The sequence below is a fragment of the Primulina huaijiensis genome, chromosome 5 (genome assembly GCF_012295235.1).
Source record: "Primulina huaijiensis isolate GDHJ02 chromosome 5, ASM1229523v2, whole genome shotgun sequence".
Lineage (NCBI taxonomy): Eukaryota > Viridiplantae > Streptophyta > Magnoliopsida > Lamiales > Gesneriaceae > Primulina > Primulina huaijiensis.
Genome location: NC_133310.1, coordinates 20545759 through 20654251, shown reverse-complemented (window position 1 = coordinate 20654251; position 108493 = coordinate 20545759). Strand labels below are relative to the sequence as shown.

General features: G+C 34.4%; 15 protein-coding genes across 32 annotated transcripts; 7 read left to right on the top strand and 8 right to left on the bottom strand.

The window, feature by feature from the left end:
- Window positions 1–4394: 4394 nt before the first annotated feature.
- On the bottom strand, window positions 4395–10698 carry LOC140976996 (inositol phosphorylceramide glucuronosyltransferase 1-like). Of its 2 annotated transcripts, none has more exons than XM_073441495.1 (10): window positions 10301–10698; window positions 9401–9521; window positions 9107–9292; window positions 8721–8884; window positions 7903–8010; window positions 7637–7774; window positions 7444–7551; window positions 6897–7182; window positions 6690–6813; window positions 4395–4912 (listed from the first exon to the last, which is right to left on the bottom strand). In XM_073441495.1, exons 1-10 carry the CDS (start codon window positions 10550–10552, stop codon window positions 4771–4773), a joined length of 1629 nt encoding a protein of 542 aa, XP_073297596.1. In that variant the 5' UTR covers window positions 10553–10698; the 3' UTR covers window positions 4395–4770. The 2 variants fall into 2 exon arrangements, with proteins under 2 accessions (XP_073297596.1, XP_073297597.1); XM_073441496.1 differs by lacking the exon at window positions 4395–4912 and adding an exon at window positions 4929–5686.
- Window positions 10699–11711: 1013 nt separating this feature from the next.
- On the top strand, window positions 11712–15261 carry LOC140976995 (cell division cycle 5-like protein). Its single transcript, XM_073441494.1, has 2 exons — window positions 11712–12024; window positions 12586–15261. Exons 1-2 carry the CDS (start codon window positions 11848–11850, stop codon window positions 15013–15015), a joined length of 2607 nt encoding a protein of 868 aa, XP_073297595.1. The 5' UTR covers window positions 11712–11847; the 3' UTR covers window positions 15016–15261.
- Window positions 15262–17764: 2503 nt separating this feature from the next.
- LOC140976993 (low-specificity L-threonine aldolase 1-like) lies at window positions 17765–21670 on the top strand. Its single transcript, XM_073441484.1, has 11 exons — window positions 17765–17913; window positions 18577–18641; window positions 19229–19672; window positions 19880–19991; window positions 20064–20114; window positions 20206–20277; window positions 20395–20527; window positions 20608–20666; window positions 21051–21151; window positions 21332–21398; window positions 21481–21670. The coding sequence occupies exons 3-11, from the start codon at window positions 19230–19232 to the stop codon at window positions 21520–21522; spliced, it is 1080 nt and encodes a 359-aa protein (XP_073297585.1). The 5' UTR covers window positions 17765–17913; window positions 18577–18641; window position 19229; the 3' UTR covers window positions 21523–21670.
- On the top strand, window positions 17851–28898 carry LOC140976994 (low-specificity L-threonine aldolase 1-like). Of its 7 annotated transcripts, none has more exons than XM_073441485.1 (11): window positions 17851–17913; window positions 18577–18641; window positions 26495–26938; window positions 27139–27250; window positions 27323–27373; window positions 27467–27538; window positions 27656–27788; window positions 27873–27931; window positions 28315–28415; window positions 28596–28662; window positions 28745–28898. In XM_073441485.1, the coding sequence occupies exons 3-11, from the start codon at window positions 26496–26498 to the stop codon at window positions 28784–28786; spliced, it is 1080 nt and encodes a 359-aa protein (XP_073297586.1). In that variant the 5' UTR covers window positions 17851–17913; window positions 18577–18641; window position 26495; the 3' UTR covers window positions 28787–28898. The 7 variants fall into 7 exon arrangements, with proteins under 7 accessions (XP_073297586.1, XP_073297587.1, XP_073297592.1 ...); XM_073441486.1 differs by having other exon boundaries at window positions 17869–17941; XM_073441491.1 differs by lacking the exons at window positions 17851–17913; window positions 18577–18641 and adding exons at window positions 25259–25518; window positions 25829–25897.
- Window positions 28899–29586: 688 nt separating this feature from the next.
- Window positions 29587–38886, bottom strand: LOC140976990 (putative lysine-specific demethylase JMJ16). Of its 7 annotated transcripts, none has more exons than XM_073441475.1 (13): window positions 38761–38886; window positions 37536–37671; window positions 37125–37417; window positions 36957–37028; window positions 36581–36658; window positions 35889–36416; window positions 35560–35784; window positions 34274–34435; window positions 32742–33110; window positions 31060–32452; window positions 30862–30965; window positions 30441–30638; window positions 29587–30121 (listed from the first exon to the last, which is right to left on the bottom strand). In XM_073441475.1, exons 3-13 carry the CDS (start codon window positions 37410–37412, stop codon window positions 29810–29812), a joined length of 3729 nt encoding a protein of 1242 aa, XP_073297576.1. In that variant the 5' UTR covers window positions 37413–37417; window positions 37536–37671; window positions 38761–38886; the 3' UTR covers window positions 29587–29809. The 7 variants fall into 7 exon arrangements, with proteins under 7 accessions (XP_073297576.1, XP_073297581.1, XP_073297575.1 ...); XM_073441480.1 differs by having other exon boundaries at window positions 37125–37421; window positions 37562–37671; XM_073441474.1 differs by lacking the exon at window positions 38761–38886 and adding an exon at window positions 38498–38619.
- A 6894-nt stretch (window positions 38887–45780) lies between these two features.
- Window positions 45781–49345, top strand: LOC140976991 (NAC domain-containing protein 78-like). Of its 2 annotated transcripts, none has more exons than XM_073441482.1 (6): window positions 45781–46040; window positions 46639–46916; window positions 47227–47415; window positions 47801–48316; window positions 48412–48469; window positions 48633–49345. In XM_073441482.1, the coding sequence occupies exons 1-6, from the start codon at window positions 45896–45898 to the stop codon at window positions 49040–49042; spliced, it is 1596 nt and encodes a 531-aa protein (XP_073297583.1). In that variant the 5' UTR covers window positions 45781–45895; the 3' UTR covers window positions 49043–49345. The 2 variants fall into 2 exon arrangements, with proteins under 2 accessions (XP_073297583.1, XP_073297582.1); XM_073441481.1 differs by having other exon boundaries at window positions 48412–48526.
- Window positions 49346–49506: 161 nt separating this feature from the next.
- On the bottom strand, window positions 49507–53650 carry LOC140976992 (malate dehydrogenase [NADP], chloroplastic-like). The gene is made up of 14 exons (XM_073441483.1): window positions 53387–53650; window positions 53199–53292; window positions 52556–52642; window positions 52316–52400; window positions 51980–52161; window positions 51793–51863; window positions 51615–51705; window positions 51389–51463; window positions 51203–51304; window positions 50996–51118; window positions 50391–50459; window positions 50226–50294; window positions 50075–50128; window positions 49507–49853 (listed from the first exon to the last, which is right to left on the bottom strand). Exons 1-14 carry the CDS (start codon window positions 53551–53553, stop codon window positions 49800–49802), a joined length of 1323 nt encoding a protein of 440 aa, XP_073297584.1. The 5' UTR covers window positions 53554–53650; the 3' UTR covers window positions 49507–49799.
- A 1517-nt stretch (window positions 53651–55167) lies between these two features.
- On the bottom strand, window positions 55168–57707 carry LOC140976989 (probable small nuclear ribonucleoprotein F). Of its 2 annotated transcripts, none has more exons than XM_073441472.1 (6): window positions 57577–57707; window positions 56834–56921; window positions 56669–56706; window positions 56288–56352; window positions 55429–55498; window positions 55168–55279 (listed from the first exon to the last, which is right to left on the bottom strand). In XM_073441472.1, the coding sequence occupies exons 1-5, from the start codon at window positions 57580–57582 to the stop codon at window positions 55429–55431; spliced, it is 267 nt and encodes an 88-aa protein (XP_073297573.1). In that variant the 5' UTR covers window positions 57583–57707; the 3' UTR covers window positions 55168–55279. The 2 variants fall into 2 exon arrangements, with proteins under 2 accessions (XP_073297573.1, XP_073297572.1); XM_073441471.1 differs by having other exon boundaries at window positions 55168–55276.
- Window positions 57708–60335: 2628 nt separating this feature from the next.
- Window positions 60336–60942, top strand: LOC140976988 (histone H2B). The gene has a single exon (XM_073441470.1). The coding sequence runs from the start codon at window positions 60410–60412 to the stop codon at window positions 60836–60838; it is 429 nt and encodes a 142-aa protein (XP_073297571.1). The 5' UTR covers window positions 60336–60409; the 3' UTR covers window positions 60839–60942.
- A 4800-nt stretch (window positions 60943–65742) lies between these two features.
- On the top strand, window positions 65743–72209 carry LOC140976987 (uncharacterized). Of its 2 annotated transcripts, none has more exons than XM_073441469.1 (8): window positions 65743–67465; window positions 68161–68279; window positions 69731–69773; window positions 69861–70339; window positions 70420–70726; window positions 71030–71186; window positions 71322–71421; window positions 71873–72209. In XM_073441469.1, exons 1-8 carry the CDS (start codon window positions 66296–66298, stop codon window positions 71988–71990), a joined length of 2493 nt encoding a protein of 830 aa, XP_073297570.1. In that variant the 5' UTR covers window positions 65743–66295; the 3' UTR covers window positions 71991–72209. The 2 variants fall into 2 exon arrangements, with proteins under 2 accessions (XP_073297570.1, XP_073297569.1); XM_073441468.1 differs by having other exon boundaries at window positions 71030–71195.
- Window positions 72210–77304: 5095 nt separating this feature from the next.
- Window positions 77305–81243, bottom strand: LOC140976985 (SEC12-like protein 1). The gene is made up of 10 exons (XM_073441465.1): window positions 80989–81243; window positions 80613–80710; window positions 80205–80337; window positions 80009–80100; window positions 79196–79295; window positions 79036–79108; window positions 78814–78934; window positions 78239–78358; window positions 77828–77898; window positions 77305–77720 (listed from the first exon to the last, which is right to left on the bottom strand). Exons 1-10 carry the CDS (start codon window positions 81148–81150, stop codon window positions 77521–77523), a joined length of 1170 nt encoding a protein of 389 aa, XP_073297566.1. The 5' UTR covers window positions 81151–81243; the 3' UTR covers window positions 77305–77520.
- Window positions 81244–83891: 2648 nt separating this feature from the next.
- Window positions 83892–89710, top strand: LOC140976986 (probable U3 small nucleolar RNA-associated protein 7). Of its 2 annotated transcripts, none has more exons than XM_073441466.1 (9): window positions 83892–84032; window positions 84150–84254; window positions 84354–84416; window positions 84500–84589; window positions 84690–84822; window positions 85481–85599; window positions 86782–86849; window positions 87771–87819; window positions 88421–89710. In XM_073441466.1, exons 2-9 carry the CDS (start codon window positions 84198–84200, stop codon window positions 89447–89449), a joined length of 1608 nt encoding a protein of 535 aa, XP_073297567.1. In that variant the 5' UTR covers window positions 83892–84032; window positions 84150–84197; the 3' UTR covers window positions 89450–89710. The 2 variants fall into 2 exon arrangements, with proteins under 2 accessions (XP_073297567.1, XP_073297568.1); XM_073441467.1 differs by having other exon boundaries at window positions 83916–84032; window positions 84167–84254.
- An 868-nt stretch (window positions 89711–90578) lies between these two features.
- On the bottom strand, window positions 90579–92759 carry LOC140976984 (uncharacterized). Its single transcript, XM_073441464.1, has 2 exons — window positions 92399–92759; window positions 90579–90889 (listed from the first exon to the last, which is right to left on the bottom strand). The coding sequence occupies exons 1-2, from the start codon at window positions 92669–92671 to the stop codon at window positions 90776–90778; spliced, it is 387 nt and encodes a 128-aa protein (XP_073297565.1). The 5' UTR covers window positions 92672–92759; the 3' UTR covers window positions 90579–90775.
- A 2267-nt stretch (window positions 92760–95026) lies between these two features.
- Window positions 95027–95440, bottom strand: LOC140977726 (uncharacterized). Its single transcript, XM_073442470.1, has 2 exons — window positions 95312–95440; window positions 95027–95203 (listed from the first exon to the last, which is right to left on the bottom strand). Exons 1-2 carry the CDS (start codon window positions 95438–95440, stop codon window positions 95027–95029), a joined length of 306 nt encoding a protein of 101 aa, XP_073298571.1.
- A 1477-nt stretch (window positions 95441–96917) lies between these two features.
- Window positions 96918–101227, bottom strand: LOC140976983 (glucosamine inositolphosphorylceramide transferase 1-like). The gene is made up of 4 exons (XM_073441463.1): window positions 100486–101227; window positions 99865–99987; window positions 98984–99151; window positions 96918–98799 (listed from the first exon to the last, which is right to left on the bottom strand). The coding sequence occupies exons 1-4, from the start codon at window positions 100843–100845 to the stop codon at window positions 97117–97119; spliced, it is 2334 nt and encodes a 777-aa protein (XP_073297564.1). The 5' UTR covers window positions 100846–101227; the 3' UTR covers window positions 96918–97116.
- Between the last annotated feature and the right edge of the window lie 7266 nt (window positions 101228–108493).

Below are 108493 nucleotides of genomic sequence, written 5' to 3'. Positions count from 1 at the left end.
TATATATAAATTCGGCTATGATGTTAATTCTAATATGATTTTGTTGAATGATATTTGTTAGATGAAATGCAGAAACTTATTAGGACAAAGTTGATGCTTTTTTACTGTACAATGATATTAGGATAAATGTAAAAACTTGTGTGAGACGGTCTCACGGGTCGTATTTTGTGAGACGAGTCTCTTATTTGGGTCATCCATGAAAAAATATTATTTTTTATGCTAAGAGTATTAATTTATATTGTGAATATCGGTAGGATTGACCTATCTCACAGATAAAGATTCGTGAAATCGTCTCACAAGAAACCTACTTTAAGATAAATTGTTTCTAATATTTTATTATTTTTTCTATAATATTTAATTTGCTGATATTTATATTTTTTTTCCTTATTATTCTAAAAAAATAAGTAAATATTCATAACTTACTAAGAAATAATTTGAATTTAAGAAAATGTAATTATAAGTGGTAATATGATATTTGGATAATGTATGAATATTTAATTATCCGACAAGTATATAGGGGTGTCAAAATGCTACACGACCCGTCAACCCGACACGACCCAACACGAAAAAAATCAGGTTCGGGTTGGAGTTTTTCGGGTTCGGGTTGGGTCGCGGGTCGAACCGAATTTTTTTTTTTTGAAAATATTACATTTATTTTTATATATTGTATGTTTGAACAAAATTTATTGTATATTTATATGATAAATTTTCATCATTTAATATTTATTTGTATTTTTTTTAACAATTGTTTATTTAATTTAGTAAATATACTTTTAATTTTCTACCATTAAACTTTCAAATTTAAATCGAAAATTTTGTTATTATGTGTTTAAATTAAAATATTACTTTTATTTTTTCGAATTTTTTTAAAAAAAATAAAAAAAATTCTGGTTAGACGGGTTGAGTCGGGTTTGTGTTCGAGTTGGAGGTTTTCGGGTTGGGGGGGAAAAAAAATTTCGCGCCGACCCGATTGACACCCCTACAAGTATATGGATGAAGATGAAGATAAAATGATGATGAAATTTAATACCCGACTATAATAAAAATAAAGATGAATATAATAAATAAAAACAAAAACGAATAGTATGAAATCTTACTCAAATTCGACTCATCATCGTATATGTTCCAAGCTGTCTGAAGTTTATTTAAAAATAATATATTTCGTAATAGTCAACAGCATTGAAAATGGGTATGCGGCATGCAATTTTCCAGGTAAGCATAAAGTGTGAAAAGGGGTTATAGGGGGATCCATCCGACATGCATGGTTCGGTATATGTTTTCAAACAATATGAAATTTATTAAATTTGTCTGAACGTGAAAATTATTCATTAGTTTTTCTAATAATTTTGCCTGTGATTTTTAATTATTACTTGACGTTTACTATTTAATATTACATTTACATCGATAAATTTTAAATTAATTAATAATTTCAAATAAATAATAACAAAATTATTGTTTCGTATAGATAAATCCATTTAACAATGAATTTCAAAGGTAAAATTTTCGGTACGTTCAACATGAAGTTATTACAAATCGTCTCTTCAAAAAACTTTTTCAAATCCAAATACTTCAATTAGAATATAACCAGAAATAATTTATCGCACATCAGTTGTAGCAGATTATATATTGTTATTGATGTAAATTTCTTTTATTCATTAATTGCTTATCGACCCAAAATTGTGTTTAAATATAAAATGTATAAAATTATTTAATCGAGACATAAATTTCATTTTCCACTTAAATTATTGATTTAGAGTGGTCAAACCAAAATTTTCCAACAAATTTCCTTCCCAAAAGGGATTCAAATAGTCATGTTCAAAATCACTAGAAGGATTAGATTAAAAAAAACAAAAAGACTTACACTCATTTTCCCTTAATTTCTCAAGAAAGACATTCTCTATCTCGTGATTTCGATTATTAAACTATAAACCCGAATTATACACACGTAAATATATGATTTTGATTGTTTTGATGAATTTATATTGTATGAATTTTGAACCAACGTTAACATTAATTTGTGTAAATATAACGATGATTACGATGAATTTGAAATACACAAATTTCATTTCAATTCCATTGTTCATATCAATCTCTCACAATCAAATCATTACGTCCAAACAAAAAGAGTAAATTGAGTCACATCTCAATGAAGTTTCATCATTATTTGGTATATTGCTAGTATGTTACTATTGTGTTATTTTTACTCAATTTGTTAATCTCTAACATCTATAAAAAAAAATTTGTGTCTTTTTATTTTATTGTATTTAATTATTCTAGCTGTTTCAGTAGGTATAGTTGAAGAATTTATATGTATTTCAAATACTAAAATATCGCATACAAAATATTTGATAAAATGTCTCAACAAAAAATGTTTTTACATATTAAACTTGCATATCTTTTACATTTTTTTTACAAAATTTTTAAATCGGTTTCAGAGATATTATTTTGAGTGTCTTCCGATTGATTTGAAAAAAAAAACTCGATTTAATTTTTCGTTGTTCAATATTTTCAATAACCGAGCTATTATAGTTCAATACTTGTCTCTCAATCGATCATAACAAGTGGAGAGAAAATCGATTCTTATTTCAAGAAACAATGTTTTGATGATAATATTGGTTTTTTTTTTTTTTTTGGAAATTGTTATAATAATTTGTTAGGAATTTCGACAATATTGTTTAATGAGTAATTTTTTTTTTAAAAAAAACCTTTTAATAATTTTATAAATATTTTTTGGGAACAAAAATTTATTGAGTAGGTCTCTCGTGAGTCGGTCTCACGAGTCTTTATCTGTGAGACGGGTCAGTTCTACCGATATTCACAACAAAAAGTAATACACTAATTAGCATAAAAAAATAATACTTTTTCATGGATGACCCAAATAAAAGACCCGTCTCACAAAATACGACCCGTGAGATCGTCTCACACAAATTTTTACCAAATTTTATTTCCTCTAAAAAAAAATGTTTAGCTCCTTCTCTGTCCCTGAGATAACACTTTTAAATTTTGATTCCACGTGTGTTTATGAATTTATATAAAGAATAATTATTATCCATTTAAAAAGTGCAACCTCACGTCAAGTTCTTTTTTTTAAAAAAGAAAAAAGTGCAATACGAAACTCAATCATTGCTCACAAGGCAAACCAACATGGGACACTTGTAGGTTTAATTACACTCGCACAAAGATAAACTCAATAATGCATTATTTCATGTCTGAATTTGTACACACATTTGTCGTACGATGGATAGATTAAATTGGTTCCACATATTGGAAATTGCTAGTTTTGTGGATATGATTCATTGAATGGTGGAAGCTTTTGGACAATCCATCTTTATATTTGTTTTCGTTTTTGGGGCAGGGTAATGGTGTTGGTCACGGGTGTACAATCTGTTAATTCGATTATCGACCCGAACGAATAGACTTAAAAACGATTTAATCTATTTAATTAAAAAAATTTTGAACAAATCGAAATAGCTATAAAAATAGATTAAATCGAACCGAATCGGTATCGAAATTTTAAATAGAAAAATGAGAATTTTGTCAGTTTTTTTTAAAGAATTTCCTTGAACTCTAGAGTAGAACTACAAATGTTATATCGTGCAAACACAAAAATTCTTGTGAGAATATGTTATGAGTCAATTATTCTATTTGGGTCACCCATGAAAAAATATTATTTTTTATTTGTAATATATTTGAGCAAAGTTAACTTCTCTCATTAATAAAGATCCGTGAGATCGTATCAATAATAAATATGCAACCACAAAAGAAATAAATGCTTCATTTGAAATTAAAATCCTGATAACACATAATTTGACAGCAAAAAAACCTTTTCAGCTAGCGCTGAAAAGTGAGAATATACATAACAAGCAATATGCCTTTATTTCCATCATCTAGTTAACGTGGAGACTATTCTTTGAACATATTCGATAAGCTAACTACCGAATTTACTGAAACAAATTTTTGAAAAAAAATCGGTTCGATCTATTTTTTCGGTTTAATTTGTAAAAAAAAAATCGGTTCGATCGATTTTTTCGGTTTAACTGAAGAATTGCGCACCCCTAGGTCTAGTGGATAATGATAATTGAATCACTTTTTTTATTAAAGACTTCATCTCGAACTTGGTTTTAAATTAGAAGTATGAGGAGTTTGGTGGATGGAGATGAATTTAGATGAGAAAGTCAGGACTAATTCTCATTACAAGTTTTAGACTTCGATGTCAGATTCAGACCCTCACTTAAATGATTTTCAAATCTCTCTTTTTATTTTTGGTTACTTTTTATTCATTGTTATATTTCAAATTCTTATTCTTATTTGATGGAAGAATTTGAAATTTTATCCATAGGTCGAATCAAATCATTCAATCTGAACGAAATTTGTGGGACACAAGACAAAAGAGAGACCTCAAAGAATCCACACGTATTAGGTTCCAGTACAAAATTATAGAACATAAATTGAATATGTGATGTCAAAATACATCCCCAATCTTGTAAAAGGGCCATTCAAGTCTCAGGTGATCTAACAAACGTAGAACAACAATTTTTTTTTCAAAAAAAAACTGCTCATTTGGAAAACTTTGTCAAAAGTAAATTACAGAAAGCCATAAACAGAGTCTTTAGTTCGTTACTAGCTTAACAAATGATCCGCCGCCGCTCCATCTCAGGACGGGCTCTGGGCCTCTAGTTCCGATCAGTATTTCATCTCATGCTCCAGGTATACAAGCGAGCTAAGCGTATCACCAATTCAATACAACAACAGCATCACTGGGTCATCCAACTAGCAGAAATAACAGAAGGTCCTATTTCTTTGCGTGTCCCTATCTTCACAACCCCAGATAAACGCTCTTATTGAAAGATGCTCCGAGGCGTACGTTGCGAATGAAGCCAAAACAAGGGCTCCCACAACCATCAAGCCTAGCCTGTTAAACCGAAATATATCTCCAGATCAAGTTCTATTCAACATACTGATCAGTAGGCGACAGATTAATCACTCCAAAATCTTTTTACAAATTTCCTAGTTACTGCTGTTTATTTAGCAAATAGGATAGCCGTGCAATCCAACAACTAGATTAAGATTTATTTGTTCTTTATTTGTCTAATGCACTATCAGAAAGAAATATATGAAGTAAAAAGACAACGTTAATAAGACCAGCAATAAAGGTTTCCTGGGGAAAAAATGAACCTAATTAACAATCATTAAATTTCAAGTCAGAAGTATGGAATTAAAATTTTAGGAATGCTTTATACACTTCCAAATATCATTCCATTCTCCGCAAACAAATGATCAATTGATAATTTCAAACAAACATATGATAACTGTTATTCTTTATTCAACATCGAGACTCAGTAGTCCGCGATAAACCATCTAAATCATCACAAGATTGTTCTCAACAGGGTTCATCACGTCGTTCCTCTTTAACAAAGGCAATAAGCGAAAATAACACCAACCCATAGTCAGCAACAAATTCTAAAATCTATTTCAAACAAAAAGCTAATATATCATGTCAACCCGAACACATTTAGGACTACTCTAGATCTATTTTTCTGGGCACATTGTCTCGTATACAGGTATTATAGCCCTTCTAAAGGAAATCTGAGTTCATGATGCAATGTATCATCGCTTTCAAATGTCTAGACGATAGGTCCATTTGTTAGGCACAATTACATTGGATTTCCAATCTTCCTGCCATATTCTGTGTTCTAAAAGTCAGAAATACAATGAATCATGACTAAATGAACACAGGAATTAGGATTTCAAATATAGAAGCATCAAACTCAAGCATTTCATTACCTGTCCTCAACAACTTAGAATTCAACACTTAGCAATCATAGGAATCCTATGGAAATGCTTAGAACTAATGACTTGAATTTTAAAAAGGCATTTTAAGATTGAAAACCCACAGTTTAACAGATAGGTAATCAGAATATCAAGCCTCATCGTTTCTCATAAAAAAAAAATATATCAAGCTTCATATTTTAAATAAATCTTCACAGAGCATCATATTTTACTTGGGTCCTCTAACTTCACCATACGAGTCATTATTTGTTTCAAGTGGTAGCTATCCAAATTATTACGCTTCATATTTTAAATAAATCTTCACAGAGCATCATATTTTACTTGGGTCCTCTAACTTCATTCACCATACACTGATACACATCCTTATTTTCTCAAGTGATAGTTATCCAAATTTTCACGCGTCCTTTGTCAATTACTTGAAGGTGGTCAATGTTTAAACGGAACTTTATGGTTAGCTGTCAACTGCTTAAAAGGCCAAATTTTGATCCAACTTGACTATTAATCTTTTTGTCCTCCACAAAATTTTTAACATTTCACTAGAAATAAAATAACTAAGACTAAATCTAAAAATAAGAAATAAATAATATCCCCCTCGTGAAAAACTTGAAAGAAAAGAGTACTTCTGAGTTCTGAACAAGAGCAACTAAGCAAATGTTTAATATCTGAATCCAAGTGCCTGACATGTAAATTGATACTACAGGAATAATCCAACTCAAAAGCAGGTCAAACAGCAGATCACTAGAGACTTCCTGTGCATATATAAGAAACATCTTAGCAAGCCTAGTTGTAACTAATCAATACTCGCACCATCACAAAAGCTGAAATGGTGTAAAATGTAGAATTTTGTACAACTAAAACTACAAAAGCTGAAAGACAATGCCATTAACACACAAAAATACCTTAAAAATAAAGCAGTGATCCCCAAAAGACAAGGTAATAGAGGAGCTGCCAAGGCTAGTGATGCCAGCCCGAGTCCATAATAACATGCAGAGGCATCACAAGACGACATTTGTCTTAAATGACCTGAAAACAAACCAAACACTATAACTCCAGTCATATGGATACACGAACATGCTAAACTAGGTACTTTTCTGCAAGTATAATACCTTTTCCAGAATCATAATTGTATGATGCAGGATTAGATGAAAATGATGATGCTTGATTGCCCACATGCTTCCCCCATTGATGGATAACATGTAGATAACTTCCAAATAGTATGAAGAAAATTGTGAAGGTCCATTCATACACAAGAAGCAAACCAGTCCATGGCATTATTTGCCGAGGCACAATCAACATTGAGAATGCAAGGGACAACATTGCAGCCGCGAAACATATAACCACTGACATCGCACCAAGAAAAACAGGCACCTTATTATACGCAGCCTTTGGGAACTGTATTCCAATACACCATCACGTGAAAATAAAAACCAGAAGGTATAGAATGTAGCTCAACAACTTATCATATGTGTACATCACAAGTGCTAAATAGAATGCAATATCAGTATGCAGAGAAACTGACATTGTATCTTAGTGTAGCAAACTTTTGCGTGGAAGTGCTCAATTTTTTTTTTACAAAAATCAGAATTAAGGATCATCCACATAATCTTAAAAAGAATATTTCAGTATAATCTTAATCTGAGAAGTATAACACACCTGCTGACTAGAACTAATGGTAGAGGAACTGACCGCAGAGTAACTAAGAATACCTCCAGATCTGAACTTGTAGAAGAGGTGTCTAATGTGATCAAACAATGATCGTGTCTGTGTGTACGAGCAACCATTTCAAAACTAAACAATAGAGAGTACATTTACAAGCATTTGATGAATAAGAAGATTAGTTCCAAACCTGTAAAAAGGAGTGGTAATAACAGAAAACCAGGAATACAAGTGGAAGCAGAATTAGAAATTTGACCACTACTTGATCTTTTGGATTTTGACCCCTAGCAGTTCCTGGAAGACTTGCTTCAAGCTTCACCCTAGCATTCTAGGTCATATCAGCAAAAACTACACTAGTCAACCAATTGGTGATGTAGGAGATACACAAGAATTGCATCCCGCAATAAAAAGCAGATAAATCTCAATAATACGTGGACTTAAAATTTCAAAAATTACCTGCCAGACATCGACTGGCTTAACAAGCCAAGATGTCCACCAATCCCAAGGTTTAAGAGGACCAAGTGTATAATGAATAACACGGAGTTCTTCCTCATCAACCATCCACTACAAGTTTGGACCAACAAAAAAGAGAAAAATCAGAGGATTTTCAGTACATAGGTGGGAGTTGAAGAAATTCAAGGGAGTCAAGTAACTTCCTACTTTGAAAATACCCTGAAAATTTTCAAAAGATAGCACCTAAATCGGAGCTCTCTTTCTTTATTTAGTAGAAATAATTCTGTTAAACAGGACATTTATCAATATGCAGTTATCATTTTTGAATGAATGCACATTATTTGATTGAAATGTCCCCTCTTCCTCTAGTACATGTCTCTTATTGCACCTTGACATTTTTAATCCAAATGTACATATTACCGCTGCTTCAATGGTTACTATCCACCACCAATTTTTAAGAGACGTTTAAATGTAATGGAATATAATTAGTTCAGCTCCTGTAAATCCTATACAAAGTCTCAACTCTTGAAGCACATATTTCAGATTAAACTTCTGGTGAAGCGCATGTTAAATCTTGTCTTCATAAATATAATAGATAAATACGTGGAATAACTACGCCACCCAACCCATGTACCAATAAGAAAAGAGCATTTGGCAACACACAAAATTAACAAATAAAATAGAAAGAGTTACAGATATACTGAACAGGCACCTTCCTTGTGCCTGCTTGCCAGCCTGAAGTAACCGCGTTGTACCTTCCCTCATATATTCGTCACATTCGTAAACAAAAATAAATCAGCTATGGAGCTATGAGATGTTACCTTATTGGCAAGCATGTAAAGGCCAACATCTGCATTGTATAAAGTAGAAAGTCTCTCCATTTTGGGAATGGGTCTAGATTTCAACTCCTCTGGGGATGCATGAGGGTCAAATATGCGTGCACTGGCAAAGTCGGGGTAGTATGAGTTGAGAAATCCTTGGTCACCTGCAGAGTGGAGGGAAGAGTTTGGAAAAAAAAGAAGGAAAAAAACTCAATTAGTCCTCGTGACAATTATTTGAAAATTTTAGCACTAAAACAATTATTCGAGGTAAACATGACATCTCCATCTTAGTTTAATGACACAAACAGTCACACCAAAGTATTATTCATGCAGCACATATTCACCACAAAAAACCACAGAAATGGAGGAACAACAGTATACTATACCTCCAGTGTAAGAATACATGGTGGTCACTTTTGTCATCATGTCGTTGAACACTTCTTCTGATGGTTCAACCAACATCACTCCTGAATTCAGCCTTTCTGAATGCTTTAAGTTGGCACAAAAGTTTCGACACTTGAAAAGATCATCAATGCTCTTAACCACAATTGTATCAGCATCAAGATATACCACTGCCAAAATACGAAAAGTTCCAGAAAGTTTTATAAAACACATAAATTATATATGAATTTAGCCTACAACAGACTTACTGCCTCATTGTTAATACAAATGGTGATAACCTTTTTTGTAGTCTGTCATATTAAATATTTTAAGCTTTGTGTAGACTCCCCAAAACCTTGATGGACGCACTTGATTGGGATTTTCCAACAAACTAATTGTTTTCACAATCCAGCCATCTGCCTGCATGATAGAAAATAGAAATCAATTATAACTTTTGAAATGATTAAAATAAAAAAATAGCACCTGCACTATCATCCTTATCATCAGCATCTCAACACCAATTCCATTATCCAAAATAAGGAACAAGGAACCAATGTCCCTGATTCTGAGACTGGAAATAGAAGAAGCCACCAAAGATCCTTACCTTTAGTTAAAAAAAAAGGTTTACACAGAAAAATTTAGAGCTTCAAAAGCACAGGACCAAGACCCTTTGAAATACTTGTGCTACCCATATTAAAAAAGCAATAAATTCTACAAGGATTTTGTTGCAACGCAATTTTTGAGCAATAACTTCATTACATGTATTCATCAAATATACTAAACAACAAGAACGGAATAATATCACAACCCCATCCCAGTCAGAAAGGCAGTGTCTCGAGATTATCGAGTATTTATAGGAAAGTACAATTATGGCATCCACTCGAAGTCTAATTACGGCAACTTATTCATTACTTCGAATTCAAAGTAAACTTTCGATGAAAATAACATATCCCAACACTGACGAAGGAAAACCAAAAAAAACTTTTCAAGATGTAAACTTTAAGCTTGAAATAGGATTATCCTAATCTCCACAACAAATAAAGCCAGCATCGCCCTTAATTACAAAAAACTCAAATCAAAGTACAGCCAGTACAATACTCAACACCAACAAGAAACATCGCGTAATTCATAGCATACGATCTATACTGTCAATCTATTAAGCAAGAAAAAAAATAAATAACGGAGAAAATAGCAAATACCTTAAGCAACTTTTTAGCATAATTGGAGACTCCATCAGAAGCCAAAGTAACCATATCCTTGGTAGAACCCGTGTCGCGAATCGATTTCCCCAAAACCCGCACGCCGAGTAGGAATTCATCGCCATAGAGTAATGTGACGTAAGCTTCTTTCGAATTCTGAGATCCCAAAGTCTTCTCGCAACTGCATACTCCGATCATCAAAATCAATAACACCGAAAGAGTAAATCGTAAATTCAACTTGTTCGCTTCCATAATCCTTCAAAAATGGGATTTTGAGAAGGGTTCGAAGATCCGTGGATCGAATTTAACGAAAAACGGGATGGGATTTCCACATTTCGTTTACCCAGGTCTATGTTTGTCGTCTCCAACCAGGACTTGTCAACTTTTGTCGTTCTTGATTGAATGTAAGCATTTCAGTGATCTTATCTTTAATATAAAGTATTTGAACTAAAAATAAATAAAAATTTCGATAAAATAATTTTTTTAGACCTTCAATAAATATTGCTTTAAATCTTTTTAATTTTTTTTAAAAAATTATAAATCCATTAATTAATGTATACAAAAATTCTTGTGAGACGGTCTCACGGATCAATTTCGTGGGTAAAATCTCTTATCTGGGTCGTCCATGAGAAAGTATTACTTTTTATGTTAAGTGTATTAATTTTTATTGTGAATATCGGTAGGGTTGACCCGTCTCACAGATAAAAATTCGTGAGACCGTCTCTTACTCGATTATGTAACGACAAGATTTACTAAACAATTCGAAAATATCTTATTCACTCAACAGTAGGGGTGTCAATCGGGGTGGGTTGGGTCGGGTTTCGGGTCAACCCGCGAAATTTTTTTTTTCAACCCGAACCCGAAGCAACCCGAAAAACCCCAACCCGAACACGAACCTNTAAATTTTGTTCAAACATACAATATATAAAAATATAGGTAATATTTTCAAAAAAAAAAGTTCGTGGGTCAACCCGCGACCCAACCCGAAACCCGCCTAACATGGCACTAACCCGAATCCACCCAACCCGAACCCAACCCGAACCCGAAAAACCCCAACCCGAACCTGATTTTTTTCGTGTTGGGTCGTGTCGGGTTGACGGGTCGTGTCGTATTTTGACACCCCTATTCAACAGAAAGATAAATAAATAAAAAAAGCAACTAAAATTATTATTAATTTTGGACAAGTATTAAATTACATTTAAACATTAATTTATTTCAGCCCGTCTCTCTCTCTTTTTTTTAAAAGTTTTTCTTCTTTCTTAATTTTATTTTTTATTAGATTATTATAATTTAATTTAATTATTCAAAAGAGGAACAAGTTAATAAAAAAAGAATAAAAAATTAAAAAAAGCAGGAGCAGGGGTTTGTCATTTCCTGTCCATAAAAAAAAACAGAAAATTTAATTTAATTTAAAAAACCGTAGATGGCCTAGACAAGGATCGTTATCCTGCGTACATACACCCACTCCCCTCGCCACAACTTGGCTCACAAAATTTTCCAGCAAACCCTAGATCCGGCGACAGGGGAAACAGAAAAAAGTTGCGAAGATGAGGATCATGATTAAAGGTGGTGTTTGGAAAAACACCGAAGATGAGATATTGAAGGCGGCGGTGATGAAGTATGGGAAGAATCAGTGGGCACGAATTTCTTCTCTTTTAGTTCGTAAATCCGCGAAGCAGTGCAAGGCGCGTTGGTACGAGTGGCTGGACCCCTCAATCAAAAAGGTTAGAGCTCGATTAATGTTAGAACTTCGGTGTTTCTTGAAGTATTATGTAATTTTTGTGGTGAAATTTAGTTTGACTGAGAGCGGAACCATAAAATCTGAGAATTAAGGCAGGTAAATCAGCATAGGGGGTAAATTAAAGTAGTGACAGTAGAAATTGGGGAAAATGGGGGTGGGGGTTGATTTATATGGATTGAACTACTGTGGCTAATTTTATCTGATAATACGTTTACATTCCTTTTTTAAGCCATTACGATATTATTAGTTTTCTTTTTCCTTATTTTTGATAACTTTGGGAAGGGTTGATTATGTGTTTTAGATGTAGAGTTATCTCGAAGTGTATACAAACTTAAGCGACAGTTAACGCTTTTGAACTTGGCAGAGTGATGATATGTTTTTCATTTTTGCTATGCTGCATAGTTGAGTATGCTTATGTAATTCAGTATATCTACTAGAGAAACGTTGAGAAGGTTTTAAACGTTATAGTCATTATAACTTGGATCATGTCATCCATGATTACTGTGCTAGATAAATGACACACATCTGCGTATGTGCTCTGTAGACTGAGTGGACCAGAGAAGAAGATGAGAAACTGTTGCATCTTGCTAAGCTCATGCCCACACAGTGGAGAACTATTGCCCCGATTGTGGGTCGTACTCCAGCACAGTGCCTTGAACGATATGAGAAGCTCTTGGATGCAGCATGTGCTAAGGATGAGAACTACGAACCTGGTGATGACCCGAGGAAATTGCGTCCAGGAGAGATTGACCCAAATCCGGAATCCAAGCCAGCTCGTCCTGATCCTGTGGATATGGACGAGGATGAGAAGGAGATGCTTTCTGAAGCACGAGCTCGGTTGGCCAACACAAGAGGCAAAAAGGCAAAGAGGAAAGCTAGAGAAAAGCAACTTGAAGAGGCCCGGAGACTTGCTTCTTTGCAGAAAAGGAGAGAATTAAAAGCTGCTGGAATTGACATCCGAAAAAGGAAGAGAAAGAGAAGGGGAATCGACTACAATGCGGAAATTCCCTTTGAAAGGAAACCTCCCCCGGGCTTTTATGATATTGCTGATGAAGATCGTCCAGCTGAACTAGTCAGCTTCCCAACCACCATTGAAGAACTTGAAGGTGAAAGAAGAGTTGACAGGGAAGCACGTCTCAGAAAGCAGGACATTGCAAGGAACAAAATTGCTCAGAGACAGGATACTCCATCAGCGATACTACAAGCCAACAAGCTCAATGATCCTGAAACAGTAAGAAAAAGATCTAAACTTAATCTCCCTGCACCACAGATCCCAGACCATGAACTAGAGGCGATTGCTAAGATGGGGATTGCTAGTGATCTTATTGGGAGCGAAGAATTAACTGAAGATAATGCTGCAACACGTTCTCTTCTTGCAAACTATGCAGAGGCACCCCGGCAGGGTATGCCTTCATTGCGAACACCTCAGAGAACTCCTACAAACAAGCAGGATGCCATTATGATGGAGGCTGAGAACCAGCGGAGGTTGACTCAATCTCAGACCCCCCTGCTTGGTGGAGAAAATCCATTGTTGCACCCATCAGACTTTTCTGGAGTCACTCCTAGGAAAAAGGATATTGCAACTCCGAATCCCCTCTTGACTCCCTCATCAACTCCTGGAGGTGCAGGGCTCACTCCTAGAATTAACATGACACCTTCACATGATGGGTATAATTCTTTTAGCATGACCCCCAGAGGTACTCCAATGAGGGATGAGCTGCACATAAATGAAGAATTAGATATACATGATGGTGGCAAGTTAAGGCAATCTGATTTGAGGAAGGAACTGGTTTCTGGATTGAAAAACCTTCCACAACCCAAAAACGAGTACCAGATTGTTGTCCAATCCTTCCCCGAAGAGGATGAAGAACCTGAGGAGAAAATCGAGGAGGATATGTCCGACAAGATAGCTAGAGAAAAGGCTGAGGAAGAAGCAAGGCAACAAGCATTACTCAAGAAAAGATCGAAAGCGCTGCAAAGGGAGCTACCTAGACCCCCACCTGCTTCCCTGGACCTTATTAGGGGCTCTTTAATTAGAGCTGATGAAGACAAAAGCTCTGTTGTACCTCCAACATTAATTGAGCAGGCTGATGAGTTGATACGAAGAGAGCTTCTTTTGTTACTGGAACATGATGAGGTGAAATATCCATCGGAAGAAAAACCTGCCAAAGAGAAGAAAAAAGGGTCTAAACGTGCCGCAAATGGGAAGTCTGTGCCCGCTCCTTCAATTGAAAACTTTGAAGAAAATGAGCTGACAGAAGCTGACACATTGATAAAGGAGGAGGCCCAGTTCATTCGAATGGCTATGGGCCACGAAAAGGAATCACTTGCTGAGTACATAGAGGTGCATGAAACATGTTTAAATGATATCATGTACTTTCCCACTCGTGATGGCTATGGTTTATCGACCGTTGCCAACAATATGGAGAGACTCACCGCTTTTCAAAATGAATTTGAAAATACAAGGCAGAGGATGGATGATGATACTACAAAGGCTCAGCGACATGAACAGAAGATTAAAGTTCTTACTAATGGCTATCAAATGAGAGCTGGAAAACTCGGGACACAGATTGAGGCAACCTTCAAGCAGATGGATACCGCAGGAACAGAACTTGAGTGCTTCATTGCTTTGCAGAAGCAAGAACAACTAGCAGCCACACGGAGGATCAGTAATCTCTGGGAAGAAGTTCAGAAACAAAAGGATCTCGAGCATATTTTACAGAAACGTTATGGTGATCTATTACCAGAACTTGAAAGGGTTAAGAATTTGATAGATTTGTACCGATTGCAAGCAAAAAGAGAGGAGGAAACTGCTACAGAAGACAACTCCCTTGTATTGTCGAGTTCTGAGGCGGAGCCTGCTGATCAACCTGCTGCACAGGATTTCGAGACGCCACCATCACCTTCAGCCATCACTGATGAGATAAACTCAATGGAAGTTGATACTAATGATGTCTTGAAAGCCGATGCATGAAATTATCTGTCTTGAAAAATATTGGCATGTCTATTTATTTGTAACAAGAGCTGTCGATTTTTACGTTCTAGAGATGAACATGGGGTTAAAATGTCGATCCATTTGATTTTTACGGGAAACATATTAGCCACCAATAATTATTATATTTCAAATGCATGGAAGTCTTGAATTGAAGAGATTAGGCTTGATTTTGTGAGGACACACTCTTTTGTTTACGAATTGTTATACTTGTTGATTTTGTAAATTTAGCGTTCTTAGCCGTCAGCAACATATGTAACGTATCAGGATTATTAGACAATCATTTTGGTGTCATCTTCCTTGGATGAATTCATTTCGTAAATATAAGGGAAATTAGATCCTTCCAACTTTTTGTTCGCAACAAACAAAAAGTTACTGTATTACAATCATGTTTTTATGTTAATGTGTTTGTAGTGCAAATCAATGGTGATTGATAACAAGAAAAAGATATTCTGAATCCATCTTGTTCCCTATCGATATTTGATCAAGTGGTTAATTTTTCCTTCGTGGTTTAAACTCGATTTGAAACTCAAGTGACCGGATGTGCTCTATCTCTACAATAAAGTGGGAATATGAGAAAATTCAACCTCAATCCTATGACACGGACTGACTAGGGGCATCGAGCGATAATGTTTTCTATATCTAAAAAAGTGAAAAAGGGACGAAATTTTATGTTATATTTGATGATTTAAATTGTGCGTATTTTGCTCAAACAAGCTCCGTTTACACAAATTTAAATTTTCTAAATACTATGTGAACAAAATATAAATAATCATTGATAAAACATTCTATTCATCTATTTTTAAAAAAGAAATTGATGTCTCAAACACGATAAATGATTAAACAATATATTGATGATTTTTTTAATTAAAAAATAGATAAATCAAATGTTTTATCAATGGTTCATTCTATTTTGTTTATCCATTATATTTACTGCTTTTAATTTTTAATAATTTGTATGAACAAAACTTGTTTTAGCAAAGTATGGAACGGTTTGGAGCACCAAATGTATCAGATAATTTCGTCCCGAAAAAGTGCGCCATATGGAAGATTTTCAAAATGAGGTCAACAATTTCACTATCAATATCGTCATATAAATTAAATAAAAATGAAAACACGTATGGACGTAAATTTCCAAATTATTAACACATCAATTTCTACCGTAACATCTTCAGAAAATGGTTTCTAAAATTTAGAATTTTACCAAGTTCATAAATAAGTTTTTTGTTTTTTTTTTTAAAAAAAGGAAACGGGTTTGCTCTAAAATTAAACATGGTGTCTTTTTTTTTTTTTTGAGAAATTATGTATTATTTGAAAATAATTTGGTTTCATGATATTTACAAGCTTTATTTATAAAGTAGGTCTCTTGTGAGACGTGTCAACCCTACCTATATTCACAATAAAAAGTAATATTTTTTCATGGATGATTCAAATAAGAGATCAGTCTCACAAAATACGACCCATGAGACCGTCTCACACAAGTTTTTGTCTTATTTATATGGACGGAAATTACTTGTCCGGAAAAATTATTAACAAATTCATCATTTTAATTCTAATAAAGATCGAATAATTGCTTTATCCGGTAAGTGTCTCTAGACGATAAAACACAATCGCATAAAAAAAATTAATTGGATTTATAATCGTAACTTTGAGTTTATATTAATTTAAGGCCAATTGTGTTATGAACTAAATATATATTTTTTTAATAAAAAAACACTCATTAATTCAATTAACATAAAAAATATTAAATTAACAATAAACCTAACTAGAGCAAAAGATTTCGATGACGATAATTTTAATACTCTCTCCCAAAATTCAATTAGACATAACTTGTAGTAATCAACTTGAGTCTAGCCATCTTCATTGATATTAGACTTGTATTGACTTGTCTTTGAACTTTTGTTCAAATTGTACTTTAATAATCTTTCCAAATTTTAATTAGAACTCTTCTTGAATATTAAATGACTCGAAACAATCCATAAAGATGACAATTCCAAATTAAAATCTATGTCTTGCTAAGAAAATATAGACATTCAAAGTAACCATAACTATATTCTACACACATTCATGCATTCAATATTTGTTTGTTGCGTGCTAAAAAAACATGTTGCGAGTATATAATTGTAAACACTTAGGCTTAACATAGCAACATACAGATCAGACTAGCTAAGTAAACAGCACGAGATAAGTATATGTGACAACCTCGATCGATAAAATTGTTTTCGAGGAAAAAAAAATCGAGCCCGTCATATTTATTGATGGGCTGTTGTGAGTTGTGAGACAATCAAAAAATTTAACTAAAAATTGACAGATTTTATTGATAATACCAAAAAAATGATGGCCAACTCTCATGTGTTTGGTTGGGATAAATATTAACAGTGAGTTTATGTTATATCGAGACTTTTATTTTTGATGTGTTTGTATAAGATGGTGAGTCGATTATCTCACTGGTGACCAAATAAAAAAAATGTTGATTGACGTAAATTTTTTGTTTTAATATGATATTATCGACTAATCATCTTATACAAAATAAAAAAACAAATGTAGCCCTATTATAAATATCCATCTGGCTATTTTAAATGAATTGATAAAAATGTTGATTTTATTCAATAAAATTAACATTATGGTAAATTTTAAATTTAATGGCATAAATAATATATAGGCGTTAGGTATGGTAAAAGACAAGTAAATAAATAAATTTAGAAATCGTGGAAATCTTTGCTTGCTCAATCTGCTGACAGCGTTCATGCAGGGAATTCAAGCTACCTCCCAACAGACACCTGCTAATTATTTCGCTTAAATACCCCTCCAAATTCCTAGAAACAAGAAAACAGTGAGCATCCGCCGATTCAACCAATTCATTAAACCATTGGTTCAGAGGTAAGGGGAAGAGAAAGAAGAATAGTGGGTAAATGAATCATCAATTTTCTGAAGGACTTTTTTTGTCAAATTTTTGGGTTAATTGTGTGTCACACGCTGGTGATTTCTCTCCATGCACGTGTAGCTGGGTTCTGTACGTTTGTCAAACGATGCCAAACTCATTAATTATGGCTTTTTAATTTCTTGGTGATTTATGACTGAAGATTTCACTGGAAAAGATTCCTGTTTTTCCTCAACAGTGGTGGGGTTTAGTTTGTGGGGGAAAAAGCAAGAATAATTTCATCCCAAGTTTGGATTTTTGTTAAAAAAAAGTGTGATTTTTTGGTATATAAATGCGTTACAGCTTAACAAGGTTTGCTCGGCTTTTCCTTGCTTCACATAGTGTGTATCCATAGAACTGGGAGGTACCCAAGAACAATATTATCGATAAAACTATAGATTTTTTGTAGTCATAGCTGAGTATTTTGAGTAATGTACGGTATTAAATGTGTTTGATTTTCTTTTTCTTAATGGGTTATTTTTAAAATTGTTGGCATGCCTAATTTAGGTAGAAAAACCACAATATCCGTGTGTTTATATTTCTGGGATTTCTTTTGCGATCTTGATTGGGAAAAATTTCTTCCTTTACTGATGTGATAAATTCTGCATCATTTTATGCCTCAGGAAGTAACTGAGCAGAATAATCTCCTTTCATTTGGTGGCCGAAGGGAACTTGTGCGTTGCGTAAGGTTTGTTCTGCAACTCTATACTACTGTTTATTTGATTCGCATAAGTAAAACTATAGGACAGAGGACCAAAGATGATTCTAATGGAGGACGTTGTATAAAACTCGACAGCAAATTGGAATGAAACCTTAATATAAAGTGTGTGTCGTCAGTGATTATTGAGCCATCTATGGTTTTCTTGATTCTTCACGAGGATAATTGATATAAATATAGTCTTAAATCTTACTTTGGTGGCAAAATTTACATTTTGTATTTCAAAAAATTGCACATGAATTTCAAAATTTTCACATTAGCTTAAACCGGGTAGTCGGGTACCCTGCATGCATTGATGTTACTGGCATCATGTCAAATTATCCCAAAAATATATTAATTGCTGCTGAGAGAAGAAGATTTGTGTGTTTTTTATAACTTGAAATGGAACAATAGTAATAGACTTTTATTTGTTGGCTTGGGAAAACTGGAAAGTGTGAATGAGAAGCACGAAAGAGTTTCTTTAATCCTAAATTTCAAATGGAATACTTTTTATTCGTTTTTACTGTTATTCAAATCATGGAAACTTATTTTTTTCTCTGTTTTGATAATATATGAAGGATGGTGACTCGAAGAGTTGATATGCGCTCCGACACCGTTACCAAGCCAACCGAAACCATGCGGGCTGCAATGGCAAATGCTGAAGTAGATGATGATGTACTAGGTTATGATCCAACTGCGGCTCGACTCGAAGCAGAAATGGCTAGAATCATGGGCAAAGAAGCAGCCTTATTTGTGCCAACAGGCACTATGGCTAATCTTATTAGCGTGCTTACTCACTGTCAAATCCGGGGGAGTGAAGTAATCCTCGGAGATTATTCTCATATCTTCATTTATGAAAATGGTGGCATTTCCACCCTTGGAGGTGTTCATCCAAGAACTGTGAAGAACAACGAAGATGGGACAATGGATATTGATCTAATTGAAAATGCGATACGGGATCCAAAGTTTGATATCTGTTACCCGACTACCAGGCTCATCTGCTTGGAGAATTCACATGCTCAGTAAGTGTATAATCTTTGGGGATAAAATTTTGGTTGAGTCTTGAATGATCCGCACTTAAATGTTGTTTATCCTGATTTGTATATCTACATCGAGTATGAAAAAGATTGTGTTAACACTTAACATAACTTCCCTGTTCTTTTGAAATTTACGACTGTTGGTTTATTTATGTGATTTGTTTCATTATGGATAATACCCTACTCATGCAGCTCTGGGGGCCGATGCCTTTCCGTAGAGTATACAGATAAAGTCGGAGAGCTCGCAAAGAAGCATGGTTTAAAGCTTCACATTGATGGTGCTCGCATATTCAATGCATCTGTGGTGAGTCGAATTTCTTCCATATTCACATCAACCAAACCGATCATATCTAAAGTTAGATATGATTGTCTGTAGGCCCTTGGAGTTCCAGTTCATAGGCTTGTACAGGCTGCTGATTCTGTGACGGTTAGTTTGATGCAATTTCTAAAGTCTAATCATATTTTTTTTGTCATATTGGGGAAAAACATCACAATTGAGTGTTAATTCATTCATGTAGGCTTGTCTGTCGAAAGGTCTTGGTGCTCCAGCTGGAACACTTATTGCGGGTTCGAAAATCTTCGTTTCCAAGGTGAACTGCCGCTTCGTTTCAATTAGACGTCCATGTGGGCATTGATCAAGAACTATGTTTTTGTTTCTACTCTTGAGTTAAAAGCTGAAACCCTTTTTCGTTGCATAATCGTTGAAGGCAAGAATTCTTAGGAAGACATTAGGCGGTGGCATGAGACAGGTCGGTGTATTATGTGCTGCTGGTTTAGTTGCATTACAAGAGAATGTGGCAAAGCTTGAAAACGACCACAAAATCGCCAAGATTTTGGCCAGTAAGTGTGTACTTTTATTCATGTGTGTAAGCCCTTGCATAGAATCATCTATAGAATACTTAATCGTCATTGTTTCTCAGAGGGGATTGACAAGATTAAAGGGCTAAAAGTTGATGTAGCTACTGTGGAAACCAACATTGTAAGTTCCATTTTTATTTTTTGGTTTGATCATTTTTATGCTTTTAAATTCCATACTTGTAATCTCATTAACGTGAGCTTTATAAACTGATCTTTAATGAGTCAAAGTTCTTTTCAAGATTTTTAGTACCGCCAGTTTTCATCCGCAACTGTATCTTCAGAACTTGTTTGAACAAAAAACTAAGGCCAAAATCCCTCTTCCTCAAGAAAACTATTTACTCTAGCAACTTTCTGCTCTATCTCAAGTGAAAATTTTTAAGTTGTATCTACAGTCTTTTGAAAAAAAGTAAATATCACATATCAAATCATTTTAATTCACTCGACTAAGTTTTTAAGTCCGCCCAACATCCAGTTATGACAGCTATAAATCTCTATATGTTATTAGGTGTATGTTGAGGTTTCAAAGGATTTAAGCATCACGGAAATGGAACTGCTCGAAATTCTCGAAGCACGCGGTATATACGCGAGGCAAGATGGCCCTCGAATGTATGTCTCTTCCTTGATGCATTTGTCTACATGTGCCTCCTTTTGTCATTTTTAGCTTACATAAATAATACAATACCCATTAATTCATTTTCAAAGCTAGCTCTTTAATTTCTTGAAAGAACTTACTATTAAATCAGGATACAAAAAGATATATTTTCACATATTCCTGTTATGCATCAGGATTAGGCTAGCGGTTCATCATCAGATCTCAGAAAATGATGTTCACTATGCACTGTCTTGCTTCCAGGTGATTATTTGACATCATCCTTAAATTTTCCTAATTAATAAATCAAATTAATTCTGTTGATCCCTCGTATTGTATTTTGCAGAGAGCTATAACCGGTTTCCCAGCTGAAAATGGTGGCAATTAATGAAGGCATATATCTATTGTTAAGTACTTAATAATCTGTTTGAGTTAAACTAATTCTATGTTATTAAACTAGTTAAGTGAATCATCAGTACTAATGGACAAGTAAACGCTATTTTATGAAGTTCTTGGCGATCATGGTTCGTTTTATACGTTTTTCTCGTATAATATATACAGTATGATTAACTAAAATATATGTTTTTTTTCCCATCGTTGGCTGTCAAATTATGCAACAGAACATCGTCCTGCTTTTTAAGTTTTACGTAATTCAAGTTAAAAAAAATAGTTATGTTATCCTTATTTTTCAATTTATATCTCATCTTACAAAGTTAAACGGCGTGGTTTCAGACAAGTTTTAGAGAATTCAATCTCTCCGAAGAATTTGTATAAAAGTTAAAATCGTGTGTAATTAAGATTATTGATTTTTTTTGGCTAAAAGAACAAAGTTTATTAATTTGTGTTATTTAGCTGAAATACTGTGTGAATTTAAATTTTACTGAAAATTATATTAAATATTAAAATTTCAAATCCAATTTTTTTTTATGAAGCTGGGGGATCTCACCAAAATCTAACAATAGATTTCCTGGATATTTTGCACGAAGTGGTGGCATGGCGAGATAAATAAGCAACACAAAAACTCTTTTTATACGATTTCACGGATTAATTTTGTGATACATATATTTTATTTGTGTCATTCATAAAAAAAATATTACTTTTTATTTTAAATATGAACATGATTGACCCGTCTCATGAATAAAAATTCATTAAATGTCTCGAGGCCTACTAAATATGCAACTCTTCATTACATTGTATTATATTTTTCTTGTTTTTCATCTACCTCTCTTGTGGATTCTTGCTTTAAAAGATGGTGGCAACTTGCATGGCAGGATAAATATGCCAAAAATAAAAAATAAAATTGTTTAATGAGAATCAAATAGTGTATTTATCCTACTTTGTTATTTAAATTTAAATTGAAATATAGCAGCTTGAAAGTAAAAAAATAAAATTGAAACAATCACATGATTTTCATCATAGAATGAAACATGAGAATATAATGGCCAATAAAAAAGATAGCATCACAGTAAAAGAGCAAACATGACATGACTACAAGAACCTGTAATGCAAAGCAAGAAACATGCATCAAAATTGCATTCGTGATTGATTATGCTTTTCAAATTAAAATAAAAGAACACAAAATCGCCTACATCATCGTCATAACACATTTTCACTAGTTGTCGAGTCGACTACATGAATATTAGTTCTCTAAACTAAGCTATAAAATTAATATATAAGATATTCTTTTTAACCACATTTATCTAAGTTTTCAACGGCTTTCCTCTCCTTCTACTATTTTCATTAACCTATCAATCTAATATATAACGGATTGGGATCATGTTTGTGTTGGAAATTTGAATCAAATTTAGAGTTTGGATAAAAATTATGTCTCATAAATGTGAAAGTGTTTTTTGGCTCTCCACATTCTTGAGTTAATTGTAGTTCATTATTATGGAAGTGTCTTTTGACTTTCCACATTCTTGAGTTAATTGAAGACTTGAGTTAATGGGAAGATTAATTGAGTTAATTAATCTTGCATGGCTCTTGATGTGTATTTTGGGGCTTATAAATAGTGTGTTCATTTTTCATTTCAAATACATGAAAATCTTATCTCTTTCAAACATTCTATTGCATTTCATATTGTTAGGTTTCCATTTGGCCTCCGTTAAATTTCGATGATAAAGTGAATGTACGTTTTTCAGTTCGCCGTAGTAGTACCTCATGCTAAGTCACTGCTGGTTGTTTCGTTGTATCCTGAGAAACAGATGTCCAAAACGATTCTCGAAACACATACAGGAGGGGACAAATATGCTTTAAGGACACTTTACTTCGTACAGACCTCTGTTTGGTTTACTTTAAGCTTTGCTTTACTGTGTTTTCTTCACTATTTAGTTCACTGATTTTTACGAAAGTTTACTGTACTTTATCGTTCGATATATTGTGCAACAATCTTAAAACAGAATCTCATTACGTGCTTACCTTCGGACAGGGAAACTGGTCCTGTTGTCCCTCATGCCACTGTGATGCCTCAATTTTTCTCATGTGCTGCTGCTGTTGCTATGCCGGCTACTCACGGCGAAAAACCTGAGAAGTTCACTGGTGTGGACTTCAAAAGATGGTAGAAGAAGATGTTGTTCTACTTGACGATGCTGAACCTAGCCAGATTCCTCTCTGAGGATGCTCTTAAACTCAAAGATGGTGAGAGATATGTTGAATCTGTCAGTGCAATGGAGGCGTGGAATCATTCTGATTTCTTATGCCGAAACTATGTACTGAACGGATTGGCCGATTCGCTCTACAACGTGTTTTGCGGAAAGAAAACGGCTAAAGATCTATGAGAATCCCTTGACAGAAAGTACAAAATCGAGGATGTTGGGGCCAAGAAGTTTCTAGTAAGCCGCTTTCTGTATTTTAAAATGGTGGATTCAAAGCTCGTTATCAGCCAAGTTCAACAACTTCAAGTGATTTTTCATGAGATTCACGGAGAGGGGGTGACTCTGATCGAATCTTTCCAAGTGGCTGCTATTGTTGAGAAGCTACCACCAACTTGGAAGGATTTCAAAAATAATTTGAAGCACAAGCGCAAGGAGATGAATGTTGAAGAGCTCATTGTTCGACTTCGCATCGAGGAAGACAACAAGAGTTCAAAGACGATTGTTTTTTCCAGTTGCTGCCAAAGCAAACGTTGTCGAGCATGGCCAAATCTCGAAAAAGAAAAACTTCTCTCCCTCGAACAAAAAGTTGAACCTGAGACCCAAAGGAGGCGTTTCAAAGAAGAAGTTCTCTGGAAAATATTATAACTGTGATAACATCGGTCACAAGACATCTGAATGTAAGAAACCAAAGAGAAACCAAGAGGTGAAATCTCAAGAGGTTTCAAACAAGAATCTATGTGCTGTAATATCTGAAATTAATCTGATGGGTTCAAACCCAAAGAAGTGGTGGATTGACATCGGTGACACTCGTCATGTTTGCTCTGACAAGGAAATATTTGCAAACCTTGAGGAATCCGAGAATAATTTGAAATAAATACTGAAAACCTACATTATTGTTTTGTTAAAAATTAATAGTGAGTTTATGTTATATCGAAACTTTTATTTTCGATGTGTTTGTATGAGATGATCAGTCGATCATCTCACTGAAAAATTAAAAAAAAATGTCGATTGACGTAAATTTTTTGTTTTAATGTGAGATTGTAGACTAATCATCTTATACAAAATAAAAAACAGAAATAGATCTCCCGATAAAAGATAAACTTACCTTGCTATAAATATCCATCTGGCTATTTTAAATGAATTGATAAAAATATTAATTTTATTCAATAAAATTACCATTATGGTAAATTTTAAATTTAATGGCCTAAATAATATATAGGCGTTAGGTATGATAAAAGACAAGTAAATAAATAATTAGAAATGGTGGACATCTTTGCTTGCTAAATCTGCTGACAACGTTCATGAAGGCAATTCCAGATACCATGCAACAGACACCCGCTAATTATTTCGCTTAAATACACCTCCAAATTCCTAGAAACAAGAAAACAGCGAACACCCGCCGATTCAACCAATTCATTAAACCATTGGTTCAGGGGTATAGTAAGGGGAAGAGAAAGAAGAATACTGGGTAAACGAATCATCAATCTTCTGAAGGACTTTTTTGTCAAAATTTTTGGGTTAATTGTGTGTCACACGCTGGTGATTTCTCTCCATGCACGTGTAGCAGGGTTCTGTACGTTTGTCAAACGATGCCAAACTCATTAATTATAGGTTTTTCTTGGTGATTTCTGACTGAAGATTTCACTGGAAAAGATTCCTGTTTTTCCTCAACAGTGGCGGGTTTTAGTTTGTGGGAGGAAAAGCAAGAATCATTTAATCCCAAGTTTGGATTTTTGTTATAAAAAAAAAGTGTGATTTTTTTATATATAAATGCGTTAGAGCTTAACAAGGTTTGCTCGGCTTTTCCTTACTTCACATAGTGTGTATTCATAGAACTGGGAGGTACCCAAGAACAATATCATCGATAAAACTATAGATTTCTGTAGTCATAGCTGAGTATTTTGAGTAATGTACGGTATTAAATGTGTTTGATTTTCTTTTTCTTAATGGGTCATTTTTAAAATTGCTGGCATGCCTAATTTAGGTAGAAAAACCACTATATCCGTGTGTTTATATTTCTGGGATTTCTTTTGCGATCTGAATTGGGAAAAATTTCTTCCTTTACTGATGTGATAAATTCTGCATCGTTTTATGCCTCAGGAAGTAACTGAGCAGAATAATCTCCTTTCATTTGGTGGCCGAAGGGAAAATGTGCATTGCATAATTAAGGTTTGTTCTGCAACTCTATACTACTGTTTATTTGATTCGCATAAGTAAAACTATAGGACAGAGGACCAAAGATGATTCTAATGGAGGACGTTGTATAAAACTCGACAGCAAATTGGAATGAAACCTTAATATAAAGTGTGTGTCGTCAGTGATTATTGAGCCCTCTGTGGTTTTCTTGATTCTTCACGAGGATAATTAATATGAATATAGTCTTAAATCTTACTTTGGTGGCAAAATTTACATTTTGTATTTCAAAAAATTGCACATGAATTTGAAAATTTTCACATTAGCTTGAACCGGGTAGTCGGGTACCCTGCATCGCTCTCCATGCATTGATGTTACTGGCATCAGGTCAAATTATCCCAAAAATATATTAATTGCTGCTGAGAGAAGAAGATTTGTGTGATTTTTATAACTTGAAATTGAACAATAGTAATAAACTTTTATTTGTTGGCTTGGGAAAACTGGAAAGTGTGAATGAGAAGCACGAAAGAGTTTCTTTAATCCTAAATTTCAAATGGAATACTTTTTATTCGTTTTTACTGTTATTCAAATCATGGAAACTTATTTTTTTCTCTGTTTTGATAATATATGAAGGATGGTAACTCGAAGAGTTGATATGAGCTCCGACAACGTTACTAAGCCAACCGAAACCATGCGAGCTGCAATGGCAAATGCTGAAGTAGATGATGATGTACTAGGTTACGATCCAACTGCGGCTCGACTCGAAGCAGAAATGGCAAGAATCATGGGCAAAGAAGCAGCCTTATTTGTGCCAACAGGCACTATGGCTAATCTTATTAGCGTGCTTACTCACTGTCAAATCCGGGGGAGTGAAGTAATCCTCGGAGATTATTCTCATATCTTCATTTATGAAAATGGTGGCATTTCCACCCTTGGAGGTGTTCATCCAAGAACTGTGAAGAACAACGAAGATGGGACAATGGATATTGATCTAATTGAAAATGCGATACGGGATCCAAAGTTTGATATCTGTTACCCGACTACCTGGCTCATCTGCTTGGAGAATTCACATGCTCAGTAAGTGTGTCATCTTTGGGGATAAAATTTTGGTTGAGTCTTGAATTATCCGCACTTAAATGTTGTTTATCCTGATTTGTATATCTTAATCGAGTATGAAACAGATTGTGTTAACATCACGTCCCTGTTCTTTTGAAATTTACTACTCTTGGTTTATTTATGTGATTTGTTTCATTATGGATAATACCCTACTCATGCAGCTCTGGGGGCCGATGCCTTTCCGTAGAGTATACAGATAAAGTCGGAGAGCTCGCAAAGAAGCATGGTTTAAAGCTTCACATTGATGGTGCTCGCATATTCAATGCATCTGTGGTGAGTCGAATTTCTTCCATATTCACATCAACCAAACCGAGCATATCTAAAGTTAGATATGATTGTTTGTAGGCCCTTGGAGTTCCAGTTCATAGGCTAGTACAGGCTGCTGATTCTGTGACGGTTAGTTTGATGCAATATCTAAAGTCTAATCATGTTTTTTGTTTGTCATATTGGGGAAAAACTTCACAATTAAGTGTTAATTCATTCATGTAGGCTTGTCTGTCGAAAGGTCTTGGTGCACCAGCTGGAACACTTATTGCTGGTTCTAAAATCTTCATTTCCAAGGTGAACTGCCGTTTCGTTTCAATTAGACGTCCGTGTGGGCATTGATAAAGAACTATGTTTTTGTTTCTACTCTGAGTTAAAAGCTGAAACCCTTTTTTCGTTGCATAATCGTTGAAGGCAAGAATTCTTAGGAAGACTTTAGGTGGTAGCATGAGACAGGTCGGTATATTATGTGCTGCTGGTTTAGTTGCATTACAAGAAAATGTGGCAAAGCTTGAAAACGACCACAAAATTGCCAAAATTTTGGCCGGTAAGTGTACTCTTATTCTTATACATGTGTGGAAGCCCTTGCATAGAATCATCTATATAATACTTAATCGTCATTGTTTCTCAGAGGGGATTGGCAAGATTAAAGGGCTAAAAGTTGATGTAGCTTCTGTGGAAACCAACATTGTAAGTTCCGTTTTTTTTTTGGTTTGATCATTTTCAGGCTTTTAAATTCCATACTTGTAATCTCATTAACGTGAGCTTTATAAACTGATCTTTAATGAGTCAAAGTTCTTTTCAAGATTTTTAGTACCGCCAGTTTTCATCCGCAACTGTATCTTCAGAACTTGTTTGAACAAAAAACTAAGGCCAAAATCCCTCTTCCTCAAGAAAACTATTTACTCTAGCAACCTTCTGCTCTATCTCAAGTGAAAATTTTTAAGCTGTATCTACAGTCGTTTGAAAAAAAGTAAATATCACATATCAAATCATGTTAATTCACTCGACTAAGTTTTTTAAGTCCACCCAAAATCAAGTTATGACAACTATAAATCTCTATATGTTATTAGGTGTATGTTGAGGTTTCAAAGGATTTAAGCATCACGGAAATGGAACTGCTCGAAATTCTCGAAGCACGCGGTATATACGCGAGGCAAGATGGCCCTCGAATGTATGTCTCTTCCTTGATGCATTTGTCTACATGTGCCTCCTTTTGTCATTTTTAGCTTACATAAATAATACAATACCCATTAATTCATTTTCAAAGCTAGCTCTTTAATTTCTTGAAAGAACTTACTATTAAATCAGGATACAAAAAGATATATTTTCACATATTCCTGTTATGCATCAGGATTAGGCTAGCGGTTCATCATCAGATCTCAGAAAATGATGTTCACTATGCACTGTCTTGCTTCCAGGTGATTATTTAACATCATCCTTAAATTTTCCTGATTAATAAATCATATTAATTCTGTTGATCCCTCGTATCGTATTTTGCAGGGAGCTGTAACCGGTTTCCCAGCTGAAAATGGTGGCAATTAAGGAAGGCATATATCTATTGTTTAGTAATCTGTTTGAGTAAACTAATTCTATGTTATTACAGTACTAGTTAAGTGAATCATCAGTAATGGACAAGTAAACGCTATTTTATGAAGTTCTTGGTGATCATGGTTCGGTATATACAGTATAATTAACTAAAAAATATATTTTTTTCCATAAAATTCACATGGGATGTCAAATTATTCAAGATAGCATCATCCTGCTTTTCAAGTTTTACGTAATTAAAGTTATAAAAAATAGATATATTATCATTATTTTTCAATTTATATCTCATCTTACAAGTTAACAAATATCTAAGATTAATAGCTTTTGTTGGGTCGTCAAACATTCTCTTAGCAAATATTTTCCTAGTATGACTAACCAGGTCTTCTCTTCTTATAAGAAATAATCAATTTGACTTATATTATGCTCACTCTCAAAGGTTATTAAATGATTATATGTCTTTTTATAGAAAATATTTGCTATCCCAAGATCACTAGATAAAACAAAGTCTAGAATCCTCTCTCCGACGACCAAGGGTGAATGCTCGAGCTCCGAAGACAACAAAAAACCCATTAACAAAATATCCAGAATCACAATTATATCTTCGCCTTTCACATTTTACGTACAATTATATCTTACCTTTTACATTTTACTTTTGAGTGTTTATGTATGTGATCCAAAATATAAAAAATGGGAATTTCACTTTGCTCTCGATTAAATTTCAGAATCGGATCCTATGTATCCTTGGTACAAATACTAGGAAATGTAGCAATCACCAGTTTCTAAAGCTCACAAAAAGAGAAATAAAAAATTGCATTTTTATTTATTACTATCCAATTAAACATAAAATGATGCTCCTTTAAACTATGTAAGTAACAAATCATGCTCTTCAGCGACTATGTCAAAAAATTGTGAGAACACTATTAATGGACCATGTATGCGTGACCGAAAAATGATGCTCGGTATTTACAAGACTAAAGGTTAATTGCAAAGAACCCGATTTCGAACATAGAGCTGGAAAATCTACGCCGAGCCCTCGCGAATCTTCTCGTTAAGAAGTCTGACCACCAATCTTTGTTCATCAGTTGAATTCTCGTTCTGTAAAAGTCCATGTAGTGTATGCAGCTGCTCCAGATTAGCCTTCTTGAAGAGGCTATTTAATATTCTCACAACCCCAGGATGGTTCTTCTCGATTTCTTGATCATTCAAGGGCTCATACTTCAGGCTGAAGGTGCCACTACTTTCTCCAGATTGGGATTGCTGAGGAATCTGCATAAGTGGCCGCGATTTCCAGTAATTTGAACAGACTCGATTTTGATCCATAGCTTGAATAGCCTGCGCAACAAAATGCACTGCTGTGAGGGGCGTGGGTGATAGAAATAATGTCCCGGGGAAGCTATATTCTACACTCGCAATCATTTGAACTGACTGCGTTCAAAGGAATGCCCAACCAATTATCTCAAAGACCGAGCAGTTGGTATTTGAAGATTGAAGTACGGGTTTGCCTCATATCAAGTACGCGCATATAAGGAGGAAAAAGGGAAATTAGCATGCTCAACGTAATAGAGCCTTAATTTGATTTACCCTTGTTTATTCAAGTCAGACGAAACACCAAAAACTGAAGGGAAAAAAGGTACTAGTTCAAAGCACTTGCCTGCACAATTGCTGGTGAAGAAAAGCCAAACATCTCCATGCCATCCAAACTCCCAGGAGGCTGCAAAGGAGGGAGGTTCTGTCTTCCTAACTTATGTTGCTTCGTGATCTCGTGATTGACTCTTTCCCGAACCATTTCCCAGCATCTGGCAGCCGAGACATGAACAAATATTTCACTAGGCCAGTGCTCCAAAGAAACCTATAAGAATTAGATTAAAGTTGATGATGAAATTAGACATGAAACAAGTAGGAAAGGGACCAACATTCATACAACTGTAAGCTAACAAGGATAATCTCAAAAGAATTCTGAAATCATTAATTAGGTAAAAAGGAGGAAGCATACAATTTTTTCCAGCCAATTGGTCAAACAATTTTGATATAATTATACGACACACAAATGGATGTAAACAAAAATCTTGTACCATAAATAGAGGCCCATCCCATCGAGCATCCAGAATTTCAGAGACATAATAGCACATATTAGATGGATCTAGTACATTTATATACCGCACTCGACTTCTAAATCCTGCATTCAATACAAAAAACTCACATACAATACCATATCAATAAAATCCTGAGCAGAAAATATAAGCTTGATGTATGATTGGTACACATCTGACCACTAGGATAAATGGCCCGACAATCACACCATTGCTTTCCAGCATGCACAGATCCAAATTTCAAAGGTTCAACATTGCAATTAATTCTCCTAACTACTTTCGCAATTCGAGGCCCCTTCTGGCGATAATATCTGTCGAGTATATTCTGCGAACTAAATGGATTAGATGACACACTTTGTGAATTTTCACTTGATGTATAATCAACATCCAACTCCGATTTTTTATGATTATCTTCATAACTGGATCTTCCCTTGTCATTTTGTAGGTTAAATCCCAAACACGCATTTGCCTCATCACGTTCAGAAGTCTCTTTCTTCACTGATACACAGTTACAAGAATCTGCATCATTGGAGGGCACCTTGAAGCAAGGATTGCTCGGTGAAATATCACCAAGATTTGCTTCACCTTCTTTCTGGTCTTCAGCCTTCATATCCTCTGAACTAGAGCCATGCTTCACTCTGTCAAGCTTGTCAACAGGACCAGCAACAGCTGCTGTTAAGGGTGGATTGTTTAAACAGCTCACAGGGTTGCAAACTGGTTTCAACACATTTCCTCCATGTTGTGCAGAATCCTCCAAAAAAGTTTCTCTGTTGGGTCCTTCTCCCTCAACATCACTCAGGAGTGTAACATCTTTGTGTACATAAGCTAATGACTGCTTCGCCAGAGGTTTCTCTGTACCTAAATTTTTCCTAGAAGACACATTTTGACTACCAACTTGAGAAGGCTGAGGTGATAATATTTTTATTCTGGGAGTTGACTGTAAATTGGTTTTCTTATGGCGTAGAGAATTATGTTTTGATGCCTCATTTTCTGGGGAGGACAAGCTTGATGATGGCTTTACACTTTCCAGTGCCAATACCACCTCAGATGGCTTCTCCTTCTGGCAAGAGTTAGTGCTGCCAATGAATTTCATTAATTTCAAACTTTTTCCATCCATTTGCTCCATAGAAGATAATATAGTGGGTAGGGAACTTGTCCCGTTAGAAGCCTCTTGAGAGGTATTATGAGATGATTTGACAACAATCTCAGAATTTTGCATATTTTCTTTTGAGACATAAGAACTTAGGGCAAGTCCAAGATCAAGCCTTGCCCATCTATATATTGCACTTAATTTCCCCTCCAAAGCTTCAACTAATAAGTTCAATTCAGCAATGTCGTAACGAAATAGAAAAAACTTGGCACCCCATGAACATGAACATAACTGTTTGGCATGATTCAAGCATGCGTATTTATCAGGAGAACAATGGTGACAACCTGCAGCAGACAGGTGTAGGTCAAAAAGGCATATACTGCACTCCCTCTCACTATTAGCATCAAATGAGCACTCCATCTTCAATGCCTGTGAGGATTTGCAAAGGCAATCCCTCCGCAGCCGCTCCATCTCAACCCGAGCCTATATTAAAGTACAATCAGAAACTCCTTCAGTTAGTCTAAGAAGAAAAGTATACGTACATAATGTATTAGAATGAATAACTTTTACAGTTACTAATATAATAATAAAGATAATCAACAGTATGAATCATCAAAGCAATATAGGTTTTTCTTCTGTCCTTCGATGAGATGTTCCAAGATTCAGTGAAACTTTATAGATGCGTTCTAAAAAGTGGTTTCAAGCTAAATATTGTATCACTTGATTTCACATCAATCATGCATGTTTCAAAAAATCATATGTTCATAAATACCTTGAGTGCTTTTGATAATATCCCATCTTTTCCACAAACATCCTTCCATCTTAAATTGTTTTGAGTATACTTTCTCAATAAGTTGTACTCCCAATTTGCTTTCACAGCTTCTCTAGCTGCACCAAGCAATAGCTTATCGTGTGAAATGGTAGATTTTCTGCCTTGCTCGCAATAAAGCTCAATAGCATCCTGCCCATGTGGCAACCAATCAACAGGAGCAACATTAACAGCTTCAGCACAGTTGAAACCACAGTTGAACCCAGCATGATATGCTCGAGGGAACGTCAGGACAAACTCTCCTGGATTCTGAACACACCGATAAACGGGCACTCCTTCAGACTTCAGGATCGATGGGGAAAGTTGGGTAACCTGCATATTATTCATAGTCATGGGGTGAGCTTTGGATATCTGTATCCAATCCAACTCAACATAAATGGCAAGCTCGTTCACTTGAATAATGTTTAATATCCAAGAGCCCCACCGTCTAAAAAGCAAGCTCGATTCTATTTCATACTTCAGATACATTTTTTTCATATATAAGTACCCCATCATCATGGTTGACTATCAATAGAAGTAAAGACTTGAATGTTGGCTGAACATTTTTTTACTCTCATTTTTGCCTAATGCTTCAATTACAAAGAGAAAATATATTTATATTTTCTTCTGCCAAACTAGATTAACTTACATCATAGCCTTGGAACAGAAGAATGAATTCAGTAACCTTAGGCAACACAATGACAAGTGTAATTTGTACAGTGAGAAATTTAAGAGTGATGAAATGTTGAAATTGCTGTACTGATCAATTAATGGTTCAAATTTTGAATCACCATCATCCATGCTATGCGTGCGTAGGTGTGTGCAAACGTGGATATGTATTCGTCCTGGTCATGTAATATTTGCACTTCCACGTGAATTAAAGTGCGTGAGCGTGTGCTTACAACCATATATATATATATATATACATATATATATATATATATATATCATGTATGTATGAAGAAGACAAGAACTCGAGATATTTGCACTTCCACGTGAATTCAAGTGCGTGAGCGTGTGTGTGTGTGTGTTTTAAGTTCAGTCTTCAAGTAATATGTTCAATTCCTGGTTATCATTTGTTTTTATCGATTTAAAGGGCAATTCTATTCTATATAACAAACCAATTCGAAAATTGCTAAATGTAACGTTCGATAAACTGATCTAACCGTCCTCGCTCCATCTGTAGGTAGCATCTTATGCTATTGAAGAGATTCAGCTTGCTTAAGAAAAATCTAGTTTGTGCATATCTATTTTTCCGAGGAAATGTCTCCGATTACACAAAACCAAGAGAAAGCGCAGACTGCAGAACGAAAAATAAAAATCTGGTAGAGATCTACAAAAACTTTTACGAATAACCAATTTTTTATGGCAAAAGAGTTAATTGTGAAAGCAGTGTTGCTTCCCAATAAAAATGCTTGATATGCAGATTTCGGCATTCAAAAGCATCTGAAGCTCAGCAATAGGCAAAGAATGTTCGATTGAAGGGCTCAACCTACCAACTTATGAAGCAGGTCCGGCTGTTCTTCAAATAGATCAGGCAGGTGTTTCTTCATTGCTGCCTCCAATTTCACTGCATCTGATCCTGGAACACCATACCACATTTTTGGAGCCCCCCAATGCATGTAATTCAATGAGTATAAGTGGTGATCCTCGACATGCTGGAACCAATTAATAGCATGTCATAAAAAACATGAGAATAAGAAGCATCAATAATTATCAAGGATTAACTACTGCAGAAACACCAAAAATGAAAAGCAGAAAAATTCATGCCGAACACATTTTTTCATCCATATGAAGTGGTTATATGCTCTCTTTTCTTAAAGTCCGTGGGAGATGAAATTTAGGGGCTAAGTAACTTCGTTTTGATTTATCTTCTAACCATAAAGACAATGTATATCAATAACATAAATATCAATTAGTTATTCCGTAAAGAAACCAACAACTCTTTCCAGATTTTTTCAAACAGATTTTGACAAAGCTCCCTTTATTTTTTCTTTTTTAACCATGTACTAGCACACAACCATTTGAAGAACTACGTAGCTCGTCACATTTGATAAAAACAGCAAAAACTACTTTGATAATTGACAGCAAGCTTTTCAATTCACAAATGAGTAACACCAGAACTCGTGTATAAGAGTCGAGGGTAAAAAACTCATCCATTCGCTCTAACATGAATAGCAGTGTCTAATTCAAAAACAAACAAGAATAGAAACATATAACTCAAACTGAGCGATAATATAAATGAGGTTGTCTTGAAATCTAAACAAACATTTATCTGTTTTCGAACAATATAGCCAAACACACAATACAACATCTGAATGAACAAGATAGAATCAATAAAGAACCAAGTATCATCCAAATGATCACTTCTGTAGCTTTATTTATGCTTAGACTCTGGTCTTCTTTGTCAAACAGCCATTCAACACCAGAAATGAAAATATGCTAACGCAAAAGCACCCAAAAAGTCTTATTTATATGAACTTTTAATCTTCAAAAGAATTTCCCCAGTTCAGTAATATCAAGTATTGGAAATGTTGCATTAAAAAATTAAAAGGAAAAATGTATTGGAACCGTAAGTTTGAAGCAACTTTTCCAGCTACAATCAACAATTTAAAAGGAAATTTCAGCTTTTTTGAACAAAGTGTGATGAGAGAATTGTTGGTACTTCTTTTGAACATCACAAATGACCACGAAAACCAACCATCTTGATATCAGCATATTAAATTATTTAAACAAATAACAGGCACTGTGACCAAGAAAGTTATGAGATTTCTTTCAGTACCCAGCAAAATGAAGAAAAACACATTCCGATGTACAGCCAAGGAATCAGAACACCAGATATATCACTGCTCTCAAACGAAAGAACAGAACCAGGAAGCCTGGGGAAGTTATTCAAGTTCCATCCTGAATTGACATACTTCATGTCAGAAGCAGAACAAACTTGGTGAGAAGTTTTTGGAAACCCACTGCCAAATACTCCTGTTTCCAGATCAGCCCCATAAAGAACCTTTAAAGAAAGAGATGGTTATAATAGACAAAAGGAAAGAGAAAAGCTGAGATGACATGACCACAAAAAAGGTATTAATAATTTAAGATAAATTGAAACCTTACATCAATTTCTTCTGTTGGTTTTTCCACCATCCTCCAATATTCTCCCTCGATACTCTCAACTGTAGGCCGCCACTGTTCCTCATACATATTTATGTTACATTCTGATACTGAGGTACTACTATTTTTTCTAAAGTACTGGGCCATGAACTCATCAGAATACTTTTTAAATTCGTCCATGGTAAACTCGGGACCGTGTTCAAAGCCAAATCTATCAGCATCTACTAGTTCAACTTCAGCTGGAATCTTGACTTCCTCATCATTCTTTCTATAATCAACTTCATTTTTCATAGATTTTCTCTTTTTTCTTCGCTTGTTATAATTGACTTGTAATATCTTTCTCATAGAATCCCGATTTTGCAGTTTCTCAATCCTCTGAATACGAGTGACAAACTTAGACCTCTCCCACATATTTTTTTCCTTGAGAGGACAAGGAGGTTTCCATGAAGCGGGAGGTACTATACGACAGATCCCATATGTTTCTGCTTTAGAGCGTATACTTGCAATGTATTTTAAAGTATCTTCAAACTCCTGAGAGTATAATATGAAATGAAATCAACTTCATCACAAAATTCTTAAGATCCATAAAAACTTAGTCTCAAACCATATATCAGTATTCAGACTGACATAACTGTCAGGTAATTATCAGTGAATAAAAAAAATGTGGGTGCCTATAGTGGCCGAGAAAAAAGTACCTCTTCAGAAGGATAAAACACAGGAGCCTCCTGAAGATCAGGCCTACGAGCTGCTTCAGGACGCCATTTTGCAATAACCTGTTCCATAATTCACATTAATCATCTTAGCTTCACATACATCCGCCACTTGACAATTACAATAAAACATGCTGGTTGCCTGTTTCCAACATTTGGAAATCCTTTCCATTTGTAAATTTGGCTTAGCAACTCAGTTCTAAGCCGTGAATAATAAAATTGATAAAATTCAAGCTTCACAACAAAAGAAAGCTATCATAGTTACGTGTTAATACATGTTTTCACGGTTGTGCAGACAAGTTCGTCCATCCCAATTCACGCTTCTTAGACCATTCAAAAAGATACAAAATAGAAGGCTGACCTTTTGGCAGCTGCTACACTTTTCACACCCACGGATAACCCCCTTTGGAAGATGGTGCCCCATGGAAATTGGCTGCAGACGTAAAGAAAAACTATAAATAAAACTGAACTCAATAATAGAGCCAAAATTAAAAAACACAGAGAAAAAACAATAAATAATGAGATCAACCTTCTCAGACTCGGATTCATCCCCAGAATTGTTATCAAACTCGCAGTATTTAATCCAAGGCCTACGCCTAGAGTACTCCGAGGTTTTTAAATCATCATTACAGTTGACCGTCGTTTGCAATGTGACAGTTTGTGATTGAATAGCACAAGCCGAGGTGGTTGATGGAGTTACTTGATTATCTTCCACTCTGTTCAGAGTGAAGGGTGCAAGTGACTCAAAACCCGGTGGAATTGATGGTAAATCCATATTATCTTCTTTGACACAAGGCCCAACAAGTTCTGTGGCCATCACCACTGAGAAAATGAACAAACCAAGAAAAGAAACGCAGGTGAAGGAATTACTGTAATCGAAGTAAATAAAATTATACCCATCCTTATATCAGTAATAAAAAAAACAGGAAACGAAATTTACCTAGAAATAAATCATCATTGAACTGAAATTGGAGTCAGCTAAAATGACAAACTGTCCCTATCTCAAAAGCCAACTTGACATGGAATCGAAAATTCCAAATAAGTAGGTGCTTTTTCAATATTTCTAATATGTTTATCTGCATGATCAACAACAAGAAGAAAAATGTCAAAATAACAAAGTATCTGAAACTGGAAAGCAAAACAATAATAAAGCAAGCAAGTACAAACACCAGTGGTTCCATATGCTACATGAATCAAAATTTCACTCTGAAAGCTGTAAGTTCTAAATATGTTTGAAACCAGAAAGCAGGGACCAATTTTCAAAATAGCCACGTACTTCAGTAGTAAGAAATCCCCTCAAGAAAACCACAAAAAAAAACTAATCAAACATCCCTTAATTCAAATATTTGCTGAGACATAGGGAAACAGCATAAATTACCAAGGACGGTATGGATCTACTAAAAGGAAAACAATAAACTTACATATAAAGATTCTTGGATTCAAATCCATTTCTAGCTAAATATGCTCAGACTTGAAATCCCTCAGCCCACATATCCCAGAAACAAAATATACTCAGGAAATTAATCCAAGTAAAACATGCCAGTGTATCCAGATTTGACAGATCTACCCTAACCCAGTTCAACCTATAGAAGAGTTAATCCAGACACAATCCATCCACTTAGATATTCTTTCTAAACAAGATTAATTTGTAAACAGCAATATGGGGTTCAAATTCTTCATTTGTTAATTCAAATCGAGATAAACCTTACAAATCCAAATATTTCCATACTGGGTCTTGAAAAAAGTACAAAAATATCCAACCACACAACATCATGACTTCTTAATCTCCAGATTCTAAAGAAAGCATTGAAAGTACTTTAACTCCATCCTCTTGCAAAATTACAGTCAAATTTCTTTAACAACAAAACCCTAATTACAAGAAAACACATAGACCATGTCCACCTGTGAGATAAAAACTCTCTTTCTTCTACTTCACTTTTAGTATTGAACATATTTCTTCACAAGAAGAAAAATTATTATTTCATCGGAAGACATAAATCAAGTAAATATGTTTGGTCAAATTGTCACATTAATGTGAAATTTTAATTTTAAAAATGTAGATATTAGTAATTACCATTATCATGTTATTATGTTGAATTTATCAAATTATTTTGGCAAAACAAAAAAATAAAAATAAAAATTTGATCGAGGTATTTTGATCTTACCAGATGGGATATTGGGGCGTGGTGGGGCTTTTTTCCTTTATTATAGAAAAGTGGCGTGACGCGTGAGGACCGACTGCTTCCCTTGGTTTGTTCAGATAGATATTGGGTTTCGGTGTGGGATTTGAACCCTAATCTCCGCAAACTAATATATTTATTATTATCTAATTTCAAATCCATTAATTCGAATCTAAATACAAATTTAACGAAAACTAGGTATCACGAATTTTTATCTGTGAAATGGATCAATTCTTTCATGGATGACCCAAATAAAATATTTGTCTCATAAAATACGACCCGTGAGACCGTCTCACGCAAGTTTTTGCCTTTAATAAAAAGTGATTTTTTGTTTTTCATTTATAAAACTCGGTTTTTTGTATGTATCCACCAAATTTTGTTTTTCTTGTTTTTCCTCGTTTTAATTCAAATTCAGGAGTTAGTTTCATATTGATATGAAACTGTTTTGACAAATACTTTTTTTATAAAATTATCGTTTTATAAGTTAAAAAAATTTAAAAATGTGTTTGGACAAGATTTTTGTAAAAAAAAGTATGATTTTTTTTAAAATTATTATCCAAGTATAGTTTTAAAAAATAATTGAGAGATCTTTTTTTAAAATTTTTAGAATAATACAAAAGTTGTGCAAATATCTATATTTAATAGTGAAAAACTTTTTTATAAAATAGTTGTTCAAACACATATTTATTCTTAAAACAACTTTTAAAACATTTTATTCGAATATTTTATAAATATTTGTCCAAACTGAACCTCTGATTCTTCGAGAGTAATTCTATTTTGGTAAATAAATGAATTTTTATATACATTTTTACTCCAATGTATTTGTCTAATCCATAGTTACTCTACATTATTCTATGTTATAACTGAAGTGTTTTTCTTTTTTATGATGTGATCAAATCTTAGTCATTTAATCCATAGTCTAATCCGATATAACACAGACTAACTCAGTTACTCTTTACGGTTTTGTGTACATAATATATAATCGAACTACTCCAATTGAGTTATTTTGATATTTTTATTTAAAAAAATTAAATAAAAAATTTTTTTTTTGCCAGAAACCTCACTTCTGGTTTTTTCTCAATTTATTTATTCACAATCTACTTTTCTAAAAATATGGTATTTTGCAAATATTCCCTTGCGAGATTACCTTTAAATTCTAATATATATCTTGTAAATATAGATTAGATAAAAGTAAATATAGATTAGATATAAAAAATAAATAAATAAATATAAATCGAGCTGTATTGGATTAGGTACATTATTAACCTTATGGGTGGGGTTTTCACTTTTTATATTGCATTTAATTTAATTAATTTTCAACCTAAGTAGGCTAGGCCGAACTAAAATCAAACTGCCCCCAAATTTACGGCCCCATAAGTTTATTATATTTGAACATATCTATTGTGAGATTGTCTTACGAATCTTTATCTATGAGACAGGTCAATCCTATCGATATTCACAATAAAAGTAATATTCTTAACATAAAAAGTAATATTTTTTCATGGATGACCCAAATAAGAGTTCAGTCTCACAAAATACGATCCGTTATACCGTCTCACACAAGTTTTTGTCATTATATTTTTGGTGGTGAATTATTGGATCCGGATCACTTGCTTCAACAAACAACTCAAGATCCATTTATAATTTCACAAAAAAATAAATATCATATGATGCTATTTTACGGATCAATTTTATGAGACGAATCTTTATCTTGACTCGACTCGTGAAAAAATATTAATATTTATGTTAAAATTAGTATCTTAATTGTAAATATAAATCAGATTGATCTGTATCACACATAAAGATATATAAAACTATCTCATTTAATATATATTCATTTAATTTTATAGCCAATACAATGGCACATGTAGAAAGTCATCCGAGCTTGAGGTGTGAAATGTTCTATTATATTATATCATACTATTTAATTAGTGTTGAGACCACATACTAATTAATTTTTAATTAATTTAGTGAAATTTTATTTACGATTGCTATTATGCATTTATTTATCTATATTTTTTAAATCCAACCATATCTTTATCTATATTTTCACATTTTTAGATAGTCTATCACTCCTAATAAAAAATGATAGGAAAACATTGATTTGAAAATAACAAAAATTATTATATTTAAATAAATATTTTTATTGTATAAATAGTGTGTGTTTACATATACGTCTTTCTTTCTTTTTCATCAAACTAAACCAACACATAATTAAATACTAGTAAAAGATGCACACGCGTTGCATGTGTTGTTATTATTATTATTTTTAATTTGATCAAATAATATTAAACAATTAACATGAAATTATTTTCAATTTATAAGAGTTCAAATCTGAAGTTATGTTTAGATTTTTTTTCTATGTAAAATATGGATTAAATTGAGGAGGTTTTAGTAAGACAAGAAGAGTAATTATGGGTAATTATGGAATTTAATATTTTGATGTCATGTAAGATAGTTATTATAAGGGTCTCACACTTAATAATATAGTATAGATATAAGCAAAATATTTTTTTAGAAAATTATATTGATTAAAACTTTTTTTGAAGATAGATTATAAAAATAAATATTTTTTAAAAAAATATATAGTTTACCGGTTCACCACAATTTTGAAAATGACAAAAAATTCAATGAGACGGTCTTATGAATTATTTTTGTGAGACGGTTATCGAGCTGGATCCAACTTATGAAAATTTAATATTTTTTATATTAAATCATTTTCGTGCAGGTATGGACTTTTTCGACCAGTCTTGCCGATAAAAACTCATAATACCGTCTCGTTTTTAAAAATAATTTATGTTATGATCAAGTGTTTGCCATTAGGTCAAAAGTTATAGGTGTTAGTCAAGGCGCAACTTTATTTTCTTATACTTGTGGCAGCGCAGAGTGCACATAATTGTGTGTTAATGGGTCGGTCTGTTAGGCCCATGAGTCCGAAAAGGTGCGTGTCTATTTGCTGGTGTTGTCTCATATCCTTTAGAGATCATTCTTATCATTTCTCTATCGTCGGTCTGGTCCCCAAGAGAGATAGTATTACCCGTTAAAATCTGATATCACTCTTTAACGGCCCACTTAGCCAATCAGATCAAGCGGTGTAACGTCAGCAGCTTGACGCGTGAGAATTTTCCACAAAGTCACACATCTCAGTACTATTCTTACTCATACACTCTTAACTCAACAATTTTTCTTACAAATTAGCAAACTCAGCATGTTTATTGTGTGACATCAAATCACAATATCAATTATACATTTATTATATTTATATATATACATAATTTATATATGATGTATTACTTATATTTCATAAAAAGAATAAATGTATTTTTTTGAAAAAATTATTGTTGAAAAATGCATAGATTTTGAAAGAAGGAATACAACATCTGTGTGACTAATAATTACAAATAATTCATAATTTTAATTTGACATAGTTAAATTCTTCAACATTAATTCATTAACATTTTACGCATAGATGTCACGATGTGTCTAGATGTATTCAATCAAGTCGGCTCGAAGCTGACAATGCACTCGATGGTCACATAACTTGCTATTTCATGTGTATTTATAGACCAAAAAAATGACTAGTTTAATTAAAAATTATATTTTACAGCGATTAGTTCAAATAATTTTAAGCAAAATAAACAGAAAATCAAACACACGCAATGGCTACAAGTTAAAAAATATAAAAAAATTCAAATAATGAAATTTTAATTAAAACTAATGATGAACTATTCGTAATTTCAGAACTTATTGAATTTATTTGTTACTTGTCATGTGTCATAAACTTAGGATGATAAATGTAATATTTAAATATGATTGTAATTTTTTTTAATATGAAAAATTTCAAAAGAAAGATATATAATTATTGTTATCTAATCGTTTGGTTCGCGACAAATAGTAGGTAGATAAGTAATATTTTTTAATAACAAAATATATAAAAATAATATTTAATATAATGTTTGATTTGATTGATTGATTTAATTAAATTTGAGATAATGTGATATTATCGTTTTGTCTTTTTAAAAATATTAATAAAAGATTTATAATATTATTTATTAAAAATAATATTATAATTTCAATTCAATGATTTGATTGATTTGAGATAAATGATTGATGATTTAACTGATATAAGATAAATGATTGGTAGATGAATAAATAATGAGTGGGTCTCATGTGAGACCGTCTCACGGATTTTAATCTGTGAGACGGGTCAACCCTACCCATATTCACAATAAAAAGTATTACTCTTAGCATAAAAAGTAATACTTTTTCATGGATGACCCAAATAAGAGATCTGTCTCACAAATACAACCCGTGAGACCGTCTCACATAATTTTTTGCCAAATAATTATTATAAGAATTTGTAATTTGATGTTTCTTTACCATAGTCGGGCCTCTTATGGGGCCAACCAAGCGGTTGCCTCAGGGCCCGGCCCAATAAGGGGGCCCAAATTTATATATATAAATATATATGTGGTATATATTATTTGTTCTCTAGCTTACTTTAAATCTCAACTCTAATTCTTGTCCTCATTCAACAAATAAAGTTTACGGTCCCCTACTTCTCTTAAGCCTGAAGGTAAGTAATTTTTTTCATGAATTATGCTTTATTTGAATTCCATATCTTCTTTATAAATACACATTTATATTTATATTAGTATATTAATCTACCAAAGGATCATCAATGAAAATGAAATTTACTTGTGATATGTGCACTGTAATGTGCTTAGAGATCATGTTAATTAAATATATAGTTAAAGAACACATAGCATGAATTAAATTCTTTAATTAGTTATAATTGAATTATGAGTTTTATATAAATTTTATGTACGACTTGTGCAATTAATCAGTGGATAGTCTAACTTGTTACATGTAATAAATGTAGTGAGTAGGTTTATTCAACCTAAAAAAATGGATATTGATATTGCGATCGATATTTTACAAGGACTTGTTCAATTTCTTGACGAGTTTAGAGAAGATGTGTTTGCTAATGTCATGGATGAAGCTACATAAATGGCAAGTAAAATAGGGAACCAACCTAAATTTTGAGAAAAACGCATCATTCGAAGAAAAACAATTTGATGAAAGTGGCAGTGATAATGTGACACGATAAGGTGAAAAGGCTTTTAGAGTTGAATATTTTCTGTTTATAATTGATCAACCTCGATCTTCTCTTAAAGTTCGGTTTGAACAATTTAAACAATGTCAAAAGTTTTTTGGATTTTTATTGAATTTGAACAAGTTAAAGAGTGAGCCTTTAAATAGCTTGATGAAGTCTTGTATGTAGCTTCAACAATTTCTGAGTAGCAATGAACATTCAGACATTAATGATGATGAGTTGTGTTCAGAGGTGATGGTCATGAGATGTTATACAACAAATGAAAAAAGAGCAATTGACATGATGCAGTGTTTGACGAAACTGCATGGTTTATTTCCAAATACTTATATTGCTTATAAGATTCTGTTGATCATACCAGTAACAGTTGCATCGGCTGAAAGAAGCTTCTTGAAGTTGAAGTTAATCGAGAATTATCTTCGATCAACAATGTCGTAGGATAGACTAAATGAGCTAGCTATATTGTCGATTGAGAAAGAAATGGTCCGATAATTGGATTACATAGATTTGATAAATATTTTCGCCTCTAAAACAGCTAGACGAGTAGTATTTATGTAGTTATTTTAAATATTTGTCGAGTTGTTATTGATGTAATATATTGGTTTTGATAGATTTATGTATTTATTAGTATATTTGTTATTTGAAAATTAAATTTTATATTTATTACTGCAACAATAGGGCTCGTTTTTCAATTTTCGTTTCAGGCCTCATTCAACACATGTACGGCTCTGTTCTTTACTCACACATAGAGAGTACTAATATGTGACTATACTATATAATATGTTATATGAAAATTTTTATGAGACGGTTTTCCGAGTCGATTTTACGATACGAATTTCTTATTTAGTTTACTCATAAAAAAATTATTTATTATTATAAATATGAATAAAATTGATATATCTAATCGATATAAGATCAGAGACATAGTGTTAACCTTATCTTTGAGTAATATTTTTGGGGTTGAACCTATTCCACGTAACAATATACAGTAAAATTTTTTATTATTTTTAAAATCACAAAACGTGCATTGAATAATTCTAAGGAATTATTAATATTAATTAATGAATAAGTTAAAAATATTTATTTAAAAAAATAGGCAAAATAAGAATTTTCGTTGCATCTACGAGAGTCGAGTACAAGTAATTTGCGGTGACGGAAGTGCCTTCGTCATCACCAGTTATGCGGTGTGGTTTGGCTTTGACCATCGCCAAGCAATATTCTAGTATTGGGTTGAAGAAGATTCTAGATACTCTATTTTCTATGTAAAATACCAATATTTTATATTTATTTTTTCTTCTTAGTAAATTTTTTTTAGTACTTTTAAGGTACGATTTGATTCGATTATATTATTTATTCATATTTTTATCCAATTTAATCTCATGTTTCATGTACCATATTATTTATGGCAAAAAATTATGTGAGACGGTCTCACGGGTCGTATTTTGTGAGACATATCTCTTATTTGGGTCATCCATGAAAAAATGTTAGTTTTTATTTTGAATATCGGTAGGGTTGACCCTTCTTACTGATAAAGATTCGTGAGACCGTCTCACAAAAGACATACTCTAAATATTTTTAACATTTTTCTTGAAAACAAAATTTACAAGTTATATGTTAAAGTAATAGTTTCGTAGAAGTAAGATTTAAAACTATAAATAAGATTTCTTATAATCCATAAAAGATAAGTTTTTTGTGCACAATGTTATAACATTATTTATGTGAGATGAATCGATTTGATGTCTCATTAAAATAAAAGTAATATTTTTAATATAAATTTCTTTTAAAATTAACATGCAAATAAAATTAATTTAATCCGGAATTCATGTTCTCGTTGCACGACCGTGATAGGCGCGTGAACGAACACCGCCCCGTAGTGTATTTCTAGGCATCTCCACTCTTCGAAAATGGTAGCTGTCTTCTAAAATTCTTCTAAACTCGTCTTTATCATTTTGTTTGTGTGTGGAAATAGAATCAACGGGCGAGAAAAAGTCTTCCGCACCCACGAATATGCTGGCGCCGGGCTTCCGATTCCATCCGACGGACGAGGAATTGGTGAGGTATTATCTGAGGCGGAAAGTCTGCGGGAAATCGTTTCAATTGGACGCGATCGCTGAGATCGATATCTACAAGAACGAGCCTTGGGATCTTCCAAGTACTACCCTTTTGAAACCCTTGTTTGTTTATGTGGATGGGTTGATTTTCGTTTGCGATGTTTTGCTTTTGGGGTGGAGGGAACTTGGTCGATTGTGAATATTTCTTTCTTTATTTAGACGATTCGATGAAGTAAGGGTGGTTTTCTGTGGATTTGTTGACCACCATTTTTTGGACTTTGATGGTTTTAATGCAGTGACCATAGATTATCCATTTTTATTATAGTAGCAAGCATGGATCTTTCCTCAATTTCTGTTATATAATGTTTGACCACGAAACGTTATAGTGATGGAATTTTTCATTTAGATTCACAGGGATTCCGTAGTTTTATAGAAATTTTTGGGTTTATTCCCCAAGGTTTTGTTCGTGTTCACGTTTAAGTATGATTTGACGTGAAGCTGCACAAATTTTATTCAATGCTGTAAACTATTTTCCGGGTAAGGTTTTATCTGTTTCACCTCATGGACTAAAAAATTGATTATTTTACATCGATGGAGTATGGATTGTTTTGTTTGTCTTGCGTAAGTTTGGTTGTTTTGTTTTTCTATAACATCCAAATTTGAAATGAACGTGACTGTAGCTATTGGCCTGGTTTTTAGGCATGTCAAGGCTCAAGAGTAGAGATCTGGAGTGGTATTTCTTCAGTGTGCTGGATAGGAAATATGGCAATGGAGCAAGGACAAACAGGGCAACTGAAAAAGGGTATTGGAAAACGACTGGAAAGGACAGGGAAGTTTACCATAGAAAACAGATTGTGGGCATGAAGAAAACTCTGGTTTATCATAATGGACGTGCTCCAAAGGGTCAGAGGAGCAACTGGGTCATGCATGAGTACAGGCTTGTTGACTTAGAACTGGAGGGAGCTGGAATATCTCAGGTGGGATAGCTTGATTTTGTTTAAAATTTATTTACTATTCCTAAGGACAGTTTTTTTGTTCGACTGAATCTATATGTTATATATACCTGGAAACTTAAAGAATCATAACTTGGTAGTGGACTGGGGAAAAATAATTGATAAGGAAAACCAATTTATGAGTATTTTGGTGCTGTAGCGTGCGGAACTATTAATATAAAATTGGGAAGAAGTATTCTTTTTTCAAATAATAGTTTGGATCTTTTTTGAGAAATTCATGATTGTTATGGATAATGCTTACAATTTATTGACATGTTCACTTTCTTGTTTAAAGGATGCATTTGTGCTCTGCCGAGTCTTTCAGAAAAGCGGTTCGGGGCCCAAGAACGGTGAACAGTATGGGGCACCATTTTTGGAGGAGGAATGGGAGAATGATGAGTTGGAATCAGTTCCCAAAGTGGAGGATTTAGAGGAAGAGGACTTTGGTGATGATGCCTATCTGGACGGGAATTACCTTGAGCAGGTTTGTGCTTGTACTTTGATTGTGTTTTCTCAGATTAAAACTGGTTAATTATGCCTATCTGGGTGAGAATTATGTCTGAGATTCAGATACGATGTCTACAATCTCTCTAGTATGTAGCTTTGGAAAGGAAAACTACTGTTTTTGCTATTTTACTGATGTTGGAGGTTCACAAGGTTCTCCCAGGACTTGAAAAATAAAGTGATAACTAGCATTTTTCAAAGACGCGTGACAATAGATTTTCCCCCAATTTGTAGCGAAGATTTTCGGGATGGGTTTTTGTACACCCTTTGAGATTGAGATAAATGACTCAATACCGACTTGGGAGATGTTCCCTCATGATAATGTCCATTTCACGGAAGTTATTCGCTTACATTTCTGTTACCAGATTCTTGGATCAGACGTTTCAGCGGATACTTCTCATCCTCAGTTGAACTTCCAATCTGCTGATGGTCATGGTGGTGAAACAGCTGAATCAGTCAGCGACACCAAAGACACCAAGAAGCTCCTGGATTGTGCTGACCAACTATACTGTGGACCAGAGGAGTTAGAGGATACAAACTTATATGGATTGCCTACTAGTGATATGAACACAAATTTAGTCAAGCATGAATACATTGGTGAATCCAGCAAATCTGGGAATTCTGAGGATGTGGATTACTTACTGGACGATCCATTTCTGGATTCTACTGATTATCTTCCATTTGGAGGTGATGGTTTCATCGAAGCTAATGATCTCTCCAATCCCATTGAAGCAAACACTTCTCCTTTCGACATGTTTGAGGAGTACCTTACGTACTTTGATGCCAATGAGGACCATTGTCAGAACTTCGCTCCTGATCGTTCAGCAATACTTGAAAGTGAGGGTGCTCTTGTTTCTGATCGCACATCCCTTTGTCAGAAGGTGGTTTTATTTATTGTTTTTATTGTATCATTTGAATTTGTTATGTTTCCTATGTCACTTGAAATGCATTACTCCAACTCGTTCTTTTATGACAGGAACCAAATGAAAAGACTAAGCAAGATGTTATACGAAGTGGACAGATTGTTGACAATGGTAATGGTTATTCTGCACTTCCATTACATAACCAAGAGTCAGCAAAATATCAATCAGGTACCGAAAAGGACACCTACATTTTGCCTTGGATTTCCCTAGAGTTTTGAACTAGTGCAAATTTTGTTTGTCTACTCTAAGTCTGGTTTGCCTTCTTTCCCTACAGATTTCAAGCATCCATTCATCAAACAGGCAAGTCGAATGCTGGGTAACATCCACGCACCACCTGCATTTGCTGAAGAATTCCCTCTAAAGAATGCGAGCATGCATTTCAATTCCGTACCCCAATCTCCCAGTTCTATGCATTTCACCGCTGGCATGATTCAGCTAAGGAATGTGACAGTAGGCAACAATGGAACTGTCCCACCTTCTCGAAAGCATGAGAACCTGAACATTATTCTTTCATTTGGCTTTTCACGTGGTGAAGATGGTTCTGCCAACTTGGAATCGAGCATAAGCATACATCCAGGGAAGACTGTCTCAGCTATCACCAGGGATTGGTTATATTTCATCTTTCTGTGTGTCTTAGTTCTCTCCATGACCTTTAAAATCGGGGTGCGTATATGTGCCAATTAAAGTGTCAAGAGTGTTCTCTATTTAATGATAAGGTTTGCACCTTCTTTTATTTTGGTCTGTATTGAAAATAGTTGGTAGGACTTGGAATTTTAGACTTCGAGCAGTCTGCTTGTCTGCTTTATTAACTGTAGAAAATTCTCTGATTATACTAATACCGTTGGGATTTCATTGATGTCGGTATGAGGTATTGTGGGTTTTAACTTGTAATCGTATGATTCTTTATTTGACTTGTTTTTCTTTACTGAAGTGGTCCGGATGCCAACTGTGCCAGGTTTAATGTTTATAATATAATACCATAAAAATTAGTGAATGTGTCAGTATGGTGTAGGAGATATGCAAATTTACAAGGGTTTAAGTTTTCTTTAACATCTCAACTTTGTGTGGAAGCTATTAATGTAATTGAGTAAGAAACTATGAGCAAACTTGTGGCCTTTTAGCATCGGTACGAATGTGAAACTGAATCATCAGGAGATTTATGTCATTCCATATAAGTCATCAATTAAAGTGTGACAATAAAAATCACATATTTTAGATCTCAAGCAAATTATATTATAAAATACAAACAAAAGAAGCCCACAGTGCAAAGTCGATTTATACATGAGCAGCAGAAAATGAGTTCAAAACTTGTCGAATGGGATCCAAATTATCCCAAATATTGAAGAAATACGTATCTACATCATCTATCTCTACCGACTGTAGGAAGCTTGGGACAATGGGTTGTCGTCGTTTATCGCCGTATGCAACTAGTCCTTCGATTTTACATTTCTCCTGGAAGCATCGTATCTTCGGGAAGATCACACACAGCGATACCCTGAAAAAAAAGACGTTCATTGATGCAAATTTCAGAGACGGTCCCAAGAATATCAAAGCGTTCTCTCTAATGCAACCAAGCCAAGAATCAAAAACTTGGTGGAGTGCCAATCAATACACATGAACCAAGATTTCATAAAGAAACAATGGTGAGAATCTTATTGACAGAATAACAAAATACAGGAAAAGTTGAACGGAATAATTAAATTCCTAGATAATTACCTCTCCCGTGAGATGAGCAACACATTTCTTCTCAGCAAGAAGTTCAGCTTCTGTCTGCAAAATAACAAAACATATCCGCTGTATACCGTAGAGGCCTAATTTTGTTGAGACAAGGGGGTCAAGAGAAAATGTATAAGCACATAAAACTTACCTTTTTTATTCGACTCCAAAGGTAGTCATCAAATATCACATCTTTCACTAGTTCATAATCACCATCTCCCTGAGAACGTAAAAAATAGATAAATGAAACAAAACTTCAAGAAAATCATATCAACGAAAATGATATGGAAGCAAAAACTTTAGCAAAAATGCTTACTTTTGATCTGCATGGCATACTGAAAACAATATCCTCTGCTATACCATACGGATTTCCAGTCGTATACACCTAATTTTTTGCCAAAGGATACAATATCAAAGTCCGACCAGCGTGAAATTCAATATAATATAGTGAGTGATGATATGTCTCCAAGAATGAAGCCCTGATACATTTGAAGTCTAGTTATAAGCTAAAATGGAACCAGCTAGCACTCGCCCTCTCAACCGAAAACAACAAGTTTTCATATATAGTTAAACTTAAAATGCAATCCCTCTATTTCTTATACTGCTTGTGTAATACACAAGATATACAATATAGAAGCTTGTTTCGAAGCAACGGTAATATCCACAATCGATGTGGAGCATGTGTTAGTGGTTTCATAAAATTACACTTAAATCTACTGGCATCTTGGTTAGTCAATTTTGTGAAGTAACGATGCATGTTAAGTAGTTGGAAGTAGAATCTCACTTATGCAGATCAGGATGTAACACATATTTTTATTAAAGCGTTCATGAGTTAATCATTTTGTTAGTATGGATTACTTTATCAACATTGCGAAATATGATTCTATAGACTCTGAACTAATGAAGAATCCAACAACTTACTCCGGATGAGAACCAATCCCCTTCTGGGGTAGGAGTTACAAGAGATCTTATTGCATCTAAAATTGAAACGGCAGTGGATGCAGCTGAGGACCTTCCCCATTTCTGAATGAGTACACCACCTCTCTGAAAGATCAATTTCAAATCAGCCGTTATTGCTGTGTTTGAATGTATTGCACTTAAATATAAATCAAAGCTTATACATCTAACCTTTTGGACCTTCTCAGTGAATTCTTCTTCCAACCACTTTGTATCTTTGATAACCTCTTTCACAGGTAAACCATCTATTTTGGCATTTAAAAAGTCGGGAACCTGATTCAATATAAAGTATAATTTTCATATAAAATAACAAAACCTTATAACATAACGAGCTTAATATAAAATCTGATGAATGACCTGCGTCGTTGAGTGGTTTCCCCATATGGTAACATTAGAAACTTTGTCATAAAAGACTCCTGCCTTCAAGGCGAGCTGTATACACCATGAAAAAGGTCATATTTTGACAAGTACTACAATTAGTCTCATATGTGACGAATCAAGACATAAAAATGCAAAGAAAAAAATGCGTCCCAGCAATGTTACAAGAAACATAATACTGAATATGCTGATAGCTTTTGCTTACCTGACATTTTGCTCGATTTTCATCTAATCTAGTCAGGGCGTGGAAATTTTTTGCAGGAATATTTGGAGCATTCTTCAAACAAATCAAAGCACTTTAAAAGGAAAAGAACAATAATATTAGTAAAAAATTAAACAAAACGAAGAACTCTGAAATGAGCACACAAGAAATATAAAATTACTTAGTATTACAAGGGTTGCCCACAACAATCACTTTTACATTACGGGATGCGACAGCATTTAGGGCTTTTCCCTGCAATAAAAGGTCAGAATATAAATGTCGCTTAGCATGAAATTCAGGAAGTCACTCCAAGAAAACACAGTGAAATTAATCATTCATAACTGTATGTTATTTCAAGAAAACGGCACCTGTGCAGCAAAAATCTGCCCATTTATGTCTAGTAAGCCGGCTCGTTCCATTCCTGGGCCACGAGGCTTTGCTCCAATCAAAAGTGCCCATTCTGCATCTTGGAACACCTCATATGGATCAATGCCAATGCTCACTTCCCTCAACAAAGGAAACAAAGAGTCCTCTAGTTCCATCGCAACTCCTGAAATGTCAAGTAGAGTTCAAACTTTTCCAGTACAGCTTGCAACAAATATAGTCGAAGCTTAAGAGAATTAAATCTATTGAGAATATAAAGAGGAACCGCTAAAATTAATTAAGATCTATCAAAAATGTGATTGGAATAGGCACACTCATACCTTCAAGAGCTTGGATAGAACGCTGGGATCCCAATAGTTTTAATGCAATTGGTTGATTTGCCCCAAAAACCTCGCCAGAAGCAAGCTGATAACCCAGTACAAAACGAGTATTTATTTTCCTGAGCCTTAAAATTAGAACTTGCACTCACATGGGAAACCATGCACAATTTGGCCATCAATTCGAAATCGAAATTCGACATGCTGCCACTTATGAATGATAACGGAGAAGAAACCTCTTACTCTGAAAAGAAGATGATTGGATATCATCCCCGCTGCACCAGAGACAGCAATATTTATCAGTTTCTTCCAAGATTGAGTTTCCTCTTCCTGTAAAAACATAAACAGCAATGGACCAAGATCAGTGATTTTCATTTTCCGAAATTTAAATGAAAGGTTTTTCTCAACCATTTTTAAGACATAACAGAAAATTTTACTTTCAGGTGGTTCACCACTCAAAATACATTTAATGGTGCACAAAAGCACAGGAAGCTTAATAACATGAATGAATTTATGATGGTGTGCTATGACTTTGAGAATTTTCTCTGAAGATACATGGACACGAGATAGAAACAAGACATTAACCGGAAAACAAACATTTCATAATAAGTAAACATTTGCTAAACTCTTAGTATGTTACTCCCTATATTATTGTTATCATTATAAAAAGTTATTTTTACAACATTATGAATTCGAAATCAAAGCTAAACATGCACAATTCGAGATAAGTTTGCGAGAGTACATGCTTTCATGAAATAATGAATCCCATACCAAGCAGTGGAAGCTTCAAGGCCAAACCACTCTCGGAAGAAAATTTCCAACTCTCATTTATAAATTTCCCAAAAATACGTCTCCCCCGAAATGAAATCAAACGCAAAATACTCACAGCTTTGAGATCATAAGTGAGACAAAAGACACCATAACAATCGGCTTTCTTTTTCGGGTCCTCGATCGTCACAGCCACCGGTGCTTGAATTTCACTACAAAATCCATCATAAAAATAACCAATCCAACCAAGAAAATCTCATCAACTTTCTTGAAAATACACGTAAATACATAAAAACGGCAACTTACTTGGAAGTTACAGAGCAGCAAATCTTTGAACCGCGGGATGCGGGGGCTGGCCTGATGAAAACAGAACGATGATTGTAATGAGGACTTAGCGCGCAAGAACCCTTCAGAGAATTGTAAAGGGCGGGTCTTTTGCATGAAGAAGACGTGTTTAACTCTGCCATCGCCATTGAAAATGTGGATGCAAAGATTTTTAGATGCTAGAGTTTCAGCCAGCTGACTGCTATGCAAGCGGATATATAATTAGTGTGTGAAGTTGAAGAAACAGTGTAAAGAAAGATGAGGGAAATGGAAGTTATAAGGCTAAGGTGATGACACTTGTCAATAAATCTCATCTCATTTTTTTTTCAATAAATCAAAATTCTAAAATGGTTATAAATAATATTAATGAAAATTGTGATGGTATATGGATTTTATTTGAAAATAACCGAAATGTTCTTTTTCGGAAGAAACACCTGTGAAAATTATTTTTACGCAGGATTTTTATGTTTTTTGATATTGTGATGAATCAAATTTGGTTGGAAAAAACTCACATGTGTTCTTGTTTTTGTTGATTGAATTTACCACAATTTTTAACGTTAGGGTTTTGTTATAATTCTATTACTTGATAAGTCTCTTTTATGCTAGAACAAGGAAGAAGAAGAAAGCAACCATCTAGGAATGTCAATGGATTCAGGTTTTGCCTACAATGACCTGTCTCATTTGGGCGGGTTTGGGCATACCAAATGTGTCATGGGGCGGGTCTAGATCCAATTTTTCAGACCCGTTCGGATATAAGACAAGTCATGGGTCCTACAATACCATCTCATATATGTGCATATAAATACTCTATGGTTTTAGTTTTATTAACGTCCATTCGGAGATGTCAATTTTTTTTTTGGAGAGCTAATAAGTTTTTTTTATGTAATTCATTATGTCGTGATGATACTTTGTTTGTCATTATCAAATATGGTCGAAGAAAAATGAATTAGTTTTCTATTGTGATGTATTTAGAGGCTTGTTTGTTTTATAATTTAGTAACGTGAGAAGAAAATTATTGTTTTCATTTTTAAAAAATTGGGTCTCACTGGTCTAACTAGCCCCATTTTGTATTTGAGATGGGGCGGGTTCGAAAAATGTTTAACCGGGGTGAAACTGATAATGGGTCAAAGTTTTCTTCATGGGTGAACCTTGGGTCTAACCATATCCACTTCATTGACATCTCTACCACCATCAAGTCGTGTAAATGAAAGAATATAAAGCATGTTTTATCTAACATAACTATCGTGGACTAACATCGTCTCAAATCTCAAAACTTCGAATTTATAGTTAATTTTTATACATGCAACACATGTTTAAAACTTATCATTAATTTTTGCACATGCAACGCATGAGGTTGCATGAAATCACGGGCAAACAAGATTCAGGTGAAATTATATTGTTATCTTTCTTATCATTTATCAAGCACCACACTACAACGTTTGGACAAATTTTCTTTTGGCGAAACTGATACCCAATTTTTATGTTCTCAATACACACACACACACACACACACACAGATTGCTATTTTTATAGTTATATATATAATATATAATATATAACTATTGATGTAGCTATATAAACTGTTATAGTTGTAAATGTACATTCTCTTGGTAATTGATGACGCCAAGTGTTTTAATCCATCACCGTGGACAACATATTCTGAGGCCATCACAATACTTTATCAATTAAATGGAAAAAAGTTGATCCCAAATACATTGGTTAATTCGGCTTTTAGTAATACGAACACATTCAAAGTCCTGATATGAAGAACGGAACTAAATTTAAGATGGGCCAAAAATCAAAGTCTGAGGCAGATTGGTCCCAAGATTTAGTCCTTACAACCTCAATACCATACTTCGCCTCTAGCACGGTCTGCTGAGATATCATACATGAAGATGAGTTGGGAATTCATTTTGTGAAATCCAACTCCTCTTGTGTAAAATACTGATAAATGATGTAAATTTGCAGTTTTAAAAAAGAAATCAGAAGATGGAAAGCAGTGATACGATTGCTCCAGGAGCTACCTAATCAAGGTCTGCTTCTTCTATTTCTTCGTCCTCTGGCACCCCACGAAGATAAAGAACATTATTACATCTGCAAATGCAACATACATGAGACACGGTTAATTGTCGCAACAAACAGTGAAAAAGTTGCACACGTTACCATAAGCAGCAAAGCTAAAGTTGCAAGCATAAATAAAAGAGGAATTTTATATCATCACTTCTTGTAAGTTAAAACCCCCCGATTTTTTTGGCAAACTCCAACAGATGCCTCTCTCGTACAGCCTTAAATTCACAAATCAATGAAAGGGGCGTTGTTCTGATTTTCAAACAATCTGGAGCAAACTTCATCTAGACTAAATATACTTTGTTTCGTAAAGGCTTCACAGCTTTTTAAAATAAATGACCCACTTCATTTCAATGGTTGGGAAATAAGATTAACAATAAGGAAAATAAATCATGTTTTGTATTTAGCCCCCCATATATTTGTCCAGCCATCCAGGTGGTGTCACGATTGCTCAACCATTTCAACAATTTCAATTGACAAAAACTCCTGTACATTATGGCCACATTTTATGGAGAGGTCACATTCCGAGTAGAGACATTCAAAAATTATAAAAATGTGTCTTCCGAAGAATGAAAAGCACCAAGAAAAATACAAGTGATTCAACGTGAAATATGTCTACATCCGATCAGCATTGAATTTTTCAGATTGGAACTTGCAACCATGGTACGATTTTAGAATTTAAACAGGCAAATCAAAATCTTAGCATAAATGATTCTATGAACTTAGGACTCTAATTTGAGGATAGCAATAGAATGAGATATTAGCTAGGTAGTTGGAAACTTTAGAAAAACAAAATAGAATTGGCTGGTTCAGTACCTGATTAAAATCTCCCCAAGACTTCCAGTGCATTGCCCATCAATGTATTCTTCAGCATTTGCAAGCTGCCAAAAACAGTATTCATATAAATGACTGACATGGAGCAGCATTGAACTGGTTTTAGCCATTTTAAGAGGAAAGACACCAACTCATTTTCTTGTTTTATTTCAAACGCAAACTTGACCATTTTTACCCTATCATTTATAATATTTCAAAGTTCTTATACTCCTTGAAAGTGGTTATGAGTGTCGAATGCTTAAGCATTAGTACACAATTTCCACAATGAGTATACTCATCATAGTCATTACTGAATAAAAAATAGTCCTAGTGAATTTTGGCATAACTTGAAGTGATAGTATAAAAAACACTTTCAGTTGGTACCTGCAAATTCATATATGAATCCACAGAGACGAGGAAACCTGAAAAAAACCCAAAAGAAAAAAAAACTCGATCATGATATTAACAAATCAGGAGACACCAATAGCACCAGAAAATGTCCATACACCACAAAATCTTATAACTCAAGAGCACATGTCGCTTCACTACCTTTGTATTCCATTCCCCATTTGAGTTTTACCATTACAGGCTTCCCGGTCAAATTGTTCAAGAAAGGCTTCGGGTTAACTGGAACAGTCTGTAAGAACAAAAGGTAAAAAAGTTTTAAAATGCAGCAATTGTCAGCGACTCAGCTGTACAACTTAAAGGCATATACAGTTAACTGCTGTCAACACAACATTGCGAAATCTTCCAATAACAAAACTTCCAAAGAAGTTTCTGCCTTTCAGCGCAATCAAACAGAGAAAAGTTATGCTAAACAGGATAGTGTGATTGTATAATCACAAGCTCGAGCTTTTCTTTGAAAAATAAATAACATGGTTGTAGAGCAGGGAGGCCGCGTGTTCTAGATGCAATTCCTACGTATTTCGTTGGGTCCATTTCTACGGTATTATGCAAACACATTTTGTAAGGACTACTGAGGAAGCCAAAGATTTAATTTTCTTCAAGAACTGGAAATATAGTCCATTGTTGACAAAACTATAGCAACTCAACTCTAACCATTTGTCCGAAAAAGAAATCAGCACATATGACAATCCCGAGTATGTAAATTGCCTCGAGTTAAGCTAAACCAAAATCGTGATTTCTTTTTGTCTTCGATAAACAATTACAAATCAGAATGGACAAACTACCAATTCCTTTCCTCCATTACTTCTTCATCGAGACTAATACAACAATTGCACCACAACGCTAATAGTATTTGCAATAAAAGAAGTATACAGATAACGACTTACAGCCATCGCAGAGATTTTTGGCAGTAGAGATTTCTCTCCGCTGTCGATTTTGGGAGTACAGATTGGGTTTAGGGCTTGGAAAGCACACAACTATAACGACGTCGTCTTCTCCACCATTTTTATGATTATATCTATACTATTCTATTTAATTTTATTAAAATTAAGACACGATAGAAACTGACAAAGACACCAAAATATGTATATCTATTTTTGCCCCTTCTTTATGGACAAATTCATCAAAATTGTTTTCTATTAAAATTGCAGTCTCACTATTTCTTATAATTACATTTTTATTCTCATGTAAATATAAATCAAATGAATTATAAAAAATATTGTACAAGCACGCAATGCGTGCATTGATATACTAATATTATATTAACCATCGCAAGTGCGTATGTGTTGCTTGCATGTCCAAATTATTTTTTAATAAATAGTTTTGTTAAAATATTTGATATTAAATTTCCAAAAATAAAATAAAATTTAATATTTTCTGTTTTTTGATAAGTTTTTATATTCGTTTTTACCGAAATTTAATTTTCATGAAAAAAATACGGAATTTATGCCACTATAAATGGCTTGTACCTATGATATATATATTTAATGTAAAATTAGCTTATTGGCATACTTATTGTGTATATATATATATAACTCGTTTACGTTTTTTAAATATGATTTTTTTAAAAAAAATTTAAAATAATTATATATAATTCATTAAGATGAATATAAAATATGATATTTTATTGACAGAAAAATGGATAATCTTGGAATAGAGTCTACGAGACTTATTAGATAAATGAATAAAATTATTTCATTTTACTATTATAGATTTTTTTTAATTAAAAATGAACAGATTTTTTTAATTCATACATTTTCAATATACATTTGAAATCCACATTCACTATATTGTTGTTGTAGAAGCACGTTTTATGCATGAAAAGTCGAGAATATCTTTTTATAACATGTCTTGATCAGTGACTTTCTCTCCACAAAGTATCAGTGTGGAACTAGTCTTCAATAGTGCAGAGTTATAATCATTTGCCGACTTAAAATCTTGTAAGCGTAGATGCATCCATTCATATCGGGTTCTTGGGAGAACAACATTTCTCTTATGGTCAAATATGTTTTTTAAATTTTTTCAAAGCTCTCGTGACTGTTTCACAGTGAGATATTCGACTTTCGACCCATCATTGAGGTGATGACGAAGGAAAATGAATGCCTTCGCACTGTCCTGCTGGGACATTTCATTTCTTTCTTTGATTGTATCCCCTAAATTCATAGAGATAAGGTGGACATCGTCATCCAAAATCCATGATAAATAATTTTTTGCCACTCAAGTGCTTCAAATTCAAATTTGTTGATGTTCGTCATTGCAACTTGAAAAAAAATGTATATAATTAGAATTATAACAAAAACATATTAGAATTGTAACATTTATAGAGTAAAATTGTATTACTATCATTGAAAATAAATAGCAAAATAAATTATGCGATGATAACACATGTTATCATTTTTACTATGCAATTTTGAAATTTTGTCATTCTACTAGCATCGATAATGAATTATTTTATCTAACCATTATCTAGTCTTCATTTTTGTAAAGAAAACATAAATAAACATGGTATCATGTAGGCTACTGAATTTGATGTACATAAAAATGTGTTTAATTAATAATTTATGTATCCATTTACGAATAAATCAAATTTCCAAAATCGACAAATAATTTACCTTGTTCTCCAAGTAAGCTACTAATAAGAAAATAGTAAAAAAAAATCGTTTTGTCCAATTAATATCAATTATAGTATTGTAATTGATTTAAAACTTGTCGTAAATCTATCAAATACTAGTATTGACACAAAATATTTTAGCGACTAGTTAAATGGTCAAAAACAATATAATTACTAAACAAGCAAGCCAATATATGACAAGAAAACTTAAATCAAAACAAAAATATATTTATAATTTATATCGAATCAATAATCTTCAATAAAAATATTATTGAAACATATATCATTTGTCAAAATTCTTCAGAAATATGATAACGTTACATTTTATATCAATATTATTCATATATATATATATATATATATATATTAACAGATCTTTATGATTTTAGATCAAGATTCTTAGAAAATATTGATGAATCTTATATATTTATATTTTATTTTATTATTATTCATAGACCTATCAATATTATCAACATAAAATCGTGTTATGTTACTTCACGATATCAACATAAAATTAAATTGTATGCTTCTTCAGGAGCATCAATATAAACATATAATTTGTGTTAATTCGAGAACATCAATATTAAATCTAAATATTGTACTGTTTCGAGAGCATATTTACAATACATTTATGAATTTTATCTTGAAAAGCACTCATACTGATAACGTGTTACAAAGAGTGAAAAATATAAAGATGAGAGAACGAATTGAAATGATTTATTTATCATCTGAGATATCTATTTATAAAACATATTAACAGAGTTTGAATAATTGATAACATAGAAAAATAGTAATATTATCTTAACGATCATATCTTTATCTATAACACTTTTATTATCGTTAATTAATAATTATCCAAGGAACGGCTCACATTCCGAATCCCAACGGCGTCATCTGACAAAGCAAATCCAGAACGAGCAGCAATCCGCACCGTCAAAATTTCATATAATCAACGGTCAAAACCACGATCCGTGTCAAAACTAAACCCACCAATGACAACTCACCCCTAAATTCCTATATAACATACCTTCGCTATTTGAGAATTTCATCGACCCCATCAATTCCGAATCCTATCTCGTAGCTACGATCTGTGATTCGATTCAGTAGCAATGGCAGCCAAGGGAGAGAAAAAACCAGCCGAGAAGAAGCCCGCCGCCGAGAAAGCTCCGGCGGAGAAGAAGCCGAAAGCCGGGAAGAAGCTCCCCAAGGAGGGAGGTGCCGTGGCGGCCGGGGACAAGAAGAAGAAGCGGACGAAGAAGAGTGTGGAAACGTACAAGATCTACATCTTCAAGGTTCTGAAGCAGGTTCATCCAGATATCGGGATCTCGAGCAAGGCCATGGGTATAATGAACAGCTTCATCAACGATATCTTCGAGAAGTTGGCGCAGGAAGCATCTCGGCTAGCGCGATACAACAAGAAGCCGACGATTACTTCTCGCGAGATCCAGACCGCGGTCAGGCTGGTTCTGCCCGGTGAGCTTGCGAAGCACGCTGTTTCGGAGGGCACCAAAGCTGTCACCAAATTCACAAGTTCCTGAACAGTTCCTCGTCGCATTGATTAACCTCTTGAAAAATATGTAATCATTTTGAATTTTTAGTTGTAATTTTTGGTTTTATGTTATTAATGTTAAATTTTGCTCCAGTTTCGCCGTTTTGTTTGGTTTTATTTTTTTTTTATTAACTACTTTATATTATTTAACAAAAATGAATAATGAAATTCGAAGTATAAAAAATAGGGTAATAAGAGGTAACACGTTTTGATATTTATTGAATAAAATCAAAATTTTTGTACCAAGAAAATAATAATTTTTTTACTTGAGTATTTTTGTTGTGAGATTGTCTTACGGATTTTTATCTGTGAGACGGTTCAATTCTATCGATATTTACATTAAAAAATAATACTTTTAACCAAAAAAAAATATTTTTTCATTGATAATTCAAATAAAATATCCGTCTCATAAAATACGATTCGTGAGATCGTCTCACGCAAATTTTTGTCTTTTTACTTTACGCCTGCAAAAGAATTGGACCACAAATTTAGCTGTCAAAGGTATAAAGATATAAGTTCACCTTAAAAACAAGGTAAGTTTCGGCTGCTAACGTTTTCTGCTAGCTTGTAAACAACATTCTTTGGCAAGTTTGGCTGAATAGATGCTGCAAAATAATTCTTCAATAATTTTCTTAGGTTTTGATCATGTTCTCTAGATATTGTGAAATCCAATATGGTTTGGCGATATAAAACATTTGAAATTAGATCTTCGAAATAGAATTAATGCATGCAAGATATTATAATTCCTATGTAAAATGAAAGTGACTGTGCACTTGATTTATGGTCACAAAATATTCATTTAGACGAAACTCTCCTTGAGCTGCGCGACAATCAGAAACTACCATTCCCATCTTTCCAATTATATATTTTTTGCCAGCGAGTTGGAGGGTCGTATCTGGTAAAATAAATACCATCTTCATTGGCTGCCCAGTAACAAACAAACATGTAGGAGCCATATGGATATTGAAAACATCAAAATCTATGTTCTTGGGGCCCTTTTATTGCGAGTCGTCCCACGAGAAATGGCAAAAGAATCGAGTCCTCACAAAGATGTTTTGGCAGAAAGATTAGTTGAAATCTCCGAACAATGCAAGTGTGTGATTCCCTAGATCATCTTCCCCGGATCGACAGTGGAAACGTAATGACGAGTCACTGAAAATAGGGAGATGGTTTTGGACACGGACCTGAAATTTTTTTGCTAAGTAAACAACTTAGTTTTTCTTGAGCACTGGCTGATGTCTGGTAAAAAAGCAATGTTAGAATCAAGAATGAAGCACAGTTTCTGGTTGTTATAAATGGATTATTCATTCGTGCAAAACTTGACCAATTTCCACCGTCTTAAAAAGGGAAAAAAAAATAAAGAAAAGAGATTAAAAATTGTAATATAAAAAAGTTTGATAGGATATTGTACCAAGTGTGTATCGACCCATACACATTTATTCTTGTATGTGAGCTACATGATTTTTTTTCGTGAACCCCACGTATGAGAATGAATAATAATCATTATGCAACATTATGGTATTGCAGAATGGTAATATTCTAGCATGATATGTAGCATATAATTTATTAAATAAGAATAACTTCAATTAAACCTTTTTATTTTGTTTAATCAACACAAGATCAAGGAGATTCGGATTTATTGCTATTGCATATTTCAATCATTTAATTTTTTTACTAAGTTTATTACAAATTCTCTGAAATGAAATCTTAAGCTTTGACAACTCCAAAAATTGAAATATCATATAATACTATTCAAATTTCATTATTTAGCGGCATGCCAGTTATACATCTATAATATAAATAATATATTATTATATTATTAAGTTTGAGATACTTATATTAACCAAATTTGATATTTTATTCGTCTTTATTTTACTAAACAAGAACTTGTAACCGCTATCATTCGATGCGCACGGGATAAATGTCGCAACTAACATAACAACTACGTGCTTTTATCCCACATATAAGCAAAAACTGATAGATGGTTGGATATATTTCATTTGAGAGAGAAAACGAGACACAAAAGAGTTAAAAGAGTTCCTGGTTGCAGTTATATAGAGCCAGTTAGCCCGGTTGGTCCTAATATTCTTGAGTTTGGCAGCGTAATTACATCGAAATCAAACGAGCATGAGATTTTTTATTTCTCCGTTGGTTGCTGCTCAGTTTGTCGTAGAAACATATATTTTGACCCACCTGCCTTTGGGGATGGAATTGCCGTCATTGGTTTGACATGCAATGGCAAAAGAAACTTCCCATTGATGAGCGATAGGACAAGAGGTCATCGTCTCAGTCGGGACTAATCCGAAAAATACATTTTCGGAGAGGATGTGAGCAAAAGACTTAATGATTGGTTTTATTCATTTGAGAACTTGAACCGGAGCTGCAAAATGAAGTTGGCTGGAGATGTTTCGCCTGCTAATGTTCTCTGCTAGCTTGTAACCAACATTCTTTGGCAAGATAGCTGTGTAGATACCGCTAAGTAATTCTTCGAGAACAGTTCTTCGGTAAGATGATGTAAGGAAGCACCAGAGGAGAAAACAAAAGAAATTATAGCTTTCAACTTACACATCTGTCCTTGTGAAAATATGAGAATTTTTAGAAGTTGACGCAAGGAATCGAAATTTCCGTTCCTGTCATGTTGCTAGCTGAAGGTAATTGTTTGAATTCTTTTTCCGTTTCCGAATAATTTGTTTGTGTTCTTGTTGATTTGGAAGCATATTTTATCGCCATTGAAGGAAGATATGAGCTTTTCCTAAGTTCGATCTCCTGAGAAGAATTTGCTGTGTTTTGTTTGTAATAGATGATAGAGACAGGTAAATTATACCAATGAAGCTAAAATTTTATAAATTTATATTAAAATCATACCAAACAACATATAATTCTTTTTATCGATCATATTACATGTCCTCGAATTCTTGGACTAAATTTATAACTAGCCTCCTTCCATGGGTATTTTATTAGGAGAGCTGCGCAACAATCCGAAACTACCATTCCCATCCGTCCAATTATACATTTTTCGCCGGTGATTTGGAGGATCGTATCCGGTGAAATAAATGCCATCTTCATTGGCTGCCCAGTAACAGACACCACTGAAGCAATTGTGAGCGAATCTGGTATTGAAGACATCGAAAATTATGTTCTTAGGCCCCCAACGCGAGCTCCACCAGAAATGGCAAAAGAATCGAGTACCCCCCAAGATATTCTCGCAGAAAGACCAGTTGAAATCTCCGAACAACGGAAGTGTTTGATTCCCGAGATCGTCGTCCCCGGATCCACAATGGAAACGTAGTGGCGAGTCACTGTAAAAAGGGAGATGATTCTGGACATGGATGTGGAATTTCTTGGTAAGGATACAGCTGAGTTTTTCTTCAGTACTGGCTGATGTTTGAGAAAAGATCAATGTCAGAATCAAGAATGATGCATAGTGCAACATTCTCGCTACTTGGCATGCTTTCTTGACAAAGTTGTTATTCGTTTGACGTGGGATTTATAGGGTTTTAAGGATGTTTGGTTTGAATTTCGTCAATTAATGAGATTCGTATCGTCTTTGAAATCTGAGATTTTTTTATTGGTTTCTTGATTCAGATTAAATTGGTAAATTTTTAGTGGGCAGAATTTATAGTTTTTCAATTGTTGAGATGGTTGACCCAATCTTTTTTGTTTTTGGACCAAATAAATTGACCAATTTTAACGGCCCTAAAAAGTCTGTAAAAAAATTATGAAGGAATGAGATTAAAAATCTTATTTTAAGATAAAAATACAATAATAAAATGAGTATATTTTTTGTGAGATGATCTGAATGATGACGTGTCTATCTGATGTATATTTATAATGAAATATAATAATTTTGAAATAAAAAATAATATTTTTTATGATTTGAGTTAAGTCATAGATCTGTTTCATAAAATTGACTCGTGAGATCATGTCCAGTCAGAGCTAAAGTTTATTAGGAGAGATCACCCACCGTGAGGCTTCTAGTACTTGGTACTGATTTATATTTATTGTTGTATATTTCGAATCTTATTATATATTTATCACTGAAAATGGCTTCCCAACTTNTCATTTTCTAATTATTCTATAAACTTTTGCTTGTATAAATTTGTTAATTTTTACCGACTCTCAGACATATCTTTTCACTTTTATGGATTTGGTTTATAGCATAAGATAATTATTTAGTCAAACCCAAAAAAATTAAACTGGTTTTAATTATATTTAATTAATTACGAGTTTATTTATTAAAACTTACTAAATTTGAGTCCCACCTAAATAGGACCCAAGCATGTTACTAACCAATTTCTTATTTTTGCACTATTTTGGGATAGTCGATAATTTGAGTGTCAGATAGTTTACGTCAGACACTCACCGATACTTGTAACGGTTGATCATGATGCAAATGATGATGCTAAAACTAGCAACTTGTATTTGTTGGAGCATAATACATGCCTGTTTTCGATGTAAAAATATTATTATTATCAATTAATAGTTATAAAAAAATATTTATATACTTAATATAAGAAAATTATATAAAATATTAAAATTTAATTTGCAGCATACATCGATCGCTCTCTATGATAAAAATAAAAAAAATTCACATAATTTCGTATATTAAAATATATCAATTGTATTAGTAATGTATAACTCATCTATCTAGTACTAATATTTTAAATTTGAGACGACGTCTGGAATTTAAAACTCACTGTGACAACACCTCCAACACTAAAAATAAAAATCTTTTAATGATAAATAAACTATAAAAAAAGAGAAAAAAATTATTAGGTTGGAAAAAAATTATTTTAATCTTAGCCAATTAAATTAAAATCCAACCTACATTTTGTTTTTGTCTTCTTTTAAGTTTCTATTTCCATGTCGCTTTGTCTCATTGAAACGATATTTCTTTCCCACAATTCCTTTCTTTTCTCTTCGCCTCATGTTCATATTTATGTAATTATTCTTGCATTTAGTATCAATTTAATCTTGTTCCCTATTTTGTTTCTCATTTTCCATTGCAATTAAAGAGCGTACTTTTCAAAGCCTTACGTTTCTTTTCTAGGATCAGTTTGTTAATTTCGATTTGCGATCCTCGTTTATTTCCCGTGTGATTGTGATGTTGGTTGGATCTTAGTCATGTTTTATTTTGGTGGTATTTTGGGATTTTTGGGCTGGGTTGTGTTGTGGGGAGAATGAGAGGTATTAATTTCTTGTACTCGACCAGGTGATTCGATTGGTAAAGCAATGGATCGATAAAGCGCTGTGATACGATCATTTTTAATGTTGATTTAGGGCTTTGTTTCCTGAGTTTAAAAATTTGGAATTTTGTGGGAGTAATTTGCTGTCGGTTCCGTGGGGAAATGTAATTTTTGTGTCTTTTGGGGGCTGCATCCGAGTTTTAGGAATTTTCTTGGTCGTGGTAACTGAGCGTGTTGGTGGTAGGTTTTGAGGCTGAGGTATGGCTCATGCTCAGCAACAAGTACAGCAAAAACCTGAGAGCACAGTGAGTAATGCTTGTTCTGAATTTGAGAGGGGCTTGGAGGAGTTGATGCGTGAGCATTATGACGATTGCATGTCCTTCACATCATTCAGTTCACCTAGAACAACTAATACTGAAGATGATGAGGATGAGGGAGAACAACTTGTCAGGAGGAGGAGGAGGTCTGATCTTGATGGTGATGACTTTGCAGAGTCTTCCGCTGCTAGGAGGCGCCACTCGAGGATTTTGAGCCAGTGGGCTGCACGTCAGGCCCAGGAAATGATCACTACAATTGAGAGGAGGAATCGTGAATCCGAGCTGATGGCACTCGCAGGCTTGCACACTGTCTCAACACTTGATTCTTCTTTCTTGAGGGAGTCACAATCCCCAAATTCTAGGCGCCAAAGTAATGTGGAGAGGCTAAGTACCCGGGCTTCATCTATTTTGCAGATGTGGCGGGAGTTGGAGGATGATCATGCGCTGAATCGTGCTCGGGATAGAGTAAGGGGAAGATTGCGACAGCGGATAAGCGTTGATTCTAATACAAATGCATCTTTGAATATTGCAGAAAGCCAGGATAATGGCAATCAAATTCCTCAAAGAGATGCTAATGAGAGCGAGAATAACTTTGCAAGCTGGGCCCATGATCAGGTGGGCTCACATAATGAGAACGTGTACCATGACAATTCTAGTCGCGAACAATCTCCAGATATTGGAGAAGTCGAGAGGGAGAGGGTGAGGCATATTGTCCGTGGATGGGTGGATAGTGATGTTAGTAATTCTGCATCTAATGCTCTGCCGAGGAATGAGAGTCCCAGAGCTGAATGGCTTGGCGAGACTGAGCGCGAGAGGGTGAGGATTGTACGAGAGTGGATGCAGACGACGAGTCAGCAAAGAGGGTCTCCTGTTGGACGAATGGGAGATCCTGATAATGGAATGGGTTCTCAAGCTGGCCGCTCTAGTGAAGGGTCTGCTGCTGACAACGATGAAGGTCGGCCGGAGTATATTCGCAGGGATATGTTGAGGTTCAGAGGAAGGCAAGCTTTACTTGATTTGCTTGTAAGAATTGAAAGGGAAAGGCAGCGGGAGCTTCAGGGTCTGTTGGAACATCGTGCTGTTTCTTCATTTGCACATCGCAATCGTATTCAGGTAATTTTTTAGATATTAAGGGTTTATTATCTCTCATCATTCATCAGAACCACTTAGTTTGAAAGGCATCAGCTACAAGAGCAACAGTGTGCAGTTAGACAGAACTTCATGGAGATTGAGGCCGTCCCTCAAGTTATTGGCGTGAACATGGTTAATATAAATTACTTAGGCTGCTTACACTGTAAATTAGGAAGATACTATTGGCTTTACCTGCGGTTCACCTCCTCCGCAGGCGTTATCAATTTGGACCACTTATTGTTCTAGTTATCTGTTGGTGCTCCTTGATTGTGCGCCGTGGTTTTATGGTTTATCTGATACTCTATTTAGTTATTACTTTCTGATTATCAGTGTACTGTTTATGGGGGTACAGTTTAAGTCACTATGCATACTTTTTCTTCATCTCAACATTTAGTTAGATTGTTCTTGACATATTGGACACATTTTGTAATGTATAAAAATATTTGTATCTCTCTGTTAAAAAAAGTAATCTGTATTTCTCTGTTGGAAAGGCATCTTAATATTTTTATCTGTCACTCTTCATTCAAATCTTTATGTGCTTTATTTTAGGTTTTACTGTGCCAATCCTTGCATGTACTGTTCCATTAATTCACTTTGTTAGTTAGCTATGAACAATATCTTCGCCATGATGCATAAAGTTATCACTAAATAATTTGTATTTTTGTGTGATCTCTTAGTCGCTACTCAGAGGCAGATTCCTGAGAAATGAAAGGCCTGTTGAGAATGACACACGGCCTTCATTTGCTGCTGGTGAATTAAATCAATTAAGGCAGAGGAACACAGTCTCTGGCTTGAGGTTTGTCTTATAACCCAGCAATGCTTGGGAACTCACTTGTGCCCTTATTCAAAACTTTTGTTTTGTTTATCATGTTCCACTCACGAATTATTTCTCCATAAATGGTTTGATATTAATAGATGATTTATGGAGATACAAGTTGCAACTTGGTGTGGTTAAATTTTCGATAAGTTAGAGATGCAACATATTGTCCTAGTGATGTTCTTCATTCCTGAATATAGCTACATGATTTTAAATGTCAAGTGGGAGGATAACTGAAGTATTTCATGGTTATGTTGATGCTATGGAATTGATTGAGCCTTTAAGAAAGCACATTTATAATTTTGCACAACAAGTGACGGTAACTTCATAAATGTTTCATGTTTTGGTCATACAACCTTTTGATTTTTGGTTCTTTCGGAGTCAGCGAAATTTTACGACATTGTTCATTAAATTTGTGGAACAGCCAATTATGTGTTGTAGAGATCTTTTCTTATTTCTGCGAAGCACTTTATAAAGCACATGCTGAAATAAGTGAAATCAAAGGGCGTTGATTGAGGCTATTGCGAGGTACAAGTGAAAAAATGGTGAAGAGCTGATTTTCCCTTCTCCTGAGTTTTTTTTGGTAAAGCATGATTATATAACAGGAGGATACACTGCATACAACAGCTTGATTGGTTATTGCTGAACTAATGGCTTGCTACTTCACATTCACCACGTAATTTATTTTGATGAAATACTTGGTTGCCTCAGCTTCTAGAATAATTATCCAGTACAAGAGGAAGGGGAAAAATGATTTGGATGAAGGGGAGAAAATCTTTGAACAGAGAGTTGAGGAAACAAATAGAGTTGGAATCTCTACGGTTTATTTTTAGTTTGTAGCCTCTCATAAATAATGGAACCAATATATAGAATTTGTCTTTGTTTAATCAACACGCATTTAGAATTCTAAATACTTCAAAACCCATTATACTTCTGCATCCAAAAAAAAGAAAAGAAACCTATAAACTTTAAGTTGCTTGGTTCTCAACAAAATAACCTGATATCTAGTATACATCCATGATTAACAGGATGAGCCTAATCCTTTTAGCTCGCAGCTTTGAGAGTCTACTCACTATTGTATTACCCAACATGCTTAGGTTATAGGACAGAAGCTGATATTTGGTTTTTCGTTGTCTTTAAAATTCTTGGCATTGCTTTAACAGCTGGTTGCATTTGTTTTACTTGGTTAATAAAAAGGACTATTTCATATTATACCCATTTTGAATATTCATGAAGAATTGTAAGGCTTAGATTTCCCCTGTATTCAAATTTGGTGCTGAATCCCTCAGATTAGTAACCTAACACAATTGAATTTTGTCCTCATTTTGCTCCTTATTACTTGTTTAAGATTTTAATCTTATTTCACATTTCGGTCATTCTCATCATAAGTGAAGTGATCTTAATTTGATTCATGGTTTAAATGCATTCAGGGAAGGCTTTGGCTCCAGATTAGATAATATAAATCGCGATCAAGTAAGCATCCTTTTTAAAACCCCATTTAATTGAGTCAATATGATTTTATTCGATTTTATATTATGATTGATAACAACTGGTTCACAGGAGGTTCAGCATGAAAGTCGGGAAGAAAACACCCATCAATTACCAGACCACGAGGTGAACTTAGATAGCAGCACATCTGCTCGAAGTGTCAACCAAGAAGTCGTTGCTGATCAAGGAGACGATTGGGAAGGACAGGTTCTTGATGGTGAGAGAGTAAGCCGACGACAATCAGCTCGTGGTGACTCTAATGGTTGGGTAAATTCAGCTTCCGAAGTTACAAATTTAAATTGGCAGGAAAACTTAGTACCTGACTGGCAGTCGGAAGCAGTATTAACTGAGGACAGAGAACCACGTGAGTTGCAAGAAGTCCACAATGTTTGGCATGATAATGGCCCTCGAGAAGCTGAGGATAATTGGTCAGGAAGGCTTTCAGATACTTCAAGACTACGACATTCTATTTTAAATAGAGGAGTAACCAGGTTCCACCCACCTGATGATGACAATGTTTACAGCATGGAACTGAGGGAGCTACTAAGCAGGTTAATTGTCTTAATTTCATGCGCTATCAACATTGTTATATTTTCACCATTCTTGTTAACCTATAACCCACCTATTGTAGGAGGAGCGTGTCTAATCTTCTTCATAGTGGTTTTCGTGAGAGCCTGGATCAGTTGATTCAATCATATGTACAAAGGCAAGGCAGGGCTCCTATTGATTGGGACCTGGACAGGAACTTGCCTCTTTCAGCGTCGCCTGTAAGGGAACAACCCACACTTGATGATGAGCAGAATCAGGATGAACTTGGTACTATTGGTAGGCCTTCACTGGTACTGCCAACACCTCCATTACCCCCACCACAACCCATTTGGCATCAAGCTTTGCGACACTCTGGTTGGCCTCGTCACAGTGTCCATCGTTCTGAACTGGTGAGTTAACTGACCCTCTCTCTTTCTCTCTGTGAGTTCTACCTTGAATTGAATAGTGACTCTAATTTTCTCAGTACTCGGGTTCTGTGGAAGGTACTTGGGTTTTAGTTGATCATTGATGGCTATGAGGTTGCAGGCATAGATGCGAGCAAGCCAATTAGAGACCTAAATGATTCATGATTTTATAATTTTAGTATGGACAACATAAGGGGTGATGTTTATTAGTGGACCACTTGATGATGACATGGTTAGCAAGTGGTAGATATCATTTTTAATATAATGATTGTTTCTCATATTAAATAGGAGTGGGAGACTATTAATGATCTAAGAGCAGATGTAGCAAAGCTTCATCAGGGTATGAATCACATGCAAAGGACACTAGAGGCTTGCATGGACATGCAACTGGAGCTCCAACGCTCAGTTCGACAGGAAGTTTCAGCTGCTCTTAACCGATCAAGTGGTGGGCAAGGTCTTTGCAATTTCATCCTAATTCTAATGATATGTTCCAGTAGAGAGGCTCAAAATACTGATTTTGGCTCTTGTTATTTGAACTTCCATCAGTTGTTATTGTTATTAATTCTTGTGCATCATGCAGGGATTGCTGAGACATCTAAGGATGGTTCTAAATGGGGTCTTGTTAAAAAGGGTACCTGCTGTGTGTGCTGTGATGAGCATATCGATTCCCTGTTGTACAGGTACTTTTGCCATGGCAACAAATTTGCATAGTCTCAAGTGTCACGCATATAGGAGTGGTTTATTAGGGTTGTCAACGTGTCCAATCTTTTTCCAAATCCATTGGTGTTCTTGAAGGATCAGTAGTTGCTATCCAAGTCCTTTTTATAAATATCTGATATTAATAGACTGGGAACCATGATGACCTGGGCCATTTTAGATTGCGAAGTTTCGTACGATAAATCATATATTTTTGAGTTCATGTGGAACATGAATGGACGGCATCTGATATTCTAATTGTAACATTAACTTTGGACTTTGAAATTACTTTTATTTATGGAGAATGAGGTTGATGAATTACTGTCTTGCCTCAATTTCTTTTTCAAACGGTCTGTTTTACACAAATAATTTCTTTTTTACTTGGTGTCTGTTTGCTGACATTTATCGGCTCCCCCGTTTGATTCGCCTCTGCAGATGTGGGCACATGTGTACATGCTCTAAATGTGCGAACGAGCTAGTCCGTGGAGGAGGAAAGTGTCCATTGTGTCGTGCGCCCATTATAGAGGTGATTCGAGCTTATTCCATACTGTAAAATACCAGTTGTAGAGATGATGAAAGAAGTCTTATTTTAGAAGAACTTTTGATAATAATTGGTGGAAGCTTTGGTTTCGGCCGTTTCCTTTTCTGAAGTTGCCCTTGCCCACGTTTCTTAATTAGTATGTTTGCTTTGTATAATTGGTACTCAGTTTGACTCTTAACTGCTGCATCATTCATTCATGCTTCTTCAATAAAGCTATATTGTTATTTTTTTTCACCTTATCATCCTTCTTTTTCCTGGGGAATTTGTCAATCTACTTATTGATATGTATCATTCTCATTATACATAAAATTAAAATATTGTATCAAATGAACCCAAATTTCTATAATTGTGTTGATTGATTTTAAATTATTCCATTACAATTTTGAGTTTATGTTCAATGACGTCCTTCCGTCGTGTCAATTGAAATTCATTCTACAATTGCTCTTTATCATACAAAATAATTGATTATAGTTGTAAATGAGTTCTACCTTAAAAAAACATCATGTATGTACATGTGAAATAAATTGTCTTCAAGTTCTCAAAGCCTTCGCATTCCTTCCCCAAATGAAAAATCAAAAACAAAACAAATTGATTATTACATGAGCTACAAACTCTATTGTATGCATTGGTCTTTTGGATATATAAAATTTTATTTCAGTATCAAAATAATAAAAGAAACATTGATGGTTTGTGATTCATTTGACATCAAAATTTTAAGCTTGAAACGAGATCTCGAGTTCGAGTCAAATTATCAGTCGACCACTAAAAAAAATGATAAAAGGAAATTAGTGACACGGGAGGTTTTTGAATAAAGATGCAAATATCGGAACATTGAAAATTTGAAAAGATTGGGCCAGACCTGAGTTGCTAGGCCCAATATTCAAATTGAGGAGCTCGCATCCCATTATTAGGGTTTTAGATTAGATTTTTGGGTGAATTTACCGTCGTAAAGTCACACACCTATGCTGGTGAAGACCATCGATAAAATCTTCTCCGGTGAGATTTCGAGGCTATAACGCATTGCTGTCTAAGCTCTTTCTGTTTATATTTGTATGATTCTTCGTTTTTATTTTCTTCCCGCTTTCCGATATAATAATGTAGGTGTGGGTGAAGGTAGAAAATGATAGGAAATTAAATCCAGTGGAACATGTAAGAAAATTTTCTGTTCTGTTAGAAATTTTGTAGTTTTAATTATCCAATGTATCATGAACGATTCAATTTAGATTTAACACTAAGATAGAAAATTTTTAAAAAAATATTATTTTTAGTTGTTTTAAACAATAAAATTTATTTTTGTATTTCTGACTTGTTGTGAATGCTTCCCAGCGAGGATTTTTGCCTTGATCATCTGAGTTAATATACGGCATCTATACCATTCCGGTAATTTTCGGTTTGTATGTGTTCTTATTTGTCTGCTTCACACTAATGTGGCTCAGCATTATTGAAAGTGCAGAGTGAGGTACACACTTTATCGGTGTGAAATACTAACTTAACATCCAATATGTGATGTGTGAACTATTTGACACTGAAACGAAACTAAATACTCACGATTGTACAAGTAAACGAGATGCCAGATAATGCTCATTTTTGTATATTTGAACTTAGACTTAATTTTTAAATAGGCTTACAGGTTTGAAACCGAATTATTTTGGTTTGTGTTCAACTTGAAGTAAAGTTTGATTTTGAAGTCAATTTGTTTAGTTTGAAATATGTTTGTAAAATGTTGATAAATATTTAAGTCAGTGAATGGCTTCCAAGCTATCAAAGAAAATAGTTTATGCTCGAAATGTAATCAAACATGTTAGAGTTTGACTTGAACTCGATGATTTTCATTTTAAGTTAAAAGAGTTTTCAAGTTGGCTTGAAAAGCTTGCGAGTCAACTCGACTCTAACCACCTGAATGGAGAAAGGAAAGTGATGAATTGTGACAGGTACTTATGATGGGCTTCTTTGGTGTCTCAGATGTTTCTCCTGGTACTGCCGACTGTGCTTATACCGAGCAGCTAAGATACAATCAAACCCCTGATTATACTATTGTTTATCCGCCTGATTCCCTCTCTATCCACTATTTAAAATTTTTTCATCATATGCTTTTTGCATAAGGATGCCTTAAATTTTTTCAAGGCTCCAAACCTTGTTTTAACTATTCTTTACCATTTGAGGAAAATTGTCACTCGGTAAATTAAAACTCAAAAACTTTTGGGTGTTGAGAATTTTGCTGATTTCCTTAACTTGATGAGGATGTGCCTGATACTTTTTTGTATTTTGCGGAATTGCGCATAAAGATGCGAGTTTTTTTCTGTTTTCCCACCTATGTAAAGATTATGACTTCAAATGGGAAACACCCATTCGGTTAGAGTTCAGAACTTGTAATTGAGCATTTCCCCTTGTGTCGGATGATATGGAAAATTGTTGAATACTTTCTTTAGGATAATCTTCTAACGTAGTGTCATTCAAAGATGAGGTTTGTTGATCTAATTAATGTATTGAAAAGCTTTGTGCTATGATATATCACAATTGAGTTCAAGATTATTGTGTATCAAGACTTGGTATGAACTTTTCTTGCAATCAAAAGAACAAACACACAATTAAAAATTACTGGGATATGTTTATTATATTTTTGTCAAAATTTCATCAAACTTCAAGATTTATTGGATCAACCACCAAATCCATCCTATCTAGGACCAACCGAGTGTTATCATCTAATTTATTCAGGTGATAGATATGTAAAAGATTTTAATTTTGTCTGTCTATTGTATTGTATTGTATTTCATTCATTGCAACTTTTTTTTTTAAAAAAAATGGCATGTACGAATTATAGATGGCTTGGGTTTGATTATCCAGGAAAAAGTATTTTAGACTAAAAAAGTTATATTATGCACATACTCATTATAATTAGGTGTAAAGATTTAATTATTAATCTGATTTCTGAAATTGTTTGGGTATTTTTTTTCTGAGATCTATATCGTTTTAAACTTTAGTGTGTCATAACAGTCTTCTCGTACTCTACTTTTGTAGATGTCGTTTGGTTTCAAGATTATGCATTAATTTGTGATTTTGAATTTTCATGGTGCTAACTTATCGGATGTGTTTAACCAATTTTATAAGTGGAAATTAATGCAATTTATTAATTGTAATGTCGATTGAAATATAATAAGCTGAAAAAATAAAGTTAACTCACTATCATTTCCACAACAAAGCAATTGATGGTCAAATAAGTGCAATTAGTTCTTTACCAAATGTTGATTTCCATCTTTTTTTCCTTTACAGTTTCCAACAAATAAGTTCAGAAAGTTGATATTTCATCAACTAGTTGAGGTCTTTACTTGGAATGTAGTCCTAGATTACATTTTCCAGTATGGTCATCTCCCGTTGATCATGCGTGATGTGCCAACCCCTTTAAAAATATTATTAGACTAATAGATCCTATTTTTTTAAAAAAAATAAAGAAATTTTAATTTCTGTGTTAAAAGAACTCGAGCGAATTTACTAAATTTGGAAGTGGTTTTATGTCTGATTTTTAAAAACACGGGTTGAAATGCAATTAATTTGAATTTTTACACGCTGTGTTTGATGTAATTTACCAGTAAATTTTGCTATGGAAGAGTGGGATAACCAAGTATACACATATACCATCACATCGACAAAATTATGAATATGGTAATTATTCAAGGAATTTTGTATAGTCGATTATGACTTGTAAATTGGTAGCTATGCAATAGTAATGCTTTTAGTTGTTATGATATGATATGATGAATCTATGTAATCTAATAATCGTGATTATCAACTCCAAATAAACATTTTTGAAGAAAACTCTTGCAAGTAGGCCCCAATTTCTTGATGGACTATAGTTTTTTATATATAAAAAAAAATGATATATGACAATGTGCGTCAATTCAGTTTCACTTAGAAGGTTTTATGTCTGATTGCAGTTTTGAATTTTTACCAAAGTGTTTGATGTAATTTGTCCGTAAATGTTTTTAGTGGTTATGATATGATGAATCTATCTATGTATTCTAGTAATCGTGGGTATAAACTTCAACTAAACATTTTTGAAGAAAACACCCGCAGTGATAGTCCGGATCCCGCAAGACCTGACTTGGAGTAGTAGGGCATGGACTGATGCGACCATGAATGTGTTGAGTTGAGTTAATTAGATGGGCTGATATGATGGATGAGTCGGGGCTAAAGGATGGGTAGGGATGACGATTTTCCCTACGAGTTCGAGAGCTCGTGGAGAAAATCCGAAACTAGGACGGGGTTCTACGATTTTTTTAGGTTGAGGATTTTTTTTTTAAATCCTCGAAATAGTTCGAAACATGTATTGGGATATTATCCTCATTTCCAAACCCTCTCACCCCTCCGAAAATAATATTAATAATAAAAATAATATTAATATTAGTATTATTAATATAATAATAATATTATTAATATTAATATTATCACTAACAATAATAGATAATAATAAGCTTTTGTTCGGAAATCTCCTACCCGTCCTTGTCTTGTCTCATTTATATTTTTGAAACAGAGACGAGGGCGAGGATGATGATTTGATCCTCGCGGTCCTCGAAACCAAAAAAACAGGGATTAAGGCGGGTATGAGAGTAAGGATGGAATTCGGGGACGAGGACGACAAACCCGCCATCGAAATTCTAGATAATATGTATGGAATGAAGGATTCCAAATTGAAGATTTTAATACATTATTATTACTATTATTATGGATTATTGTTGACTTGCATGCATTTTAAACTAATCCATTACAATTTCGAGTTTATGAATCAATGACGCCCCGTTATGTCTATCAATTCATTTTCCAGCAAACCCATATTTTAATTACATTCAATTTTTATATAAATTTGATCGATTAATTCATATTAGTGAATGAGAAAACGATAATAAAAAGTTAGAAATAAATTTAAAAAAACTACCATCCTCATATGTGGGAAATAAATTGGCTACGTCCCTTCGGGGACATCCGATAAAAATGAAATAAATTGGCGAGGAATCCTCAAACCACCAAATCTAATCGTACAGAAAATGCGAAAAAATGAGCGTAAAACCGAGTATTACTTCTCTCTAGACTTTCTTCCTCCCTATGGAAGTCAGGAAAATCTAGAAAATCTCCGAATTCTTCCAGAACAACTAGAAAGAGATTCTTTAACCAGAAAGAATTCTGTCGGTTAGAACTTTCATTGATATAGATTCTCTATTCCTAATTACCGTGACACGTAAAATATTATAAACTAGGAAAACCATTGGAAAGAATATTAAAATATCCCCCAGTCTATGATACTGAAATGGGATACCAATTTCAAAATCTTGAACAACTCCCATCAAATTTCATCAAAAATATAATGTTAAATAACGCGTTAAAAACAAATACCAGATGTTATCACTAAAAATTAAATTTCCATTTATCCAACCAAAATCAATCCGAAGAATGATGAAACCTCAATTTTTTTTTATTAGGCATCTGAAAGCAAGAAAGAGGCAGCCAAAGTTATCTCTTCTTCTTCCAATCCACTGTATACTCTAAGTGATCACAGATCTACGGGTCCAAATGCTCCCCAGTTTTGGTCATCAGACTGAGGATCGCCCAGAAAAGTTTCAATATTGGATCTCGCAGATTGATCCTTAGCAAGTGGAAAGTTCCAGAATGAGTCAGAATTTTCAAAGAAAATGTAAAAGGCAGCAACAGAAGCCAAAAATAGCCCCAAGAGTAGTAAATAGATTTGCCATTCTGCAATTACAAGGACAAGAAAGAAAATGGGGACTTTTGTTAGTTTAAATTCAGAATATAACGATGGGGTGTTTGGGGGAGGGGGGAAGATAGATTGATAGAGGAACCTTTCCAATCGGCAGGAACATTCAGTTTAGTCACCATTACTCCCCATTCGGTAGAATTAGTAAGAATTACTCTGCAGAGTCAAAAAAATTGGGAGTTCGAGTGCAAAAGCTTAAAAGAAAGTAAGGTAAAAAATTTAAAGAACTTTTTTTTAGGTCCACTTGAATCACTGATACACCAAATGGTATATGAATTAGACATCTAAATAACAGAAGTGAGGAAAACATTAAAGAACTCACAAAACTCTGGTATAGTAACAGTGTGTCTGAATACTTAAGAATAAATGAGCAACCATCGTTGTATAAATTGATTCGAACCATAAAAAAAATAACAAAAATTACTAGTTGCAGTATTTAATGGGGCTCGGGAAAGAGCATTCAAATGCAGATTTTAATGACAGATTGAAGCATTACCTTTCACTGGGGCAAAAAACTAATGATTCAATGTTAGCGCCCAAGTGCAACCTCTTACTCCAATGGCTGATTTCCATTTTTTTAATGTCTACGACACATATATCCCCATCCTTGCTCCCCCTGTAATTTGAAAGGTTGTGACAATTTATTTGCTGACAGCACCATCGTCAGTACCAAGCTAAAACATTCTGCCAAAAAGACCTCACACTTGGCAAAAAAAATATATTATTTTCTGGCAATAAGAGTATCGGTGACATTGATATAAATATTGAGGTTGATATATGATAGTACTAGAACGAGCGTATCAGTTTTACATTTTATTTTCTCGAGTACTTTAACGTTTTTAAGCACTAAAATTTCCATTAAAATTTTCTGTTCTTCTGATGGACCTACGATGTTAAGACGTCCAAAATACCAATTGTTCTTACAACTTTTCCTCTTTCATTTGTTTTAGAACCAGTTCACTTTCAGTAAAGGTACTTCTAGAAAAGAACACGAGGGTAATTTTGTTTCCCAAAAAAACATATAAACAAAATAGAAAATGAATGCAGTTTAAAAACAGGCTGAACACTTACAAAGCAAGATATTTTCCATCCAAACTCGTGGACATTATTGAAGCTGGCTTTCTCAACAACCGCTTGTGCCCAATTTTCTTCCATGTACTTATGTCCCAAACAACTGTCAGGGCTTTATTTCCTGTGAAATAGAAACCATATTTCAAGTTTGAATTTCCAGCAATTATTAATTTCAAGCACATAGGTAACTGCAAGCTCGAAGAATCTGTACATTTGACATGCCTTTTTGAACACTGCAAAATAAAAAAGGTTTTGTCCCGTCTTTAGAAAATCGGCAAAGTTCAATTCTTTCATCCTGCAACAAAAGAAAGATACATAGAGATGTCAATAACTTAAATTAACAGGAAAATTATACGCAAAAGTCAGGAATAGAGGCACATACTGAGTTCCGTGTCAAGGTAGTTATAGGAGCTCCATCATTTGTATTCCATATTCTTGCCGAGCCATCAGTTGATGTCGAAGCTAAAAATTCTGAGTCTAAGCTGCAACAGAGTAAGAAGGACCAAAACCATTAAAGTCTGTTCCCAGGATAACTGATTCGATTGAAGAGCACTAGATAATGTCAAAACTTGAAAGAGAAAATACAATTTTTTTATTAAAAAAAATCAGTTCCTCTTTCATCTATACACATCATTTTACTATACAGCTCCTTTCATAAAACAGGTAAATATTGTCAAATTATCTACTCTAAATTTTCTTGCAGTAAAAACCATGAATATAAGTTTAGCATATCAATAATAATGCTCCCCAGGACGGTATTTAGTATTGACTTTTGGGTTTAGTAAACTCTAGCAACTCCAAATCATGTCTTAGTATACCTAGTATTCACAAACCAGATTGTGCCAATAAATTTGCAGGGTTCACCCATTTTCAGAATGCTGATTTTGACTCTGCTAGATTTGAAAAAACCAATGTTTTTGCCCACCATAGTCGTAGTGAGAAAATTCAATATAAGTAGTGCATCATGGGGAAAACATAAGTGTTAATCTTAAATTCATAGCGTGAGAGAAATGTAAAACTATGAAGCTTGACCAAAGAGCAGCTTCACTTGTTGTGCAACTAGATGCATTATTTCTTGTGTTATAACTTATAAGCAGAAGAGTGTATATTATTTTATTAAGATGTAGGACAAAAGTAAATAATATGGGAAACAGTTTCTTGTAATAGATTAAAAATAAATATAATGTTTGACTACCTAAAATCCATGTCCTGAAATGAGTTGTGAGCTCTTGGTTCGTCTAAAATGATGCGCATGTTTGTCCACTCAAATATCCTAAGATGTCCATCCTTCAAGTTTAAAGAAAAAAAGGCAGAATATTTATTTAATATGATCCAAAAATCATAAAATTCAGAGACCAATACAGGATGATAGTCATCATAAGAGAGCTTACAACTCCGCCAGTTGCAAATTTAGTTCCATCTACACTAAAAGCTAAGCACTTTTGCAGTCCAATTCCTTGCAGTGGAAGCAGTTCTTCGTTCAAAAGTTTAATATTGTCTTCCCGGCCATACAAACTGAACAATCTGCATTTTTTATAATTCATTACTTTTTGCATCTGCCATGAAAAGTATTATCATAACAGGAAAAGGTGTATTCTAAGAGTAAGACATGCACGCCAATGCAAACCCTTTCCTTCCTGTGTTAGTCTTGACTGGGGCCAATAATTTTCCAAATAATAAATTTCCAAAAAGGGAACTCATTCTGGAATATGAAACATTAAAAATACCCCCTTCCCCTTTAGTCAAAGATCTAGATGCATAAGAAAATGAAAACTAAAACCAAACAGTCAAACACTGACTTGCAGTCGCCAGAACTGGTAGCACAAACTATGTTGTCTCCACTGGGATGCACAGCAATTGTCACTGGATTAACCCCTTCTTCAAATTCATACTTCACCTGCATGCATGATAGACACAGGAATCACATATTCATAAAACAATCGAGTAACATTTATAAAAAATAACACTCCTTCCATCAAAATAGACAATAAAGCCACATAATAAACATTCCATGAAGCAATCGTGTGCATCACAGAAAGCATGATCACTATAAAACTATCTAAATCAAAAAGTTAAACTACACAGTCAATTTAGGGTAACAGAGTTCTCACATGCAGCATATAAATTAAATACAAAAATAAATCAAATACCAATAAATAATAAAAAGAACCAGACCTTTGGGGATGGAGAGAGAGAGGTGGTCTTCGGATCGAAGGAGAAGATCTCTATAGAAAACGGCTTCGATTTTCCTACCACCGCCAAGTGCGCGTTTTCTGGCCGTCGAATCCAAGTCGCACACGTCACGTCACCTCCTCCCGGCACGTCTCCGGCGTCCATTCGAATCGAAATCAGGTTTCCAAAAGAGGAAAGATTGTCGTCAGTTGATGGCCGTTGAAATGTGAAGCAGATTTGGAAAAATAATTTGTAAAGGGGTTTTTATAAAGAAGCAGGTGCAATATTGGATGCACCGTTGGGTTATGATCCCCTACATTTATTTTACTGTACAACCGCTCTTCGTACTTGTACGTTTGGGGCCTTTTTGCTATGTCAAAAATTTATGTGACACGATCTTACGGATCGTATTTTGTGATATAAATCTCTTATTTTGGTCATCTATAAAAAAATATTACTTTTTATGCTAAGAATATTATTTTTTATTGTGAATATCGGTAGGGTTGATCCGTCTAACAGATAAAAATTCGTGAGATCGTCTTACAAGAAACCTACTCTTTTGCTAAAATAATTAATATTGACAAAAAATTTCCATTGATTTGACTATTGTAATAATAAACAAAATGTCTCCTAAAACTAAATCCAAAACTTTTTTTGCTTGTAAAAAATATGTATCAACTTCTATTTTCTTAAATTTTTTTTTCTAAGACTCAAATCGCGTAGACAATTCTTTTATTACCCATTGTCCCACGATTCTTATAAAACGAGGTTAATCGTTTCTTGTGTCTTATTTTATATTGTAATTTGTTTTCGTGAAATGTCACGTACAAAACTTATTAAAAAATAACATCAAATTTTCTGCCAAAATCTACCAAATTGTGAAGAAAAAATTCATGCTAATTTTTTTAGAGGTCGCAAATATTCTCCGAATAAAATTCAACGAATATAAATAAAACAGCTTAAGTGCATTTTTTTTTATTTTTCGTAAAAAAATATTAGAGTAGGCCTCTTGTAAGACGCTACCGATATTCACAATAAAAAGTAATACTCTTAGCATAAAAAGTAATAATTTTTCATGGATGACCCAAATAAGAGATATATCTCATAAAATACAACTCGTGATACATAAATTTTTATCAAAATATTAATGTGGTGCAAATGTAGGCAATCTTTTCCCAGATGTGTTGTAATAAGTCAAATCGCTTTGATTATATCTACAACAACTGGAGAAGTATATGCCGCGGAATTCTCGAACAACATGATTTTAATTAATATTTTTTGGCCGTGCAGTGCAAATATATGTTGACTTCTATTAAAATTTAAAGTTAAAAGTATGATCAAATTATAAAAATAAAAAAAAAATGATTTGTAAGGTTGTTTCACGAACTCACATTTGACATTAAAAGTGATATTTTTTCGTAAGTTGTGTCGGGTTAGAGATCCGTCAAATAAAATTGACACGATTCATTGACATTCTTATACAAAAGTTTTTATAAAAATAAAAAAAAAAATTTTTAATATCTTGTGCATAATAAAATACGGTGGTATTTTTTTTTTAACCTCGGTCAATTTTTTTTTTAAGAAAACGGCATCCTCAAGTATATTTCAAATACACTTGAGGAGGTCATTTTCTTAAAAAAAAATTTAATCGATATTATTTAACCAATGGCAAAAACTTGTGTGAGACGGTCTCACGGATCGTATTTTGTGAGACAAATCTCTTATTTGTATCATCCATAAAAAAGTATGACTTTTTATGTTAAGAGTATTACTTTTTATTGTGAATATCAGCAGGATTGATCCGTCTCACAAGACCTACTCTTAACCAATTTCCCCTAAGTACGAGCAGTTATGTTTCATCAATTCTATTTTTATTTATAAAAATAAATAGTCCTTCAAACCAAAAATATAAAAAAAATATAAGAAAAATAAAAGTTAAAAAAAACCACCGAAACTAAACAAATAAAAAAATATTTACTATAAAATATAAGTATACTGTATAAATAAAACAAAGAATTTATAATATTGTGGATTTTCTACCTTTTTTGTCACACCAAAATTAGGGGTTGGCTTGAGTTGTTCTTCCCAAATTAAAATATTGATCATGTACAAGTGATCTTATGACCCTTCTCAATAAAAATATTTAGTACCATTTTAAAAAATCAAATATCTAATCACAAAGGTCCTATTTTCAATAAAGTTCGAAAAATAAAATGTAAATATGAAAATATGATTGGAAATCTTGTTTTATTATTATTATTATTATTATTATTATTATTATTATTATTATTATTTAATGAAATTACTGCAATTAATGTTTAAAAAGTGTTACAATACAAATATACTGAGCATCCGTAGGAGATAAAGAAGGTTGAAATACATCAATACAAAACCAAATACAACACGAAATCAATAAATCTATGTCAATACATGAAACACTTTAGTCGAAGTCGGAATACTCATGAAGACGTGAATATGAATCTTACTAGTTACTGTAACAATATTAGGCTTCTCATTTTCAAATATAAGATTGTTCCTTGCATTCCACATATATACAATGAAGTAGCACTATGAAAATGAGTGGGTGAGGTGGAACAGCTCGAGAGATCTAATCAATTTTGTGTTGAATTAGACGGAACAAAGTGGTTGAGTGAGCCTATTTTATGTATCAAGACGAGTCAAATTCATTTTGACGAGTAGAAATGAGTGAATGAGATGGATCAGTTTGACGGATCTAATCAATTTTATGTTGAATTAGATAGAACAAGTGGTAGGGTAAACCAATTTTATATAACGAGACGGGTCTAATCTGTTTTGACGAGTAAATATGCTAGTTAATAATAATGTTTTAAAATCAATTATGGCAATTAAGAGGTTGGGCCAGGCCCGAGTTTTCAGGCCAGCCCACTAATTGAATATTCAAAGTCTGCCCCGAACCAATCCGAGAGCGCTTCAATTAAACCCTCGAATTTCGATTAGGGTTTAGAAAATTATCGTTATTCGGAGAATTTGTCTCGACGATATCTTCTCTGGGGAGATTCAAGACTGTAATGCGTTACTGTATCAGCTTGTTATGTGATATTTTACGTACATTTTAATTTATGATATATTATTTTGTATGATTTTTCCTTTTTATTTTCTTACCTCTTTCTGATATAATTTAGGTTTTTATCTTTGAAAGTTTGCACAAAAGTTGCTAAAAAGGTGGGAATATGGTGGTGAAGGTAGATAACGATAGTAAATTAAACCCAGTGCCCGCAGTGGAACAGGCAAGGAAAATTTCTGTATTGGAATTTTTTTTATCAGCTTTCATGAGTTGATTTTTTGATTAAATTAATTAAAGTTTTAAAATATGTTTGGATTTTCAGGGAAATGCTGAAGAGGACACGAAGGTTAAAAAATATCTCAGAGGCGAAGGGACAAATTTAGAGGTGATTGTTTTATTATTTACAATTTTGTATTTATTTCTTCCGTGAAGGTTTTATCTGAATAATTTTATATTTTTTGCTTTAAGGTTTTGAAAGATAAGAAATTGAAGGGTCAGCTAGCTGCAAGGGAAGAATTGTATGGAAAGACTGCCAAAGCTGCTGCCAAGGCTGAGAAAGTGACTTGTTCTTTATGCCATTGCTTGATATTTGTACTATTTCTTTGGTTATCCATACCCTGAATTTTTGTGTCTGTTTATTGGTATCGGAATTCTTTAGTGGCTTATGCCTAGTGAGGGAGGTTATTTGGAAGCAGAAGGTATAGAGAAAACATGGAGGATAAAGCAGGAAGTAATTGCTGGTGAAGTGGACATCCTGAGTTTGAGAAACCAATATGACATTGTCTTGCCAGGTTGAGGCCCGATTCTTAGTTTCTTCTGCATAAAATACTTGTGCAGTGATTAAATTCCTCTTTTAATCAACAATATTTAATTTCTCTACTTTGTGTTGTGTGCAAGTGTCCTAACTCATTTTGCTTAGCTTGTGGTCTCGTCCTTTGAAGACATGGAAGAAGTTTATGGTGTCAGAAATCATGCCAATACACTTGGTGTCGAGTCTGTATTTATGCTATATGGCAAAAAAATCGGTGAAAATCGGGTCAGATGGATATAAAAACATGATTTTTTGACTGAGTTGAACTTTTTTTCTCCATAGAATGTTGCCTGTGTTCAAACCAACTATATATTCATTATCTTGAGCTCAATCTAGAGCTGATGTTGATTTCCTATGTTTCCTTGTTCGCAGTTACATTCTTTTATAATTTATCTGGTGATATTCTTTTGTACAAGTAAAGGCCTGCTTTATGGATCTTCTCTCATAATCCTTTTGAGATCAAAGATTTCCTGTAGCATATTGTGCCCTTCATTACTTACTTTTCCATTGCTGTACAAAGTTCATACCTAAATGATCCCGTTGACGAGTGAATATCTTAAGGTTATTTTTCTGGAGTATTTGATTTGCCATTGCAATGTTTTAAGTCATTAAATGTCGAAAACACTCTTACATCTCAGACCTTGGTCCATACAATCTGGATTTCACATCGAGTGGTCGACATATGATCGTAGCTGGACGTAAAGGTCATCTAGCCCTTCTAGACATGAAACGTATGGATCTCATCAAAGAGCTCCAGGTACCACATTATTTTTATACAGACAAATCCTAGTTTATCTCCAGTTTTTTTTCTTTCTTTTTTTTATGTTAGGGTGGTTGGCATGGCTGGCTGAGGTACCACTATGTTTTTCTTGCATGAAATATATGACCATATCTGTCTATGGTAAATTTTCTTACAATATTACTCTTGAAACATTCTCTTGGTCAAACATGCCTTTCTTCCCAGACTGAAAAAAATGCAGCCCATGCGACTCGAGAGAGTGTTTTTTATCAAGGGTACTCGATTGTTTTTTTTCAAACACTTTATTAAAATTTGATACTGAGTTTCCGTGTAAAAGATCAGAAGTTAGAAGTTTACCCCAGAAGAAGGAATAAATAAGAGACAAAAACTAAAAAATGGCATAAAACCTAGAATCTGTCAGAATTTGTTAGATACTGTCAGATAGAATTTCAATCAACTTTTGCAACTAAAATCGAAGAAATATAAGAAAAAAGTAGAAGGTTCAATGGCGAAGCTGTAAATTTTAGGCATGGGGTGAAATAAGACGAGAGTTCGAAATGCCTCAGCGAGCTTTGCAGTAAATCCCTAGCTACTATTTATGTTTTTAGATAGTACCCAAGACTCTCCAAGGATGCAAATTAAATTTTTGAATCTACTAGGTGGAAAAACTTTACCCTTCTGAACAGAAAGTGTCACTTTTTCAGGCTAACTCTGCTGCTATATATTTCTGTTTCTTGCTCTTGCTCATGACCATCCACTCCAATAGAGTTAGACTAAAAAATTATCTAAAACTTAACAAATATATAGCAAGAAAACTATAAAATGTTAACCAAAAATGCTCCTGTATAGAAGTCAGATTCTACTGAAATTGAGGATAAAGCAAATTGTTGTTCAAGATTATACGTTCTTATTACTGCTGCATCCATATTTCTTTTTATGTGTCTCCCTTCTCAGTCCGTTCCAGCGTACCCCTCATTACATAACCAGTCATTAGACTCTAGGGATAACTGAGTGTTCATGCACGTTGTTGTTATTGAATTATGTTATATGTTCAGTGTGTCATCCATTTTTTTTTACTCGTGGAAGCATAACTATCTTCAGAAATGACTTATTAACCACATAATTACTTCTTCTTGAGAAGCTATGTTCTCTTGGATCTTGTAGGTATAAGTGTTCAATTGTTCAAGGCTTTTATTTCAGGTTAGGGAAACAATACGTGATGCAGTGTTCTTGCACAATCAGAAACTCTTTGCAGCTGCTCAAAAGAAGTAAGTCCTTTCATTTGTTCTGCCATTGAAATTAATGGTTATCTGATAAAAAATTTTGATGTTTTTCAGTTTGAAAAATAAACTGATTTTTACTATTAAATTTATAACCTTGTTCGGTGCCACCGATGCTGATGCTTCATATTACTTAATTTGGACAGTTTGCAAAAAATTATAGAGAAATAATGCTGGATGGTCAATGATTTTGTGATGTCAAGTTGAATTTTCGTCATTTTCATTTGTTTTCTGCATCGATTTTGAGATAAAGCATATTCGTTAAATAGGGTCATTATAAAGGTTGAACCCTTTTCCAGTTGCACATGCCTAGTTTTGAAAGTTAATTTACGATTCATTTTCTCATTTCCTTGCTGTGATATCAATTTTTGCTAGATATTCCTCTTTAGACCTCTGCTGGATTAGTCATGTTGTACTCATCTCGAGTTTATCCAGATTGGCCACTCAATCAATTATTTTTATCGGCATTGGTTGGATGGCGTGGATCTGTTTATTCGCAGTAATTGCATGTTTCTTGTCTTGCTCTGTGGGTAGTTTTTGGCCTTTTTTGGTGCTTGAATTGATGGATCCTGTTGATGTTTTAACTTCACTTGAAGTCGATTATTTTCTTAGTAATGTTTATCATAGAATAGGCCAACGTGCAGTAGCCATTCTTGTCCTTGTTTCTCATTTACCAACCTTATGCTGTTACCAACTAGCCTTCTGTTTAACTGATACATTGATTGTGTGGCGCTGACATTTTAATTAGCCAAAATAATGCAAGCTACATGTGGAAACACTTGAATTCCATTTTGCTTCTACTCGGGAAAATGATCATATCTTGATTATTTAATAATTATCATTAGTGATTATAGGTGGTATACTGTATAGTCTAGGCACGGATTTCTGAAGTCTACTTGCATGTTTCAGGTATGTATATATATACGGAGATAATGGTACAGAACTGCATTGCCTGAAGGTTAGCAATCTAATCTCATGTGCTCCAGCTATTTTCAATTTTTCATTGTGCTAAGTACTCTGTCATGTTTGAAAGTACCCTTTGCTTTTATGTTATTGGGTTGTTGCATCAATCGCGGATGAAGTGAATTAGAAGATACCACCTTCGTGATTTCCATTGTGAGCTGTCTGTCAGATGACACTGGAAACCGAGTTTTGGGATTAAAACACACCTTTTGCAGAATGATAAGTGGTTTTTTTCCACAGCTTAAGGACTATAGGATTTACATTCTACAACCTCTTCGTGCTCTATCCTTTACTTTATCTTTATGAAATCTGAACAATTGAAATTAAACCACCCTAGGAAGTTAGAAGGAATATAATGAAATTGTTTTTTTGCAAAGCACAGGAATGTTCATTCTTGACAAAATCTTTCTTTTTTTTCCTTTTTCATTGAATCTTTCTGAGAGGGTCGTATTTTCCGTTTGTGCCAGCTTAAACTGGGTTTCTAATCGGTTTAATTGATGTTTGTTGACATTTGGTAAACCTAAGATTTTGTACAAATTAATGATTGGTATTTGAGTCTTGGGAGCATAATATCTTGAGGTCTCTTTCTATTTCAGGAACATGGCGCTGCACTTAAGCTTCAGTTTCTCGATAAACAGTTCCTCTTGGCATCCATAAACAAACTTGGGCAACTTCATTTTCAAGACGTTACCACAGGTGAGATGGTAGGCAATTTTCGAACTGGTCTTGGTCGCTCTGGTACCATGAAGGCAAATCCCTGGAACAATGTGATATCTGTCGGTCATTCTGGAGGCACAATAACCATGTGGAAACCTACCACCGCTGCTCCACTCGTCAAGATGTTGTGTCATCATGGGCCAGTTACAGCTTTGGCATTCCACCCCAATGGCCATCTCATGGCGACTGCTGGAACGGACAGGAAAATAAAGCTTTGGGACTTGAGAAAATACGAGGTTCTCCAAACGCTACCATTCCAAGCCAAAACCTTGGATTTTAGTCAGAAAGGTTTGCTTGCTTCTGCCACCGGATCTTTCGTCCAGATATTGGGAGATTTCTCTGGCTCTCAGAACTATAGCCGCTACATGACTCACACCATGGCTAAAGGCTATCAAATACACAAGGTGTTGTTTAGGCCATATGAAGATGTTTTGGGCATCGGCCACTCCATGGGTTGGTCTTCAATCTTGATTCCTGGATCTGGTGAACCCAATTTTGATTCTTGGGTCGCTAACCCTTTCGAAACACACAAACAGAGAAATGAGAAAGAAGTGCACTCTCTCCTTGATAAACTTCCTCCGGAGACAATAATGTTGGACCCGACAAAGATCGGTTCTTTGAAGCCAATGAAAAATAAAGAAAAGCTGACCAGAAAAGAGAGGGAAGCTGAGATGGAGGCTGCTATTGAAGATGCTAAAAATATTTCTTTCAAAAAAAAAACAAAAGGTAGAAGTAAGTCGAGCAAAATGGCAAAGAAGAAGCAAGAATCTGTTGCGAAAGCAAAGAAAACTCTCTCGAAAGAACAAGTTAATGGCGATAAATTGTCCAAAAAGAAGAGGAAGAGAATTGAGGAGGACAATCAACTACCCCGGTCCTTGCAGCGTTTTGCTCGGAAGGTCGCACCCTGAGCTCTCGTGGCAAGGTTTCTAGGTTCGAGCCTCGTTAAGGTGTGTCATAGTTTGGTTAATTTTGGCACGATGGCAATTAGTTGGTTAGCATGTGCCATGATTGCAGAATTATCATGGCACGATGGTCATCTGGTTTCGATAGTATGAATCACATTGAGAGCGTGAGCTTAGTGATATTGAAATGGTAATGTTGTGATTTTCTTGTATCACTAAATTTTGATTTATTGTATCGTATTAAGTTCAGAAAGTTCTCATAGATTATTCGATGGAATTTATTAGCCTAGAACGCGTAGAATTTAGTGGAAGGTTCATTGTTGAAAATTGTATTTTGGGTAAAGCAAAATGGAGTTAAAATAATTTTATTACTAAAGAATACATTGTGAACTTAAATCTTAACAAGTAGAAGTGGGTTTCGGTTGCAAGCCAAAAATAAATGTTTCCATTGTTTATTCATGTAAAGGGTATTTGTTACGATGATATCCGCTTGTTTGGCTATAGGATGGAGATAAGATGACCACCCAATTGAAGGACATGCTATGCGGGTCGAGTGCCTTTTGTCCCTCTAGTTATTGTGCTAAAAATTGATGCTCTTATTCGGGTTTCTTTGAAGTCTATCCAATAAATGACTGTTGGCCAAACAAATACTGGCTTTTACACCATACTTCCCATCCCGCATGATTTTAGCTTGTACGATATATTGGTAACCAATCAATCCCAAAAACCAATTTCTTACTTTTTTGTCTCCATAATACCCTAATGTTGATTAAAAAAAATAATAATGTTATAAATGTTGAGTACTTTGTTGACATATAAAGATTACATCCTCGTACCAATTTTACTCCAAAGCACGATTGTAATATGATTAGATATTCTGGCCCCGAGTCATCCTAAAGGAATGCATGCATCTCTTTTTGATCTTCGTTAGCATAAAAGCGATCACACAACTTCTTCTTATTCATTAGAAATTTTAATTGCTCAGTTCATTGGTCAGATCGGTAATTTCAATTATTTTAGAAAATTTGATTCTCTCTTGTGAGTAGGTTCGAAATAACACAAAGATAAAAACAAACCCACCTACCAACCAAAAATAAAGGCACTCCTTCCCAATAAGAAGCTATGGAAGTCGAAATAACCATAAATCGACTCATTCAACACAGAGATTCAATGTGTAAAGTCGAAGAATTACACAAGCCCTTGCAGAATTATGCACGATTGCAAGAATCCGATAATTTCTATGTGATCTAGCGAATGCACCTTTTGTGTCAAGGGTATAGCATTAAAAACATATCTTCGACCACACCACTCTCTCACCTTCTAATGGACTCATCAGAGATCGTCAGGATCTGTGGGAGGTTCATTATCCGACTTCTTACGACCCTTCCTTTCATTCCATCTAGTCCACGCCCATCTCAAAATGAAGAATCCGCCGATGGCATAGACCTGGATTCAACCATACAGAACATACATAAAATTAAAAACAAAACCTTTGATAGAATGCATAGGAGTTTTCCTTTAATTTTCGTTTCCGATTTTTCCTGAGGGTGGCCTTGGGCTGTCCATATTTCAGACCTCAAATGGTTATGGAACACTCAGCAAACTGAGCTACATTCTTCATAAGGGATTTTGTTCACTACATGCATTACTTAAAGTTGAATCATGTTGGCATTGGAACTAAATCCCAGATTCACATTCATTACCCTTGTGCAGATTTTAAAACAACCAAGCATGTTAGCAGTATTTTTACGCTACACATTCTTCTCAAAATGATTCAAGGGAACAATTTTAGATATGAAAGCCTCATTGCACAATAATTCTATTTGCTACAGCAATTATACAATATCAATACCTACAAGCCCATCCTTCGTCCCATAGAACATCCATATCCTGTCTTTCCGGAGTGGAGTGGAGGGAAAAAAATCGGCTGGGATTTGTTACTTGAACAAAACTAGATCTTGTTTCCTTTAAGATATCGAGTGCCTTTTGAAAGACCTCTTTAAGTTCCAAGACTCACATGCCCAATACAACAGACATGTAATCAAATACGCCAAATTTGTAGATGTTCACTTTGCAACTAATTGCCAATAAAAACCCAATCCCCATGAAAGGAGAATGCATGAACAATAGCCGTACCCTGCATTAGTTCAATGCGTGATAATAACATTTGACAAATCAAGAATCCTGCAACGTCACAAATGAAAACTGGAAGAGCATCCTCTCAATCCTCTGAGGTAACTACCTTGTCCGCTTGTGGAAAGCAGCTTATCACCATGAAGGGTACTTAATGATACCTTACCAGCAATCAATATAAAATACCTATTCATGTTGCACCGTCCCTAATCATATGCTTCCTAGAAGGATTTGCCTACACTATTGACTGTCAGCCCCAACAAAAGACGTGGCTGTACCCAGGGGTGTACCACGTAATTTCTTGGAGGGGTCAATACGAGGAGATTTAAATGTACTTGAAAGAAGGGAAACTATATATTTTTAAACACTGCGCAAAAAAGATTGAACTTTTTATATTTTTGGGGGTGCTTTCCACTGGGTATTCCTGTGCCAATATCATGAGCAAAAATCAGCGTCACGCACTTACATGAAAATATGGTTAGGATTACCAAAGGTGGACCCAATTCCCCTTGACAGGAGCATCTAACCACTTATGAGGTTCGGGTAAGGCGTCTAGCAGTCATATCATACTCATAAACTATGCGATGGTCCCTCACACGTTAATACATACTCACCTAATTCAATTTAGGATCACCCAGGCTACACACACCACCAAGTGGCTGCTTTCTAGGTGCTTGAGGATCGTTGCTGCCTCATGAGAGATCCAAAAATAAACCAACTGATAATCGGAAGAATGCGATTCACGCAACATACATCCATTATAAAGCAGAAAGAGCTTTAAATCAACATCTTTCGAACGATGCAACGAGATTTACACAGTACCTGCCAGAGAAGTATGGGGTTAGTGTTCGGCTCAGCTTCCACAGATTCAGTTTCGAGCTTCAGCGAAGCAAAGCCCTGCGTCGGGAACTTCACCGAAGAAGGATTAGTGATTTCATCTTCACTCAAGGTTGGCTTCTTCTCCATCGGATCGGCGGCGGGAGCAACAACATTGGCTGGCTCCACCGCAGCATCATTCTTTGGCAGAGGCAGCTTAATCCCGCGTAGTAAGTTTGAAAAAAATGCTAAAACAGGGTTTTCTTGAGTTTCTGCCATTCCTCTTAATCTGTGCAGAGCGATGATTCCTATGTCGAATTTGGGTTTGGGGAAGTGATAAATAACATCACACGCGAGGGGAGGAACGACGTCGCGTTAAGCATTTTCGAAAAAAAAAATAATTTTGTAATTAATATTGTTCATAAGATATTCTCTAGAAGTAATGAACCTATTTTAAAACACGAGATATAGCTGAAATTTCTTTTGTTAATTACTAGATTTTCTCTAGAAGTAATGAAAACGATGATACCAAAATTTTATCTCGGATTCGATTTGAAGAACGAATCTTCAAATCTTCACAGCTGATTGGGTCGGGTCGGATCTCTGGGTTTTGCACAGATAGAAACAGGTTAGGGGACGCTGGAGAGTTTTCCAGCGTGACCGTCTGATACTCAAGTCGGTCCATAGAGCAAATTTAAGAGTGAAATATACTAGTGCTAAATGAGCAAGAGAATGTGAATGTGTAAAACCGTAGTACATGCATGGTATTTATAGAGGAATATATTAGTTTCCTTATCAGAGTAAGACTCTTGATGAGATAAAGTCCTACCTGAGATAAGGAAATTTCAATCATTAGGACTCTAGGACCATGGCGTATGAGACTCTTGTCTCATCCTGATTAGATTTATCCGAATCCCGCATTCGTCGGAATCCTTATCTATTAATTTGAATATCTTCATATCTTTTAGTAACGTCAAGGCTCAGAATTCCCGACTCCTTGGTGGGCTCGGATTTCCTATAGTGCCAGGGGTCATGAGCTTGGACTCATGACAGGACTACTGATTGTCTTGGTATGAGCTAGGAATTTTCTTGATATTGGCTCGGATCTGTCCAGTTGTACCAAATTTAGGGGACATAAGAATATTTTTTAATTGTTGTATTTCTATTAGGATTTAATAAGATAAAATAGGTAATAATATACAAATTTTCAGTTTCACATGTACGACAACATGGAATCTGAAACAACATAATATAGAAATGGACTTGAGCACAACTATTTCAGCATACCCTAGATGTGCAGAATTTCCCCGCCATTGGATACATCCATAAGAGATTGTCCTAAAGGTAGCATGGAATTTAGACGTTCACAGAATCAGACAAATGGCTCGTGATGCAGAGGGGTATGGCTGAAATCTTTAGTCCTCGTATGTACTCTTGAACTACCTGCAAATTGGGCTGGCATGATCAACTTTTGCAATTTCTTGATTTCTACACGCTTCTTTCAACCAAATTTATGCACTCAATCAACCTCCGGATAAGCTGAACATGTCGTCGAAACCCGTAATATTCAAAATAAAACATGTCAAGCAAGCACAAATACAACAATAAAACACACACTATTCAAACTGTAACAACATACAAAGGAGGTTTTATCAGCTTTCTTCCATCATACATTTCATTATCATTCATATATCCAAAAACTACAGTGTCTTAATCTTAATTGGCATGAGTTTCAACTCAACTTTTTTATTCACTGAACACTTTGTGTAATCCTCCTACAATATCTGTTAAAAATGATTCTAATAGAAACCAAAATATATTGCAAACTCGATTAGCAATCATCATTTTAAACTCAATAACCAAACACAGTATTATCTGTTATCGGTTAAAATGAACGAGGCGTTCATTGTGCGTAGTGCATGAAACATAACTCATAAAATCACATAAAGTTGGTGTAAACTATGAGTGACGGTAAAATCCATTTGGTAGCAGATTAATGAATTGAATCACTACTTTTGCAACATTTGAAACAGCAAGTGATCCAAATAAATGAATGGAGTTTCATCCCTCTTGTGCACCTGCTAAGTCCAATAGCCCACGAATCACAATAACTGGGAATCCATTCGACAAACTTGTCTGCACAAACCACAATTTTGACGATTTTCCATATCAACAGATGACATCCAAAATAAGCTCCATTATCAAGAAATATGTTGGCAGTTGAAGCCTTCATCCCAAGTACAACCTTTGGTATTATTCTCAAGGCATATGCTTGAATTCACTCTTTTCCAACTCCACTCCCTGCATAGTTTTATTTCAAATAAATTTAATTACAGTACAACTTTACAAAGTAATTCCAAATCCTATGTTCTGTATTGTGAATTCCATCTTGTATATCATGTAACTGATGAGTTACAAGTCATGTGTGCTAATCAAATTTAAACTTGTAACAGAGCCTACAATAAGTAATATCCGAATATCGGTAGAAGGGCATATATATAGAATAGTTGTGAGATAGGTGGCGCCGGCTGTTGTTATAGTACGTTGTCGTCTTACAAATGTGTTCGACGAAAGAGAGGAGTACTCCACAATGTTAGGCTAACCTGGAGAGCTGAAGCCTATTGGAGCCAACTGTTAAGAGACATTAAACCAGAGTAGTTGTTGAGCAGTATCAACCTCTCCTGCATCAGAATAGAATGGCTCTGTCCTATATCCAATCATCCCTAAAGAACTATTTCCTCCCCTATGAATATTATATTCCTTAACTTCAGGGGTTGCAAAATCATTTTTTGGGACTTGGCCACTGGGTTTCTACCAAGAAAAAAGACAGAATACAATAAAATCAAATCAAAGTAATACAAGAAAATTGAATGAAATGTGATCAGATCATAAGTTATGGATCGGACCGATGTAAATTACCAGCCAATCCCACAAACCAGAGTTCACGAATTGGTTTGGAATTATGGCATCTCCAATGTTCATGGAAAAGTTGAGGTTCCCAGAAATACCACAGTGGATCAGTCCATTGATGTCGAAGAGATCCAGCATCTGCTGTGTTGCTGCTTCAGCATTCACCTGAACATGAATGAACTGTTAATTGTCGTTGGATAAAATCTCTTAAAGTTTCATATATATATGGACTTGGACAATCACCCTTCTTGAGTTAGCTTCTGAGTTGAGTTAGGTTCAAGTCTCAATCTTAAAGTGGTATCAGAGACGGATTCTACGGTTATGTGTTGGACTGCTTATAGTTGGATCACCGTCGGAAGCTAACTTTTGAGGTTGAGTTACAATCAAGTCTCACAAATTCAACATTTTTTTAGGAAAAATATCAGATTTTATGCATAATCATGTAAAAAATACAAACATACGAAGTCTAAAAATGCAAAGGTTTTACCATCCGTACTCCACATTTGACATAAAGGACTTGCTCTCCTCTCTCAACGTCCCAACTCGAAATGACCTACCTTAAAAATAGTTCAGCAATATTATTGCACTTTTTAGGCAGATGCACGAAGAAATCTTGAACCAAGATTGAATATAGTTGAATCCAAATGAATTCAGTAAGTTACAGACAAATCAAGAAAGGGGTGATGAGAATCGGGGTGGAAATAACCAGTGGAAAAGAATGCATTTTTCTTCAAGAGAATAGAATATGATAAGGCCAAGATTGATTTCTCTGATTATTTCTAAAGATTTCAGTCTTAGTTTTGGAAAAGAGAAATCCCAATAAAGTCTAACTTGGAAAGTTCCTAAAAGAAAATTGAAATAAACCTCAAATCAGCATCTCTCAGACACAAAATAAAGAAGCTAGAATTCGAGCACTTGAGCCACTTCACGAGTTCAAAAGTTCCTTCATTTTTGTCAGTTCTTGATAATTTTTATAGTTTAAAACAATATTTACACACTTAATAAAAGAATTTTGGTTACATTTTGGTCATGAGAAATATTAAAAAAAATAAAAAGGAAAAAGATATTGAACATTGCAAGGACATGATAAAGACAACATGAACACGGTTGAGTCTTGGATACATGTGTTTTTTGTAATCTTTTTGAAATTTAACATGGTAGTTAAAAATACATTTTCTGTTTGTAGTTTCTTTACATTCTTAATTTATAATATGATAAAATTAGTATATCAAAATATGTTCAAATAATAATATGTTCATAAATTAGCGATTGTCCTTGTCGTGTTCGAAATTAAGGTAAAAATCCATATTGTCTCATTTTCGTATTATTACCGTGACATCACAAACCAATCATATACAAAGAAAAAATTTGTGTGAGACGTATCTTTTATTTGGGTCATACATGAAAAAATATTAATTTTTATGCTAAGAGTATTACTTTTTATTGTAAGACCATCTCACAAGATACGTACTCCATATACAATTAGTTTTTTAAGAAAACGACCGTCTCAATTCAATCATCTAATTGTTCAATGAATGCAAACTTATTTATTTTTTTAAGATAATAATAATTATAAAAATACAAATAAGTGCAAGAATAACAATAAGGCTACAGATTAATCAATGTACCTTTTTTCATTAAAAATGATATAAATACCACAATTTCATCCAAGACAATTTACATTTTACATACCAAAACTATGGATGACAAAAGTCCCTCCCAAGCAGAATTCACAACAGGAAGCACCCTATAATTTTGTTTTTACACGCGCACACACCCAATGTCGCTTGATCTTGAGTCCTAAGTCCTATTAACTATAAGTCCCAACCATCCGTTCTTCGGCCGAATTCGACCTTCCGGTGAGCCAAACTTCCATACATATCAGCAAACTTTGCCAGGCAGCTACTTCTGACTCCATAATGTGCCTTGGTATTCCTGCTAATTGCAACTCCTGAAAATTTCGAGGTATCGATCGCCCACGAGGGTTTAACGTACTCGACCACGCTGGACAAGCTTCCATTCGTGTACAAGTAGTTCATCAATACATCCTCACAGTTGAAAAATTCATCTACCAATGCTCGACCTGATGATGCATTATTGCTCCAGTACCTTTCGAACGCGACCTTACTATCCATGAAAGCCGCCCCAGTGAGAATCATGTTATACCCGTCATGTTTTCGAGCATGTTTCTCGCCTCTATACTTGAACGGGATCCCATCCACAAGTCGAGGGTAAAATCCTACAATCCTGTCAGGGTGCTCTCGCCAGACTTTGAATCCTCTTTCAATATCATCGCACGTCATCATGATGTCATCATCAAGCTCGAGAACTGCTCGAGTTTTGATCAGAGGATCAGTTTTGAAACGATTGTTCAGCGAGTTCTGCTTCTCAACTCGTATTCTTACAGGAACCGCTGTGTCGAAATCGCTAAGTTCTGGAGGTATTCCTTTGTTCCACACAACAACTATCTCTCGGACTGATGCACATCTAGAGTAATGCTTTATGTACATTTTCAGATTCCAAATCCGAGCGTCATAGGTCATTGTTAGCAAAGTGAACTGGGAGTAGTGACTATTTATCGGATATGGCTCGTTTGCACCATTCCCTCCGTATATATACTCAACCCCGGTGCACATTAGTATCACAGCAGCAACGATTACCAAAGCCAAAATAATTATTCCAGTACATGTACTCAATTTTATTCTGGCACGAAGCGCTGAGCTTGCTCGATTCAAACGACTGCAAAATAGTCTCAGCTTCGAAGATAGCACGCTGGACCTTTCCCAAGTCAAGAAAGTATCACTTCTCTTTCCCATGTTGTGAGGGCACCAACTCAATGGGACTATACATTTTACCACCCCGAGTAGAATTCCCACGAGTACCACAAATGCAGCCACAGATACAATCGAAACCAGCCCAAGAATGAAGCGCCGTACTGTATCTCCCGAGGGTACTCGGTCCCCATCAAGAACAGCGATCCATTCGCCAGAATGTAGCTGCTGAATATCAAGGTGATGGCTACGAGCACCGTTCCAAGCATTTTGGCCCTTTCTCGACTCCTCAACACCCAAAGGAACCTCGACTTCTTTGAACTCGTTATTGGTCAGGACTTCAATTTTGAACACACGTGTACGTCTGCCATACGTTTCACCACAATCTTGACCAATACGATGAATATTTCCATTGTACACAAATGGCCTGCCTCCGTTACGAGCTCCCATGGTCTTGTCCGTGTTATATATGGGGTTCTTCTTATGAGGTTTCCACGGACCAAGAGGCGAGTTGCTGTACCATATCTCAAGCTGCCCATTTTTCTTGGTGCCAATCCCGCTATGGTCCGAACCGAAAAGCCAGAACTTTCCTTCATAAGGGATTATGAAAGCATCAACGAGTGGTTTCTTCATGATTACCTTTTCCAGTGTCCACGACAAAGGGAAGTTAGTAGCACAATAAAGACGAAGTTCCCCTTTCGCACTACCCTCTGGCATCATATATATCTGTGAAAAAATGTACATTTGAAACTTATCAAGTTGAAAGAATCAGTCAAGATTTTTTTTAGAAAAAATTAACAAATCGGTTTACTATGTGTAGACTGCATTATTTATGATACTTGGGCTTCCAAATTAAAGATGAAAGAAGTGGCATTCATTAATGCAAAATCAAATGCACTTGAAATCTCACATTTCCATTATGGTTGAAGACGTATGGATATGATAAGTGCCAATCTTCATCAAGGGCTATACCCAAATGCTGCCACGTTGCTCCCTTATCTATGCTCCGCGAAACTCCAATGTCGCCTTGCATTGTAATCGAGTTCTTTGTTTCATAAAACAGGTAGAGGACATCATCCTGAATAACGACACTCAATATCAGCCAGTGTGATCACACGAGCATTATTTAAACATTCAAATATGGCACTGAGATTCAGCTAATCTTAGAGCACAAATGATCACACATTTTGTCTCGAGCTCACTACTGAAATTTAGTAGGCCCAATCATTATTTTCTTGTCAAAGCTACAACAATCCATGTGCGTCTCGATAACGTAGACAAAACATATGAACACCATATTTCTAGCAACCATATGCATATATACATGCTTATGCTACACGCATGGTGAAACTTTTACACGTGATTCTCTTCCCATGATCGTCAAGAATCAATACATGTACAACGAAACACGTTGAATAAAAAGTAAGTTTCTCAAATTGTTAACGATGATTTTCTGTCTGATCTTTAGAGAATCCCCACTCAAATTAAATTTAAAACAAAACACTTGAACGAAAAAAAAATCCCATACATCGAAACTCCAGCATTCGGGTAACCGAAAACAACGTATAAAAAATACAAAAGAGAGACCGTTCTATGAGATTCATCGACAACTTAAAAAACATCATATCATTTTATTAAAGGAAAACGATGCATCCTATAAACAACTTGGATGAGTTTATACTAAACCATACATGCAGAGAAGAAATCACAAATTCTGGATATTTTAACATTGTATTGACAAACTAAGTTCAAAATTTATAAAATAAAAAGAATAAGAAAAACAGAAATTACCTGCTGATAAAGAAAAGGGTCAGCAACAAAATTACTGGGAAATCCTGCATTAGAAGGTGATGCACAAGTAACCACAGGGTTGGCTACAGGCCATGCTGCACTCTTGTCCTTCCATATATTCATCTGGAAAAAAAAACAAAGAATCGAAGAGGTGAGAAAAAAATGCAAATTTTCCGAAAGACCCAGTGTTCCAGATCCCCAGAATTACCTATTTAAAAACTTTAAACAAAAGAAAAGAAAGGAAGAAGCAATCAAGAAAGTAAAAGAAAGACCTGAGGAACATTAAATTATTTTAAATCCACTGTCGGGCAAGAAACTGGAAAATTAGAAAGGAAAAATTCAAACTTGGATCTTGTTCACTGTCACCAAGCAATCTTAAACACAAGAAGAAATGGTCAACATACGAAAATCACTCACAGGATAAAGAAATCTTACAATAACTCTTAATTTAAGAAACCATATCTGTACTATGATCGACTAATTCATATGTTACAGAAATTTAAAAGAAACACAAAATTAATGTATTAACTATCGGAAGTCAAACTGTTTTCTATAAAATTCACACAAAAAATCATTTTTTTTTCTTCAAGTAGTTGGAAAAATGGAAAGACGGTAACTGACCGCTTCGATGGGCTTGAGAGAAAAGGGCGAGTCCCCATAGAAAATGCCGATAGCCCAAGAACCCTCATTGTCTTCTGCGCAGCCGAGTGAGGTAACCTCCGAGCGCACGTTAGAGGTGAGCACAAGACGACCGTATAAACTCCCAGTCAACCCCAAAACGACAAACGAGAACAAGAAATACGCAAACGTTGAAGACACGGCACACTGCTCACTGTTACTATTCAAAACGTTTCCGTTCTTATTACCGCTGCCGCCGCCGCCGCCGCCGCCGCTCTTCCCACCACCATTTCCGCTGTGCCACCTCCACCTGAACCACACACCGGAACCGCCACCGGGAGTCACAATTGGAATTGAAACCATTTCTGTAGGCAGGAAACTAATAATGGGTGCGGTGGAGCTCTATGCTGCCGTTAAATTTTCACCGCCGATGCCTGAGCCGGCCTTATGCATGCAGCATTTAAGCCTGATATTATCGCGAAAAAAAAAAATTAAACTTCAAGTACAAGAACAGAAACTGGCAGAGGTTTTAACGGGATTTATAGCTATATTTGCTTCTGGGTCGTTGGATTTCGTCTTTCTCTTCTTCCTCTGAAAAAGACCATAGGATCTTTGAACAATTGAACCTGGGAAGGAGACAACAAAAACCGCGGCCGGTTTTCGAGGGGGAGAGGATTAGGAAGGAGAAACGCTGTAAACTTTCTTCTTGGATTTACAGTTTTATGACATTTAATTTATATGTTTGTTCGCATTCAAACATAAATACATATATATAATAATAATTTATGGGATTACGATGATGATGTATATCTTGATTCTCTGTGCTGAGCACTTGTTTGGTTCGGGGATCAAGAAATTTTGACCATTAAGGCCGCGTTTGGTTGACTGGTTGGATTGTGCCTTGGATTTTTCCAGAATGGTCAGATCGTAGAACGAGTCACTAAATTTGAATGTTTGAGTCAATTCCATCCATTTATTTTCTGGAATTAGCTGAGAAAATACGCAGTTAGAGTTATTTTTTTTAAAAAAAATTATTATCATATTAAAATTACAAATTCAGTTATATAAATTAGTCTACTTTGATATAGTTTGATACACGAGATAAGAGATGGATTGATAAATAATTCTCCTTATCTCACGTTTGGTACCTTTTTAGAAAACTCATGATATTAATAAATAGTTTTATACAAAGATAATGTATCCTTTTTATGACATGTGATAATTTTAGTCTAATGATAAAAAAACATCACAAATGACTTAATTACCCTCAATATATAAAAATCTTAAACCATATCGTTCTCTCATCTCACCGCCACATCAAATAAATATTTTTATTTTATTTTTATATATTATATAATATGATAATTATATAAATGAACTCGAGATAATTATGTAAATGATTTTTATAAATCTCAATAAAATTATTAATATCACTTGATTAACCTTAAAAATTGATATTTGATTTGACTCACAAAATCAAAGGCTTAATTATCATATTATATAATATATAAAATTAGGTAAAAATAAATAAATCATGCAAGCACCGTCGGCGCATGAGCAGATAAGAAATATAAACTCAAGCAACAACTTTGAAATTATAAAATTTATTATGATAAGGTTAATTTTGTCGTTACAATCTAATATATAAATTTAATCACTCTTATTAAAATCATACCAAACATTAAATATAGTATCCTACATCTTATATATCTTTAACTTATCCTTATATTATATATCACATGTTTGAGTTTTGATCATAACTTGTCAATATTTGATTTTCGTTCGATAATTTTATTTTATTTTTTTGGTCATTTTTCACACTAAATCCAACTAATACTGATTATTTGACATTCCCTCGATCCGAAGCCACGTAATGAAGTATGGACCGTGTATTTGAAATCTGTGCCTGGAGAAACAAAGAACATAAGCCACAAGTTTTGGGTTACGAAGAATCCAAAATCAATTCCCTGCAAGTTTCATCACTGTGTTTGTGGTTGCTCTTGATTTTTTTTTCCCCAAGTATTTTAGAAGTAATTGTGGTGGTTCAGAAATTTGGTGCTCGAATTATTATATCTATTTGCAAAATTTCAAGAAATCGTTCGAATTTTTTTCCACCAAAAATCAGGTGAAATGCGGCGTGAGTAACGGTGTGCAAAATTTCGGTTAAACCGAATTAATCGACCGAACCGAATTATTTAGAAAATCGTTTCGGTTAATTCGGGAGTTCGGTTTTGCATAACATATTGATTTTATGAAAGGTAGGATGATGCAAGATTAACAAAATACATTATTCAGTTGTGATTTGTTTTATTTTTTTTTATTTGAAAAAAAAATAGGGGCCAATGATTTTGTTGCCTTTAAGCCTGGAACTAGAGAAAATGAATCCCATTTACAACGCAGAATACATCTACACAGAAAAAGATTGCCAAATTTTTTATTTTATTATTAAAAAATTAAATTAAATCTTGGCTAAAGCATCATATTTGATCCGATCAGGGGTCACTGTCACCTTTGTCCAATAATTTAAAAATAAAAATTCTTTTGTTTTATCCGTTAGTTTTATAAGACAAATATCCAACTTAATACCATTCATCGAAAAAAATATTATATTAAGAACATTATTGTTTTTAAAATATGTATCGGATCGACTCGTTTCACAAGTATAAATATATGAGATCGTCTCACAATAATCTTACTATACATTGTTGAGTAGGTCTCTTGTGAGACGATCCGTGAGACATATTGATTTGATTCATATTTAAAGTGAAAAATAAAAATTTCAACATAAAAAATAATATTTTTTTCGTGTCGGTCAAATATGAGATTTGTCTCATAAAATAGATCGATGAAACGATCTTATAAGAGTGTCTGTGTTTGATTAGAGTACTCGTAAACAATATTGTTCCACAAATTCAATGTGAAAATTAACTCTTTTACAATCCTTCCTTCAAGTATAAATGTTATTGTTGTGAAAAAGTAAAAATTTACGGTAAAAAAGTAAAAATCTCAAACTCTCAAAATTATCACACTACACACTTTATAATATTTTTCTCTCAACTCAATTGTGATTTTCTTCACAAATGAGAGATCTATTTATAGAAAATTTTTACAAATAATCCAAAAATAAAATACATCATTACCTACATCATCACACACTAATTTTCAATATTCAACACCTAATTTTACCTAATTTTCAACATTCAACATTCACATTTTCAACACAAATATTTTTCACATTTTTAAATAATTTTTCAACACTCCCCCTTGTGATGATGATCATAATGATTGTATACATTACGTGTTTTTATACTGCCTCGTTAAAAACCTTACTAGGAAAAACCCATTGGGATAAAAACCATAGTAAGGGAAAAAGAGTGCAGTCACGTAAACTCCCCCTCATGTTGACACGAACAATTCTTCACAAATTTCGTAGATTGCGCATCCCAATATTATATATGTGCTTTCTGAATATTGTCGTAGGAAGTGCCTTTGTGAAGAGATCTGATGAGTTTTCACTTGATTGAATGTGACGAACATCAATACATTTATTCTTCTCAAGCTCCTTGGTGAATGCGAAGAACTTAGGAGGAATATGTTTAGTTCTGTCGCTTTTTATGTATCCTTCTTTCATTTGAGCAACACATGCAGCATTATCTTCATATAGTATCACAGGCTTCTCGTCGAATGATAATCCGCATGAGATTTGGATATGTTGAGTCATTGATTTTAACCACACACATTCACGGCTTGCTTCATGTAGTGCAATAATCTCGGCATGATTTGATGAAGTTGTTACAAGTGTTTGTTTCTGTGAACGCCAAGAAATTGCAGTGCCTCCACGAGTAAATACATATCCAGTTTGAGAACGTGCTTTGTGTGGATCAGATAAGTATCCAGCATCGGCATAACCAATTATACTTGGATTAGCATCTTTTGAATACAAAAGTCCCAAGTCTGTCGTTCCTCGTAGATAACGGAATATATGTTTAATTCCGTTCCAATGTCTCTTTGTTGGATATGTGCTAAATCTTGCCAATAAATTTACGGCAAAAGATATATCAGGCCTTGTACAATTTGTAAGATACATAAGGGCACCGATAGCACTTAGATATGGTACTTCTGGACCAAGAATATCTTCATCATCTTCACATGGACGGAATGGATCCTTTTCTATGTTTAATGATCTAACAACCATTGGAGTACTTAAAGGATTTGATTTGTCCATATTAAAACGTTTAAGGATCTTTTCTGTATAATTTGTCTGGTGAACAAATATTCCACATTCTTTTTGTTCAATTTGTAAACCCAGACAATACTTGGTTTTTCCAAGATCCTTCATTTCAAATTCTTCTTTCAAGTATGACACAACTTCTTGAATTTCCTTATTTGTTCCAATGATGTTTAAATCATCAACATATACAGCAATAATTACGCATCCGGATGTTGTTTTCTTAATGAAAACACAAGGGCATATTGAATTATTTACATATCCCTTTTTCATCAAGTGATCACTTAGCCTATTATACCACATTCTGCCGGATTGCTTCAACCCATATAATGATCTTAGTAATTTCACAGAATAACATTCTCTGGGTTTTGAACTTTGTGCTTCAGGCATCTTAAATCCTTCAGGGATTTTCATATATATATTACTATCAAGTGATCCATATAAGTAGGCTGTAACAACATCCATAAGACGCATTTCTAAATTTTCAGATACTGCCAAGCTAATCAAATACCGAAACGTAATTGCATCCATCACAGGAGAATACGTTTCTTCATAATCAATTCCAGGCCTTTGAGAAAAACCTTGTGCAACAAGTCGAGCTTTATATCTTACTATTTCATTTTTCTCATTTCGCTTTCGAATAAAAACCCATTTGTATCCAACAGGTTTTACACCTTCAGGTGTAAGGACTATAGGTCCAAAAACATTACGTTTATTTAGCGAATCCAATTCAACCTGGATGGCATCTTTCCATTTTATCCAATCCTGCCGATTTTTACATTCACCAAAAGATTTTGGTTCATGATCTTCATTATCATTTATGATGTCGATTGCCACATTATAAGAAAATATATCATCAATTTCTTCTATATCTTTTCGGTTCCATATTTTTCCAGTATTAATATAATTGATAGAGATTTCATGATTCTCGTCAGTTTGTGGTTCTGACAAAACATTTTCATCATCATGTGTTTCTTCAGGAACATCATTCTCTATTTTGTGATCATTATGTGTTTCTTCAGGAACATCATTCTCTATTTTGTGATCATTGTGTTTCTCTATGAATTTTCTTTTTCGAGGATTTTTATCCTTGGAACCAACTGGCCTTCCACGCTTCAGGCGTTTAATGACATCATGACTATCTTCAATTTGTTTCTTCGGAATTTCAATTCGAGCAGGGGCATTTGCAGCATGTATATATGATTTAGTTACCCCTTTTGTGTCTGCAAATGCATCTGGTATTTGATTTGCTATTCTTTGCAAGTGCACAATTTGCTGTACATCTTTTTCACATTGTTTTGTTCTTGGATCCAGATGTAACAATGATGATACATACCATGTAATTTCTTTTTCGGTATGTTTCTGTTCTCCCCCTAACATTGGGAAGATTTCCTCATTAAAATGACAATCAGCAAAACGTGCTGTGAACACGTCGCCTGTCTGTGGTTCAAGATATCGAATGATCGATGGACTATCATAACCAATATAAATTCCAATCTTTCTTTGAGGTCCCATTTTCTTTCGTTGAGGTGGTGCAATAGGCACATACACCATACATCCAAAAATTCTCAGATGAGAAATGTCTGGTTCTTTACCAAATGCAAGCTGCAATGGGGAGTATTTATGATATGCACTTGGTCTGATGCGAATTAATGAAGCAGCATGTAAAATTGCATGTCCCCATATAGAAATAGGGAGCTTTGTTTTCATAATCATTGGTCTAGCAATCATTTGCAGACGTTTAATCAATGATTCAGCCAATCCATTTTGAGTATGTACATGAGCAACAGGATGCTCAACAATGATTCCCATAGACATACAATAATCATTGAAAGTCTGGGAAGTAAATTCACCAGCATTATCAAGTCTAATTTTCTTGATTGTATAATCGGGAAATTGATTCCTCAATTTTATTATTTGAGCAAGTAATCTTGCAAATGCAACATTTCGAGTTGACAATAAACATACATGTGACCATCTGCTGGAGGCATCAATCAATACCATAAAGTATCTGAATGGTCCACATGGTGGATGGATTGGTCCACAAATATCACCCTGAATACGTTCAAGAAACATTGGTGATTCAGTTTGGATTTTGGCTGGTGATGGTCTTATAATAAGTTTTCCAAGAGAACATGCTTTACATTGAAACTTATTATTCTGAAAGATCTTCTGGTCTTTCAATGGATGACCATGTGTATTTTCTATAATTCTTCGCATCATTGTTGAACCAGGATGTCCTAATCGATCATGCCAATTGGTTAATATTGAAGAATTATCAATTACCATGTTTGATTCAATGGGACGTATATGTGTATAATGCAATCCAGTAGGGAGCATTGGTAGTTTTTCAATCACATATTTCTTTCCTGATTTATATGTGGTAAGACACATATATTTCTCATTCCCTTCATTCATTGTTTGAGTATCATACCCATGGGAATATATATCATTAAAACTCAACAAATTTCTTTTCGATTGTGGTGAATATAAAGCATCATTGATCAAAAATTTTGTACCATTAGGTAACAAAAATTGTGCTTTACCACATCCTTTAATCAAGTCTACAGGACCTGATATTGTATTCACCGTTGTTTTTGTTGGTTTTAGTTCCAAGAAATATCTTTTATCTCGGAGGATAGTGTGCGTTGTACCACTATCGGGTATGCAAACTTCAGCTTTGCTCATAGCATTTTCCATATTTGAACTTCAAAAAATATGCAATGAAAAAAAATTAATGACAATACATATTTAAATATAACACATATCATAATTGTACAATAAAACATTATCATATAAATACATGAAAAATAAATTATTGTACATTTATATTCTACCACTATATTGTTCATTTTCAGAGAAATCATTGAGAAAATCTGCAGCATCAATATTGTTCATTTCTATCCCACCAACATATTGATCATTTCCAGAGAAATCATTCATAAAATCAGCAGCATCAAAATGAGTTGAATCACTCAAACGGTCACTTCGCTCAGTGAAGTTGGTCTCCTTTTCTTTCCCCTTTATCGATTCTTTATAAAGTTTGCAAAGATGCTCAGGGGCTCGACAAATACGAGACCAATGTCCTGGAGTACCGCATCTGAAACAAGAACTTTCAAATCTTTTCGAGTGATTTTCATTAACACTCATGTTTTCTTGATGCCTTTTCTGTGGATGGTTTGGGACGTTATTTTGAGATGAGTTATAGAAATAACTATCTCGATTATTTTCAAAACCACGGCCGCGTCCACGACCACGACCACTTCCTCGTCCACGTCCACGTCCACGACCTCGACCTCGACCTCGACCTCGACCAAAACCTTGTCTTTGAATTTGATTTTGGTTTCCAGGTTAAAATTCATTTTTACTTACAGCATTTACTTCTGGAAATGCTGTTGATCCAGTGGGTCGGGACTGATGATTTCTCATTAATAGCTCGTTGTTCTTTTCCGCCACAAGAAGACAGGCGATGAGTTCAGAATATCTCGCAAATCCACGCACTCTATATTGTTGCTGTAGTGTTATATTTGATGCGTGAAACGTGGAAAATGTTTTTTCAAGCATTTCCGATTCTGTAACCTCATGTCCACAAAATTTTAACTGCGAGATTATTCTATACATCGCTGAATTGTAATCACTGACTTTTTTAAAGTCTTGGAATCTTAACATATTCCATTCATCACGGGCGGTCGGAAGTATAACTTCCCTTATATGTTCAAATCTCTCTTTTAATCCTTTCCACAGAGCCATGGGATCTTTTTCGATGAGATATTCACATTTTAA

Coding starts and splice junctions, on each gene's coding strand:
- LOC140976983 (XM_073441463.1), bottom strand. CDS start 100,845: ATGGTTTCAATTCCAATTGTGACTCCCGGTGGCGGTTCCGGTGTGTGG. Junction 99,152..99,864: donor ACCCTTTTCTTTATCAGCAG/GTAATTTCTGTT, acceptor GTCGTTATTCAG/GATGATGTCCTCTACCTGTT. Junction 98,800..98,983: donor TCTTCAACCATAATGGAAAT/GTGAGATTTCAA, acceptor ATTTTTTCACAG/ATATATATGATGCCAGAGGG.
- LOC140976990 (XM_073441475.1), bottom strand. CDS start 37,412: ATGGCCACAGAACTTGTTGGGCCTTGTGTCAAAGAAGATAATATGGAT. Junction 36,659..36,956: donor AGTGTAGCAGCTGCCAAAAG/GTCAGCCTTCTA, acceptor ATTATGGAACAG/GTTATTGCAAAATGGCGTCC. Junction 33,111..34,273: donor CGGACCTGCTTCATAAGTTG/GTAGGTTGAGCC, acceptor AATAATATGCAG/GTTACCCAACTTTCCCCATC.
- LOC140976987 (XM_073441468.1), top strand. CDS start 66,296: ATGGCTCATGCTCAGCAACAAGTACAGCAAAAACCTGAGAGCACAGTG. Junction 68,280..69,730: donor AACACAGTCTCTGGCTTGAG/GTTTGTCTTATA, acceptor AAATGCATTCAG/GGAAGGCTTTGGCTCCAGAT. Junction 69,774..69,860: donor ATAATATAAATCGCGATCAA/GTAAGCATCCTT, acceptor ACTGGTTCACAG/GAGGTTCAGCATGAAAGTCG.
- LOC140976985 (XM_073441465.1), bottom strand. CDS start 81,150: ATGGACGCCGGAGACGTGCCGGGAGGAGGTGACGTGACGTGTGCGACT. Junction 79,296..80,008: donor TTTCAGGACATGGATTTTAG/GTAGTCAAACAT, acceptor ACTCTGTTGCAG/CTTAGACTCAGAATTTTTAG. Junction 78,935..79,035: donor ATTTTGCAGTGTTCAAAAAG/GCATGTCAAATG, acceptor TCTATTTCACAG/GAAATAAAGCCCTGACAGTT.
- LOC140976991 (XM_073441481.1), top strand. CDS start 45,896: ATGCTGGCGCCGGGCTTCCGATTCCATCCGACGGACGAGGAATTGGTG. Junction 46,041..46,638: donor CGAGCCTTGGGATCTTCCAA/GTACTACCCTTT, acceptor CCTGGTTTTTAG/GCATGTCAAGGCTCAAGAGT. Junction 47,416..47,800: donor ACGGGAATTACCTTGAGCAG/GTTTGTGCTTGT, acceptor TTCTGTTACCAG/ATTCTTGGATCAGACGTTTC.
- LOC140976995 (XM_073441494.1), top strand. CDS start 11,848: ATGAGGATCATGATTAAAGGTGGTGTTTGGAAAAACACCGAAGATGAG. Junction 12,025..12,585: donor TGGACCCCTCAATCAAAAAG/GTTAGAGCTCGA, acceptor TGTGCTCTGTAG/ACTGAGTGGACCAGAGAAGA.
- LOC140976986 (XM_073441466.1), top strand. CDS start 84,198: ATGGTGGTGAAGGTAGATAACGATAGTAAATTAAACCCAGTGCCCGCA. Junction 84,255..84,353: donor CAGTGCCCGCAGTGGAACAG/GCAAGGAAAATT, acceptor TTGGATTTTCAG/GGAAATGCTGAAGAGGACAC. Junction 84,823..85,480: donor ATATGACATTGTCTTGCCAG/GTTGAGGCCCGA, acceptor CTTACATCTCAG/ACCTTGGTCCATACAATCTG.
- LOC140976984 (XM_073441464.1), bottom strand. CDS start 92,671: ATGGCAGAAACTCAAGAAAACCCTGTTTTAGCATTTTTTTCAAACTTA. Junction 90,890..92,398: donor ACCCCATACTTCTCTGGCAG/GTACTGTGTAAA, acceptor GGTTGAATCCAG/GTCTATGCCATCGGCGGATT.
- LOC140976996 (XM_073441495.1), bottom strand. CDS start 10,552: ATGGAAGCGAACAAGTTGAATTTACGATTTACTCTTTCGGTGTTATTG. Junction 9,522..10,300: donor ATGCTAAAAAGTTGCTTAAG/GTATTTGCTATT, acceptor TCTATCATGCAG/GCAGATGGCTGGATTGTGAA. Junction 6,814..6,896: donor CAATTATGATTCTGGAAAAG/GTATTATACTTG, acceptor GTTTGTTTTCAG/GTCATTTAAGACAAATGTCG.
- LOC140976994 (XM_073441485.1), top strand. CDS start 26,496: ATGGTAACTCGAAGAGTTGATATGAGCTCCGACAACGTTACTAAGCCA. Junction 27,932..28,314: donor CTTCTGTGGAAACCAACATT/GTAAGTTCCGTT, acceptor ATATGTTATTAG/GTGTATGTTGAGGTTTCAAA. Junction 28,416..28,595: donor AGGCAAGATGGCCCTCGAAT/GTATGTCTCTTC, acceptor GTTATGCATCAG/GATTAGGCTAGCGGTTCATC.
- LOC140977726 (XM_073442470.1), bottom strand. CDS start 95,440: ATGCTGGATCTCTTCGACATCAATGGACTGATCCACTGTGGTATTTCT. Junction 95,204..95,311: donor CTGGTTTGTGGGATTGGCTG/GTAATTTACATC, acceptor TTTTCTTGGTAG/AAACCCAGTGGCCAAGTCCC.
- LOC140976988 (XM_073441470.1), top strand. CDS start 60,410: ATGGCAGCCAAGGGAGAGAAAAAACCAGCCGAGAAGAAGCCCGCCGCC.
- LOC140976993 (XM_073441484.1), top strand. CDS start 19,230: ATGGTGACTCGAAGAGTTGATATGCGCTCCGACACCGTTACCAAGCCA. Junction 21,152..21,331: donor AGGCAAGATGGCCCTCGAAT/GTATGTCTCTTC, acceptor GTTATGCATCAG/GATTAGGCTAGCGGTTCATC. Junction 21,399..21,480: donor ATGCACTGTCTTGCTTCCAG/GTGATTATTTGA, acceptor TGTATTTTGCAG/AGAGCTATAACCGGTTTCCC.
- LOC140976992 (XM_073441483.1), bottom strand. CDS start 53,553: ATGGCGATGGCAGAGTTAAACACGTCTTCTTCATGCAAAAGACCCGCC. Junction 52,162..52,315: donor TTCTATCCAAGCTCTTGAAG/GTATGAGTGTGC, acceptor TTGACATTTCAG/GAGTTGCGATGGAACTAGAG. Junction 49,854..50,074: donor TTGCTCATCTCACGGGAGAG/GTAATTATCTAG, acceptor CTTTTTTTTCAG/GGTATCGCTGTGTGTGATCT.
- LOC140976989 (XM_073441472.1), bottom strand. Junction 56,707..56,833: donor ATGGGGAATGGAATACAAAG/GTAGTGAAGCGA, acceptor GGTTTTTTTCAG/GTTTCCTCGTCTCTGTGGAT. Junction 56,353..56,668: donor ATTCATATATGAATTTGCAG/GTACCAACTGAA, acceptor TGTTTTTGGCAG/CTTGCAAATGCTGAAGAATA.